The following is a 102,144-nucleotide window of genomic DNA, read 5'->3' as shown; positions in this document are numbered from 1 at the left end:
ACTGTTTCTGTTTCCTCTTGCCCTCTTGGAGACCTTTTGTAATCTCCATTTAAGGTGTGTGTGTTTTAGCAATGACAGAGTGTCTCTGGTTTAGGAGCATAGGTTTTAAAAGTGTAGTACATTTAATTTCCCTGCAGCTTTTGGGTTAAATCTGTTCCACATTGAAAGGGCACTCCAGAAAAGAAAGTTGATGTATGTGATTTGAGAACTGTATGTGTCAAGGAGAGATCTGGAACACAAAAGAAACTGATCTTTTCAGGCCAGAATTGTAGCTACTGAGAGGTCCATAGCTCAGAGGTACAGCACATGCCTTGCCTCATATGCAGAAAGTTCCAGGATTCAGTCTCTGGTTTCTCTGCTTAGGCCTAGGTAAAACTCATGCCTGAGACCCTGGACAGGCTCTATCAGTCAATGCAGGCAATACTGAGCTGGATGGGTTAATGTTCAGACTCAGGATAAGGCAGCATTCCATGTTCCTGGATCTGCCAGGCTGTGGCTTTAAATGTACCAGCAGAAGACATGAAAGGATGGTGGAGCTTTATTCCATAGAGCTATTTTATTGGGCTACGAAACCTCTTGATCTAACTTGCAAATGGATCCCCTGAGCTCTTGGGATTTTGAGAATACAGGCCTCACGTCTTGTTTATTTAAACCAGTGGTGTCAAACCTATGTCACCCTGAGAGCCACATTCCTTCTGGGAGCCACAAGGTAAGCAGTGGGCATGGCCAGAGGCAGAACATGGGTGGAGCAATGAGAGTGTCACTTATTGGTGTACTATAGGCTACATTCCAGCCACACAGAAGCTAGAGGTTTCTACAGCTTCATGCACACCTATCTCTCTTTATCATCTAGGCAGGCAAGAGGCATGATCATAGTTCAAAGCCACATTTCAGCTTGGTAGATGTCCTGTACAAGGTAAAAGAAGGTAAAGGGACCCCTGACCATTAGGTCCAGTCATGGCCGACTCTGGGGTTGGGGCGCTCATCTTGCTTTATTGGCCAAGGGAACCGGCGTACAGCTTCCAGGTCACGTGGCCAGCATGACTAAGCCGCTTCTGGCGAACCAGAGCAGCGCACGGAAACGCCGTTCACCTTCCCGCCGGAGCAGTACCTATTTATCTACTTGCACTTTGACGTGCTTTCGAACTGCTAGGAGGCAGGAGCAGGGACCAAGCAAGGGGAGCTCACCCCGTCATGGGGATTTGAACCACCGACCTTCTGATCGGCAAGTCCTAGGCTCTGTGGTTTAACCCACAGCGCCACCTGCATACAAAGTGTGTGCCAATTCCAGAGAAAACCCTAATGCGGAAGAACTGTGAGGTATAGTGTGGTTATATGATTACCTAAACATTTGGATGTTCCGCTCCCAAACTATGAAGAAGAAGAAGAGGAGGAGGAAGAATTTGTAAGGATAAGTCATGTTGTACTGGATTTTGAGCAATTCTTGAATCACACAGTCACCATTTACAACTCCCTGCGGCTTAAAAAAACTACTGCATACCAAAACCCATTGTTTTCACAGCATTTGTAGTTGGCATTATTTCTTTTGCCACAGTAAGGTGCAGAAGATCCCATTAATGGTGCTTTTCACAACTTAGTAGAACGTGAGTAAAATGCAGTTTGTCAGTAGTGATTACAGCTGCTGTAGCAATGGGTGAATTTTGGAGTAAGGGTTCATCTCCAATACCTTGTCACAAGTAACAGCAGAACACACTGTTGATTACCCTGGATCCTTCTACCACTATTGCACAAGCACTGCTTAATTTCAGACTATTCATTGGCAGAAAAGGATATTCTTCTGTATTATGTGCAAAGAAAGAGAATCCAGATGGCTAATTAATTTCTACATTTTAAAGAGATAATTGACTGTTTTAAAGGTAGAAGCATTTAATAGTTGAGTTGTGTCACAGTACTGAGGCAGGCTGCCACAACCATTTCCCCAGAGAACAATATAAGCAAAGATTATTAAAAGTCCACCCAGCCAAGACATACAAAATCTCATTTGTCTGGTTGTTCCCTATGCAGCTGAAAGTGCTTTCCCCACAATCTCCTTTCTGTCTTCCCACAGTGCTTCCAGGTCTCATGCTTACACTGAGAATCTGCAATCTCACAGCAGATAAGTTTTACTAAAATTCCCTAAAAATGACTTTAGCTTCTTGTGTGCTGGTTTGTGTGAAGAACTGCAATGCTCTTTCCAAAGTCTAGGAATCCGTTTTCTTTAAATTGATTGAAAGGGCTTGCAGGAAAATGGACTTACATTTGAATTTCAATATTCTTGTGCGGATGTGCGCTGCTTGCAGTGCATTTCTGGTCCTTCATTATTGGGGAGGGGAGATGAGTGAGGAAAAGGGTTGATGAAAGAACTAGGTGGGAGGCACAGCAGCTACATCTTTTGTTGCTTGGAAGCTTTTAAAGGCTGGCAGGATCTCCGGGTTGCAGCCCTACCCACAAGTATATTGTTAGAATTATTTATAATTTACTTTTCAAAGCTGAAAGTACTTCAGGAGTTCCTTTTATAAATGCCTTCTTCTGTAAGATACAGAACTGGCTATGATGTTGGATGTGGTGCATGTGCAATGCGCTCTACGTGGGGCTACCTTTGAAGGTGACCCGGAAACTACAATTAATCCAGAATGCAGGAGCTAGACTGGTGACTAGGAGTGGCTGCCGAGACCACATAACACTGGTCCTGAAAGACCTACATTGTCTCTCAGTATGTTTCCGAGCACAATTCAAAGTGTTGGTGCTGACCTTTAAAGCCCTAAATGGCCTCGGTCCAGTATATCTGAAGGAGCATCTCCACTCCCATTGTTCTACCCGGACACTGAGGTCAAGCGCCAAGGGCCTTCTGGCAGTTCCCTCCCTGTGAGAAGTGAGGTTACAAGGAACCAGGCAAAGGGCCTTCTCGGTAGTGGCACCCGCCCTGTGGAACACCCTCCCATCAGATGTTAAGGAAATAAACAACTATCTGACTTTCAGAAGACATCTGAAAGCAGACCTGTTTAGGAAAGTTTTTATCGTGTTTTTACTATTCTGTTGGGAGCCTCCCAGAATGACTGGGGAAATAAATTATTATTATTATATTTCCAAGGCCCACCTGAGAACTGTTATTATGCTAGCCATCTGGAGGATCCTACAAAGGGGGGGGGGTTATGAAGCTACTAAAACTTGAGGTGTTGAGATGGTGGTTCTGCTCTTACTTTGCATGGCCATTTCCAGAGAGTGGCAATGAGGACTTCTTTGCCCCGTTGCAGTTGTGCTGTGGGGTCTCACAAGGCTCCATTATACTCCGTTGTTGCTTAAGATCTATATGAAACCACTGGGAGAGTTGATTGGAGAGTGTGGGGCATGACATCATCAGTAGGATAATCAACAAGTAGTTTGTAGATGGAGAGAGAAAAGGACATAGGGCTGAGTTTGTCTCAGTAAGTTTTCTGATAGTACTAATGCCCCCCCACCTTGAAATCTGATGGGGAGGGGTAAACATCTGAAGCATTTGAGCTGGACCCTCCATCTATGCTCAACCTGTACATCTGTAAATATAAACATTACAAAATACCATTAGATCTGCTGTGATCTGTCTCCCAACCAAACGTGTACATGCTGCACCTATAGAATTCTCACCACTTGGAGAACTGGGTAAAGCATAACACGTGTCCTGTTTGGTTCTGATCAGATGTGCTGTACGGTACTCAAGGTGCTTCCCTTTCCTGGCTGAAAAGATCGGTGGTACTGTGTCATCTATGAAATACTGGCCATGCTGGGGGGGGGGGGGCGGGGTAGCAGACAGGGATAGGAAGCTCTGGATCCAGTGTGGAGGAAGAGTTCATGTAGACCCAAAAAGGAATGCTGTTGAGCCCACAGACCCTGAACTGGCAGCAGAATTGCACATACAGCTTTTTAAATTATTGTTTTTATTAAAATATTTTCTTGGGTGACCAAAGTACATACAGCATCTCTGCTTTCAGTACATAGAGTCCTTTCTACAGATAAGTAACATTTGATGTGAGACACTATTGTTTATAGACAGTATGAGCTTGGGGAAGGAGGTGGGGAGCATAGCTGTCAACTTTTCCCTTTTCTTGCAAGGAATCCTATTCGGAATAATGGAATTTCCCTTAAAAAAAGGAAAACATTGACAGCTATGGTGGGGAGAGAGAATGGAGGAGAAAGAAGGGGGGGATAGTAAGCTTTCATTCTTTTACATAGGGTATGTGTGAAGTTTTTGGCTAGGTTATTTATTCATTTATTAGTTTTCGTTGGTGGTGAGAAAGATTGGGGAGCCCAGGGATGTACAGCTTTGACAGTTGTATGCCTGGGGAACTGATTTCCACCCCCCGCATGTGTTGTGGGGTCAGTTGTTTGCATGTGAAAACTTGTTTCTGCACACAGACGTGGATTTAGGTGTTTTATCTGGTTCTTTGAGTTCCCTTTGTTAGCCCTTTTGCTTTTTTAAAAGCCGTGCATTGTTTTATTGTGCCGTGAGCCTATGCTGCTATTACTAGATAAATGAAAGTGCTATTGGAAGGCATTGAAACCTATTTTCAAATTCTGCATGATATGCCATTTGCTCACCAGTGGCCAGATCTGTGCCTGTGGTTAATGCATTATCACAATTTGAGCATTCTGGGTGAGCTCCTAATCTGCTGCCAGAAATAACTCATGTAAAAGGAGGTAATCAGATCCTGGATTTCAGGTGAATACACAAGGCCACCTAGAGGCCCATTTGATGGCATGCAATTTCAGAGGGAAACTGTTGTCCAGGAGAAGCTGATACGTTTCCCCACTGCACTTTAAATGAGTAGCACTTCCAATCAAATATTGATTTTAAAGAATATCCCGTTTTCTCAAGAGTTGGACGACTTGTACACATTAATCTGCAAAGCCAAAAGCTGCAAAATGAAGGGAATTCACACTAACCACACCTTTGTCAGTGTTGTCAGTTGTAGTGCAGGAGCTAACATTGTGGCTGATGCACTTTTTATTAGTTGAACAGCTGACAACTTCCCCATGTATATTAACAGCTCAGTGCTATATATGTCTATTCTACATATGCCTATTCAAGGAGGAAAAGCCCCATTGATTTCAGCTAGACTTACTCCCCAGGATGGGGGTATAATATTGCAGCCCACAGCTTCCAGAAGCAGCTCTCCTGAGTGTTAGGCAAAGATATTTCCTTGCCATCATCTGTTAACTGTTCTTTAAAAAGGAAAACTGTAGGTGCCAGAGGCTAAATCTAGGGCCTTCTCTGTGCAAGGAACTGGCTCTACCTCTAAGCTATAGTCTCTAGTTCAAAACCTACATCTGCACTGAAGTCTCCTAACCTCCAATCTCCCATCTGCAATATGGGGATAATAATAATGACCAGTCTTTTAGGATTGCTGTAAATGGCATCACATATATGAGATGCCTTGCATACTCAAAGAGGATCAGATTGTTGTTGCTGCTGCTGCTGCTGTTGCATGTTCCAAAATCTGAGTGGCAAGAGACTCTAGGGGTGTTAGCACTCACCTAGGGTTCAGTTTCCTTTGAATCTTGAGTGTCTTAAGTTATTTTTATTTATTTATCCTCCTTTCGTCTGAGAATCACAGGGTGGTTTACAGTATAAAAACACAAAAATACATAGCATAATAACAAAGAAAACAGTAACACCCACACACAGTTTAAAAGGTCACAGACAAACAATTAGCCAAAGGCGAACTTTTTCACTTGGCCCTTAAAGTTATGTAATGAAAACACCAGGGGAGATTCCCTAGGGAGAGCATTCCACAAATGGGGAGCCACCACACAAAAAGACCCATTCTCATGTTGCCACCTTCCGGACCTCTCCTGGAGGTGGCACATGAAGGAGGATGTCAGGTGATGACTGCAGGTCTGGGTCAGTTCATATGGGGAATGGTAGTCCTTGAGGCACTGGGGTCCTGAGCCATTTGAGGCTTTATAGGTCAAAACCAGTACTTTGGATCGGGCCTGGAAACTAATTGGCAGCCAGTGTACTCAGGCCTGGGTTGATGCTATTTGCTCAAGCCGTCTTGCCCCAGTAAGCAACCTGGCCTCTGAATTCTGCACTAGCTGAAGTTTCTGGACTGTTTTCAGAGGCAGCCCTATGTGTAATGCAGTGCTGTAATCTAACCTAGAGGTTACCAGAACATAGACAACAGAACTTAGGCTATCCCTGTCTAGTTAGGGGCCCACCAGCCAAAGATGGTGGAAGGTACAGTAGTACCTCGGGTTACAGATGCTTCAGGCTACAGACGTTTCAGGTTACAGACTCCGCTAACCCAGAAATAGTACCTTGGGTTAAGAACTTTGCTTCAGGATGACAACAGAAATCGCACGGCGGCAGTGGGAGGCCCCATTAGCTAAAGTGGTACCTCAGGTTAAGAACAGTTTCAGGTTAAGAACGGACCTCCAGAACAAATTAAGTTCTTAACCCGAGGTACCACTGTACTTCATGCCACCAAGGCCAAGTGAAGTACCCCCAAGCTGTATAGCCACTCATGCAGAAGGAGTGTAAACCCCCCAAGAACAGTCAGCCTCCCATTTCAATACTAATACATTGAGTTGTGCTGAGGACAGGAACCACTCCCATCTTTCAAGGAAACAGAACTCTGGATAGGTGCTTGTTGTTGTTTAGTCGTTTAGTCGTGTCCGACTCTTCGTGATCCCATGGATCAGAGCACACCAGGCACTCCTGTCTTCCACTGCCTCCTGCAGTTTGGTCAGACTCATGTTTGTAGCTTAGAGAACACTATCCAACCATCTCGCCCTCTGTCGTCCCCTTCTCCTTGTGCCCCCCATCTTTCCCAACATCAGGGTCTTTTCCTGGGAGTCTTCTCTTCTCATGAGGTGGCCAAAGTATTGGAGCCTCGGCTTCACAACTCAGGGCTGATTTCCTTAAGAATGGAGAGGTTTGATCTTCTTGCAGTCCATGGGACTCTCAAGAGTCTCCTCCAGCACCATAATTCAAAAGCATCAATTCTTTGGCGATCAGCCTTCTTTATGGTTCAGCTCTCACTTACTGCTTTCTTACTGCTTAAAGATTGGTGTGCATTCAACAGCATGTATCCCCATCTGCACTGCAATACTCCTCTAGACATCACAGAATTGCTTTTTCATTGGGCAGATCCTCTGCACCTTGTTCTGGGAGCACACACTGGGCTCACACCTAGCAGAGTTTTGTTAACACAGTAGCATATCATCCCAAGCATCAAATAGCTAGGCAGGAAGTTGCAAGCTCTCGCCTCCCTTTCTGCCTGTTCTTACAAAATGAAATGTGACATCCACAAGGTGGAGCACACAGACCGGTGAATCAAGCAACAATGTGAAGAACTACCTACCAAACCCACCCCAAAACCATCAGCAACAGGGAAATTTTACCACTCATCCTTGGCTCCATATAGTAGCGTTTCAAAACATGAAAAGTATAGAGGGGAAGGTTACAATTCAAATAAAGTTGGTGGGGTCTATTGAGGCAGAGATTCCAGATAAACAGCCACAGACCACAGTTACAAAAACAAAAGGAAACCAATGGATCAATAGCAGCTCATTTCTTTATAAGTTTTCATAGGTAATACACTGCTTTTGGCATAAAACAATATCTACTATATATGCTAATGGCAAACTTAAGTCTCCAAGTGTCACTTCTTGTGTAACCCAAATTGCATCATCCATGCAGAAACAGGGTGGGCACAAGCAGACTCAGGGGAACCCAAAAGATTGCAGAAGTACAGAAGGTATATAGGGAAGGGAAAAAATACCCAAACAACTAAATAAGGGTTAAATATATGCTTAGTGGGCATGGAGGGCTGACTGCTGATGGGGGGCGGAATCAAATAGTTTGGGGTGGGGGTGGAATGGGATGACTTGGAAGAGAGTATGGCTGGCTGAAACCCTGAAAGGACACACAGAGAGAGAGCATATTATTTGTTGTCAATTCCCCTTGATTCATAGACTTCTATACCTGATAACAAACAGTGGCGTAGCGTGGGTTGTCAGCACCCGGGGCAAGGCAAGTAATTTGTGCCCCCTAACCTGTGGATTTTAGCACTCGAGTCTCTTCCACTTGTGCAAGTGCAGATGTTGCACCCGGTGCGGCCGGGCCCCCCTGCACCCCCCACGCTACGCCACTGATAACAAAGAAGCTAATGCCACAGTAAATGAGTTACTTTATCCAATATCAAGGTTCTGGGTATATCTAGGGTTGTCACTTCTGTTCTGGCAGAATACAGGGCGATTTGGGAGCAATTTTTTCCCCATTTGGTGCTAAAGTGATTTCAAAACAATCCATCACAATCTATTCCAGCCTAACAGGATGGCCCCTCTGGAATTTGTCACACATGCACACAATACACATTAATTTATAAATCTGCCTTTGTTTGGCTACCCAGAGCTTAAATATATGACCTTTCACACATTGTTTCAAACACATGCATTTGGAGAAGATCCCTAACTTGGGGGAGAGGGGGTGAGAAGACCTGAAATACAGTACAAAACTTTATCAATACAGGACATAACCTTTTGCATTGAAATACAGGACAATCCTGTGTAATACATGACAGGTGGCAATATCTGGCTCTGAGATGGATGGGATATTCAATCAGCACTGTGGAAACATTTTTGTAAATTTCCAACCTTGATTCCAGGCACGTATTACAAGTGTTAGGTAATTCACATAATTTCCATCTTTGTTGTCCAAAGCTTGCTAGCTCTCATAATTATGTTGGTAACATGCTGTACTAGCAATGCTCAGATCATGTTCTCTCTGGTCCCATTCAAATTAAGGAATTAGGCGGGGGGGGGGGAGAGAACATTCTGTAAACTGATCTAAACTAGTGTGTTAGTGAAAGAGAGCCAAAATCTGGTGAGACGGGAGATGAAGGAAGGCTGATTGAGGACACACAGAAATTGGTGTGTCCTCAGTCAATCATGATGGACTAGTGGAGGCTGGGTCATTAGGGCCAATGGGGCACTGCCAAAAGGTTGTTCTTCAGAACAGCTTACTGTAGGGAAGAGCCCTGTGGCCATTGGGACTGGTAGGTGGAAGGGAAAGAGACCAATGGTAGGTAGGGCCAGAACCAGCTTGCAGACTCCAGTTCCCAGCCCTTCAGCATGGCCAATGGTCAGAGATTCTGAGCACTGCAAGAATGTAAGGAGAGCCTGCCTGGATTGGGCCAAAGGCCCATCCAGCCCTGTTCTCACAGTGGCCAGTCAGATGCCTGTGGGAAACTTGCAAACTAGACGTGAACATAGCATCCTTCTCTCCAGCTGTGATTCCCAGTGACTGGTATAGAGAGACATACTACCAGCGCCTTTGACAGTGGAAGTAGAACCTAGCTATCATAGAATCACAGAACTGTAGAGTTGAAGGCATAGGCCCTGACTCCCAGACAGTGGCGTACCGTGGGTTGTCAGCACCCGGGGCAAGGCAAGTACCGGTAATTTGCGCCGCCTAACCCATGGATTTGCGCCCCCTAACCCTAACCCCCAGATGTTGCGCCCGGTGCGGCCGGGCCCCCCTGCACCCCCCACGCTACGCCACTGCTCCCAGAGGCCAAGGTCCCTTTGACCCTCCCAATAAAATATTTGAGGGGGCCCCCATAGTTGATGGCCTTTGCCATGTGTGCACTATGTCATATGATCAATTATGCGTGATCAATTATTCAAGTTGGCACCCCTGGTTGGAAGGGATCCTGATGACCATCTAGTCCAACCCCCTGCAGTGCAGGAATATGCAGGTTAGGATTGAACCCGTGATCTTGGCGTTATCAGCACCACACTCCAACCAACTGAGCTAATGTTTAGCAGTCGTTGATAGCTTTATCTTCCACAAATAATAATAAAATAACCAGCACCAGAGCTCTGCTGTGTGGATTATGTGTAGTTATCCCCTCACACTGGAAGAATTGTCACAACCTGATGCCTGGAACGGCAAATGACTGAAAAGTAAATTCACAAAAGGATTCCCTAGACTGCTCACAAGCAGGACAATTGGTAACATTCAACAAGTGATCCATTATGAATTATTCTCTTAGCTTTTATGGATAGACTAATTTGCTTTTCATGGCCTGTTAACCTTCGCCCCCTACAAGACTACTCATGAAAGTGAACCCATGACTTTAAAAAAAAAAGACTGGATGCAGACAAACATCCATTTAATCACCTGACAGGCCATTTTTCTCAGGGTGTTTAATTGCAGCTGTTTTCTGACAGCCAAAGATGGAGGAGGGTCAGGCACTTGCTGGCATCCTCGAGCAGTTTGTGTTCCCAGAGGTAGGCAGTCAAAAGATGAATGCCATTCCTCACCTACGCTGGAAGAATTTGCTCATAAGGAAAAATACATAGAGAAGTAATTGCTGAAGTCAGACCATCAGATTGCCCAGCTGCTTGGGCCCAGCTGCTGCCTCGTGTGCTTAGAGCATCTGCTTGGATGGCTTTCTTTGCCTGCATTCTATTTTTGGTGTCTGTAATTGACCGATCAGCAAGGAAACAACCCCCAAGGTATAGGGCGCAACATTTGTGTCCTGATTGGCATTGGTCTAAATGCCAAGGTTCCATTACAGAACCAAAACTTGGTGGCAATGCAGGTTCACACACACTCACACATATGCCATTCTAAAAGAACATCTGGTGGACAGTTGTGGGTTTGTGCAAGCTGCTCCTGCCCCTGCTGCTGATGTTTCAATGGCCACACACAGCGCTCTACATGCTTGCAGGTGTACTACATAGAACTCCTCTATATCTAGGGCAGTGTTTCCCAACCGGTGTTCCGCGGCACACTAGTGTGCCGCCGGACGTTGCCTAGTGTGCCGTGGGAGGGAGGCGGGCGAGTCGGGCTAATCCTCCGACGAGCTCCACCTCCAGACCCATTGCTCAAATCCTTTAACCCAGGAGGGCGGGGGGGGGGAGAAAGAGAAAAAAGAAAGGGTGGGAAAAAAGAAGGGGAAGAGAAAATATTTTTTTAAAAAAAGGAAAGAGAGGGAAAAAAGCGAGGGATGGAGGAAGGGGAATAAACAGAAGGGGAGGACAATGAAGAGGGGCGGGGCTTGGCAGGCAGCAGATAACTGGGGAGGGGGGCGCGGCTGGCGGCGGCTCAAGGCAGGAAGGGAGGAGCTGCCTCGCGGAGAGTCTTGGGCTGCAGAGATTTCCCGTTCAGGAGCGCGGGAGGCCACGCCGTGGATGGGAATCTCCTCCTCCTCTTCCTCCTCCTCCTCCAGGAGAGAGGGTGGTCCGCCCCACCGAGTCGGGCGTGCTCAAGCGTGGGAGCCTATAGTTAGAGCTCAGCTCCTTTTCTTGCCTTCCCCGCCCCCCCACGGAGCACATTTTCCTCGCCCCCCCAACCCCCGCATGTAGAATAGAAGCCCTCCAGCCTCCACGGTGCACAAACTCTCCCCTCTGCAACGAAGCGCTTTGTTGCATATCTTTGATGAGGTTTTTAGGCAGTCTTGGTGCACCTTAAATCAGCGCTAATTGCGCCTGGACGCAGTATTTACTTCCGAGTAGGCCCCCTTCCCCCCCCCGGTAGCACCTGACGTTGCTATTCGTATCATCAGGTTTGTTTGTTGATAATTTAATTGTTTTAAAAGCATCATGCTAAAGAGCTCTCTCCCACCCCCAGACCCTTGGGCAAAACAGAAACACACACATACACAAACACAGAGATTGAGCCCTGCAGGTTTTATGAAATGAATGGATTCTGAATGCCTGTTTCAGTGGCTTGTCCGCCTTAGGCTGCTGGGCCAGACACCTGTTACACGGTGCAGTCCGTAAGCTGTGAGCGCTGCTACCTGCCGCCGAGACCACGTAACGACAGTCTTGAAAGACCTACATTGGCTCCCAGTACCTTTCCGAGCACAATTCAAAGTGTTGGTGCTGACCTTTAAAGCCCTAAGCGGTTTCGGTCCAGTATACCTGAAGTAGCGTCTCCGCCACCATCGTTCAGCCCAGACACTGAGATCCAGTGCCAAGGGCCTTCTGGCAATTCCCTCACTGTGAAAAGTGAGGTTACAGGGAACCAGGCAGAGGGCCTTCTCAGTAGTGGCGCCCGCCCTGTGGAATGCCCTCCCATCAGACATCAAAGAGATAATCATTACCTTCTATGCTGTTACTATTTTTTTATTTTTTTTTTACATAAGTAAAAAGTGACCTTTCCCCATCTGGCATGGTGGTGTGCCTCGAGATTTTTTTCATGAAACAAGTGTGCCTTTGCCCAAAAAAGGTTGGGAAACACTGATCTAGGGGATCCCTGTCAGGATCTATGTGCATACATCAGTACATGTGTAGAGCATACAATTCCGATATGCGAAGGGGATCCTCATGTAGAAGAGATCTATATGCATACACTGATACATGTGTAGAACATGACCATCAGCGGTAAAAGGTGGCGCTGTGGCCTAAACCACTGAGCCTATTGGGGTTGCCAATTGGAAGGTCGGCAGTTTGAATCCCCACGACAGAGTGAGCTCCCGTTGCTCTGTCCCAGCTCCTGCCAACCTAGCACTTCAAAAGCACACCACTGCAAGTAGATAAATAGGTACCACTGCAGCAGGAAGGTAAACAGCATTTCCATGCACTCTGGCACTTATCACGGTCTTCTGTGTGCCAGTAGCGGTTTAGTCCTGCTGGCCACATGACCCAGAAAGCTGTCTGTGGACAAACGCCGGGTACCTCGGCCTGAAAGCAAGATGAGCGCCACACCCCATAGTCGCCTTTGACTGGACTTAACCATCCAGGGGTCCTTTACCTTTTTTACCTTTACCTTACATCAGCAGTGGGGAGTGAGGCTAGGCTTTGTGCCCTGACGAAAACAACAAAATGTACACATTCTTTCAGTACGTGTGTGTGTAACCTGAACAAGTTACCTGACAGCAAGTTTGAGAAGCTTCCAGACGTTATATAAACTTTGTGAAAAGACTTGTCAACAATTGTAAATAAGAATGCTATTAAAACTATAGCTTCTTTGCTCCCAAATTCCTCACCCTCCTCCACTGAATAGTACACTACATTCCACTGAGAGCTCTGCTGGGTTTAAAGGAATGAAAATACCCTGTTTGTTTGCTTACACCCCAGCTCTAAAACCAAACATGGAAGGGAGCCCTCTGGACTTCAGTGAAACTTGGCTCAACACAGGAGCTACAATCCAGAAAATTGCAAGACAAAGTTCTACTCAGCCGCCAATGTAAAGAACTAGTTTCCTATATGTTACCTGCAGCTGGAATACCTTTTGCAAAGCCATGGAGATTGGCAAATACATCATCTAGCATAGAATGGATGGATAAATTATGGGAACTCCCCACTATTAGTAAACTAACACATTACCTTAGATTTAGGGAACAAAAACAAAAATAGCTTTTTGGTAAGATGGAATAATCTTGCTGAGTACAGCAAAAGCAAATGGTTCTTACCAAACAAATCAATAATTTACAGAATGTATTAGGAATTGGTGCAAACAGTTCTGATTTTATTATATATCAGCAATTTACCATGTTTGCCACAGGGCAGAGCATTCTGCTGATATTTATGTGGTGTGGTTTGTTTAAACTTGTAAAACTTGCAGAAGTTGTAACCCTCGATAAAATTGTGTTGAGACAAGGATGCTTAGAAGTTAAAGAATAAAAGTTCTGTGAATTCAACAACAGTACTTAATATAGACTTGAACTTTTCAAACTACAGCTCTGCACAGAGCATAGCGCACTGCTTCTAAGAATCAGGGAGATTTTTAAAGTTTCTGAAGCAGCATAGAAGATCACTGTTGTGAGGGAACAGGATAACATAGGGAGAGCCCTGCTAGATCAGACCAAAGATCCATGTAATCCTGCAACCCCTTTTCCAGAGTGACCAGTCAGGTGCCAATGGGAAGCCTGCAAGGAAGACATGTGGTCACTCTTCTTTTGCTATTCAGTCACAACAGGCCTTCAATGGCAGACTGCCTAGGGAGGTTCCATATAGCTATCATGGCTAGCAGAGGCAGTCATCTTGTTTGAGTGAGACCTGGGGAAATTCTTTGAGTGGAGTATTTCTTTTTTTGAGGATGTATATATATATATGTCTTTTCAACAGAACCATATTCAGTGCTTACTGTGCATTACAGTGCTTGCAACAATACTGCTTGGAGAGCTCTTTGATCAGTTTGGAAATCTTCAAAATAAATCTAAATTAAAAACAACCACAACTATGCATGCACAGCTGTGCAAACAGCCGTTAGTCCTCTGGCCTATTACTGGGGCTGGATTATGTTTCCCTGCAGTTCTGCAATCTCAGGGCCACTGGTGGTTGCAGCAGAGCGTTCTATCGGGTGGAGAGCTAGCTCCCTGCAGTGACTTCTTCTCTGACTGATACTTGGGGTCGGAAACTTGGAGCAAAGCAAGGGCTTGCTTCAAAAAGGGAAATGTACCCCTTGCCGTGGTGTTCTTACTGGGAGACAGAGTGGTGGTTGTGCAACTACCCAGTGACTTGTAGTCCTCTAGCTCAGAGTGTACTTGTCTTCCAGCAGAAGGCTCCCTGAACTGTGGAGGCTTAAGAGGACTTAAGAGCACATCCACGTTTCACAATGAACCCAGATCAGACGAACGTCTCACCATTCTGCCCATAAAGACACAAGCACTTTATTGAAGATGAATTCTGGCAACCCGCTTAGCAGAACACTGGCTCTTTTATTTTCCCTCTTACTTAAAGCAGGGTGAGAAAGTGCTTGGGCTTGATGCAGAGTACTGTTAGTGCAGGCCTAGCTTTGAGGACATTCCCTCCACATGAGTCAAACTGAGAAGCCAGAAGGGAAGATTTGAGCTTGTTCATCTGTTTGCTGTGTTAGTTAGGTCTGACCTCAGAACGCCTTTGAGCTTCAGTTTCAGCAAGCACTGAAAAGGTTTTCTTAAAAAAAAGAGGTAAAGAACCCCTGGACAGTTAAGTCCAGTCAAAGGAGACGATGGGGTTGCAATGCTCATCTCGCTTTTAGGTTGAAGGAGCCAGCGTTTGTTCACAGGCAGCTTTCTGGGATGTGGCCAGCATGACTAAACCGCTTCACGTCCCACGGAACTCCGTGACAGAAACCAAAGTGCACAGAAATGCCATTTACCTTCCTGGTGCAGCAGTACCTATTTATCTACCTGCACTGGCATGCTTTCAAACTGCTAGGTTGGAAGAAGATGGGACAGAGCAATGGGAGCTCACCCCATTACGGAGTGAATGGCAAGCCCCAAAGGCTCAGTGGTTTAGACCACAGCACCACCTGTGTCACTAGCAGAGCAGTCAGGGGGTGATGGGAAGCAAAGGATGCCTGTGACAGCCACACTCTCTTTCATGGAGTCTTCTTTGATAAAATTGCTTGCTACATGGGGAGAGAGAGACTCTCTGGGTAAACAAAAGCATGGAGGAACTAGCAGATAAACGCTGGTCTTGAGTGGATCTAGTTTGGAAAGTTGAGTTTATATTTTATGACATTATGGAATGAGTTGGGGTATTTGAGGTGTTAAAGAATGGGTTGTACCTCTGGTGGGGGACACATTGTGCTCTTTCTGGGGTAGTTTGTCCACCCTTGTTCCCCACCCTGCACTCATCTCTCACTTGTGGCTCCTAGAAGCTGTCAGTGTGCAACAGTGGCCACACCCTTGAAACAGCTTTGACTGGCTAAATCAAGTGAGGGTAGATGAGGGGTCTCAAACGCTCAGTGAGTTAGGGATCTCCTCTGCATGTGAAGGCAGGCTCTGGGGGATGAGACCAATGGTGGGTCCAACGGTCCAGAAGGCAGTTTCCCTCTGCATGTGCTGTAGAAGGAAGTGCGGGGCAGATGGGGCTCATCAACCTGGGAAGGTAGCCCATCTAGGAGATAGAAAACTTTGATCCTAAGCTTCCACTGTTTTGTGGGACATCTTTGGGAGAATAAAAGGCTAAGGAGTGAACCCTGCACAACTTTGGAGTGTAGTCCCTAAGGCGGTTGGATGGTGCCTTGTAAATCTCTTTCTGGCAACTCCTGCAACCAAGCTGGTGTGAAACACATTGCTCAGCTTTCCTTTGGGCACCACCAGCGAGGCCAAGAGGAGGGTCTTGTCGTCTGGGTAGCCCAGGACCTCCATACACACTGTCCAGACTTGTGCCCCAGGGAGGTCACTTCAGTGCTGCTAATGCAGCAGTTTGACTTCACCCCCAGAGGCGCACTCCATTGTCTCTCAAAACAGATGCCAACAACAATATATAGTAACATTTCCATTAGCACTTGTTGCTAAGATGCATCCTGATCCTCAAAAGATTTGTTGGAAGATGAGAATAAGGAGGTATGCCACTGGGAACTGAGAGTTGAAAATCTGATGGTTGCCCAGTCCATCCATTTTAACCAAGAAAGGTAAGTATGGGCATATACACTGCATATTAAAAAAAAATATTGTTGCTGCCCACAGAATCTAACATTCTAGCTATGAAACAAACGTTCCATCAAATTAATGCAAGTAATAAACAATTCAGTCAAGTTGCAGAAACTCAGGAACCTTGGTTGTAGTGTTGCATCCTTGCAGGCTACGGTTGGGTACAGTCTCTGTCTTTGGCTTCTGTCATATGCACTAGTACAATAATAAGTATCATCCAGTTGTTTCAGTCTAGAGGTTCTTTTGCCATAAGGTAATCTATTTGCTGGTGTGACACAAGTGAAGTATTTGCAGCAACTGGCAGCTAAGCGTTTGGTTTATTAAGGAAATATACTACTTTATTTTGCAGTTTAACTGAATACATTTAAAATGATAAAAGCACAATTACATATAGTTTTGCTAACCACCTAACAGAAGGCACTAAATAATAATTGCATAGACTTAATTTACAAGAATTAGCTTTCACAATAAAACATGAGAGCTTATTTACAGTATATTGACATATGACATAACATCAATTAATAGCCACAACGGTGTTGGCTTTCTTGTTGCTAGCAGTTTGTAAGCAATGAAATTAAAGCCCTCCACCACCTTGGCCTATGGTGGAATTTGTCTCCAGTCCTCTGAGGATGCAAAATTCTGTTAATATGAATGGAATTATAAGACCCAAGACAACAATATGGCTTGGCTTTGCTAACCTGAAAAAGCAGCACTATTCTGACACATTAAAAAAGTGTTGTTGGGAGAAGTGTCCCCCAGGTGATTGTCTTAAGATACAGTAAACTAAGGATGAGGAGTCTGTGGCCCTCCAGAAGTTGCTGGACTTTAACTCTTGATCACTGGCAATAATGGCTGGGGCTTATGAGAGTCCAACAATATCAGGACTACAAACTCTCATCTCTGTAAGTACACAGAAAAAGCATATATACATATACAAAAGCTTATACTAACAAATAAATATTGCTCATCGGCGGACAATACTGAAATAAAATAAATTAGAAAAAAGGTTATCAAATGTGCACTTTCTACTTTGAGCCTGGTTTCAAGTATATTAAAATTAAAGGTCTTCAAACAGCCTTTGGACAACAGCCCTTTAAATAGGCTGAAAATCATTTGCAATCCTCTCTTTAAAGGTAAGCTATACACAGACACACCCCAATTTCCTAAACAGGTATCACTTCATATAGGAAAACCACATACAGATAGCCTGCATGATTGTGTGTGGCAAATGAATGCACAGCAGTTTCACCATTTGTACACATATTGGTAAGATGATTGCTTCTCGCTATTTTGATTGCATTGGCTTCTCACTGAGTATGTGCAATGTGTAAATGTGGGAAAACAAGTATTTGTACAGGAACTTTTGCAGTGAATCAGCTTTAAGACTGCAATTAAGCCTGGGCACACTTGCCTCGCAGTAGGTCCCACTACGGTCTTACTTCTGAGCAAACATGTAAGATTACACTGCACAAGAACAAAGCACACTATACAAAGAGGCACTTTAAAAAACAAGAACTGGTCTGTAAAACTTCAAAAACTGCATTTGTTATGCAGGAAAGAGCTCTTTTTGATTGTCATTTCAAAAGTAACAAAGAAATAAACATATAGTTGTGCATAAATCTGCAAATTAGGGAAATAATATGGTCAAGGCATGTCCATTATAGTAGTGCACTTTTTATTCTAGCTATCTATTGTCCTTTAATGCTGATTCCATCTAGGTATTTCAAACAAGAAATCTCATCAGTTGGGGCCAGTTCACATCACTCCACATGTGGCAAACCATTCTTTTCCTGTCCATATTAAAATATCATCTGCAGTGTCCAACAGGTGATACTAAACAAACCTCAAGTTGTTTAGTATGAAAGTACAATTTACCCTCAAGCTGAACTAGTCACCTAACCCATTCATTATGGGCCTGGCACAAACTGGGCTGGAAAATGTGTCTAATGATAAAGCACAATAAAAGAGCAGCAAATGAGAAGTCATCACTTAGTGGAAGTTCACACAAAGTTGCTGTCACCAAGCAATGAATATACAAGTGATGGCTTGCACGTGTGAAACAGCCAGCACAGATCAAGCACTCGAGTCTAGAAAACATGCACGTTACTTCTCAATATAAGTTGTTCACTCATTCTTCTGCGACTACTGATTGAATGAGATACATACATGATACATGGCATAATTTATCCCTCAGTAGAGTAAAAAAAGGAGAAAGAAAGAAAGAAAGAAAGAAAGAAAGAAAGAAAGAAAGAAAGAAAGAAAGAAAGAAAGAAAGAAAGAAAGATGATAGATAGATATAGATAGATAGATAGATGATAGATAGATAGATAGATAGATAGATAGATATAGATATAGATAGATGATAGATAGATAGATAGATAGATAGATAGATGATTGATAGATAGATAGATAGATAGATAGATAGATAGATAGATAGATGATAGATATAAACAGCCCAGAGGAAGTAAAAAAATATATATAATCCATGACCAGCTCATTCCCATTTTGGTGCATTTTGCTTCTGGTGAAATTTGAAAACTGAAAAGGCCTATTTTGAAAAGGGAGAGCCCTTGTATCTCAGGGTTGGCAACATTTCTTGCCCTCATGACTGCAGAGAGGAAAAAAGGGGTGGCCAACACTCCCAACATGGCCTGTGCTGCCAAACAAGTTTCATACCCGCTTTCTTAAGGTGTCTGTGCCACTATCATCACACTCTAATACTGAGATGAGCATAAAGCAATTACTGCTAGCAATTACTGCTAGCATGTGCCTTTTCCTTCTGCCCTCCTGAAACGTTACTTCTGTGTTCCTGGTTTAGAGCAGCTAGAAAGTCCTTTGTCCAAAGGAAAGGCCTACATAGAAGGGGTTGTTACGGGAGTCCATGTAGAAGAAAGTCTAGCATGCACTGATGCATCGTATTGACTGTCGGCAACGTCTGTAGGGGTCCCACTGTCGTACAATGGAGATCCTGAGGAAGGGGTGGTGACAGAATGAGGGAGGGTGGGATAGTGGGCCGTGGAGCTTCGTAAAAACTGGGATCCTATCCCACTGGGCATCCCACCTGACTGTGACACAGGTGAGACGGTGCTGTTGCTGACAGACCACAGGTTGGGATACTGGCTGCAAGAGAAAGAAAGAAAGAAAGAAAGAGATTTCAGAATGCAAGCTTGACTTGGAGGCCCAGTACTGCCTCATGAACAGAATGTTGAACTTGGACTCTCTCCAGTCATGTGGGCATTGCATAGCCTTGGACAGTTTATTCTTCCAGCCTCCAAGCCCCAGCTGCAAAAGTGGGGATAGAAGATGTCACACTGGGTTCCAACATCAGATAATTATGAATCCCTTCCTCCAATTTGATGGTGTATAATTCCTTTATTATGCTACCAACACATTTGGGCATTCTGCAAAATGGAGAAATGTTTTTGAATTTGTTTGCTTGCACACAGTCCCTCTGGAATCCTGCTGGCAGCCAGAGAACATAAAATACCTGACAGCTCTTAGAATGATATTTTCCCCGTTTTTGGCAATTAGTATGCAGATTAGGTTCACAGCAGAATTTTAGGTTCTTCAACCGAATTGGGAAATCCTTCAAAGGGAAATAAAGTCCCACCTCACCAGAGGTCCTTAAGACAAGTCCATAGGAAGGAGAAGTAGTTGCATCCCCCACTTCTTAAAAAACAACTAATTGTAACCCCTTTAGCTCCTTGCAAGTCAGGGGCGGGGAACATGTTCGGGCCAGTGGGCTGGATTCCAAATACCCCGACACACACAGGCCATTTTGACAGGTGGGTGAGACACCCACCTGTTAATCACCTGACATCACAAGGATGTCAAGTGACTCAAAACAAAAAAACAAATCTTTTGTGGGCGCAACTTACATCAAGTATGGGACAGGTTGGCATGGTTTGGAAAAAATGGCCCTAACTGGGATGTGTGCTGGGCTTTATTAGACTTGCAGGCCCGAGATTTCCCACACCCAATATCCGTGTTACTTTCTCAGCAGTTTTCCTAACGAAAAAGTCACATTCCACATTATAGAAATTTGATGGCTTCCTTGCTCAGGGAATACAGCCTACCTGGAGCTGGTTGGTGGACCGGTACTGTGACTCATAGGCAGCATGCTTGTCGGGGGTGGGACACCTAAACTGGACCAGTTGTCATGGGATTGGAGCATAGAAAGGCAGGCTGAAGAACTATCACCATATGCTGCTGTAAAGGAAAGCATCTGTATGAGAAGCGAAGCCCCTATTTTCAGTGCAAATATAAGCTCTAGAAATATTTATATTTATATCTGGCAGTGGGTGGGAGAGTCAAAGTGATTTGTTTTCCTCCTTTGGTTTTGTTTGTGGACTATAGATGGAATTTTGCACAGACAAGTGTTTTGATTCAAATACCTGGTTCAGCAGGTAGATGCCAAGGAAAGGACTTGACACTGGGCACAGACAGTCTCTAACTGAGTGCTGCTTCTTGCCAGCATTGGTTTAAGTCTGTGAAATAGGCATATACTAGACTCCCACAGAGAATGAACAATAAATGATATTAATAATAGGCTGTCAATGAGAAGTAAAACAAAAATCACTTGGCTCACACACACACAACGCATTAATAAGCAATAAGGCAGAGTGAAAAATAAATCAAATCACTGCCTGCTACTTCTTGACAACAGTCATCAAGTGCACTATGAACAGATTTTTGTCCATTCTGTATGTTCATGTTGATATTTGATCAGCCAGCTGATTTCCCACAACAGCAAACCACCAGAGGCCAATAATAATAAATAAATAAACTTACTTGGAGAATTGGTTCTATGAGTGTATGGATTCGGATAAGGGGCAGGGCGGTGATTCCTCAGGGATGAGTACCTTTCGCAACTGTGAGCAGGGGAGAGTGACAGAGGTGCTCCAAACTGTGGGTGAGGATTGGCAGGAGGGCACAGAGTCCCTGTTCCAGGAATCAGCCAGCCACCTACTGCAAGAGGAGGAGACATTTCACTAGACCAACACATAGCAGCAAGACCTGTCCAAAATGCAGTGAGGCCTTTGTGCGCAACTGAGGTCCCAGAGCACCAAGTAACTAAATCCTTATATTTACAGAGGAGCTACAAAAACAGCATCCTTGTTATAACTTCTCCTCCCTCTCCCAACAACATTACGACTCTGTATTTTATAATGTTGTAAGCTGCCCTGAATCCCAACTTAGGAGAAAGACAATTAAATAAATAAATAAATAAATTCCCTCACTTGCGATGTCATCAAACTGTGCATTCCACTTCCAGCAAGGGTAACATCACACTCAAATACCCAAAAACTTTACACTACTGCCAGCGTTCATAGATTTCAATGGGATTTCAGAGAGCCTCTTTCAGAATTTGTGAGATGCTTGGCCTAGTGTTTGCATTTTATTCATTTAGGGCAGCGAAACTGCATAGCTGTTCTTCTGTATTTCCAGCTCCATGGATTTCAGTTCCATGGATATAAATGCTTCCATGAGACACACAGAATGCTTTGTTCCCTACATCAAAGATTATAGATGCAGGCCTCTGCCATTAAAAGCAATGGAGAGTTTCAGTGACAACTTCAGTGGGATATGGACTGTTGCTAAGCATAGATTTACTTTTGGTCAAGGCGTTATGAAATGTGCAAATTCTATCCTGGCTCAAGAAAGAAGTTGCCAGTGTAGGTTGGAATTTAATTAAGTTTTACTCAGAGCAGACTCACTGAAATTAATGAATGTGACTAAGTTAAGTCCATTAATTTCAGTGAGTCTACTCAGAGTAAAACTTAGTTGTGAATAAATACATCCCATATTATATTACTTAATTGTTCACAATCCCATTGTTCCCCAGTGTGTGCTTTGGGAAACTGGGTGCAGATTCTTCTTCTCCCTCAATGTTCAAGAAGGAGCAGGGGAAAAGAAAAAAAAAGGAAAAAAAGGTTGAGCACTATTACACTAATGGATCTCACTATAAGAACTGTTAAAAATATACTATTGGTCTTTGTGATTAAATATACTGCACACAATTAGAAAAATGCAAAACCAGAAGATATAGGCAAAAGAAACAAAAGTAGCTACAACGTTTTGGAAAAGGGCACATTTACAAGTCAGCACTTTGACTTGTACTATATTTATTTAAAATATCCTTAGATACATAGCAAAAAAAGGTACCTGAGCAAAGGAGAACTGATTTTGGAGGCATACTATAAAATAATTTTCAGAAGAGAGCTTAGACATACATTGCGAATACCCTGACTGCTGACCATCTCCCACTTCATCCATCATGTCCTTGTGGTCACTTCTGCCAAAGAAATCATATTTTATAGCCAAAAAAGATTAAATTCTTTGCAGAAATATGATTCATAAATGCAACTGAAAGCAGACAACAGATCTCACCTTTCTTTTGCATCAAGAAAAGCTTTTGCAAAGGGATTGTACTTAATTTTTAAAGCTGTTATCTAAAAAAAAACACAAACAAAAAGTCTCAAATTGACATTTTTACACATTTTTTTCATAGTCACACAACATTTCTACCAACTCCCCAGGGTAGTTCATAATGGTTTCTAGTGGGAAAATGGCTCAGAATGGAATTAACAAAACAGCAACTAAACAGCTCACACACTGCAATAGCATGCTTTGAAATCATTCTCTCCACCACAACACCCCCCCACCCACTTTGCCTGATTTAAATGCCTGGTTTTATTATCCTGTTAAGGAAGTACATAAGGGGGGGGGGGTTACACTAAAAACAGTTATAAAAAGTTTCAGGTTTCTGGGTAACACAACAGTGAAAAATACCTTGATGATGAATATCACGGTCACATTAAAAACAAAATAGTTAACATCTTTTGAGTTATTAATCGAGCACACATAATATAACAGCAAAGGACTTGTATCACACCTTTACCAGTTGTTATTCAAGGAAACACAAAAAGTTAAAATTTCATATGTGGGAAACTGAAAGTGTTGCTTGCAGAATTAACAGAAGACAATTTGGTTTCAGGCTCCTTAACTGCTCATTATGTTTTTCACATAATGTAGTATTTGAAAACTTATCACTCACTGATATTTAACCATTGTGAAATCTATGTCCACCCCCCACCCCCACCCCACACTGTTTTGGAAATTATTTATGCTGAAAGGGGTGTTTAGAGGCAAATACACATTTCTATCTTTGGATATATAAATTTTTATATTCACCACTTGAGGGCTTTTTATTAACTTGTTTATAAATTTTCCTAAATAAGCAAATACATTTGGTGGGCTTGCCCTCCAGCTTTTTTGGGAAACAATACTCAAGAGTTACTGCTGATCATGCAGTTTGATTAGCTATACTACTTTGGTATCAGTTATGAAAATAACACTTTTCATAAAAAGTTGACCCAGAAACTGTAATGACAACAAATCCTGAATCTTCTCCTGAGTTTAATTGGATACTGAAAGCTAGAAATATAATAGTTACATTAAACTTTAGCAACTGATTCAGACGCAACAGGCTAGACTGGTGGTTACTTATTACATTCTTAGAAAGAGGACACATATAAAGAAAGATTAACATTTATATAAACATACCCAAGCAACATTCTTTACCCTATTTTGGCAACTAAGCAATCACATTCTTTACATTCCTTTACACTACTCTAAATGAGAAACTGTGGGATTTTACATTAGGGTATAGGTTAAAGGTATACAGCAACATAAAATAATATCACATATTAGTCCATGGTGAAGCTACTCTTGATATTTCAACAGTTATTTTCACACATTATGTAATCAGGTTTGGGATTTTCCAATACTCTTTTCAGCTGACAGGGGGTGGGGATGCAATCAAACATTTTAAAATATGGATTTTTACATCATCTCTCAATTTACAGCCTGTGAAAAGTTGTTTGGTGTTAACGGTACGCAATCTAGGTTCTTGAGTCAAACAATCTCTTTACAGTGAGTTTTTCAAAATGAGAATGTTTGATCATGCTGTCACCTTGAAACTATTTTCTACATTAAATATCCTCAAAATCTTGCATGTATTGAAAATCTGTGAATGTTTTATTATATTTTAGCCTGATACATTGTGTCAGCACAACACCTTAAATTTGATGAAGGTCTTAAACACATCTTATTTAAAAACAAATTCCACATAGTTCAGGGGTGGGGGATTGGAAAAAAGTCCAACATTTAATTAGAATTTTCTACAAAGAACGCTGTGATGTGAAGGCATAAGGTCAGAAACTACAGCAGTGTTGCTCTTCTTTGTCTGAATAAAAGGATAATTTTAACTAAACAAGTTCATTTGACATTCAACTGAAAATGCAGCAAAGGGGTTACCTTTTACTAGAAGTATGAAATAAGATATATAGAATTATTTGTCCAAACCTCCATGTTATAAAGTCAACCCTTCCTTAGAGTTGCAAGGGACTCTAAGGATCATTTAGTCGAATTCCCTGCAAGGCAGGAATATGCAGCTGTCCCTACTATGATTAAATATCTCTGGCTAATAGCTGCTCAAATCTTGTCTTCAAAACCTCTTTCCTTCAAACAAGGAAATACACAATACACAAAACTTACTCGGCTTAGTCTTCTTATACTTACAACATTTCTCCCAATTTACCTACCTTCCAGACACTCCGCTGCTTTTTAATTGTCCAATTCTCGGTGGAGAATAACAATTCTTGCATCTCTTTCACTTTTAAATTCTTGTACACAATCAACATTTCCCACTACCACCTTAGCATCCCCTTCCTTAATGCCACAAATTTGTCCTTTGGTGCATCAAAGAAGGAAAATCCATGCAGGGCTCGTCTTCATTTTGTTCCTACCTCTTCGTTTTGGTAAGCTGTCACAGCTATAAACTGGGTCTCCGGGAAAGAATGACTGGTGATCATTCGCTGAGGGCCACCAACTCTCACTATATGAATCCTAGGCTCATACTTGTGCAAGGAGTTCAACATGATCTGTCAATATTAGGAGAACAGTGGTCAGCATAGGTACAGCAGCAGAAAATGTTTGATATTACACTACTATATGGTGTGGGTTTTTCTTAAAGGATGACAAAGAGCAACTGACTAGTTTAAATATAAAAAATGGGGGGGGGGCAGCCAAGGTTTGTATACAGCTAAGTGATACCCAGCATAAACTTACTGAAATAAATAGATGTGACTAATTTAAGTACATTGGTTTAAACAACCCTATGCAACCAAACTGTCTCAATCGCTTATTTAAAATAATGGCCCAGTTCAAATGATCATATCTCAGCTTAATATTAACCAATATTTTGCCTGTGCATACAGCCCATTCATGGGTTAAGCAATCAAATCAAGAAGCCTCTAATTAATCAGTTTCCTATTTCATCAAAATTAGGGAACTATAGTAACCAGCTTTGGAGAAAGTAAACATCTGAACTAAGCATTAAGTTGGTTTAATAGCCAGGATACAAAGTGAGAAATGACAGTAAAGACACACATGAAACTATCCTTAATGGAAATCTTAAGTTTTCCTGATGATTGGAGTCTATTCTAAAGTTTCCAAAATTTGTCAATTGCTGAGCTAGCTCTCTATCCCACAATGTGCTACCACCTACTTTCTTAGTTAAACAGCACAAGCCTACTCAGGTGGACTCTGAAGCCCCCCTACATTCAATGAGTCTTACTGCCAGGTAAGCGTGCATGGGGTTACAGTCTCAAGAGAGCTTTTTGAGGTTATATTTGTTAATCCTTCTTGTACTTGAAAGTCACATGAAGACTGGTTACTGTTATTCCAAAGTGGCAGACCAAAGACTAGAATGATCAGATGCTAACTTTGCACTGGCTTATCAACTAATTTCTGGGCTCAATTCAAAGTGCTAATTTTGACATTTAAAACTTTCAAATCCCATAACTCCAATACTTCAAGGATCCCCTGTGTCCACATGAACAGACCTGCACCCTGCAATTGTCATCTGAACCCTTCTCTGTGTGCTTCTTCCACGGGAGGTCTGGAGGGTAGCAACATGAGAATGCCCGGTTGCCCACATTGCCATCTTCCACAAATTTCTCCAAAGGTCTGAACTGGGCTTACATAGGTGCCTATGCATGGGGTCCCTTCAGACAAAGTTGTGGAAGCTGGAAGAGGGGACAGGCAGAAGGCCTGATCCCAATGTCCCCACACTGTGGTCACTGAACACCTGAAACTAGCTAGCAATAAATGAACGAAAGGGGTAACAATGAGTAACACTGCAGCCTGGGAACAGGGGTCAAACCATGACCCCTGATGTAAGGAGTGTTACACTTACACAGTAGCCCCACCGTTCTATTCTATAAAATATAGACACAGAGAGACACACACAGATCCTCTTTCTGGAAACTGCCAATGTCTTCAGGAGGCTCAGAAAAACTGGTAGCCACTATTCCTTGAGGTAACTAGCATCTCCTACCGCCAAATTCTGGAAACCTGTTCATATAGTGCAAAAGAAAGGGAAACGCTCCTCCAACCTCTCAGTACTGGACCTCTGCACATCACTGTGTCGTGAACTGGAAATGAGACTTAGGCTGTAGCCTTAAGCACGCTTAGTTGAGGTTAACGCCAAGCAAATCAGCAGCGTTCTGTCCGCAGGATGGGGAAAACGTGCTTAGAAAGGGCGCGCGAAGGTTATTTCCCATTTCGGGAATGGGGCCTGTTCTATAGTGGCACCGCTCTCGCTTTTGAGGCGGGCAACCGCTTGAGGGAAAGGTTAGGAAGGGAAGGCCGCGGGGCCCCCCAGGGGTCTTCCTCACCTGTCCGCCTCCGTTGAGCTTATTGGTGAGTTTGACCTTGCTGAAGGAAACGGGCGCCTTCATCCAGTGCGCGCCGAAGTTGGGCGAGTCCGGGTGGATGTAGACGCAGCTGGGGGCCTGCGGCTCGGGCTTGCCGCCGGGCACCCACTCGCCGTTCACGTACTTCCAGCGGTGGTTGTCGGCGGCCACGAAGTCCAGCAGGAAGGAGTACATGGCGTTGGGGTCGAGCCCGGACACGCTCGCCTTCAGCACGGGGAACATCCGCCTGCAGCAGGGAAGGAGACGCGAGGAGAGGCCCGGTAAGAGGCGGGCGCGCCCTCCGGCTAGGCCTCGGAGCCCCAGGAGAGAGCGAGGAGCGGGGAAAGCCCGAGCCAAGGGAGCGCCCGGCTTCGCGGAGAGCAAGGCCTCCCTCGGGCTTCCTTTCACACAGGTTCTTCAGGCCTCAATCCTCACTCAAGCCAAATAGGTCTGATTTCACCCCAACAGGACTAGGCTGTTGGGCTGCCGTTCCTACGAAAGAAGCCCCATGGAAGGAAGCCCCATTGGGGTTTACTTCCAAGTAAACGTGCAAGGGGTAAGGCTGGTCGACTTCCACTGGCTTCCACTAAAGCCTAGTGAAATCCACGGGACGGGATTTGCCATACAGGCTCGCCGTCCATTAGGGACCCCAAGCCGCCTTATTTTGAAAGGAAGCGCTGGCGTCCGTCCGATTCCTGGCGAATAAACAGTTTTAGGGACGAGGTGCAAATGTCTTTAGGAAATTACCACGGAGGTGTAAGCAGCCCATTGCCCTCAAACTATACGGAAGCCAATTCTATTGAAACGACTTGCGATTTGCATTTTGTTCCTCATTGCCTAGGTCCTTTGATTTCACTGAAATTCAATTGGGAGTAATGTGCACGCTTGTAAACAAGAAACGGGAGAAGTTTTTGTTTATGTTATTTCTCCGATTCGGTTTTTAACGGGCTTACGGTGATATATATATAATGCTAGTCTTTAGGGTGCCGCAAGACCCTTTGTTGCTGTTGCTGCAAAGGACTAACAAAGGCTACGCCTCTGGAAATGACTGCAAAGCGTTGGATCCAGACCTTAGTTCCCTGCTTCACATAATGATGACTAACTTTTCACAGTGGTTTCAGTGGGACCTAGTTCAGGTAGCTTAGTTAGAATCCAACCAAATACTAAACAATAGCTGTTTGTAGGTTGATGGGAAATTCGCGGAATCAATAAACTGAAGGAGACATCACAGAGCAAATAGTCGGGGGTGGAAGGCAGTCGTTTTTAAAGACTGTCATAAAGCACTAGTGCCCAAGTTCTGAAATCAGTATAACATCTTACAGACAATAAGATGTAATGTAGTGTTGCCTTTATGTCAAAATGTTTGGAGCAAGAGTATTAAAGACTCTTTTTAAAGGATTGTCTGGAACCAGTTGCTTAGGGTGGTATTTAACTAGGCTTTGCTCAGGGTAGACCCACTGAAATTAATAGACATAATTGAGACATGTTCATTAATTTCAGTGAGTCTACTCAGAATAAAACTTAGCTGAAAACCATCCTTAGTTTTGCCTAGAATTCTCTGCGGATAGGGTAAGTTTCCATTCCAAACTTACCATGCAAAACCTCCTGGTTTTGCACCTGAGTTGTGGGGACCCTTTACTGCCTTGCAGCAAACGCTCTGATGCAAATGGACGGAAGTTTGGCTCATCGCAAGGTGCAAAACGAGAGAGACGGCCGGCCAAAAGTGCCTGCAAAATTCACCGTGAAAGCGCGCCACTGCAATGATAAGTACCTACACCTAAGGAGGCTTTCCAAGAGCAGCCGCTACCTTAGAAACGAAGCTGAGCTGTCTAGGGCAAGTAATTGAAGAGTGAGGTGAATGCGAACCAAAGGCCCTGCCTGAAAAGCTCACCAGAAGGGATTGCAAACTGAATTTGTATAGATCAACGGAGTAGTAGCGAGAAGAAACTATTAATGAAGCTTTAGAGGACACGGGAAAGGGCGATGGGAAAGGGAGAGGACATGTAGCAGAAGGGGAGGTGGCCAAGAGGAAGAGAAAGGCAGCCAGCAATGAGGTGTGCCCCACGGAAAACAACAACAGGAAGACACCGAGACGCGACAGGCATGTCCTCCATCCGTGATCTGAGCTACAGGAGGATTGGGAATAAATGCTATGAGTGTGTCCACCTGAGACGGTCCACCTCCACCTGCCTGCCTTTCTCCTACCTTCCGTTCTTGGTGACGATCATCTCGTTGGTGAGCTCCTTGAAGCGCAGCCACAGCTCGCTCTCCTCCAGGGTGACGCGCAGCTCCCTCTCGGTGGGGTCGCCCTTCTCGCTGCCCGCCTGCAGCTCATTCTCCACGGCGCTTAGCAGGTGATCCACCCGGTACTGCAGGCTCTTGCCGGAGCTGTCCGTGCTCGGAGAGGTCATCCTTCCTTCCCGCCCTGCCCGAGAGCCTCCTTACTGAGCTAGCTCCTCCAGGGTATCGGGATGCCACGCTCTCCACCTTGGAGAAGCTGTCCAGGGTGACCCCGCTCGAAGTTGCAAACGGGGAGGGGAGTATAGACGAAGTTGCAGGGGGAGGAGGGATCCGCAGGTTGGGTGCGGAGGGGTTAATTCCACTTGACCTCTGACAGGCGCTCCTCGAAACTGCTCAAGCGGGGAGCAATTACGTGGCCCCCTATAAGTAGCTTCCTGGTGACATCACAATGCCGACAGGGGGCTCACCTGATTGGAGGACAGTCTCTTTGATGTGTCCGGCCCGCCCACCTGATTGGCTCCCTGCGGTCATATCAGAACGTTGCCCGCGCGGGGGGGAAGCCTGTGATGTTAATTGCAGCCAGTGGGATTAAACGCGGTATTTTATGTAAATTTGCCCCCAAATGTTTGCACCTCTATCAAAGCCGCCGGTGGCTGGGGATGCTGCAGCCCCAGAGGAAATGGGCCATGTCAGCAAGAGCGCCATAACCAGGGAGCAGCATCCCCTTCGCCTGCCTTGGCAGCACCACCCACCCATCGGCAGATGCGCCGGGACCCTCCAGCAAAGAACAAGACGGCTTGGGGTCGAATAGCTGCGGCCAGACGTTGCCCCCACATTCAGACTTCCGTGCTTTCAGAACCCTTTTCAAACTCTCATCTCCAGTGGCTCGGTGTTAAAACCACATTTCTACCCATATCAATACGATTCGATTCAAAGAGCAAGTAAATGGAGCTGGGCGGGAGTGGAAATAACAAATGCCGTCCTCTATGGTCGGCAGAGTTTTCCTATTTCCATGACAATCCTATGCATGTTCACTCGAAATATGTCCCATTTTTCTAACGGAGCTCACTCTCAGATATATGACAAGCAACCTTAGCTAGTCTACAACTCAGGCCTTTCCTCAGTAGTAGGTGGGTGTTCTTCTGTCTCTTTATGCCACCCTCGACCAGCGACCTGCCTCACAGGTTTTGCTCTTGGGTTTCCTTTCCTCGCTCGTATATACGAAGAGGATTGGGCTGCAAGCTGAACGTGTTTGCTGCCACTATCTCTTAGGAGTCGCATGACTGGCTGGTGTGAGCATTGGGTTCCAGTCTGCTGATGCCCCATGGAGTGTGTGTGTGTGTGTGTGTGTGAAGTAGATGCCCAGTCAGTTGCCTGACGTGCATAGGAGTCAACTCCTAGGGACCGAGGTCCCTTTGCCCCATGGGCGTAGCCAAGGGGGGCGGGGGCAGCTGCCCCCCTAAATCAAGTAAATCAATAAAAAGGTTCTGCCCCCCTAACATGAAGCCTGCCCCACTTAACATAAATCCTGGCTACGCCCATGCTTCGTCCTCCCCCCACCAAAAATTGAGCCCCCCCCCCAGTTGGTGGGGATTGCCATTCAAATTGTTTGTGTGCGGCCGCATCTTGTGATTGATTATATGGGGGGGCTTACCTCCCCCCCCCATATTTTAATCAAGTTGTTACCCCTGCTGCCATGTAAACTCAAGGAAGAGAAGAAGTGGACAATTTCCCACCCTTTCCTACCAATGATAGGTCGAATTATATGTTCTATTTTAACTCAGAAACAAAGTATCTGCGGCTAATTATGGTGACTTCCGCGGGCGATGGTTCTTTGAAAGCTCAGACACCGCTGGAGAGAAGAGAGACAGGGACCTGGCCGTATCCTCAAATTAATGGTGGTGGTAAAACGCAGGAGGTGGGACTGGGTCTGCTGCATCCCCGGGGGCAGAATTGTGTCTTGGGACTAACATTGGAGTAAACAGACCTGGCTGCAACCCGAAAAAGAGAGAGAGAATTAATTTTATGTTTTATGGATAAAAGGCGGTATACAAATTTAATTGTTGAGATGAAAGGGCCAGCATGGCATCGTGGTTAGAATGTCGCATTGGGACCTGGGAGACCGGGGTTCGAGTCCCCTCCATGTCATGATGCTCCCTGGGTGACTTTGGACCAGTCACTGCCTCTCAGCCGAACCTACCCCACAGGGTTGTTGTGGGGATTAAAGGATTCATTGACCAGGAGCAGCACCAGGTACAGCCCCTTGGAGAAAAATATGAATTAACTCCCCCCCCCCCAACTACGCCTGCGCCTGAGGAAGTGCCATAGAAAGATCTGGCCCGTGGTCCCCAGCGCAGCGCTTTGGCGGAGCAGGGTTCCCTACTTTAGGTCGGTGCGCGACTCCCGTTTTGCGAGAGGCTCCTTGTTTTCCATGAGGCTCCCCGACCCATTTCCTGCCCATTGTGCCCTCCCGCTCCCGCCCCACCTTCCCCGCAGAGATTCCCACAGCAGAGCCATAAAACGTCTCCCTTCCTGGGAAGCCCCGACCGCCAAGGAGCCGTCGAGGTGCTCGCCCGCGCCGCAGTTCCTCTTTGTGCGCGCAGACGGCCGAAAAAACCCCGACGGCAAAGGGCAGCAAGAGCCCGTCGGAAAGGGGTCGTCTTGGTCGGAAGACGTAGCACATAAGGGCGCGGGGTTCCTTTTAGGCAGGGTGGACAGCAGATCGCAACTCTGCCAGGGGCAGCGCCACCGCATTTCTTAGACACCACCGTCCATCATTCACCGGTTAGGGTTATTCTAATGCGATCTACATATGCCCAAAGCTTCAATTGGAAGCTTTGGGCATATGTAGATTGCATTAGATGATCGGTGTTCGCGTTACCCCAGGAACGCTCCTGGTCCTGAGCAGATAGGCAGACAGATCCCTGCCTTGCCCCGAAGAGCTTCCAATCTTCCCATTAAGTCTCTGGCCCTTCCATTCAGTTTAACTCATTTGGGCGAAGGAAGAAAAGAATACTACCCAACAGGGTAGGGTGGGAGAGGTGTTTTCCGATAATAATAATAATAATAATAATAATAATGATAATAATAATAATAATAATATAATAATAATAATAATAATAATAATAATAATAATAATAATAATAATAATAGCCATATGGAGCAAGGGGATTGGATCGCATATGGAAATGTGATAAGATAAACCAGTTCCCCGTGGGCAGATTTTCCCTGACCAGCCCTTTTCCCGGTGTGGTGGTGAGAGCACCGGCTAGGAGACTGAGCTTCAAATCCCCATTTAGCAATACAGTATATTGCTGCATTGCAGGGGGTTAGACTAGATGATCCTCGGGGTCCCTTCCAACTTGTATGATTCTGTGACTTTTATCTCCCCTCGAAACCAAGAGCTGCGCAAGGAGCGTTCAGTTCGGCTGAGTCTCGAAGGTGGCTCAGCCTTCCGAGCCGGCTGCCGCCGTGTTCCGGGTGGACCAGCAGCCGCAGCCCCTTCGGCTTCTGCTGCTCCTGCGGGCAGAGGAGGGTCGAGAGTCCTGGCGGAGAGGCGAGAGGACCGGCTTGTGGCGCGCCAGCGTCCCATAAAGCCCCCTTGTCCTTTTCTCCTCGAAAAACTCAGGGGAAAAGTCACGCAACTTCTAGGAACGTGGAGATCCTGAAACAACTCGGGTGAATCAATCCCATTCCGGCCATTTTCTCAGGTTCAGTAAAGCAATTTCAGTGGAAGCGGAGCTGCATAGTCCAGCTTAGTTAGCCAAACGATCTACAGAGCAGTTTAGGCTCGGTTCTTGCCGTTAAGACCGTGATTCGATGGATGCTTAATTCTCAGTACATCGGACTTGGATCACAAGCGCAACCCCAGGCGCTCCTGACACCATTACTTGGACTAGAGAGCCCCACTTGATGTCGGTGGAAAGCACAGACCCATCATGCCCAGGCTTACTGGGAAACAGTCCGAACTCAGTGGGACTCATAGTTCTGCGGAGACAGGCGGAGGGTTGCTGGTTCTAGGGGCTGAAGGAAATCCTCCTTTTTAAAAAACTCATTCCTTGAGTAGGATAGAACGTGTGTGTGTGTGTGTGTGTGTGTGTGTGTGGTATATTAGTATAATAAATTAATACACTCACTTTATAGAGAGGAGGGGAAGGCATTAATCTGTATATATAGGTATATTAAAATTATCATTATCATCACCCCACCTTTTTTCCAGACAGGAACTCAAAGTGGCTTAAAGATAAAATAGAATAATATAAGAAATAAACATTTCACGTATACATATATAGATGTACACACATACTATACACTCAGAGAGAGAGCGCATTAACAGGCTATTGCTTATTGAGGTTTATTCAAAATACAGGTTAACTCAGAATTAAGTCCCACTGAGCTGAGTAGGACTTACTCGCTTGCAAGTGGGCTAAGGGCTGTCTTATGCTTTTTCAAATGGTTGCCTCTTCCTACAAACACGCGTCCATCTTGACCCAACACGCAACAGCGTACAGTAAACGTCCACTTACTGCAATTACGTTTGTTTCCAAACAAGTTTGCTTAGCATCTCAACCTAGCGACGAGAAAACGGACTGGCCGGTAAGCACGTGTAAATGCTATCCTCTTGCTGGGGAAAAAAATCAATTTGGGGACACTGAGCTGAATTTATTCACAATCTATATAAAAATGTGGTATTAATAACTCTTAACCTATGAGAGATATTTGTATCGAACCAGCAATACAGATGAAACAGAAGGAAGGAAAAAACAACCGAGTCGCTTATAACACACACGCATCCCATACATAACTGTGATACGGAACACACAAGCACACTTCTAGACACGGGATGTAGTTCCACAAGTTACAGCAAAATAAGTGAGAAAGAAATACAGTACGCTGAGAAAGTTATTAACTTGAATACAACGTCATTTCGAACTTCTAGACTTTCTGATGAGGAAGGCGCAAGTCAAGCATTCAGTCTAACGTGTGAGCAATCTAATTTGTATTGAGTTTATGCTGTAAACCGCACTTAGGTCTAGGGCGGTATACTAATTTAAATAAATAAATAGCTTTGAAATGTTAAAAAATATATTGCATGGCTCGTTCAAAGTGGAGATCTGTTTGGGCACGATCCGGACAACACTACTCATTTGTAAATCTGTTGGCGTTCAGAGGGAAATGCTTAAACACCGGTTCAGTTTTCTTCCGTGGAGCAGCTTACGTCGCACTTTTTGAGCAGAGAGAAATGCGCTCCGGGGCTTTTGAATTCTGAAGGATCGCGTGGCGGTGGCCGGACTCAGACCTCATTGGGCTTTCAAATCCTCCTCCATCTTCTCCCCTCCCCCGCCCTCCCCGCTCCTGTTTAATGCCCATCGCAAAGCGAGGCGGTGACGTTTTACTTTGCCACTAGTAAAGATCCCTTGCGGAATATTTGTTTTGTTAAGCGGAGCCGTCAATAGCTTTTCCCCAAAGAGCCCTTAGCCCCGTTCTGTAGACGGTGCGCACGGTGTTTGCGCGCGAGCGAAACTTGTTGAGGTTCAGCTGCTACTGCGCAATCCTGCGCCTGCCTATACTGTACAGGAGGAAGCCCGTTGGGTTCAATGGAGCCTACTTCTAGGACGCGGGCTCCCACACGTCTATTCAGGAGTAAGCCCCGCTAAGTTCAAGGGGGCTTCCTCCTCTCAGGCCAGTAACATATAGGATTGCCACGTTCGTGGCTTTACGTGGGGCCATAGGAGCCAACTCTTAGGGGCCGAGGTCACTTCGCACCCCTAAAATATTTGAGAGGTCTAGGCCCCCCAAAGTTGATGGGCATTGCCAAAGGGTGTGCTTGCACCGTGTCCTGTGGTCGATCAAGGGGAGCTTACCTGCTCGCCCCCATATTTTATTCTAGTTGGCACCCCTGCTGCACCTTTGCAGCTACTTGGTCACAGGAGCGAGACATTAAAGAATGACAGAATCAGGGCAGGGATCCGAGGGTCATCTAGTCTAACCCCCTGCAATGCAGGAATATTCAGCTGCCTCGGACGGGGATCGAACCCACGACCTTGGCATTGTCAGCAGCGCGCTCTAATCAGCTTAGCTGACCAGTCTGTTCCTGAAGAAGCCCCCGCCTCTCAGCCCCGCCCCAGCTTTTGTGATGAGGCGCCCCTGGCCCTTCTCCTCCCCATCTTTTCCCCTGAGTGATCTTAATGGCACTTTGGTTCTCAGGGAAGAAAGGCAGCTCCCCACCTTCGCAGCCTTTTCAGCAGGAGCTGCCGTGCATGACCGTTTATAGCCAAAAACTTCCTCTAGCCCCACGGCTGTAAAGTCTCCCGATTTAGATCGCGGCTCTCCTTTCGTTACGCTAGGCGAGGGACGCGGTCTGCTCTCTCGCGCTCTCCAGCCCGGCTTGGTGCCGCTCTTCCTCCGGTACCTCCTCCTTCCCCGCTGACCAGGCTCTTTCCCTCCGAAGAATCAGATGCAGCCAGTCCGAAAGGTGCTTGGCGAGGGTGTCGGCTCTTTAGGATGCGCAAAAACCCTTGATCAGGTGAAAGCAAGTTCTCCCTGATGTCAACGGGTGTTTGTCCAGTGCAAGGATTTACAGTACCTGACTTGTCTATATGCCTGCGAATTTAATTAAATTTATTCTATCACATTTCTACGCCAACTTTCCCTCTAAAGGAGCTCAAGGTGCGATGTACAGGGTTCGCTTCCTCCCCATTTCATCCCCACAACAACCCTGTGAGGTAGGTCAGGCTGTGAAATGGTGACTGGCCCAAGGGAACCCATTGTGCTTTGTCTGCCGAGTGGTCCCAACACTCTGACCATTACATTGCACTGGCTCTCGTGGAAGGAGAGGGGTGTTTACGGCTCCATTCTGGTAATAGGCAAAAAGTGTCTGTTGCCTTTCCAAAGTCATGCTGAAACCAGTGGGACTTCTGAAAGTAGCTATATAATCATTTTCAAAAAAAATAAATCTAATTTTTCATGAAGGAGTTTAGTGCAGGGTTGAGCAGACTTCATGGGTGGCCACAGAGGTGTGTGCATGTTGCCCCCTTCAGAATCCTAACTATATTTATTTATTTTAATGCACACACACACACCGGCTGGTCAGGAAGAGATTTAGTGTGAGACCTGAGTGGCTGCCAAATTCAAACTCTCTGCACTTTTTTTTTGGCGGAGAGCCTTCCTGGGCCAGCAAGCAGTTTGGGTGAATGCTGCTTGTTCCAATCTAATGATGCTTCTGCAAATCTTACAAGCTTTGGAAATCCTAAAAATGCCATGATAATATCAGCAAAGGCATTGTGGTGCCTTTTTGTGACCAGGTGAGCTGGACCCAGCTCTCCTTTTTGAGGGACAGGTAGCCAGGGATGTGGCCCCGAATAGAAGCCAAGAGTAACCCAACAGAAGAGAAACCAAGAGTGCTGACAAGGTATGCCGGAAATGGGTAACAAACATCCTTTTACTGGGAGACAGAAAGTTAATGCTACTGCTTTGATGGGTTGAAGGTTAAAAGAAAGGCACAAGGATTTTCTATATAAGGTTGCTAGAGAAAGTAGAGAAGCAGAGCTGCTTGTATTTGTATAGCTGAGGGTATCTGCAACTATTTCAAAAAGCTTCTGCTAGGGAGCCCCAGACACATACTGAAGATGCATTTGTGAAAGCTAACGCTTCCATGCGATTCTCTGTTTTAGCAGATGAAACAGCAGCTATTTCTGGCCTAGAACAGCTGTCTCCAGGTGTAAGATTTGTGGAAGAAATTGAAAGGAATGCACCTGTACATGCAGAATTCCTTGCTGTTAGGCCCAGCCAATGAAATCTTATCTGCTTGTTCCAATTTTGGACTAAAGGTCAATAAGCTAGTTGAACAAGGATATGGTGATTGTACAGCCATGGCAGCAAAAATGATGAGGTTCAAGCATACATCAGGGCAATATATCCTCAGGCATCCTTTGTCCTCTGCCTATTCCCTGGGACTGTAAATGATCTAAACAGTGAAAGTAATGTCGTGAACTGCTCTGAGAACTATTAGTATAGGGCAGTATACAAATTTAATTAATAATAATAATAGGATGTGCATAAAATACAGGACACTATGAAAGCCATCATAACTTTTCCCCCATGAGAGCATCCAAAGACATCTAGTACCCAACATACCAAAGCTATGTGAAACATGGTGAACTAAAAAGTCAGAAAGGTACACAAGTACTCAAACTACAGTATTAGCAGGATCAAGCAACACCAAGACAAAAGAACTTTTGTATCAGTTGTGTGCTTCAAGGACATCAACTTTTATTGTCTATTTTGTGCTCATAAGCAAATATTCTTCAGTACTGGAGATGGTCGTTCAAGCTCTGAAATCTGTGAAAGTTAGATGTAATGGAAATAAAAGCATATGTATGAGACTTGCTGGGAGTTATAGAACAGCATAGGAACGTAGAGAGGAGACCTACAGCACAATAACAGAGAAGTGGAAGAAAGTGGCTGTAGAACTTAAGACAAACCACACAACAGAAAAACTGCCAATCATCTCAGTCAGTCCACAGAGTTCTACCAATGGTCCATCTACATCATGGGTAGTCAAACTAAGGCCCTTGGGCCAGACCCTAACCCTTCTAAATCTGGCCAGCAGACAGTCCGGGAATCAGGGTGTTTTTACATGAGTAGAATGTGTCCTTTTATTTAAAATGCATCTCTGGGTTATTTGTGAGGCATAGGAATTCGTTCTCCCCCCCAAAAAAAAATACAGTCCGGCCCCCCACAAGGTCTGAGGGACAGTGGACCAGCCCCCTGCTGAAAATGTTTGCTGACCCCTGATCTACATTTTCTGCCTGGATATGCTTATTACCTCGCTGAAATGAGGTTGCAGGGATGAAAACCAACCTGCTTACAGTTTGCTAAAAAAACAACAACCAAAAACCTTGCACAAAGACCACACCCATTTCCATGCATCCTTGTCTCTGCTATTCTGAAGCCGCTTTGCACGCACACCCTATGATGATGTATGTTACTGTATCTTTTAAGAGGAATAGACTCCTAAGAGTAAGCCTTTCAGTTAGTTTGTTGAGTTAGAGGTTAAATTCAGCTGATGGATGTTTGGTGTTTGCTTGTTATATACAAAATCTCTTCTAAATTGCGACGTTGAATCTGTAACTTTGTGTTGAGGGCAACACATGGTACCAGAAGTGAAATAAATTGTGTGAAAGTAGTATGTGATATTTGAGGGCAACACATGGTACCAGAAGTGAAATAAATTGTGTGAAAGTGGTATGTGATATTTGAGGGCTCCACATCCTTTATCTCTCCCACATGAGGCAGCTGAGGAATGGAACAAGGAGAGGTTCCTCAAGATGGGAGAGGGGGAGTGGTGGGAAAACTTTGATTGAAGCAGGGACGGAGCTAATGAAGAGAGCACAATGACAGACCTGTGCTATATAGTATAGAGACATGCCATCTGAGGACAATGCTTAATGCATCTACTAGAGTGGACTGCAGTCTACAAATCCAAATGCCATAATATGTCTAGTGTGTCACAAGACTCTTTGTTGTGTTAGCCAGACTTCCCCAACCATGGCCCTCCAGATGTTTTGAGACTACAGTTCCCATCATCACTGACCACTGGTCCAGCTCGCTAGGGATCATGGAAGTTGTAGGCCAAAAACATCTGGAGGGCCGAGGTTGAGGAAGCCTGTGTTAGGCTGTAGTAAGCCCCATCTATGCTAGTTCTATACACACATACCTTGAACTCAGTGGGGCTTACTTCAGAGCAGAAAACCTATATTCCTGCATAGTCATGTAAACTGGTCTAAGTAAGTTGCCAGAAGTCACTGGGACTAAACAAGCTTGAATCCACAGATGAATTGTACTGAGCATGAGGATGTCACTGACATTAACTTTGAAAAGTTGCACATAACAAAGGCTATTATGTAGACACCTCAGACTCTAAACACTTGTCAAGGGGGAACAGCCCTATTAATTTCAGTGGAATTAGCTGTACTTTCACATCATAGCCTTGACCTGGACGCTCCCTCACCCCCAGGCTCTTGTGATCAGCCATAAGTTCTGTAAGCTTTTAGGAATCTTTGCTTTTACAATTGGATGGTCCACTTGTGTGCAATAGGAACTGCCTCCATCAGCTCACAGCTAATCTACTTGTGACCAGAGTTTACGTATATAACAGCTGATTCCCACAGCCATATTGCCATGGTGATAATTTGGGTTGAACATTTGAGAGTGATACGATCATAATGTTTGCTTTCTTTTACACTTGACTCAGCCCAAGCCACATTTACTATGTAGTAAACACAGCCTGAATTTTATTCCTCATGAAACATTCACATAACCACTTCACCATACAACCCAGATAAACTATGACCACATCCTCACATTTCCACTTTGGTCCTATGAATTGGTTCCCTCACCTTACTTAGTGCCTGCTGTAGTATGATTCTTGTGGTACCTTGAAGACTAACATACATTATTAAAGTGTCTTGCAAGGCAAGTTCAGAACCAATGATCTGAAATCAAATAGTGGCTTGTTTCTCTTCCCTGTAACTTTATGGTTCTGAGTTTCTTTGTCTAGACAAGGTAACCTTCCCTCTTCCATAAACCATGACAAGGAACATGGTTGTCCTCTATTGTCCTTTTGGTGCATGTTGAAGACATTTCTCTTTCAACAAGTCTTCAGAGTGGAGACTTTTAGCCCAGCTGCTTTCTGTATTGGATTGGAAATCGATTTTATATAGGTGGTGTGTGTGTAGTTGAAAAACTTTTTTACATCCAAATGTTTTACCTGTTTTGATATATGCAGTTGTTATTGTAAGTCTTTATTGCATTGTAAATTGCTTTGGGGTGCCTGATGGGAAGTGATACATAAATGAAATTGATGACGACGACAAAACAACAACAACAAGAAGAACAACAACAAGGCAGTAAACAAGCTCAGTCAGAGATCTAAGGCTGAACATAGTGGGGCTGACTGCTGAATGAAGATGCCTAGGACTGAGCTCCATGGGTGCACTCCACAAACCAGCATGAATTAAACCCAACAAACTGCTGAATCTACCCAGTGTTAGATACTGATATTTAATTTCACTGAAGTGAATCGAATTAAACTGTTTTAAATCTAGGTACCTTGGTTTATACTCCTGATTTGTGGCTTCAGCTGCTGGGCTCAGTAACATTTCTCTTCCATCCCCTGCCTCCCCTTTGATCAGGCAATTTTTTTATTTTTGCAAACTCTCTTCTTGAAAAAATGAATTTTAGCAAACCTCTCTGGCTTTTTGTTTTTGTGCTTCTTTCTCAAGACTTTGTGCCCCTAGTTTTGCAAAGCCTGTGAGAGGGAGGAGGGGCTCTGGGGGCGGAGGTTGCTGGCTCAGGAGGACCTCGGAATCCTCACCTTTTGGCTGTCTCAAGTACTTGTCTGCCTCAAAGCTTAATATGATGCAATTAATGAACAGCCATCCTCCGCCCTTCCTGCCTGTCTCAAGACAGATGTGTTGACAGGATGGCACCTTCTTTAAAGGAATTCAGTTTTATGGAAGGTGATGGGCACAAAGGCAGAAGGGGCGGCTAAATGTTTTGGTGGGACTCCGGATCCTTAAATGTTGTTATTTTCTACTGCAGAAGACTAGAAGTGTTTATGGAAATCAGAAATGGAAAATGGTCAGTCTATACCTGTAGGGGCCAATAATCAAGTTGTTCTTTAATAACATAACATTATTTCATTATATCATTTATGAACTCCTTCCTATAAAACATCCCGAGGCTTTTAAGATTGTTATCTGAATAAAATGCCAGCTGAAACCTGTAAGGCTAGCTATTGGGTATTTGATTAATATCCATTATTCTATCCCTTGGTGTCCTTCCATTATCCTTCCCGTGGAGATTCTGCTGCATTTTTTCACATCATATGCTGATGATAAATGTGCACAGTATATGGTAATTAAGTGCATGCAACCTGTTGCTTTTGCACCAAGTTATATATTTCATTTTATACCATAAATGCACCAGCACCAAGTGACACCAGTGTGCTTTCACACAGTCAAAGGACTGGGCATTATTGCATTCGTTTAGTCATTTCTAAAGGCCAAACTGGACATGATAGCAACATGGAACTGCTCCAGCCACATGAGGAGGAAATTTTAAGGGCAAAAGGGACACATGGTGAAGAAATAGACTGTCCCTCCTGCTTCTCTCCTTGCAATCTTTCTCTGGAAGCTATAGGTGTGTGGTGGTGTGGGAATGTTAAGGAAGGTAGGAGAGGATTAATACATTCTACAAGTGGGGCGGCAATTTATGCACTCTGTACACCTAATGCCCATTTTGCTGTTAAAAACTTAAGCTATTCATTCCCACTTTTACATCATAGCAGCAGGTTCATGTTCACAGATATTGATCTGGTGCTTCAAAGACTTGAGCAGGCACCCATTTCACTGTATACTCTGCAGCTTCAAGGAGGCTACTGATGGGCCTGCTTTGTTACTGCAGCAAATGTTTCAAGTCTTTTTATTAAGTGGTAGCAGACCATTTAAGAATCCCTGCCCTTGAACTCCCTCCTTGCTCTTCTCTTTGGTATTAGTTCTTCCAGTTACAGATTATTTGCGAAAATGCAAGGCGCATATTCCCTTCTGCAAGTCCTTGTTGCTGGGTGTGAACTACCTTAATCCTAACTCTGATCTATGTCACACATCACTTCTCACTTCCTTAATATCTGAACTGCAACCATTTACACTCCCCTCTGTTTTTTATTTTAGGACACAAGAAAAATCTGCTAAAGCTGCTGCAAGCCTCTAATCACTTTCCCCAAAGCATTCCTATTGAATTTGACAGGTTTTGTATTCCTTATATATACTTTATTATCCCAGTCCTAAATAGGATCTGACAACTTCAGTTAAACTTATTAGGATTGCAGCCCTCATATATTATACCCAGGGTCTTCTGTAGCCAGTTGCTGTACTACTAACATCCCATTCATATCAAAGGTTGTGGATTAGCATGAGATGCCAAAGAGGAAATTGCCAATTGCCGAATTCTCTTACAATATGCTCGGAGTCTCTTGCCCAACTAAACAATTGTGCCATAACTATGTGGTACAGTCTGGAGAGTTTACTTTGGATAACTAAGAAAACTAGTTTACCTAGTATTTATTTTTTGCTTATACCAGCCTCAATCCAGAACCACTGGAGTCTGCTGTCCTGATGGGATGGAGGAGAGTGGGAATAGTCTTTCTGCTGTGAATAATCCTATTCATGTATGCTGGTTCTTTGTTTTTAATCAGGATAGAGGCACACTCCAGTGCTGGAGAAGGGGAGTGCACAGCTTTCAATAAAAACAATTATATAACAACAACAATAACAATTTATTTATACTACACCCATCTGGCTGGGTTTCCCCAGCCACTTTTGGAGTGCCCATCAAAAGTTCATGTTTGGTGTCTCTTTCTTGCTCTGACTGTCATATAAGAGTCAGTATTAGGTCACTTATTTTTTGCTGTTGTAGGTTCTAATAATGCAGTTAATGGAGGTTAAAAAATAATAATCCATTGAGGTTTGTCTCCATGATTGGAAGTACCACATTGTTTCAAAGATGTGCTTCCTACATTGTTCTGCATTAGAAATCCAGATGTTGCCGGCCTACAGCTCCAACCATCCCTGAACATTGACCCTGCTAGTTGGGACTGATGGGAGTTGTGGTCCACAAGGCCTAGAAGACACCATGTTCGCTATCCCTGGAGTAGACAACACTAGTGTAGATGGATCAGAGGTTTGACTCAGTGCAGGGCACCTTCACATGTCTGCCATTTACACCACCTCTTTACTGCAACAAGCACCACAAGTATCACAGCATAACAGACTGCCATGTAAAAAGTGTGGCAGTCTGGGAAGGAAATCCTCTAACATTACTTGCTTGCCAGGAAATTTCCATGGTCCCCTGCCTCATTTAGAGGCAGCAAAAGTGAACTTGGCTTTTTGCTGTGGTGGGGGTGAGATGGGGGGTAGGTTTGCTGGTGAAGGAGCAGTTGGCAACCCAGAGAAGTAGGTGACATGGAAAGAGGAGAGCCAGGGAGCAAAACAGAGAAAGTGAGACTGTAATTACAGGAAACAGCCAGGATGCTTTAAAGTACTTAACATACCCAGGGGGCAATATACTACCAAACCTTCACACATTTCTAGGACCTGGGGGTAGCTTCTTTCTGATGTGCCCCAGGGAAGGGTTTCTCCTTCAAAGACTATTTAGGGGTTAAGTAATATTCATAAAGGCCAGTTTGGGGGAGATTACCCCCACCCCCACAGGTTTCTGTGTGTCACCTTACTAATGCACAATAAAAATGTCGGCAACCAACTATTCAGTATAGCAGATTTAGGCGAACTTGCAGAGCATGTTGTAATGTGATATTGAAAGGATATAGGGAGAGAGAAAAGCAGTTGGAAAATAAAGAGTGTGTAAGAAATGAATAGGAGAAAAATGGGTGGGAAATTATATATGAAAGACTCTTGACAAACTTTAAACTTTCTATGGGACACAGGGAATCTGTTTTTATTCACAGGTTGCTTGTGTTGGATCAGTGTATTTTGCTTTCCAAGAATCTACAGCATCTGGATTGCACTATCATGTGGGCATATATATGGCAGCTTCGAGATGATGGGATGTCTTTTATGGAACATGGAAGCAAAGGGACCATACAGAAGCAGGCAACCAGCACTGTAACTTGGGCTAGACAGTGCAAGCATGTATTTTTTTAAAGAGCGCAGTGGCGTAGAATGCTCAAATAAGATGGAACTGGTGCACTGCCTGTTATTAAAACAGCAATACCACATATAAACACCCACCCACATCAAACCCAAGCGAGAAATAACCAACCACAAAACAATTTCACAAGCTCTAAAACTGGAGACTGATCAACTGTGCAGGCAATAGTTTAAACTGAATGCATCATTTTTGGTTTGCTTTCTAAAATTTGCAGCTTGCTTTAGTCTTTCAAGCATAGCTGAAGTATCAGAAGATTGGTGCATATTCACCAGGGATAATTCCTTTTTCCTTGCAGCAGCTATTTTGAATGGGAGCCAGGAACCAGCCCAAGGTGTCTTGTCGTCTGAGGAGAAAGAAAAGAGCTCCTACCCCACTTTCCATGTACTGTACAAAAGCCAATGCGACTGGCAGATGAATCTTCTTTGAACCCTAGTGGTGTTCCTCACTGAGGGCAGCAGGTGAGCTTAGAGGGAGCATGGTAGGCCACCTTCTGCCCCTAGAGCTGTGTCCTCCAGTGCTTCACCAGCATCTCCCACTTCCATCCTCTGCCACTCCTCTCACTTGGCCTATAATGTAAGGGCAAATCTTGGAAGGAGCTGTGGCAATCGGTGGCCCCAGAGGAAAGGTAGCAGGCATTGTGGCATTGGCATCCTCATGGCTATACATTTGAGCAGGAGAATCAGTTTAATCTACCTACAAACCAATGGCAGGCATTTGAGCAAAACTGCAATACCTCACAGCATATGATGGTTAAGAATTGTTGGGAAGCTAGGCACTCTGAACACCACGTGTTTCCTTAAGACTATATATTTGATCACTTGTAGCTGTACAAAACCCAAAGGCAGAAATCTTTTGAAGTGGGTATTAAAGGGCATAATGAATTAAATTTGCAAAGTGCCAAGATCAGGTAAGTTTTGGGGAAGCTACCACACACTGTCAGAAAGTTTCTCTTCTCTGCTGTTAGCCATACAGTGAAAAATTTACAGGCATAGCTCATAAATCTTTCCCTTCACAGCTAAAAAAAAGCTTTGGGGTGGGGGAGGAGGTCATGTGCACTGAAAGATGCACAACTGTTGTCATTGCTCAAGTCAGATGTATTTACCAGTCCAGTCAGTCTTTGCACATAGAACTGGCTGTGTGTGCCCACTCATCATCTTTTGCCCCTGGCAGCCGAATGTCTTGGAATGGATTTGCCCTTGCCCCCTGCATCATGGCCCCAATTCAAATTGCTCTCTAGTGGCTTCCAGTCGTGGAACTCCCACATGACCCCTAAGGTTGAAGAGCAAGACCTAGAGCAGAGAGCAGGTAACCTGGTGTGTTAGCCCAGCACTAACTGAAGCCTATTAGGGGATGAAATACTCTTGTAAACATATCATAGGCAAGGCCCTTTGGAAATGATGATCTCGCAATTAAAGTTGCCACATTTGGTTTCTGAAGTGTGTGTTCCAGCAAGGTTGGTCTGTCTCTTGTGCCCTCTGGCACTGGTGTGGTGGTGGAAGAAAGAACCTCAGAGTTTCTGGGAAAAGTCCTTAGTATATGTGGATGTTGGCAAAGAAACGTATTTAAGAGTAGGGAATGGAAGGAACAGTCATTTGTGCTCTTCATCCTCTTAATTAATGAAAGAATGATAGTATTATCTTGCACAACTTGGAATTTAAAAGTGTTGTTGTTTATTTATTAAAAAAAGTATTTATCACAACTGATGCCCCTACAGATTTAAGCAACACAGTGGAAAGGATGCAAAGGGTTGTGGGGGTTTTTAGGAATTAAAACAAGACTTGCATATGGAGTTATGAGAGAGAGAGAGAGAGAGAGAGAATAAATGCATAACAATAAATGACATTTTGGGGGGAAATACATTGCAATGCCCAATATTTCAACAAAGAAAAAAAGAACCCTATGCATTAATAAAAGTTATATAGTTATCTTTTCAAAAATGTTCTCAACTTTTAAGTAAAGAAAGGGATGGTAGGGGAACACTTACACACACACCAATCTCAACACTAATCACAATAATCTACAGAGTAGATTATTTTCAAAAGATCCCACTTGTAGTTACTGTTTTTCACTGTTGATGATGGAGTCATTGTCAACATAATTTGTCCAATATGTGTTTAATGGTGTGGTTTCCTAAAAAGCAACAATGTACAGTTCAGCTGTATATTAATAAATTACGCCATATGGTATGATCAATTTAACAACCAAGAAAATAGCATATGCGCATGAACAGTAATATAAGCTTGAACAACAGCTGTTTTACAATGCCATCAATTGTAGTACTGATCCTCTATATAAATGGCTGGAAAAAGCATGTTGTACTTCACAAAAAATTATTGTTTACCTCTGAGATAAGAGGCCTAATTGACTTGTATTGCAAAAAAAAAATTACACACACATACACGATTAGATTAATTTGAAATGTCTGGCAGGTACTGCAAATTTGGTCTGTACAGAATTATAGTAGCATTGAGAAGAGATGTATGAAAACTGCATTTTTTTATTTTACAGAATGCCCATTCACATTAAAGACCCATTGTTTACTTTCCAATAAGGTTTTCTTTTAGATGAACCTGATAAACCAGGTTCAGTGAATTACTGACATCATAGTAAGTAATGGACTCGATAGAGGAAAGGAAGAAAGAAGTATGAACCTACCACAACTTGAGCATAGAGAGCAACATCTCCCAGAGTTAAAGGCACAGGAACCATTTCAGGCTGGGCAAAGGTAGAGATGTTCTGAGTTTCAACTCTATCAGGGAAACTGAAAATAACATTATTAGAAATTACAACTTTATTTAAGTTGTGATATCCATCTACCAGGTAAAAGATTGAATGGACACAAGCCTCAGTCTACAGGTTACATGTACTCACATTTCAAGAACACTTCTATCTTTATGTTGCTTTAACATCTTTTTGTTTTCTTTCAAAATTCTTAATGTTTTGGTGGAGTCCTTGCAATGCATTTCCTGCAGGTTTCTACTTACTAAAGATGGAACCAGGTTTTCCTCTATTAAGCTGTTGCCCTGATTCATTCCAGATCGTTGATGGAAATTTGGATACAAATAATTCATCTTGAGACAATGAAAACAAAATTAGTATAATGCAAGGCTTTTTAAAAATGTCATTTTGAAGCAATTAAAATGATTAAAAATGAGTCTAACATGAAATTTAACAATCCTATTTACTAAATTCAAAACTCAAACCTACTGCTATTTGAACCTTAAAAGAGAACTGTGGATACTTATAACTTAATACAGTTGACCACACACAACCTCCAGTGTCAGGTTGGGGTGTGTGTGTGTGTGTGTGTGTGTGTGTGTGTGTGTGTGTTATGAAGGATCGGGATGGCTCCCATTATCATTTTGTAGTAGTTATTAATACACTCAGGCATTTTTTTCTGGTTCTCTTCCAAGATTCACCTACTGGTAGTGAAAACTCTTACTCTTGTCAGCTGTGCCCTGCTGCTTCAATTGCGGACCAATCTCAAACAGGGCCAGCCCATCCATAAGGCAGACTGAGGCATCTGCCTCAGGTGGTAGAATCCAAGGGATGCCTCTGGGACGTGCTGCACTGATGCCGGAGAGGCAAGGAGAATCAGCTGCAACAGGATCCAGGTTCCGGCAAGATTGCTGTGACATTTTTCAGGGCTCTCGCAAAACAGACCCAGAAGCTACAGCTGTGCCCATGTAAGCAAGGCTTTGGCGGGGGAGGCAAGTGGGGGAAGACAGCGTGTGGTGCACGTTCAGAGCAAAGCCTTCCCATTTCGCCTCAGGCGGCAAAACACTGTGTCTTTCTTGCTAAAATACACGAGCAAGCATGGCTCCTGGCATTCTCCACCTTACTTGGTTAGAACTAGGATTTTTCCTATTGAGCACATATTTCCTGCAGTAAATGTAGGTTCCTTATTTTCCTAAATACAGAGTTTCCATGTGGTTATATCCCGGGTAAAGTGTGCTCTTTGAACAGCGATTCAGTGCTGAGTTCAATATCCACTGGTGCATTTAAGTGCTAAATGCCATTAACACACTTTGGGGAGTTATTTCTTAAAACTCCACAGGTAAGAAATAACTTTAGTGTTATAATCTTTAGGTTAAACAACATAAAGTATCAAGTGGCATAAACAAAGACAGGGGCCTAATTCAAATCAAAGGCATATCGAATAATGTTTGCCTGTATACAATGCAACATTTTTCATAGCTGATGGTGGTGATTACTAACCAGATCATGCACACTCTGCTTTGTTCTGACATCTGTAAACTGTCCGTTTTGTTCTAGGAGCCTAGATAGCACCAAACAAAAAGCAAATCAAGAAAAGAAACATGGATAATAGATTCTTAAAAACAGAGCAGGTATTGTCCTAGCTGCTTTTAGTTCCCACCCACAATCTACTTGATTTAGTGGCAATGCATTATAGTTGTTTTAAGTGTGCATGAAAGCAAGGAAGCCAATGGTTGCTCTGGGGCACAGTAGAGTTACACATTTTGCCCGCAAAGTATCTCATTAGAGTTTGATCCTTCCACAACTGATCCTAAGAATGTTTCTTGGCACCATCTCTCTCTTTTTCTCTCTTTCATGTGGCTAATGCAATGCAAGAAGAGTCATTTTTAATTTGAACGGTACCTTCTTGTTCCTGTGAACTGATGTGGGCTTCAATATACGTATCACTGGCCACCAACCACCATTTTTGCAATAAGGAGGCTATCCTCAAGTGTGGCCAGCTCACCAAGACAGCCAGTCAGCCAAATATATTTGCTAAAAACTTTGAGCATCACAAAAATAAAACAGGCTGAAGTTCATTTTAGTGAAGGTGATCCCCAGCTCATTGGACCCCACATGCTGTGCAATGAATTTTTGTCTAATCCGTTGAGCTGCTAAAAGGAAACATATAAACATTCATTCTATGTATTATACACAATCCCACCTGCTACTATTCAAAAAGGAAACTGTCCAAAGAATCTCTTTGAGAGATCTACTATTATGAGAATGTATCAGGCCTGTCCAGGGCAAGGGAGGAGGGGCTTTATTTATTTAGCAAAGAAGCAAGCAAATGGGCAAACTCTTTGCTGCCCAGGCAGGACCTTCCTCAGCAGCTGTGAGGCCAAAAAACCTCAGAAACAGAAGGAGCAAGGACAGAGAACTATGGTTTTTGCTTTGGCTACCAAGTTCAGCCAAAGCCAAACTACTGTAAATTTGTTATTTCATTGCTTACTTCCACTGAATGAACATTACTTTACATATTTATTAAGGCTGCAAGCTGAGACCGTAACAGTCTTCACCATCATTTCAGGAAAACAGATTATGAATTCTTAGGATGATTGCTGGTAGAATCGGTTGCTACTGCTTCACCCTAACTCTTCTGGAAAAAAGACTTATAGCCTCTAAAAATTCTGTTATTCATTGCCTATACATTTTTAAAGCCTCTTTTGAAAGTTTTTAATGCAACAACTGTTTGAACAGACAGCATTGTTTTCCATAATAAACTCAAATCTGGCTAGGTTTATTCCAAAGTAAGTTTTGATAACTTATGGGATTTAGTTGCATGAAATCACAACTGCTTTTTACCGTGATCCTTAAATGGCTTCTTTTAGCTTTGGCAAAACTACAATAGGCTTTGCCAGCATGGTAGTTTAAGCACAGAGTCATAAAAGCCATTTATAAAGTGGTATACTAGACAAATTGCCTCTATGTTGTGCAAAGTTATTACCAAACTCACCTCCTGGATAATGCCATGTTAAGAAGAGAAAAATAATATATATGGTGCAATGAGTGAAGTTGCTGTTCATATTTCCGATTTTGTTTGCATGTTTTCTTCTGTCAGTAATAATAAAAAAGCATGTTAGAGCTTATACACTAGCCTATCTAAGCTTTCCCTTTAAGCTGCAAAGGGGTGGCACTCTGCTGAACTCACAAACATGAGGAAGGAAGGAAAATATCTAATAAATATATCATCTCCTAGCATGTAATCACATCCCAACAATCTGCACATTCATTTTTTGGAGCCTCAGCCTTACTTAATGGATGACATAAGGAATGCATGAGAATTGTCTCTGTGAAGCAGTTTCCAGAGTTTGCCAGTTCCAATGGAATTATGGACTATGGTGTGACATAAACCAGGAAAGGAAGGAGAGAAATATAGTGTGCAAAGGGAGAAGAAGAGAGCATGTGAGCCCAATGATCCTTCAGGGCTTGTTCACTTGGTGCTACATGTAGAATGGTGTTAGGTGAATGAGCTTTGAAGGCTCTGTTCCATCTCAATCAGCTCAGGGATAAGCAAAGGAGAGGAATGCTAAAAGTATTTACAAATGCTGGAAAGCACCACAAGAATGGGAATATCATCACTGGCCACCGACAGAAAGTGACACCGTGGTTGCAGCCTGCTTCAGTACTACTGAGATGTTATGTCCTGGAGGGATGACCTGTATGGAGACCTTGAAGTATTGAGGAGGGGGGGGGTGCAGCTTTCAGAAAGAAAGCGGGGGAGAGTCACAGGGTTGTATGCAGAGCTGCCTCAGCAGAGTTCTACTTACACATCAAGACTTCCCCTTCCTCTCCTCCCCCTGTGTGCTCCCAAAATCTGGAGGGTTCTCCAACCTTGTGGAGAAGATTTTGAGGACATGTGTGGAGCTGGTGGTGGAGAGAGAGGGGAAGTCCCATCGCACAAGTGGGAGTTTCTTGCATGAGCGGAACAGCAGCATTTGACACAACCCAAAGTGAGCATAGCAGCAGGCATACAACTTACAGCTGCATTCATGGGCAAAGTCCAATTCTATCTATAAATATATGTGCTCTACAACCATATGTACAGTAAAGCCACCAATGTCAGCAGTACTCCAGAATAAATTGTTCGTAGATCATTCACGGCTTGGCTCCTTCATCTCATCCTTAATTGTATTGCAAGCTTTTCTCAGGAACAAAACTTTCCTTAGTCAGGAACTCTGTGCAGATAAACATCACCTCCTTGAGGCAATGGAAATGGATAAAATGAAGAGTACTTTCTTTTATCCCCAGTGTAAATTGTGGGGCTGGGAAGTTTTGAGACGCTTAATTGCATTTCTCTTTCTTGCCCCCCCTCCCCAGCCAATTTCTCTGTTTAACATGTAGGCTGATGAAGCACTTGGGATAACATCAACGTTTGGTCTACAAAGATACTGACCAAGTCTAGATTCTAGAATATGCTTAAAGCATATCACAACTTTGGCCCAATTCCAACTGACTAGAAAGCCAAAGGTCAACCACCATTTATCAGCCTTGGTTCTCATCTCAACCAAACTCTCAGGGCAGTTTTGTAAGGAATGCAAGATAATGAACGTGATGTGTTTTGAACATTCTCAAGTGCTATTTCATTATTATACTAAATAATGTTCTTGTTAAAGCAATACCACTACAAAGGGCCTAAGATAACTTCCTATTCAAAACTTATTTAAGGCTGCAGTTGTAACCCCAGTAACCTGGGAGCGAGAAACATTGGATTCAATGCGACTGAGTGGACGTGGTTAAGATGGCACTGTAAGATGTCAGTGGCGTACTAACAGAACAGGGTTTGGCTGAAGTAGCTTCCTTTTCAAAACTTCAGACCTCCATTGAAGACTTTCATTCATTCAGTGGCACCCACCAAGTGTGACCGTGTGCAAGATAGTCAATGTATTTTACCATACTACTTAACATTTTTATTGACCTGAATAGCAAAATAATAAAGACAGGTATGTCATATGTATATTACTTTAAAATGCAATAGTTTTCTACCCTCTACCAAAAATTTCAGAAATCTTATTCTGTCCTTGTATGATTGAAAGGCCCACTTTGTCCGTCCAGTTGAATTTCAACAGGAAAAATTGGCCAAAACAAAACATCTGCTATACTTTTCAACGACTTAAAGAGGAAGAACTGTTGTCTCTCACTCTCACTGCATAAAATCCAATGAATCCATTAATGCAGAAATCACTGCAAGACTTTGAGCTGATATGCAGGGACAATATTAATCTATTATTGTGACCCACATGCTTATATAACAATACATATGATGCTCGATTCTTATTCCTTGGGAAACATTGCGGTCTGAAATCATCTAAACGATGAAACAGTAATAATATAAAAGGGTTTCAAAAGAAAGACCTACAGGAAAAGGTAATCAATGTAAGCCGATATTTATAGTCCTAAATGGGAGGCAGCCCCAAACCTGCTCTCTATCTACATAACTGATTAGGAAGCCTGATTACACCTTTAGGAGGAGGCTGAGTATCCTGGAGGAAAATGCAAGAGGGGAACCTTTTGAAAGAAAGGCAATGTTGACCCACCCCTGGCATGGTTAAGGAGCAAACTTCCCCAAAATTAACTAATTCCCCTCACCCCTCTTTACAATGAAGGGTGCATGGACAATTAGGCAAACTAAACAGTATCAATGCCTGCGTCCTAGTTTTGCTGCTGTTAAATAAAGTCCCACCAAAATCAATTGTAGTGCAAAGGGCTTTGTTTGCTTTTTGGTATCTGACCCATGATTTTAGGGGGAGGGGGTTGGGAGAGTAAATGACACTATATTGAGTGCCAAACATTTATCATTTAATATAACCTCACAGGCTGGGCTGATAAAAGCAGCAGTCTTGGAGAATCAGAACTGTTAAGCTGGATGGGCTCCAGATAAGAGAGTGAAACCCACCACCCCCCTTGACTTTGTAGTTCTCTAATCATCCTATGTAAAGGAGACTTGTGAATCTTCCTAGCAGGAAGCAGCTGAAGGCACAGTAGCCTAGCCCCATTGTGAGAGCTCTTTTTACCCAGCTCATCGCTATTATCATAATAAAGGCTTCCCTTTCTTCTCCTTTGGGCCTCAGCTTGAGCTTGACTCTTCGGAAATTCTCCTCCATACTGTAACACTCTGGCTTCTCCAGACAGAGAATAAATAGGACTTCCCCCACTAACCCGTGTCTCCCCCCCCCACCTCAAAACAACAACAACAACTATTACTACTATCTTCCTCTGAAGACAGAGGTGGGATGGGGCAAGCCTGATAAAGATTACAGGAAAGAACTCACCACCTGCTGAGTCCTAGATGGCTCTCCAAGTCTTTTCTGCACTTCAGAAAGCCAAGAAAGCAGCAACTGTGGGAGGAAAATTGGGGGAGAAACCCACCTGTAAGCAAGGGGGAAACACCCCCACCACAAAAAAGAGATTACAAAGGCAACCATATGATCCATTTTTCTTTTCTGTTTTTGCTCTGTGACAAATAAACACAGCTGTTTCTTCGGTTCTGCCGACGGTTGTTTTTTTAAATTATTATTATTAAAAAGCCATTAAAGTCTATGAAGATGTAAGAAAGATAAACTGTTAGGCAAGGCAGTACACGAAAGTAATTACTCTTGTGGAATAAAACAGTAAATCACTTGACTTCCGGCAGCATTCAAGAATATTTGAAGCTGTCTATTCAATAATTAAAACAAAAAAAATTCCTTCCAGTAAGGAATTTTTGTTGTTTTGACTATGGCAGACCAACACGGCTACCTATCTGTAACTATTCAATAATTATTGGTGAATGCTTTTCTGCAGTAAACCAATAGAGGGCACCCATGGAAATAAGACATCTTAATATTGGCCAACCTTGAGTTCATTGATAAGGCAGTCTTTCTTATTGAGGTGTGTGACTCATAATTTCAGGTTAATGCACTGCAACTATTATCTACTTCTGTGACATTATTCAAAGTGATGGGGTGGGAGGGAAAGAAGGTAAATTAATTATCACCCAGGATAGGAGTTGAAAATATTCAGACGTCTACAGACCAAGCTACACATTGCTTTAATCCTGTGTTTTTTTAAAAATGTATTCAATACGTTCACTTTTATTCCGAAGGATATACAGCTGCAGAGCCCTGCTCCTGATCCACTTTCCTGTCAAAAATCCCCCAGCTGCTATTTTCACCCCATGATGCAACCTGTTTTTAGCTCAAAAGGCTCATTTCCCTCACTAGTCTATGATAATTTTTAAATGCACATTTTAATTTTAATTTTGAAGGGTCTTATGAATCCACGCATAACTGTAACATGCGTATTTCAAAACAAAACAAACCCTGCCCTAGTGGCTCATATCTTAATGTACCTGAGACAGATAATTAAAAAAAGAAATGGTCAAAGTCCTTCTGTTTTCCCTTTTTCTTTTGGTAGACTTCAAAGGTGATCTCTCCCCTTCCTCTCCTTTACATTTTAGTGTCTGCTGTTCTGCAGCTGTCAGCTTGCTCCCGAGTTTCATGGCGGCAAATCTGCCTCCTCATGGCCCATAAAGCTACAGCATTGGGGATGGTGGTATGCAGGTGTGGAAAAGGGAAAAGTGCAGGATGAGCCTGTTAATGATTTTTCCGTCACCCCATGCTGTGCTGCTAGAGAAAAGGGCTGACTGCAGAAAGCCACCTTTCTTTGTTTGCAAAGGTATCCTCCCCACCGCAAAGGTGTTGGTTTTTCACGTCAAGGGCTGTTTACTGAGATGATTCACCTTATATGGCTTTTTAAAATGCTTTGAGACTCTAATTAGACATAGAAGTGGAGTCACACAACAGCGAAGACTTTTACTTTCCCGTTAACTTCACCTTGCAAATGTCTAAATCAAATGATAACTCCAAGTTGTTTAGGCTGGCGTCACTGTCTGCTGGAAGCAGCCATGGAGGCAGGCAAAAATCTATTCTTCTGAAGACCTAACACAACTCTCCTACAATCCAAATAAAGTTAGTTGTGACTAAGGCTGAATGAAGTTGTAACGTGTTTACTATGCAGTAAGACCCACTGAAAATAGTTACTTCCAAGTTAATGTGTGGAATTATACTGAAGGCCTTACTAAAGCCAGAGGAACTAACTTAGAAGGCTTTCAATGATTCACAATAACCATTAGCTTTAGCTGAATCGGTCTGCTCACATTTAATTCCCAGTGGAAAAGTAGTTCTGATTTTACCGCAACTGCTACGTGCTATGAGTCAGTGGCAAATTAAAAAAAGAAAAAGACCCTCTGTCATCTTGAGTGTGCACTCCTCTGAACTGCACTGAAGTGAATGAAAAACCAGTGACTTAAAAATGTTTTGGTAATAGTGTTATCACCAGAACATATTATTTCAGAATACAGTCTTTAAAAAAAAAAACCAAGAGAAAAATAGGGTTTGTGTGTGTGTGTGTGTGTGTGTGTGTGTTTATGTCTCTCTCTCTCTCTCTCTCTCTCTCTCTCTCTCCATATGTATGCAGGAAATAAAACTAGGCACCCAGTGCTTCAGACAGAGGGAATAAGTAAAAACTGGTGTGCATATAAATTTTCTGTGCCAGCTAGCCTTGCTTGGAATGGAATTTTGTATTTTATATTCTATTTGATAATCCATTGAATGTTTGAAAAAAGGTATACAACTAAATTATGAAAACGGCTCCACCAGGAATGGCATTAATGTCAAGGCTCTGACCACACAGCAAAGAGAAGGGAAGCAAGAGAGGCTACAGGGCAGATTATATGTTGGCTCCACATCTCCTTTCTGTGAGATATTGAAAATGGGATTCTCAGAAAAAAGAGGAAAATATTATCATGAGTCATTGCTCTGGCAGTTCTCCTTGACTGCCAGACTTACCCGTATTTACCCATCCACTAGAAATAAGTAATGATCTTATTCTCTGTTTGAGCAGCTAAATGGTAATGTTGACTTGTGAGAAACAAAATCTCATACCTCTCTGCCAAATGGTGCAAAAAGTTAAGCCTCGCATGCAGTCTAAGCTACTAAAATAACTCCTTTCTTTTGGTCAGTTATGTAATAAAATGAAATAATTACGTCTTCTTTATTAAGAAATTATTTTGGCATGGAATGTTATTCAACAAGCCACTTCTGGCGGTTATTTCAAAACAGGTATCAATAATCATTACAACGGATTAGCAAGAGCTATTAAAATCTATGGATCATAAAAGAAATATTTGCATGGCTAATGCAGGCTTGTATACAAAGTCCTTTTCCTGCTCACCTTGGGTGAGTAGGAATTGACTCTAGGCGATCAGACAACGACACTGGGAAAGATGGAGTTCCACACCCTCTCAGGTCATCAATTTACCAAAAAAGGATTAAGAAAGAAATGTGTAGGCCAACTGGCTACTAAACAATATTTGCAAACAAAGCCTGATGAGAACAAGGGAAAATTCAAACTAGCACAAGCCATACCATATTTAAGATTTACCTTAATTACAGAGCAGGCTAGAGGATTTCAACCTGTCCTAGGATGTGTTGGGAGGAGAGCTTTGAATCCAATGGACTCCAAGGCCCCACCTTCCCAATAGCCTTATTTCCTCCTCCTGCCAGCAGTGGAGGAGGGACAGCTGCTAAGGTTTTAGTAGTTGCAACAAGGTGTCCCCCTCTGGAGCTCCTTCTGCTGGCAGAAAGGGAGTTCTGCAAAATCCTATGGCCCTTGGGGTGCCCTCCTAGAAACAATAGGATTGCACCCAAAAACATTTATAGTTGTTGGTTCATCCTATTTCATTTCACATGGATGCATTCATACTCCAATAGCAGCACGCAAATGGCAATGTGGGAGCAAGGTATGTAACCTTTTCTCAGATGCCCCCTTCCCTTGTGCTGCTATGGGAGCACGTTGCATATGTCATCAGCTACAATGTCAACTGATGGGAAATGAGGGCAATGTTGATCTGATAAAATTGTGGAATTTCTTAGAGACAGGAAGCCCTAAATAAAGAACATAAGAAACAGGCTCTAGATGGAATTCTGACAAAAGCAGTAGTCCTCAGTGAATTACAGTTTTTGACAGAATATTTTTTTAAAAAATGTCTGGCGGACAGAGGGAATTGCTGCTCAGACTATAATCTGGTACTTTCTATGTACCAAATATGTCACAAAACTGTGCATTTGTTGTCAGAGTAATGGAGTATTTTGAACACAGTTCCCACGCAAGCTACTGAACTGTTTTGCAATGCCAGGAGAATAATTGTAAGAGCACCAGAAGTATAACTCACCTGTTCTAATCTAATCTTTTTAAAGGACAGGAAGGCCTGAGGTTTTCTCACCTACCATTGAAAACATCTGTTCAGTTTCTTGCTGGGTCTTTACCTGTTTCCTCTCATGAAAAGCTGGAGACTGGCAGGTGTCAACAGACGGCAACAAAGAATCTGTACTCTGTATGAAAATAAGACGGGAATCAAATGCTGGATTTCTGTTGCTCAGCACACACACAGAATTCACAATTTTATGATGAATTTATTAAATGCATAGTATTTTAAAATTTTACCTGCCTCAAAGCTGAAAACTACAAATAACCAAAACAGAGAACAACACCGATTTATGGTTATTGTTTAACTTATTTAGCTGAAAAGGCAGACGGGGAAGAATGAAGACTCTATTCATCAATAAATAGGGATAAATCTTATTTTTCATTAATATAATCCTAAACCTTGTAACACGTTAGACCAGTCAAGGAACACCTGTTTCTATAGCATAAAAATATATGGACTTATGTACATTGTTTAGATATTTACTACTTAATTATATTATTAAAAATGTGGATAATGATGATTAGCAGCTGAATTTGTATTTTTATGTAATGTTATTTTTTTGCTGTAATGTCAACCACTCTGAGATTTTCTAAAATATGAAGCAGCATACTAAAATAAAGTGAACAATAATAATATTTACTAGATCTTACTTTTCCAGTGAATGAAACCTGAGTTCTTATATGCCAGTGATTTTACTCTATTTTCCCATCTAAGGATGTTGGGGGAGAGATTTATACACAGGACTTACACAGACTCTGTGTTCAAGATACATTTTCAAATGGATTCCTATATTTATAACTGTGACTAGGATTCACCTTTCCATAGCAAACTATAGAAGGCAATAAAAAATATGAAATGACCAGAAAGAACGGTGGGATTAAAAAAAATCAGATAAATTAGCTCTTCTTGTTCATAGTGCAAATATATATATATATCAAACTCTGCCTGGAAAAGTGATGTGTTTTAATAGAAATTTGAATTAGCCCTGGTGCAAATGAAAACAGTCAAACTAAATTGATAGATATGGGGGGGGAGTATTGGTTATTTCAGGACATGTGACTAATAGAACCCAACAATTCACAATCTCTATGGAGGCAGTGGGAATTCCAGTGTTGACTGCTGCTAGCCCAAACAACTAGGAGAAATCGGCCCACGTGAGCAGTAATTGGATCAGAGTGGCGATCGGCTCGAGGTGATAAAATGGCTGTAGCACCTATCCTAGCCCAGTGCTATTACCAACACTTCTGCTACGTGCCAGTTCCCCCACTTCCAGTTTGTTGCTTTAAGCACTCTTCCAGTTGATGGAGGGAAATGTTACCTGGTAATTGCCATGTAGAAACTACACTTTTTCATCACTTTATTAATATTCTGGATATTTGGTGTAAAAATGCACAAAAGTGAAAGGCCCAGGTGTTAAGTATTGGGAATAAAGCATCCGAACTTCCCAGAGCCTTGGGAAAACGTTAGAAGGAAACAGGAACAAAGGAAGTGAAAGAGAGTCGTGCATTTTCTTTCAGCGTTTCCTACAGAACATGAGGAAGGATGAGATATGTGGCGAGATGTATTAGCCCTCTTCACACAACCCACGATTCACATGGCGGCCACTTTCCCATGGTGGCTCCCACATGGCTGCAGCATATATGTGAATATGGCTAACAAGGGGCAAGGCCAATTGGATAGGTCTCTTTGCACTTCCGTGAAATCAGGGCAGCGATCGTAAGTGAGACAGAAAGAATAAACTGAGCAAGACTGCGAGAAAAATTAAGGTTTCAAAACAAAGATTTTATTGCATGTGTGACTATCACAGATTGGTTTTCTTTTCAGTTAATGAATGCCATGCAAACTTATATTATTACTACTGCTATAAACAAATCAGGGCAGTATCAAATTTTGCAAAAAGGCTGACATGTGCAGCTAGTTTGTTCCTGACTTGCTTATACCATCCCAAACCGTGATGCCACAATTGTAACTCAGGGGAACTAGTTGAATTTTTAAACAAATTTCTCCTGAGTTGCAAAAAACAACTTTATTGGAAAATGTTTCACGAATGAAGTCCGCAAGTCTAGGTTTCCTGTTACAACTCCTAAGTCACAAGACTGCTGTATCCTGACTCTGCACGCATGCAAGAACCATGGCAAACATCTTTGTTACAGCAGATTGTTTAGTTTAAGCACAAGACAGCTGAACAAAGAGAGGATGGGATATTAGTCTTCCTGAGTGTGTGCCACATGTTGGCCATCTATTTTACTGTTGTTCTACAAACAATAAACTTCTCTTTGAGAAGCATCCCATATTCCATCCCTTCCTTCTACCTCCCCACCTCACATTCTACAAATAAGAGTTAAAAGAAACCCAGAAGTTACACAAAACCTATGCACAACAACCCAAGCTCATCATGTTGTGATGCATGTAATTTAAATTAATGCTGTATTGTTTTTAACACTCGATTGGGAGCCGCCCAAAGTGGCTGGGGAAACTCAGCCAGATGGGCGGGGTATTAATAATAATAATAATAAATAATAATTGAATTAATTAAAAAAAAAACCCCACCAACCCACCAATATCTGATAAATGTGAAAATGAAGATGGTAACTGTTCAGGTAAGAGATGGCCGAAGAATGAAGAGTTTTTTTAAAAAAAAAGTTTTGTTTTTGCAACAGATGCAAAAGAAAAAGAAGAAAAGTTTTAGAATTTTGAAGAAATGGCAACACTGGACAAGGACAGACAGGAAAAGAAAGAAGGATGCATCAATGGGTTCCCGGAGTTGTGTTTATTTGGAAGACTGGGGAATGGTGATATTTGGAGTAGTGATGGAAAAGTATAAGGAGGGATGTATTATTGTCTAAATTCAAACTGAGATTATGGTAAGCCATTCAAGAGAAAATGTTGAGAAAGCTGGAGACACGGAGACAGAGGCCTAGTTTTAGCTTACGCTAACCTTATCTTACACAGAATGAGATGAAAAAACAGAGTTAGAATAGACCTCCCAGAACAGAGGGGAAGAAGAAGAATAGATGCTGAAATACTTGGACTCCTTCAAGGAGAGGGAGACATGAAGCAAGAGCTAAAGAAAATGTTAGAGAAAAAGCTAGTTGAAAGTTGATACTGGCCCAGTTATACAAAAAGCATAGCTCAGCACGATGTGAATGAACACCAATGAACCCAAGTCAAAAGTTGGGCTCATATACTTTCCTCCACCCTGCCGGGGAGGACTTCTGATGAGTTTAGTTCTTTTAAAGAATCTCAGCTTGGTGTTACATTTGAACCAGGGATCCTGGCTTAAAAAGCCACTTTAATAATACAGCTTAATAACCCGTGGTTAGGGGGAGAATAACACAGGAAGAGATGGACGTGAAGACACAGAAGGGGGCAAGGTGAACTCATTTGTAATGGGAGCCAGGAGAAGAACAAAAGGAGGTCATTTAAGAAAATTCATACCAGATCTTATCAGTCTCCTTGAAGAACACAACAAGAATATTAGCAGAGTTGCAAGAAAGGATTTAAATTGTTGTTTTAAACAGTTTTTAATTATGGTTTTTTTAGTGTTATAACCCATGCTGGGACCTTAGGGTAAAGCCTTCACCATGAAGGGTGGACAATTAACAACAACAACAATCTATAATGTATGAATTTGGAGGTAAGAAATCAGTGGCATAGTAAATGATCAAATCTAGTCTCCCCTACACCATTTCCAGTAGAATCATTGTTCCGAACAACAGGACAATGAAGAACTGGGTACAAAGACAGCACAGCTTTGATCCAGCAAGAAAGGAATATGGCTCTATACATCATATACAGTGAAAGGTTTTTATAAAAGGAGGAGTCCAAAACTAACCAAACCTCATTTCAAAATTACAAAAGAATGCCAACGGTCAAGACAAAAGCAAGCCCACAAAACCAAATCAAATATCTAAAGGCACTGCTTGCTCTTTTGTTTCTAGAGGTGAGTGGATATGATACTTATGAGAAGACGACCACTTGTTTTGTTTTAGTTAGGATTCTTGCACTAAGCAGTCAAAGTGTGCCAGCACTGGAGTGAGCGATATTATCGGGTGTTAGCTGCAGCACTCTGATACATCCTTGAGAACTAGCACATCATTAGTGATGCCTTCACAACTAAATGTTCAGGCCCTAGGTCACAAGGCAGACAAAACCGAGGATGCTCCCAGTTCCCATCTACACTTCACCAGTTTAAATATTTTTTTATTAAAGTTGTTTAGATGGATTTTTGGCACTTGATTTAAACTTCTCAGTGTAACTACTCTTCCACAGTTTGTGTGTGTTTGTGTATCTAGTTAGCTACCTAGATATGTGAGCAACTGACACGGTCTAGGACTTGAAATGTACAGGTTAGCTGGGATCTACTTAACCATCTAATTAACAATTACTTTGCACTTCAGCAAATGACAGTGCAATATGGAACACAACAGATGCTCTGAATATAATAATAGATATAGACACCTATTCTTTTCTGTCTTTTTGAACAAAGTATTATTATTATTATTACATTTACATCCTGCCTTTCCTCCAGTGAGCTGAAAGCAGTGAGCGTGGATGCCCTCCTCCCCATTTTATCTTCACAGCAATCCTGTTAGACTAAGAGACAGTGATTGATCCAAAATTACCCAATGAGGTTCATAGCTAGTGGAGATTTGAACCCGGGTCCATCACTCTAACTACAACCTACAAATTGATCATACAAGTAGCAGAAACCAAATTCAAAAACTGGGCAAGAGTGTGTTGACATTTGAATGAGTGCTATAGCTTTTAAAAGCCAGTCCCACAGGCTCGGATGGTGAACCACATAGGAAAGAATAGAAAATAGGCTCCAAAATGCAAACTAAGCTCAGACTTGCACCAGATTTATTGTGCTATATTGGCCAGATTTCTCAAGAATAATATTTCTGAATGAGAGGAGGAAGAGGGGCTAACTGTACTTGGATTAAGAGGGAAAATGACAAAACAGGTATACACACATACAGTAAATAACCCTAAAACGACTTGGGGAGAGAAGATTTCCTCAGCCTCCTTTGTCTATAATGTGCATAAATGGCTGGGGTCAACAGGGATTTGAGGAGAATCAGTTTGGGTGAGAGAGACATCCATTGGTGTAATAGTTATTGAGACCTGGTTACAAGTCATTGGTTCCAGTAAGTGAACATTTTCACTGCTTGTTGCGAAGCAGTACCAAATACTGCAGTAGGTGGAGAAGATTCTGCAGGTGTAGGAGCTCTCTATGTCCAGCTTTTGCCCAGAATAAGAAAGGCTTTGCTGGGTCAAATCAGGCTGCACTTAATAAAACATTACATTTCCAACAGCAGCCAGCCTGTAGTCAATGGCTAAGACTTGCCAAAATTAGCTACTAGCATTGCCACTGAGCTTCTAAGCCCCTTAGTAGGAGTCTAACAACTCAAACACATGTAGAATGAAAAGAGAAGCAAAAGAGCAACTTTAGAAGTTGAATATTATTTGGCATACATGGGAAAGAATGGTTTGTTTCCTAAATGAAAAAAACTCACTTTATTTGCAATGCTTACTCTGTTTATTTTCTTCCTCTACAGTTATTGGTAAAGAATAAATTCTTTCAAAAATGAGCAATGTCAAGATGCCGAATTCAGCACATATCAGAAAGCCACAATTTCAGAAACAAACCGAATTAAAAGATTTATTATGATGATGATTCCAGTTGTTGAAAATATAAAGGTGGAGCAGTTCATAGAATCGCTTGGCCTCCTTTGGTTTACTCGCCTTGGCTAGATAGGAAGCTGCCTTACAGCGAGTAAGACCATTTGTCTCTCTAGGGTCAGCGTTATTTATAGCAGCTCCCCAGGATTTCAGATGGGGGTTCTCTGTCAGCCCCACCTGGAGATGTCTGGGATTGAATCTGGAAACTTTGAGTGCAAAGCAGAAGCTCTACCAAGCCTTTCTGAAAGCTAGATGCACATAGCTTGCCTTATTTATTTCTTGCTCTTAGCTCTCTTTCTATCACACTGTAATCTCCAATAAGATTTGAATTCAGTTCCAAGAGGCCCTTAGGCATTCCAACAATATAAAGGGTGCGTCTCCATTTCTCCATTTTATTTTCTTCTCACGTATCTGTGAACACTTTCCCCTGCTTCCCTCAGACACACAGTAATAAGGATTCAGCCAAGATATATTTGTCTTAGGCCAGGCAAACAGGGGCCCATGTGGCCTACCTTTGACTGGGGTAGGATGAAAGGCTAACAAGGCCCTCCTAACGGTTTGGTGACATCTCCACTAATCCTCCCTCCGTTGGGAAACAATTACAGAAGTCACCCAGAAGTACCTGCAGGAAAGAATTTCTAAGGCAAGTCCCAAAGAGATTTCAGTTTCAGACCCAAAGTAAAACGTTTTCTTCGCATTCTAAAAAATGTCGTTGGGTTTGTTGGGAGTTTCTCAGGAATGAGGAGCACTACTGATCCCAATCTGGCATGGAATTAATTTATGGATATCAGTACATGAACATGTGGTGATGTAGCTTAGACAGATCTTTAAAGGGCAAGACAAATTTATGAAGGATTAAGTCTTGTCAACAGCTGTTAGTCGTAACATTTTGGACCTGCAGGAAAATGTTGAAGTATGAAGTGTTTCTGTTCCAGACAGACAACCATGCCTTCCTCCAAAATACTCAATTCCTCTTCCCAGCCTCCCCATAACAGTTAGCATTCTCTGGCCACTGGGCTATTTGTCAAGTCCCCCCTCCCTTAGTTCCTCCCTCAATATTTTTGTTCTTCAGCCAGTATCTCCTTGTTGAGTGGTGCTCTTTTGCTACATCAGCAAAACACCCACAACCTGAACAGCAGAAACAGAGGGAATGATGGTTAAAAAGAAACCTCCATATTCAGAGTGTATACGCCTCCCGGCACCTGGGGCTGGGGGCAATCATCTATTTGTCTCCAATATCACCTTCATGCTCTGATTGTGGGCTTTCAAAGGTATCCAATGGCCCACTTTTCAGAAGCAAAATGCTGGGCTACGTGAACCAATTCACTACAAGAATTCTTACGTTACCAGCTTAGCGCCTGTCAAGGGTGGGAAATGGAGAGTGCTTTGCCAATTCACTCCTTTTTCACTCCCCGACTATATATTCATCCCCGAGGCCTCAGGGGGAGAAGCAAAAGAGGTAAGTGCTGCTTTTCCAAACCTACCCTAATGCCCCTCCAAATTCCAAAACTTAACAGCCCGGAGGAGGAGGAGGAGGAGGAGGAGGAGGAGGAGGGTGAATGATGCATTCAGGGTTGGGGTGGATAAAGAGGTAATGCTACCAACTCCAGCAGCTGAAGTGAGATACAGGATCTGCTCCCTCAAACTGCAACCTGTTTATTGTGCCCCTTTGATGGGCTACATGACTGTCTCCAAGCTCCTCTAAGGCCATGTTCTATATACAACTGTGGTGTCAGAAATGGTATCAAGCATTCCAGTTTGTGGTGACCTTGAAAATTTTGCTCTTCTCAGAAAGTATCTTATGATTATGACTTTTTTTCAGGACATGATCATTATATGCTAATGTTCAACCACCTTTATTCTGTTTGGCTTTCTTTAATATGCTGTCAATCTTCAATCTTACACCAGATCGTGGCTCCTTGGTCACCTTTCAGGGGGCATCGAGAGTCTCATGTTCTCTAAGCACCCACCAAGAACAGACTGAGGTGAATCTCCAAGTTCCTACTGAGGCATAGCATGTAATATTGACGTACTCCTTTTTACTTCAGCATGGTAACTGTCATCTAAAATGTCAAAAGTTATCCAGAAAGTTTAGAAACTTGATTAGATACCTCAAAGCTCATAATGATAAATGGCATGTCAGACTGCAAAATCATGTCTCCCCTTTTGTTAGAATTCAGAGAATGCAATAAATACCAGAGTAAACAATTCAAGTTGCAAATTAACCCTTTAGCCAGATCCAGGAACCTGACAACTTGCCCAAAGCACACTGCTTGGTACAGCAGACTGGAAGCATGATGTGATCATTACACAGAAGTGTGAAGAGCTCAGCCATCCCTGCATCCTTTTTTCAGGGCACAGCTGGTAAACAGTACACAGTTAAATGGAGAAGGGCAAGGGGAGATGGTTAAGGGTCTAAGGCAAGTTTGGATCATTCATTCTTCTTTTAACATTTTCTTCAATGCTCACCCTCTCTCCTAAGAACTCCTAAGTACATGTTATTTAAAGAAAGCTGAGTTCTCGACTGTGGTATCTCTGTCTGCTGTCCCATGAGCTCAGAAACTCCAGGATGTGACTTGGGCCACAGTTTTGCACAACATGTTTCACACAAGACATCTTCACATGTACCAATTAAGTTCATAACCAGAGGTCATAGAATCATAGAGTTGGAAGAGACCACAAGGGCCATCGAGTCCAACCCCCTGCCAAGCAGGAAACACCATCAGAGCACTCCTGACATATGGTTGTCAAGCCTCTGCTTAAAGACCTCCAAAGAAGGAGACTCCACCACACTCCTTGGCAGCAAATTCCACTGTCGAACAGCTCTTACTGTCAGGAAGTTCTTCCTAATGTTTAGGTGGAATCTTCTTTCTTGTAGTTTGGATCCATTGCTCCGTGTCCGCTTCTCTGGAGCAGCAGAAAACAACCTTTCTCCCTCTATGTGACATCCTTTTATATATTTGAACATGGCTATCATATCACCCCTTAACCTCCTCTTCTCCAGGCTAAACATGCCCAGCTCCCTTAGCCGTTCCTCATAGGGTCTCATAGGTACCACTGTATATAGTATTAGCTGAACTCAGTTTAAATGAGCCAGAAAGCTTTTCAGATGTTGAGCATATTTTTAAAAAAACCACCTATATTTTATCACCAGACTCTTTAAAATCTCCCATTTATGTTGCAGAGATCAGGCAGAATCCAAATGGTTGTGCTGAGAGAGTCCAAAGATGAAATATAGTTTCAGAGCTCCCAGTCACCGCACCCCACTTTTGACTTTAGCTCTACCTAGCACCTGACAAACCACTCCTAAAAAACAGGGATTCTTGAAGGAGCAGATTCTTGTGCAGTGCAAAGCTCTGTGATCAGAAAAGGAAACTAAGGAACTCTCCTGAGCGCCATGGTGGAAGCAAATGGCATTAGCACACCACCTGTCCCTTTGCATCCTAACCACAGCAAATACTTCCTGTTTCCTCACCTCTGACAGGAAACTCTGTGCCACAGTACCCATTGCAGAACAGTTCTAGTCTCACAGAGGAAAAAGGGAAAGCAAGGGTTTAATCTGAATCAAGGTTCAAGCAGGACTTAGCCACGGAACCTCTTGTTGATACCAGGTAATGAACAAGAGAGGGCACCAGAAGTTGTGTAGACAGGTGTTCCCTAAAACACACAGGCATCTAGTGATCGGAAGATGCTTCCAAGCTGGTTGTACCACCACTACTAGTTTAAGAAGTTAAATACTGAGCAGAGCACCCTGCACAAAAGGTGTTTTGTGTACAATTGTGCTCCCTACCCCATGAAAGCAATTGTTGAGTTATCTACTTATAAAAATGTAGAATATTGAATCAAAGGAGTAAATAACTCTTATGGGCATTTTAGGGAAATCTTCTAGCCTGGAGGGAGTCACTTGTGAATTATAGGTTGAATCCTTCTTAAAGTAGACTTACTGAAAGCAACAGGACACAACCTGATATCAACACAGTTCAGGAAGCCAGAGATTTTACAGGACTATAAAATGTAGCTTCATTCAGATATGTAGAAAAGTTAAGGCCTATTTAAGCATCGCATGAAGCATCTTATCAGAGAAATCTCCCACCCACCCATCAAGCTGAGTTAAGACTGCTGACTATAATTAGAAGCCTCATAAAGTAGAGTGCTTAGAAATCCAAGGTTATAAACAGAAACACGTATTTGCTTACTTTTTTCAGGCTGCTACTGTTTTTAAAGCCATCAACAGGCTGGACTGGACTGGTTCTTGCTGAAGTTACCAGAGGCAAAGACTTTGTAGCTAACACTGTCAATTAAAAACACAAAGTATTTAAGTAAATTGTTTTTTGTCATTTGTTGTTGACACGTTGTGATTAATAACTAAGTTATGTATTACATATTACTAGCAAATTTGTATTTCCAGATGACTATTGCTCTTGCTTCTTCACTGCAAAGTTTTGTTTTTGTTTTGTTTTAAACTTATTTTTATTAAATATTTCGCGGTTTACAAAAGTATGTGCAATGTCTCTTTTTTCAAGTTACATTTTCTACAGATCAGTTTCATTTGTTGAGACATTAGTACTACATTAGGAAGAAAAGGGGAAAGAGGTGGAAGGGGCATGGTAATTGGGAGTGGGGTCGGGTGGCGATGTTTCTATTCTACTTAGTGGATGGGGGGGGAGTTGTGTCAGCGTCGCTTGTGCAGGTTCTCTTTACTATTTGCTTGTATTCCTTTGGTGATGAGAGAGGTTGGGGTTGGCCTAGGGTGTGGTTGTTTGTGATTGGCTGTGGTGAACTTTATTTTCATGTGTGAGTGGGGTGGGTGGGTGTTTTTGGATCAGGTTAGCCATATTGATTTGTATGCTGTTGGTGAGTTCTTGTTGCTGTCTTGTTGGGCTGTCTATGTGATAAAGGGGAGCCATACCAGGGTGAAGGTGTCTTCCTCTATTTGTCCCAGTGTCAGTTTCAGTTTATCAGTTAGTTTTTCTAGTAAGGCTGTTTCTCATACTATTTGATACCATTGGTCCATTTGATACCTGACAGGTCTCTCCAGTGTCTGGCTATGATGTTTCTGGCTTCTGAGAGTAGGTGGGTTAGGAGCTCTTTATTTTTTTATTTTTTTTCATCTTCCCCCAGAATACACTTTTAATGCACATTTAAAAAGCACTCATCTTGAAAATTGTTTTGCAATCCAAATATACAATAGCTTGTAAAACAAGTAGTTTAGAAAATGAATCCCACCATGTAAAAAGACTACTTAAACCTATAACAGCGGAGTTTCTGCTTGGCTCATCTTTACAGTTTTCTTACTGCTTCATCAATATCAGTAATCTGTTCCTTCAACTGGCTCCACTGTTCTGGATTTAGAGAGATACCTTTTCTGCCAGGTTTCATTTCACCTTTTTGATACATCCAGTATTCTCTAATATCAATTAGGACTTTACCTTTAAAATCACGAACACTGACATATCTCATTTTACCAATCTGAAACATATTCTCATCTCTGTTGCTACTTTGCTTGGAGGAGGCAGCACCTTTGGAGCTTTCACCAGTCTTCTGTTTCTTCACAGGCTTTCCAGGCACTGCTTGTTTTTTCATTTTCACCTTTTTGTCAACTTCACTGTCCGAATCACTGGCAGATGAGCTTGAAGACACAAGTTCTTTTGATTTCGACATTGTTCCACTCAGAGCCCGCTGCTCTCACTGCCTTCCTCTCGGCTTGCCTTTTTTATCCGTTATGAGCTCTTTATGATGTGAGTGGGTTTCACTGCAAAGTTGAATCTAGAGGGGGCAGTTTCTAGGGTAGAGCAGGCAGATAGGAGAAGGCCACTTTTCTCCTGCCTGCAATTTCCCCCCTGGAGCTCCCTCTCAGGTGGGGTTTTAGACTCTGCTGTTTTTGGTTGTACAATCTCAAAAATAACACCCCCCCCCCAAAAAAAAAACCCCTAGCTAGGATAACAAAATTGATGGAGGGGGGGACTGCCAAAGGAAAACGTCATCATCAGGGAAAGCAGTTGTTCAATACAAGTGTGTACTTGGGGGTACTACTCTGATCTGAATGAATCTGCTTCCCACCAAGTTCATTAAATCTACACTGTTACCTATTTGGATGAGACATTTTTAGCTGTTCTAAAATGAAAACATTATAAAGATACTCAGCTTTTTGCCTTTATATCTGGAAGCTTTTCTTTGAGCTTTGAACCATGAATGCCTGCCTGGATGAGTTTCCAAAAGTTTTCATTGTCTTGTTGGTTCTTTAAGATTCCAAGTTTAGTTAATTCGTTCTGCAACCCTATAATCTTAGGAGAGAATGAGAAAGAATGAGAGAGGCATATGGATAGCACCAAAATCAAATCTAACATGGTTTATTTTATCAAGTATCACATCTCGAATTAATCAGATACTGAATCATGGGAACTGTGATACTTTTGGATATGCTATTTATGGTGGACAGAAACTGCTGGTTAGACTGGATTTTGCAAGGCTTGTAATGAAACCAGAAGCATATTGCTGAATTGTGTGTTTCCCTCTAGTCTTCTTTGCAGTTTATGGCATATCTATTAGCTAAAAAGCAGGGACACAAGAGCGTCCTACTCCCACTGTGGGATTAAGGGCCATCACATTAGCAGGATATATCTGATCCCTGTCAATTTAACAGGATTTGCATTTTATGTTGTGTGCTAAATACAGAAGTGGCTTCTAAGTGAAAGCAAATACAATTTGATTTAAAATATTGGTTTTGGGCATACAGCTTATAGTTTGTCTTGGTTTAAAGCAAACCCCAGTCAAAGAAGTTACAATATGTAATCCTTTTTTAACTGCATTTGTTCAAAGAAACTTTTATTTACAAATTTAAAAATGAATATAATCAGTCAGAGTAGCTTTACTTGTTTTCCCCTTTAAAACAGACAATAACTAGAATAAAACAAGTGAATGAATTGGATTTGTTATTATAAATTCTTCATCGGCTCTCATGAGTGTAAATTTCTTTTTCTTTCTGCAGAAGGTGAATATATTTGACATCTCTTCAGCTACTTTTACTTCATTCTCTGCAGTGAGTGAGTTGGAAGCAAATGAGTTAAACAATTTTAAAAAATTAATAAATTTTTATTTATACCCCACCCTTCCCGGTTTAAAAACCGGGCTCAGGGCAGCTGACAGCAAATATAAAACATTGATTAAAATGTGACAAAAGCAGCATAAAATACAACATAAAATGCAGCATCAATATCAATAAAATTCAAAAATTCAGGGGTCATTTGGGGGGGCGGACAAAACCCAGTCAGTAGACATCAAATGATCATCAGGGCTAACTGGCCAAGTTGGTCCTATTAGGGCCAGCAAGGAGACCAGGGAAGAATTTAAACGTGGGGTCCCAGAAAGGGTTTCTTCATAAAAGAGGAAAAGGGAAAAGGGAATAGAGGATAAGGCTAATTCAAACTGAATGCCAGGGCCTTCAACAATGAATGAAAGGTCTCTTGCTACAGACTAACAGGACTACTTTCTTGGAATTGGCAAGGAATCTGTTAAAGTTGCCACATACCCACAAGCAAATTAAACAACTCAGTAACAGAACATAGCATAGCATACAGGGAAACAGGCCATTAGAGAAAATTGCACGTACAGTAACGATAAATTGTGATAATATATATAGTATCCATGCATACACTACTTTTGAACTGAAAGTCATTTTTCTCCATGGTTATGACATGTATTCCTATTATGTATCCAAAAGTGAAAATCTGCATTTGAGAAAGTACTTTAAGATATGTAGATTAAGAGCTAGTTCCTGAAGATAAATTGCATTTTCACAAAGAGATGTGAGTAGCTGTTTAAGATCAATTTGTAGTTCAAACAAAACAAAACAAAACAAATCTCCATAAGGGCAGCAGATCATCAAGAAGATCTGCATAAAAGTCAGAGTCTTACCCACTGTTTACTCCTTAGTGATGCTGCAACTTAAAGCAGATATCTGCCAACAGCTATGTAGCCAATTTTTAAATTTCAAGTTTATAATTTTCCTAGTGCTAACAAACAATCGTGGGGTAGTAGGCAGGCTTGAACAGATATTAACAATGGGAAACAGTTGGAAGTTGTGGTCCTTCCAAGTACTTCTGGTGAGAGGCCTGGGAAAGTTGAAATCAATGTTAAGCTATACTGTGCTTGCTGTCTGGATACACAGAAGTCTTTAATGCCCATGAATTTCAGAAAGGATTTAATTGCTTTCAATGCTCAGTGATACTGGTGTTCATCTTGTGTTGAGCAAGCAGATATATTGTGTTTCAGATTACTTTTTCTGCGGATGAACACTTTTTGTACATTATGGCTGTAATGTTTTATATAATATGTTTAGGCACTTCACATTTCACTATTGTAAATTGCTTTTGGAAACCTCTCGATACATGAATTGCTTTGGGATGCTTTTGGATGTGTGATTATAATAAACTAACTAAGTAACCAAGGCGACTTCCAGAAACTCGTTTCTGGCTTCTGGCTGCTTGAAGTCCAGATCTGTAGGGTACTTCACTTTCACATTAGTCGCTTCTACCGTATGTGGCTGGCAGTGACAGATACAGAACCAACATCCCATAAAAGAGAACACTTGGGTATTCTAAAGAAAAAGACAGCAATCTTTCTTGGGGTACTTTCTAGTCCTTATAACATAGTCTAAAACCATCCACTTACAATAATAAGAGCAAGCTGAGACCTGTACCTTACCAGGTAATTTTTTGAGTGTGGCATGGACTCCAGGTATTTTGTATCGTGAGACAAACTGCAGAAGGGCACTCTGGGACTGGAGATACACTTTTTCAAAAGAAGATAAAAAAAAATTGGTCAGTATTTTTTCCCTAGTAGCTGGGAAACAAAGCTCAAAACAAATGACAAGTAAACATCCAGCCACAGGAAGCCATTAACAACAGTGGGCACCAATTAGGGCTCAGCAGGTATCCCTAACACCCCCTGGTGTTTTTGCCCCACCCCAAATGCTTTGACATAAGACTCACAGACTCAGGCTTAGGAAGCAGGCTGTTCCATTTACTCAGCAATTTGTAGCCACATATTCCCATTGATAGGCTTATAAAACCTGTTTGTAGTCTTTTTTTCTACTTCCCTTCAAGTTTGTGTCATTAGAAGGCACAATGACTGTCTGCCCAAAGGAAAATACTTTGGAGGCAAGAAGAAATTAAGTAGAGGCAAGAACTTCCTTTGTCTTCTCCATTTTCTTCCGTGTACAACAGTTATGTAGATTTAAAGCAATATTTGTTAAGAAAATGTTTGCTTTAAAAAACAACAACCAACCCTTCAAGTCTCTTCTTTATTGAAAGGACTTTCGAAAAGGCAACACCTTAGCAGAATGGAAGAAAAATTATTTTTGGATCAAAATTCAGCAGAAGGCATAAATAGCATACAGCTCAGTCCTAAACATGTTCACTTGGAAATGTTTTCGGTGCACAAAAAAGGAAGTGAGACTGAAACTTGCCATGACTCAGTCAAGAAGGAGGAAACGACCATTTTCTGTTACATTTGAACCAGGCCACTGAGTTGGACCATTGGCCCATCGAGCCCAGTGTTATCTGTTCTGAAAGCAAAGCATCTACAACACCTTTCCCATCACTTCTTCCCTGATCCTTTTAATGAGCAATTTCAGCCACTGAGCCTAGAACCATTTGCATGAAAGCTCCCAGTGAGTTACAGCCCCACTCCACAAAGTCATGGATTAACCTGAGAAAATCCCTATATTCTCAGCCCCGTCCCCATCCACAACTGCGAAAATAAGGATAATACCAGACTACCATGCAGAGTTAATTTGTTTATTAAATGTGTATACCGACCGCTCAGAGTGGTTCACAACATAAAAAGGCAAGATAAAAAACAAACAAACATATAATAAAAACAAACCAATAATCTCACCTACTTAGTATTTATGTAGCATTTCACACACACGTATCTTGTTTTAACATTGACGACAATCATGGAAGTTTAAAGAGGGGCTGAGATCATATTGCAGACAAGTGGCGGTGACTGAGAAAGTCTGGCCTTCTTAATGCAATCTAGTGGGTACATGGCAGAGCGAAGAATCAAACTGGAGAGTTCCTGATCCCTTGTTTTGTCTCCTAGCAACTATAGGCTATTTTGGAAGGTACTATTTTAACAAGCTCGTCATCTACTGATCAAAGGTAGGCTGATAACGGTTGATTGTTAAATTGTTTTAACTCTTCTCATTATAACATCATTTTTGTACAGGACTTTTGCTGTTGTGCTAATTATTTATAAATGGGGAAAAACTGAACCGGCACTTAAATGTGAGTGAATCAAAATTTAGGCATTAATTTGGTAACACTGGAGAAAAATAGAAACTTAAGAGCAGTTCCTTTTGAAGCAGGCCCCTGTGAAAAAGCAAAGAAACTGATTCACGCACTGGACCTGTAAATGGATTATGAAAGCTAAAGCAAGCCTTTATGGGGTGGCAAGGGGGGGGGGCGCACAGCCTTTTACTACCACTTGATTGTTCTAACTTTCTCCGCACTTTAAAACTTTATAGTACCAATAAAGTTACTGAAATTCAAATGGTAGGGAGAAGAGCATTTGCCTGTATTTCCTTGTCATTTCATCATAGCCTAGTTCTGTTTTATTGCCGAACTCTTCCAGCAAGGAGGAACAACAAAATAAAGATTTGGAAAAAGTATTGAGAGGTAGAATATGCAGTTTTGCAGAGTGTTTTTTAGCCCCCTTGGTTGGCTCATTGAGCCTCAGAACATACAGCTAACATGCCTAATCAGTAGAGCGGCTGTGTTTATCCCCAAAGAATTACAATTCATCCATTTTGCAACCTCCCGCATCTGTTGCAATGCTGTGCTACCTTTCTTGTTACAATAGAGTGGTATCATTTCAAAGTAAGCATAGTAAATTGATTGTTGCCTTTAGGATGCTGTTAACTTTGCTGCCCGTATGCTAGCCCTTCTGTTTTATTTGAAAAGTTCTGCAAGGTCCACACTTTCCTGTAGGCGACTATATATGTGTCTCTATGATATACAGCATTCAAAAAGAAACAACAGTCCAGCCAGGGAGAGATAAGCAGTTTGAACACTGGGAATCCAAAGGTTAATACACATTATGATAGTTCTATAGCAATAATCAACCTATATCTATTAAGTAAATAAAATAAATTTTGTCAAATCTTAACACACACTGGATTTATTTTAATCAAATTCTTAGTTTTATTATAAAATAAAATGTAAAGGCACAAGCTCTGAGACCCTTAACAAATCTGGAAATTTATTAAGCACAATGGATAAAAGGGGGGGGAATAGTTTCTAAATTGTACTCTACATTGCTTAATGTAACTTATGGATCTATGGAACCCCTTTAAAAGACACGGGAACTAGATACTGGAACACAAATTCTTCCCAAGGACTGGAATAAAATTTGTGAAGCACAGCCCTTTAAATCGGTTGACAGTTTTCTTAGGGAAAACTCATTAAAATTATTACACAGATGGTATCACACTCCTTTGCAAATGTCAAACATGTTTTCTTCTATATCACCTAATTGTCGGAGTGGCTGCAGTAAGCTTGGTACATATTATAATATGTATCATTTATGGTAGGAATGTCAGCTGGTGTAAGATTTTTGGAATTTAATTTTTACAGAAATGATAAATATTGCTAAAGAAAATATTGTTCGTTGTATAACATTAATGTTATTGAATATTTTTGATTATATCAATGTAAATATTTGGTCAAAAGAATTGGCCAGTGTGGTGTAGTGATTAAGAGCGTAATCTGGTGAACTGGGTTCGCATCTCTGCTCCTCCACATGCAGCTGCTGGGTGACCTTGGGCCAGTCACACTTCTCTGAAGTCTCTCAGCCCCACTCACCTCACAGAGTGTTTGTTGTGGGGGAGGAAGGGAAAGGAGAATGTTAGCCGCTTTGAGACTCCTGAAGGGGAGTGAAAGGCGGGATATCAAATCCAAACTTTTCTTCTTCTTCTTCTTCTTCTTCTTCTTCTTCTTCTTCTTCTTCTTCTTCTTCTTCTTCTAAATGATCTCGGCAGCACAAATAGTAATTGTAACTCAGTGGAAAATAGCCCAAAATCTTATATTGGGCACCTGGCTATCACTTACTCTGGAATATACTGTAGCTATAATGGAGAAAATCACACATAATTTGAGACTTTGACAAGGACTGGAACCTCCAGACACTTTATATGATTTGTCATTCCTTCATGACATGCCACGAAAATACCACGCATTTTCAAGACAACCCTTGTCACCAGCTTGGCAAATCTGGAATGATACATGAGCTGATAAGACTGATTGTCTTTACCTAGACTTTGTTATTTTAACTCATATGCAACTACTCATTCTATGTGCCTATACTATAGTTTTGTTTTACGTCTTTTTTGCTTGTTGTTATAATTGTTCTATCAGTTTTATATACATTGTAAAATGAGCTAAAAATGTAAAAGAAAGAAATACTGAATTAGGTTGGGGGTGTGGACAACTGAAAATTTACATTAATATTTTAAAATATAAAACAGCAGAAGTACATTTGGGCCTAAGCAGGCAGGTGGTGGAGCACTTGAACCACAAACCTGTAATTCTGCATGAAATATCAAGTGTCAGGGAAGAGCTGTATCACTGTTTGTCTATTACTAATAATAAAAAATATGTTTATATGGCACTCTTCTGCTTATATAGCAGAGGTGAAGAACCTGTGGACTTCCAAATGTTCTGGGACTCCACCAGTACCAGCCAGCATGACCAATGGTCAGGGATGATGGGAGTTGCAGTCCAGAAAAATCTCGTGGGCCGCAAGTTCCCCATCCCTATTATAGAGCAGTTTACACCAGTGAAAAATACAATACACAACAATCATGTTGTTAAAACAATACAAACTAGCCAACAAAAGTTATTTTCAACCCCCCCAGCAGAATTACACCGTAATACTCTACTGAAATAAATACGTTTCTGTCTGAGTTTCAAGGAAGCCATCCAAATCTCACTCAGGGGGAGATGCCACCACTACAAGGCCCTCTGTCTCACAAGGGCAGTTTTTATGGATGGCTGTAAGAATTCCCTTCCTTTGGAAATGCTGCTCCATCTTATGTGGAAGCAGCAAGTGTAATCAGTCCACAGGGGAGAGGCCTACCTAGCTCACCGGTGCCTTCATAGGTACCTGACATCTCTCTTGCTAAAGCAGCAATTTAGAGCACTGGGTGGAACAATGGTGCAATAAAAGCACTTTTCCCAGTCTCCCAAGTTGATCTTGATGCTGAGCTCTGCTGCTTCCTCGCTACCTGCAATGGAGCTATTAGTACATTTCCCCTACCCTGAAAGTGCACTGTCTCGTTTCATCCGGCACTAACGATGTAACAAACTAAAACTACACAACCCACCAAAGCTGCCCATTCAACCACAATCTGCATTGAAGTCCCAAATGTGTTGTGTGGGACCTGTATTGCATTTCCCAAATATTTTCTCAAGTACAGATTTTTAGAGAGCTCTGTCAGATTGGAAAATGTGAGAGCACTGTAAAAGTCATCTACATACAGTTGAGGTTTCTGGAACCCCTAATGATCTGTTGAGTTACTTTCTCTGCCAGAGCAATGGACTGTACCCCTCATGAACCACCCTGAGATCTACAGGTATAGGGCAGTATACCACTCCTGAATTGTATTTCCGTTCACAGATTCCCAATTTCCTGGCTAACTCTCCCATACTATTTTATCATCCGGTGTTTATTCTCCCTCATGCACATCTCATTGGCTGCCTTTAGTGGGGTTGGGAAAAGCATAGGAAGAAGCTGTCTCAGCATGTGTAAAGGTGCGCAGATGTTTGCAAGGCATGGGTGTAGCTAGGATTTATGGGGGGGCAGCCTTCAAATTAGGGAGGCAGAACCTCAGTTAGTTAAGTACAGTGGTACCTCAGGTTAAGTACTTAATTCGTTCTGGAGGTCCGTTCTTAACCTGAAACTGTTCTTAACCTGAAGCACCACTTTAGCTAATGGGGCATCCTGCTGCCGTTGCGCCGTCGGAGCACGATTTCTGTTCTCATCCTGAAGCAAAGTTCTTAACCTGAAGCGCTATTTCTGGGTTAGCGGAGTCTGTAACCTGAAGCGTATGAAACCCGAGGTACCACTGTACAGCCATACCTTGGTTCTCGAACAGAATCCATTCCGGAAGACCATTCGACTTTTGAAAACATTCAAAAACCAAGGCTGCTGGAGCTTCCTGCACTCAATCGAAGCCGCGTCTGACATTTGGCTTCCAAAGAAGGTTTGCAAACCGGAACATTTCAGGGTTTGCGGCATTCAGGAGTCAAAATATTTGAGTCGCAAGGCATTGGGGATCCAAGGTACGACTGTATTTTTACTGATCTACTTGATTGGGGTGGGGCAGTTGCCCCCCTGCCCCCGCCCATGGGAGAAGGGAAAATTCAACACAGAGATGGATACTGTTTTGAAGCGTTAGCCTCGTCTCAAGTTCCACACACAAAAAACACAATACATGTTTGTAGAAATATGGTGCTTTTTGTTCCCCCACTGCAGGGGTCAGTGTTATTGCAAAGTTTACTTTAACACTCTTAACATGAACTTGTCTATATAAAAAAAATGCACTGAGTGAAATCTGTACAAAATGCAGTTGTATGAAGTAAGTGTTCTGGTTGTCACCGTTTACTATAAATAGTAATACTAGGCAATTTCAAAACAAAAGGAAATTTGCAAAGCTTGACACAACATACTAATGGGTTGTATCCAAAGTTAGTCATACTGAGATTAGGGCTTATGGACATGTCCAACATAGATCTATTCAGTTTGTCTACATTGAGCAGAAATTTGTTTGATACAACCCATTGTGTCATAAACAGATTCAAATTAAATTAGAACGGTTCTTTTCTGTTGGCTAATCCCTGCCTCCAGCAGGACTTTTTCTCTCACTGCCTTAATTTATTGAAGTTTTATTTATTAAAGTCTTGTTCAAAAATGGTATATACTTTATTTCTGATGTTTTCTGAAGAAAGACGAACTTTTTTTAAGGGCAATTACTGAAGTTGTAATTAAAATTATTATTCTCCTTTCAGATGAAAGCAAAGTCCAAACTGTCACTCAAAATGACTATTCCATTCATGTCAACATTAAAAATAACAATTAAAGGAGTTTCTGGTCTCTTGGTGATCACACAACTATAAAGATAGTTCAATTCAGAATTTGCCTGTTAAATATGGATAAGTGTTTCCTTTAGAAGAGGAAATTCTCTTAAGGAAGTTGTTTTAAGATAAATAAAAGTTCAGGATGAAGTCAGCAAAAGGTGTGAAGGATTTCTCTTTGATTTCCCAATCTGTGTATTTGGGCTGAGACACATACTACATTTTATGCACATATTAATAGGATGCTAATAAGCCTACAGTCTCTGTTTTAACATCGGTTTGTAGAGACAGCCTGATATATTAGCCTTCTCAAGACAGAAGGCGTCTTCCTCCCACCTTGCAGTAAAAAGCTCAGCCTCTGCTCTTCAGAGTCATATGAGGAGTCAAATGAAAGAAGCAACTCTTTATTTTTATACAGGTCTGCTTAGTAACTAAACTAGCCTCTTAAAACCGACTTGCCTTTTCAACATAGCGGTTCCAGATTATTTTAGAATATATAATGCATTTCTTCCCTGTGTGATTATGATTAATTGGACAAAAACTGTGCATAGTTGGTGTGAATAATAATTCTCATTTTTTAAGCATACAACTACGTTTGTGATGGCTGTTTAAATACTTGGTGAAAACCTGATGAACAATTCTGCTTGACCTGCTTCAATTCTTAACTCTTTCAGAAATGTGCACAGAAAGGGACAGTTTTTTCTAAAGTTAATTTTATAACCATTGATGTTGTCACAAAAATAGAAATGCATCGACTCGGCAGTAGAAAACAGAAATAGAAGAAAGTGTCTTTTTAGCACTTTTGAAATGCAATATCATTATTTTCTTTTTTTAAAGTAAAATCAAAGTCCCACAATGGATATGGAAGGTCCAAATGTGCATTGCTGAAGAAATTCATTTTGTATTTATACTTAATAGGCACTCTCAACACCAAGGAAGTCCATCTGCAGCCATTAATGGCACTATTTACATCTTATATTATACAAAGTTAAACCAGAAAAAGCAATTTCTCTCTGTGTGCTTAATTCCTTCCAAACTAGTCAATGCCACGCAATGTGTTTTCAGTTTACCAGTTTCATTTGTTTTATTTTTGAATTCTCAGGCTTCACAATGAACAACTTATTTAAAAATAAATAAAATGCTTTAAAAACCTTGAACATACCAGAAAACACCATCATTTAAAAATTGACACTTACTCTTAATGACCTGAATGTCATATTAGATATATGTTTGGGGGTTTTTTTTGAAGCTCAATCCTGTAAATTGCAGAGGAGTCTTTAGAAATGCAGCAATTTGCCTTAGAAGATGATAAAAAAATGTGCAAGCATCTCAAATGAAACAAGCATATGAATTACTATCTTGTGGGCTGCTGCCATGTCTGCAACATGATGCACAAGCTATTTGTACAGTTCTATTTGCACTGCTTGGTGCTAGCAGAAACACACACAGCTCCTCCACAAATGCCTCTCTGAGTTGTGCGTCAGAAAGTACAAGTTCTTTGCTTGTGACTATAGTGTGAAAACAACAAGTACATATTCTATGTTTGGCCGTCTGCAAGTAATCCATACGTATTCAAGTACCAGCTCATTTTGCACCATAAACCTTTTCCCCAGACATTCAAGCTGCACAGGGTGCCTACGGGGAAGGTGGCAGTGGGATCACAGCAACAAACTCCACCTCTACCCTACATGAATTTCTTTAGAGCAGGAATGCGGAACCTGGGAAACTTCAGGTGTTGCTGAACTAAAACTCCAATCCATCCTTGCCAACATAGCCAAGGGTCAGGGATAATGGGAGTTGGAGTTGAGCAACTTCTGGAGGTCCACATGATCTCCACCCGCAATTTAGTGGTCTGAACAGAGCCTATATGTGTATAACCAATCTGCTTTGGATTTGAATTTATATTAGGCATGTATGTGCTTTTGTTATTTTAAACTGATTTTTTTGTTTATAATTGTTTTTATATGTGCAATTGTTTTCACTGTTTTTGTATCTGTAACTGTTTTATCTATGTTACACTCATGGGAAGTGATTCATAGATTAAATTAATAATAAATAATAATTAAATAATTAATAACTATAATTAATGGTGCTAAAAATAATACAACTGTACTGTATGTGAATATGTGGCAAAAGGGTTAAGTTTCAATAGAAGAACTGCATGGCGGGTTCTTGTGCTTGGTCTTTATGTTCCCAGAATCCATGTCCTCCTTTGAACATTAAACACTGGGATTTCAATTTTTTTGGGCTTATCAGCACAGCATCCTCCTTCTGGCAGGTCCTGGAGGTACCATTCCAATCATGCTACCTTTACGCCACCTGGTACTCCAAAGACCACATGATTCCTGTGTACTCTGCACACCAGACCAAGGAAGCCAGTGGGTCAGCACAGATGGCAGAATAAACAAATCAGAACAGTTTACAAAACTCTGAGTTAGCATGATTCCAGCCCCCCCCCTTTTTTTTGCAAGTTCACTAAGGAACCAAACTGGAAGCACTATATAGCAAAGATGGGGAACCTGTTGCTCTCCTAGACTACAACTGCCATAATTCCTGACCACTGGTCATGCCAGTAGAATTAATGGGAGTTGGAGCTGGACTGCCTGCTGGTTTGCTGCATGGTAGCCAAACATTCAGTTTGGTTGCATATTAAAGCATTTCAAAAGCAGTTGCAGTAACTGCTGATAGCCTGCTTCCTTCTTGCCTGAGAGTGAAACAACAATATTCATTCAAATACAGGGCACCATAGAACAGACAAAGTTTGGAAAGAAGTAGTTTGTCTAATAAACAAATTCACGAGGCTAAAATGAGGGCTGCTGGCACCCCAAAGGCTTTCAAGATCAAAAAGAAGTAAAATCTTCAGCAGATTTTAGGGTCCCCGGTCAATTTCTCCCATGTGCATGGAGGGATGGGTATTTCGACTCTGCACTGTGAACAATGGTCTCCAATGAGCTACCTTTAAGGCCTGTGTGCACCAGGAGGTTTTGTGAACTTTGTGGGAAGCGTATGGTTGCCCAATTTCTGCAGTTACCTAAGACACCTTAGTGCATCAAAAAAGGAGTGTGTTGTCATTAATTATGTGCTTCTAATCAAAGTGAAAATCTTCCATTCTGCAGCAAATTTCCTGTTTGTAATAAAGGCATATTTCAGCGAAGTAGTTTGATGATGAAACATACATATTCTGCCGTTTTGTAAAGGCTGAAGCAAGAATCCTTCTGCTGATATGCTAGCTTGCAGTGTTTAGTAGAACTGCGTGCAAAAACGTTTTTGCACAGGTCCAGACAGAACGCTCATGAAAAGCTTAGACAACTCTAAAAAGCAATGTTGACTTTATTGTACAATTCTGCACAAAATCAACAAAACACATGGGGGGGGGGGGACTCTGAAAGCTTTCTCCTCTCTGTGGCCATGATTTATAAGACCTCAAAGTCAATGCAAATTCTCAATTGGGCAAATGTCAACCAGGCAACTTCTCCTTTTCCTTCTACAGAATATCATTGCCTACCTTTTTTGTTTTGTCTTTAAGAAGTTGTTGGCCTCTGAGATCAGACATCTTGATCTGAATTCGTTGCTTTCTAACTTTCTCATTCAACAATGTCCTGTAGCGTTTACTCAATAAATTTTTCAGCTTATACATGTTCTCATAGGTTTCAAGATAACGCTGAAATGAAAGAGATTTGCAGTATTATATTTTTAGATTCTCATGGAAAAAGCCAAAGAGATGTTTAATTTGCTGGAAAATCATAATAGGGAATTTGCAAGAGTAGATCCAATTGGCAGTTTTCTGCATTGCCAAACGAGGTGCTTTGAAATCCTTTATACAGAATTCCCTGGGTGATAGATGCAGCTAACCAAAGCACTTTTTGTGCAATCAATTTAGACAGCAACAAACCAGTTCCGTGCGTAATCCAGGTCATTTCCCTCTAGAAAGTGCTTCAGCTTGGAAGGTATCACATTTTGCAAGCACTCAAGCTATAACCTGCTACTGCTAAGAAAATATTATTCCCCCCTCCAAACAGGGCGCTCCTCTAGTGCAATTCTTCACTGCCACCTACTGTCATGCCTTTCTATTGCACTTTAATCGGGATGAGTAAATACGTTTTACATCAATGTGACACCTTACTCTAGTATATGGCAATAAAGCCTCTTTATGCTGCCCTTAATCCATGCATTCCCAAATACATATTTTTTCTTGTGCCGTGCAACCTTACACCCACCAAAATGTAGTTCCATGTCAAAGAGGATATTCTGTGAAACATCACAGCATTTGTACTAGAAGCCGTGTGGCTTCTTTAAAACCCCTTTCAATAGTCGCACCATTTTTCTTGTGATAAATTGCTATTGTAACTCTTGTTGCTCCATACAAGTCTAGATGACAGCATGCATGTTGCAAAAGAAACACAGGCTAAGATTTATTACTGGCATATGTACTTCTCCTTAAAACTGACATTCCTTCAATACTGCACAATGTCAGAGTCATTGTTTTTAAAGGTGTTTTGTAAACGTTTCTTTCTTCTTTTTTCTTTTGATGCATTGTCTTTTCATTGTGTCAATAAATTATAGCCTCTATATTACATTAGCAACCCTAAATTCCAACCTTAACCATTGAAACAGCACTTCTGTTGTAAGACTTTGTACTTCTTAGTGGAAATAATAAATGCTAAGTACTTATGGTGAGCCTCCAACAGATGGTGCTATTGAGTGCTTAAATGCAAAAGTCCAAATTTCATTCAATGTGTAGCTTTATTCCTTTGCCTATTTGTGAGATAAAATCATACTTTTTCTGAATGATTCTGGAAGACACCACAGTTCCTATAACAGCAGGTTTCTGTAGTTCACTAGGTGATGTTGGGCCACTCATGGTCTCTCAGCTTTACAGTTGTGCTTGAGAATAAAATGGGGAAAAGGAGAACCATTTACTCCACCCCAAGTTCCTTGGTGGAAGGATGAGTTATGAATTGAATGTATGAATGAACAAACAACCATGAAATCATTTAGCAATTCAACACAAAAAGGTATTTCTGCAGAGTATTCCAGATCTCTTCCCTGAATCAACTTCCTTTGGTCTGCATAACCCTTATTGAGGGATTAGCAAAATAGTTCTACCCAACTATTCAGAAAGCATACTTGTCTCACCTTCCAGCAGTTTTTGGACCATTGAGCATTAAGACGCAGAAATCTGGTAAGCAGAAATCTCTCACTTAATTTCTCTTTAATGCAGTGAGCAACTGAGAAGTTACAACTATGGAAGCTACAACAGTTTTACTCCAATTGACAGGCAGGCATTGATTTTAATGATTTGAAAACAATTTGGTGAGTTCTTGGGAAAACTGCATTTTTTACTTTTACATGCCCCTCTTTGATTGTTTTTCCAGGAGTGTGCGAGCTGCCAATTTTTGACCAGCTCAACACTTCTGGGAGAACATGTAAAATGACCCAACATGAACAGGGTCTGATCACATGTCTCTGTCTCATGGAATGAGCACTGAAAGGGCTGCTTCTTCAGGAGGTGTGAGAGGGAGTATGCAATTTACTCTGTCTGCTTGGTTGGGTCATTTAAACACTCACTCAGCAGGGCTTAACAGGAACTGCTTGCAGCTCAGGGGCTTGGAGAATGTCCAGAAGGATACTTTTCATTACAACTATTTAGGATTCTACACTTCTTCAGGGGTTTTGGTTGTTTTTTGTTTTGTTGTTCAAACAATAATGCCAGTTTAGCTAGGGCCACTCACCACATAATTTCTAGCCACTAGCTTGGGAGTGGATCCTGGGAGTTTTAGTCATAGCTGTCAACTTTTCCCTTTTCTTTCGAGGAATCCCATTCGGAATAAGGGAAGTTCTCTTAAAAAAAGGGACAGCTATGGTTTTAGTTCAACAAGGTATGGAAGACACCAGGTTCCCCTCTTCACCCACCCAATTTAAAGACTCAGTCAACGAATAAAAATTATATTCTAGTTTCTTGCAAAAGAAAATTGGAAGGGCAACAATGGCATAAACTGAATCAATACAAGCTCCTCCCATATGACTAGGATCTCTCAGCATGACTGAAGTGTTCTACCCACATCTGAAGAACCTGCATACTGAATGGGCTGGCTGCATATTAGTCAAATGCTCCTGTTTGACATAACAACACAGAACAGTAGAGAAGTCTCTCTCCTTCCCCATCAGCCATGACGTAGGGGTCCATGTCTAGCTAGCAAACAGAGCTTAGAAACTGGATCCATCCCACATTCAAGATACAGAAAATGGGCTACCTTTAGTAACAGCTTCTCTGGACACATTTTAAGCTGCACCTTCGCAAGCAGAGGAATCATCAAAGACATCATTTATCATGGTGGACTGTTACCTTTTCTTGCAGAGATCGCTGGATGAGCTCATCTTTATCTTCATCACTTAAAACATGTTTGTTGTTTCTTGGCTTCTTTTTACTGTCTGTTTCTATCGTTTGCAGGTTCAGACCATTCTAGACAAAAACAAAGTACACAAAAATTGAAATCAAGCAATTGCATTTAAATTTGCCTCTCACCCTAACACCATATTCACTTTCTCTTGCATGGCATCGGATGATATAAGCATGTTATGTACAATTGAAAGGTAACTCAAATTTCCTCCCACCCCATAAGACATTGCAAGCATATTTTCAAGAGCAACACAGATTTTAAAAAATAAAAACATGGCTCAAGGTCTCTCTTAAACACTGGAAATTCAGCATCACAGTCCAGCGAGGGGAAAGCATGCTCTAATAGCTCTCCTTTGTGCCAGGACTGTAACTAGAGGACTAAGTAAGTTTACTTATTGGTTTTTACAAGCCTTTTGTATTTGCTTGTTGCAGTTTAGCCTGAGGCAATATGCTTCTGCATACCAGTTGCTGGAAACCACAGGGAGAGAGAGGGCTGCTGTGCTCAGATCCTGCCTGTGGGGTTCTGGTTGGCCACTTGAGAATAGGATGCTAGACATAACATTTTGAAACCATGCAAGAAGTAGATAGCACTGGATTATGCAGGCCTGAAACTATTGACCTGGGGATGCACTTTCTGTTTGGAAAACACTGTGGTGTTGTTTTTTACAACTCCATAAAGTTGATGTACACCAAAACTCTAAAAATGGACCAGCAGAGCTGCCACAGGTCACTACTTATGTGCTGCCTTATGCTGAGGTGACCTACACGCACAAGAAAGGGTCCAAGATATTTTTTGCAAAGCTGCATTCAGTGACAAGGGTCCTACTGGAGTTTCCCATTACTCCATCTCCACACCAGGAGAAGCCACAACAATTGAATTTCTGCTGGCCATGCAGATGTTGAAGGCAAAGGAAAAGGTGGCAAACCTATTCAGTTCCACTGGTCTGTGTTTTTAAATGGTCTGAAACAGAATACCGTCAAAAGACGCAGGATTGGAAATCCAACTCCAAGAAAACCCAACCACTAATTAAGTAGTTAGATGCCATTTAAAAAGGATATAAAATGCATTTGTTAGCAAAGCACAAATTAACTGTTACAAGCTAAATTCAGTAAATAAGTGTGAGAAATGCCACTGGCTTTGAGGATAAATAAACCTGGTGTTCTCCTGGAATCTGCACATCACATAAAGGTAAAGGTAAAGGACCCCTGACAGTTAAGTCCAGTAGCGAACGACTCTGGGGTTGCAGCGCTCATCTCGCTTTACTGGCTGAGGGAGCCGGCGTTTGTCCACAGACAGTTTTTCCGGGTCATGTGGCCAGCATGACTAAGCCGCTTCTGGCGAAACCAGAGCAGCACATGGAAACACCGTTTACCTTCTCGCCGTAGCGGTACCTATTTATCTACTTGCACTTTTTGGTGTGCTTTCGAACTGCTAGGTTGGCAGGAGCTGGGACAGAGCAATGGGAGCTCACCCCGTCATGGGGATTCAAACCACCGACCTTCTGATCGGCATGCCCTAGGCTCTGTGGTTTAGACCACAGCGCCACCTGCATCCCATTGCACATCACATACATGACCCTAAATCACCCCTATGTGGTGCTGTGCAGGATTAACTGTGGTCACCTGCAATGCAGAATGGGTGAAGCTATATCTTTAATAGCCTATGTCATGTTTCAAGTGCATATCTGAGGTAGACAGAAGTTGACCAAACTTGTCTACAAATTCAGTGTTCTGAGGAATTTTTTTTTAGTTGCGTGTCAAATCTGAATCTGGTGGTGTGTGTTACCCTGGCAAAGCTGAGCTTTCTTTAAAGAGGAGCAGAAATGAACTTTCTCTAAAATATATGATCAACACTACATTTTTTAAAAAAAATGGAATAAGAGCATCATTTACACCTACTGGCTCCCAGATAAAATAAATGAAAGAGGAACATATGACTTAAGAATTTGGGGTAACACATTTAAATAAGAAAATCAATTCCTTTTTCTTTTTTAAGAAAGCACGTGTACGCAAAAATTTATTGTCAGTATCAGAAACTTGAGCATATTCATTCTCCTGAATAATGCATTGCAAATAAGTCAGAAAACAATATGAGTGAACACAATGAGAAATAAGAAATGAAGTTCAAAAGACATAAGTAAAACAAAATTACTTGTAAAGAGTAACTTGTATATAAGACACCTTTCCAAACTTAAAAAGTTCTTAAAATGATTTCCCCTCTCTGTTTATAGAAGGAACCTTTGTCTCTGGATGAGAACCAACATACTGCTTAATAAGCACATTGCTCAGATTGGCAAGAACTCTCCTCACATTGTGTGTCATTCTTTGCTACCAAGGACACGCTGCAAACATGCATAATCCTGGCCATTCCCAGAAAGGTCTACTTGTGTAAAGCCTCAGAATTTACAAAAGGGGCCAGAGGGATGGAGCAGCCCTGCAGAGGCAACAAAATCGAAAGGGTGGTGGAGGAAATTTTTAAGTAGCCAGGAAGTTCAACCTTCCCACAATGATAGGAAACTGAGTTGTAGTTATGAAAGGTCTGCAGTTCAGTACAGTAGTACCTCAGGTTAAGTACTTAATTCGTTCCGGAGGTCCATTCTTAACCTGAAACTGTTCTTAACCTGAAGCACCACTTTAGCTAATGGGGCCTCCTGCTGCCGCCACACCGCCAGAGCACGATTTCTGTTCTCATCCTGAAGCAAAGTTCTTAACCTGAAGCACTATTTCTGGGTTAGCGGAGTCTGTAACCTGAAGCGTATGTAACCCGAGGTACCACTATACATTGGACTGAGAGGAGAAAAATGAAGGGAACACATTGATAAGCCAAACCCAGGCATGTTCTGCAGTCAAGGAGCCTGACAAGCTGTAGCTGCTGCAACTCAAAAAGTATTTTTCATGCTCCCAGATAAAATAGAATCATATGCTTCATCATCTCACCCCATCACACTATACACAGCATCTCTGTATCATATCTTTAGGCCAATACAGAATTCAGTAGTTGTGGTTTATTCAATGGTGTCACGCCAATAGCACTGTAGAACTTGAGACTCTTAATCTCAGGATTGTGGGTTCCATCCCCGTGTTGGGCAAAAGATTCCTACATTGCAGGGGGTTGGACTAGATGACGCTTCTGGTCCCTCCCAACTCTACAATTCTATGACTTCTATGGATGGGCAGCATTAAGTGCTGACAGACTCTGACACAAAAGTCAAGGTACCAGCTGTGGCCTTTCAGCCATGTCACAAATCGACGGCTTAATTCCAAAAGCTGCTTTTTTCGTGTAGAGGAAAAGGTAAACGTTTAAGCGGTACATGTGTTTCTTCCACAGCAGGGCAAATAAAAGTGGGGTTGAGGGATTTGATTTAGGAAAACAGTGCAGTGGAAAGGGCTCTACTCCACAGTGTCCAGCTGCTTTTAACTGCTTTTAATATAGGAGAACTAGTTATGGATCTAGTTATGTGATTGGGCCCCAAGAGACACCATAGACAGATTAGAGGAATGACTGATTCGTTCTAGGGATTGTACGTGCGACTCTTTAACTTCCAGCTCTTTTCAAGGCAAAACCGGGACACTGTGCCTTAAAGGAGAAAAATATCATCCCTTACCAGCACATTTCACAACTATTTGAATATCTCTGTTCCAGTGAATGGGGTGCATTTCTGAGCAGGCACCTAAGATAACATCACCCTACTGGGATCAGAGATGTGTGCCATATGATTATATCCTTATTCCAGCATTCTTCCACTTTTCAGAAAAAGCACCCACTTGAACTTGAAGCTGTAACAAGGGGCTTATTTGTAATTTATATGTCTGATTTCCCCCCCTGCCCCAAGCTCAGACTTGGTGAGCCTCCAGTCTGTTGGCCAAATTAAGCTCCAAAGACCATTTCAAAGGGGTTGCCTCTAACCGACCATTAGCTCTCAGCTAAAGGGAGCCAGGCACACCTGGAGTCAGTCTTCAAAGGAGGTTGCTCTATAGTAATTTCCTTTGAAGTTCTGAAAGGTGTCAATCATCTGATGACATTATGATGCCAGATGATTGACATGCAGGTGGTCCTGCCCACCTGCCAAAGTTGTCCATAGTGAGTGGGGAAGATAAACACCTACCAGTCTACTGGGCTACTCCAGCTATCAATGATCATGTAAGGATGCACTTTTTAAACCCTGGGTGTACTGGATTTACAAGTCACCACTGCTTCTGCAATACTCAGGAGGGGTGCCTCAACTAAATTTAACTTCAGTGTTAATAAATAGGGCCTGTTTGCATCCTTCCTCCACACTTTGCCATGAATGGCTATATTTATCGCCTCGTTACTATGGCAATATTATGTATGATGTATGCCACTTTCATCCTTTTTGCACTTGTAACAGATCCTTTTTGCCTCTTGCTTTGAAGGTGTTTCTGGCTCTAAAAGTGATGTTTTAGAGTAGAAAAGGACTTAAAAAAAAAAGTTTTTACATACAGATCTGTGCCTTTGACAACACCCCAGACACTGAAATAGCATTGTGTACCTTCATGGTAATAAAGGTAATTCATTAATACAGGGTCATTAGGAGAGTTATCAGTGCTGCTATAAATTAATTCTCCCCCCTGCTCCAAAATCCATGTTAGGGCAATACCTTTATCAGACCAACCAAAAATATCACAAAATAGGGTGCATGCTTTCGTGGTCTCCAGAACTCTTAATCAGACTAGATCAAGGTGGCCAAACTTTTTTTGGCCTCATGGCCACGTTCGCTATGACCAAAGCTCCCCAAATTATACATAAATTAGTCCTCTTTGATACAGAGTCATGCAAAGAAGAAGAAGAAGAAGAAGAAGAAGAAGAAGAAGAAGAAGAAGAGGAGGAGTTTGGATTTGATATCCCGCTTTATCACTACTGGAAGGAAAGGGAATATGCCTCAATGGTCAACAAGCCCAAAGGCAACCGTAAGCTATCCTAGACCTAGATCTTGATGGAGGATATGAGAGGATTCCCTTTTTGTGTAACTGGGATTCTCCTCAGCCTGGCCTGTCTTATCTGTTTTAAATTTGAATCTATTTACAGCAAGCCACCAATCAGAGAAATCATTTCAGTAGTGCTTTTGTTTTTCCTTGTTTGCCTTGTAACTTCTGTACATAGTGAATTTGGGCTGAAAAACAATTAAAATTTGTAATGGAGAAGAGGAACATCAGTTGAGCATGTGACAAACACATCCTAGTTATATCATGGGACTTTCTTAAAAAGAGGAGACGAAAGACACAAACCTATTCCAGAGTTCACATAAAATGACTACACTGAAAGCATTCAAGGCCAATGGCACCTTTTAAAAGATTACCTGATTCCTAGAATTAACTGGGAGGTACCTATCCAGAAGTGGAGGAAGTGTACTCTTCTTGTAAAGGTGTAAGCAGGTTGCCATATCGCATTACTGTGAGGGAAGTACTGCAAAAGAAAAGAAGGTAAACAAATTTATACATTGCAGAGAACACAATATTGCCACATCTAATTAGGTTGGACTAGCCGAACACTTAAATCAACATTAGGCATTTGTATAAAGGCTTTTGTTCCAAACCAACATATTGTTCACCTGAGCGACAGGTTAGTTACCTGAGCAACCCAGTCCTCAAAGTGTTTGTGCACCAGATTAAACAAACAGGGTGCTGCCTCCACCATCGCTGCCGGTAAAACCGCCCAAGGACTGTAATTCTGGAATCCGCTGTTTAATAATTACGCAGCAGTTCACTGATTCGTCATCCCCCTTTGTACAGTTATGGTTTTCTTAAAGTAAATATTGAATGCTCCTTAGAGCTATGCTTCACATTGAAGAATTTTGACAAAAGGCAGTTCTAGTTCAAATACATTTAGTCAATGAATTACCCTCCAGCTTATTGAGGTAAGCCCATTCTGTCTGTAGCTGTGTACATTCTATACTTTTAAAGCACCCCAAAAAAATATTCCTGGGAACTGTAGTTTGTTAAGAACACTGGGAATTATAGTTTCATGAAGGGTTAACTTAACTACCATTTTCAGGATCCTTGGGGAAGTGCTTTAAATGTATGGTGTGGACAATCTGTGCCACAATCATTGTGCTGGGTTTTAATGTAGGCTTCAAATTGCTGCTCATCTATGAAGTAGCTCGTGAAATGATGTTCCATATGTTGCTACTGGAGGCATGAACACTAGGAGATGATATGAGCCGCAGCCCCTTCATGTGCCTATCTAGCAAAACATGAATTGTTGGTTTGACTGCAGTAATGTCCCACAGCTGTGTTTCAGAATTGGCTAGAGATATCTTGTTGGCATCCATCTGGCTAGAGAGTCAATGGAATGCGCCTCCAGGGGTGAAATCAAACTGCTGTGTTAGCAGTACCAAAGTGACCTCCCCATGGTGCAAGCCTGGGCAGTATGTATGGAGGTCCTGGGCTGCCCAGACAACAAGACGTGGTCTAAAGGAAAGCAGAGCAATACGGTTGGCACCAGCATGGCTGCAGGAGTTGTGGGGGGGAGGCTTGAAATATGCCATCCAACAGAATATATATGAACATTTGGTTTTCTTCTTTTAAATCAGTGTGTGGAACCTCATGCCCCCTACCCAAACGCCCACTTTCAGCCCAGGAAATCCCCTCATTGGCCTCGCTTCACACTCTCTTTGACTGTATTTGGCTGGCTGGAATGTATGCTTGTGACTCTTGCTTACATAGATGGAAGACAGAAAGAGGCATGGGAAGGAGCTGGCCTGCAGCACAAAGGCAGCATGTACATTCATTTACAGTACAGTGGTACCTCGGGTTAAGTACTTAATTCGTTCCGGAGGTCCGTTCTTAACCTGAAACTGTTCTTAACCTGAAACACCACTTTAGCTAATGAGGCCTCCTGCTGCCGCCGCACCGCCAGAGCACGATTTCTGTTCTCATCCTGAAGCAAAGTTCTTAACCTGAAGCACTATTTCTGGGTTAGCAGAGTCTGTAACCTGAAGCACATGTAACCCAAGGTACCACTGTACACCCACCACTGGCATCTGGCCTCCAGAAGGTTATGTGGCCCTTGGGCTGAAAAATGTACTCCAACTGTTTTAAATGGTACCTGCAAACCTGGGTGCACCTACACATGCAGAAAACTTCCCTTCTTTTAACGTAAGATGAAGTCTTGTACATGTCTACTCAAAAGTAGCTTGGGACGCAGGTGGCGCTGTGGTTTAAACCACTGTGCCACTTGGACTTGCCGTTGTTTGGTCCCATCTCCTGCCAACCTAGCAGTTCGAAAGCACGCCAAAAAGTGCAAGTAGATAAATAGGTACCGCTCCAGTGGGAAGGTAAATAGCGTTTCCGTCCGCTGCTCTGGTTCGCCATGCTGGCCACATGACCCGGAAGCTGTATGCCGGCTCCCTCAGCCAATAAAGCGAGATGAGTGCTGTAACACCAGAGTCATTCGCAACTGGACTTAACTGTCAGGGGTACCTTTACCTTTACTCAAAAGTAAGCCCACTGGGGAATTACTCCCAGGTAAGTATGTACAGGATTACAACCCAGGGCTGCAATCTAGTATCCATTCATTAGGCAGTGAGTCCCACTAAACTGACTGGGACTTGCATGTATCCAATTTTGCTAAACACTTTTTAGTAAACATTCTTAAGTTTTAGGAAAAAATTTTTAGAATGTAACAGATTTTAGAAATGTGTTATATAAATATAACGGATAAAGGCTACCACAGAATAAACAAAGACCCTGTAAATCAGGCATTCACCAATGTGTAACACTGCAGGGTGACAGAATGGCAATCGGATCCTCAGGCATCAATCCTTGGTTTGAGAACAGGGATATTTTAATCACCTAAGGTGTCCCTGATTTTCTTCTATGAAATATTGGAAGGTTTGTAGTTCAGAATTCTTGCAACAGGAAATACTATTTTCCCCCAACATCCCGAGAGGGTAGGTTAGGCATACAAGATTATGCCTTTTCTATTTCGCCTCGGCTCCTCACCATTTCAGACACAAGTCTCTCCAGGGCTACTAGGATAGTGAGAACTGAACCTGGAATCTTTTACAGGCAAAGCACATGCTCTAGCCTGGAGCTACAGCCCTTCCCCTCCCACAGCACGGAGAAGGACAATCATTCCCTCTGTAAGAGAAAAGAAGATTTCACATCGGCTCAGTGAATTTGAGTGCCTTCTCCAGGCTGGCTGTTCAGGCAGCCTTGTATTGAAGGCGGCATGGGGTGGGCAGGAGCTAGATCATCTGGATCTAATGGTAACTCTCTGGGTGATGTGCAGCAGATCAGCAAGAATGTCTGGCTCCCGATTGTTTAACAAGAACAGCAACAAAGCGACTCTCCTCCCACTCTATACCGCTGCAATGAATAATCATTTGGGGGTAACTAAGAGGAGGTTTCTGTGCGGAAGAACTGTGATCAGCTCTGCTTCAAATTCCTGGGCTCAACTTTTTTTAATGTAAAGTGTGTATTTTGGGCACCAGGCTCTCATTGGTGAATCTTTGGAGTTGTAGTAAACCCACCAAGTAGACCCCCCCAAGCCTGAGCTCTGCCTAACCCCTGAAATAAAGGACTGTGGTCTGTAGTTCTCAGACCTTCAATTGGCCAGATCCCTTCAGCCCCCCAATATAATATTTGATTGGGCTGCACCCCTGCCCCAGATTGATGGACAGTGCGATTCAAATAGGGGGCGGGGGTGTACCCTGTCATGTGATCGATTATGCAGGGCGGGGCTTACTTGCCCCCCCCCCCAATATTTTATTCAAGTTAGTACCCCGACCAGATTACAGTACTGGTTCCAAAACTTTTTCGGGCCACGCTATGCAGAACAGCGGCTTGCACGACTAAGGCAGGCAACCACCCAGTGAAATTCAAAGCACAATCGCACATTTATTCAAAATCCAGTTTTTAAACTATTGAGTTTAACTAAGTCAACGAAAGTGATTAACTGGACCCAGTGGGACCAGCTTTCCAAAGGCAGCGCCCTCTGCCTTTTAGCGCCCCCCCCCCCCATAATCCCACTGCTCCTCCCAGGGCTTGTACCGCTCCCCACGGCGGGCAGGAAGGGGGCAAGGGGCTTCATTTCTCGGGAGGGGGAGCCCTCCAACTGCCCGAGTCCCAGACCAGAGAGACTCTCGCTCCGCGCGCAGAGGCCTCTGGCAGGAGACCCTCTCGCCCCGCGCCAACTTACCGCGCGAGGCGACAAGCGCGGGACGCGGCTTCCAGGCTCTCCCCGGAGCCCCGCGACGCAGAGGCGCGCCGGTCTTCGCTTTCGGCACCGCCCTCGCCGGCGAGAAGCGCGCCCTCAGCGCCTCAGAGGAGGACGCCGACCCAGCCTCTTTCCCGCGCTCACTTCTCCCAAAGTAGTGCTTCGCCGTGAAATGGGGCCCATGAAACAAGCCCTGGTAAAGAAAAGGTACCTAGCGAGATATCCCGCCATGAATATTGATGTGGCCACTGGAATGCGTTAAGCTCGGGGCGGCCAATGTGAGGGGGCTCCCCGAGGTTGCTGGACTACAAGTCCCATCATCCCTGACCACGGACCGTGCTGGCTGGGACTGATGGGAGTTATAGTTCAACAAATGGGGAGCTGCAGGTTCTCTTGGCCGGTCCGAGACAGAAAGATGAAGAAGTACGAGGTCAAACTTTTTCATTGGTGAACAAAGGCTCTTCTCCTTTCGCAGCCCGGCACGGTGGAAGTGGCTAAGGTAACTTACCTATGTATCAGTTACAGATAGGTAGCCGTGTTGGTCTGCCATAGTCAAAACAAAAAAAATTTCCTTCCAGTAGCACCTTAAAGACCAACTAAGTTAGTTCTTGGTATGAGCTTTCGTGTTTAGGCCAGCTGCAACCAGGCGCTTTGAAAAGTAGAGTGGTGATGGGTGAGCTTTTTAGGCAGTTCAAACACAGCTAGTTCTGCACTGTGTACAAAGAGCAAATCTGGCAACAAGTACAGGAAAGCATGTCTGCAAAAAAGGCATTTTGCTGCAAGATGGTTGCCCTTGTTATGGACGTGCTTCCATGGCGCTCCAAAGGGAACAAATCACAGCATCCCATTGTGTCTGATGGAATGCAACAAATATTCCAGCTGAAGTAAATAAAAAGCAAAAGCTATATTGTAGGAGCATTTCTCCAAAAACGGCCACTTCCTTCTGATGCTGATATCCATTGGTAGGGATCTACCTACTTAATATTATTTTAGAACTTTTTGATCCTGGTTCTTAAAAGCTAACTGCACAATATTTTCATGAGATTTGAATAACTTTTTGTTGACAAATAAAAGCCTTGTCCCCCTAAACACATTAGGAAGGTATAGTTCAATTCACTTCCGCATGTCAAACAACTTTATTTGGAATTAATCTCACTGATGTTAATTAATGCAACTTGCTTGCAAGTAAGACTACTTAGATTCCCTGGGTGCTGCTAGACTCTGAATCCTAACAGTCCCAGCCAGCATGGTCAATGGTCAGGGATGACGGGAGTTGTAGTCCAGCTGCATCTGAAAAATTATAGGTTCTCCAATCCTAATTTAAACACTAGCCTGAGCGCATAGATGACCCAATAATTTCATGCAGGCAAGCAAGTGGGTTGGCAGAGAAGGGATTTAGCTCTCTAGTCTCCCACTGCGCAACCAAGCAGGTTGCTGAAGCAGAGGAACCCTCTTCTCTGTGCCCAGCACATAAATGACTTCTCCATCCATTTTCTGTCAGCCCCCAGGAGGCTAATAAACAACAACACACACACAAGCTTAACAAAGTTAGCTCCTGTCATATAGAAGGGAGAAATGATTTTGGTGGCCACAAGGACTGATCCCTCTTATTTTGTTTATCTTCATACTTCATTCTGTATTAATTATCCTAAAAGTGACTTCACAATAACATGGAGATATATACTACTCTGTTACCATATTCTAACCCCCTTTTCTATGATTATGTGAAGAGTGAACAAGATTTGTCAAATAATGTTAAATCAGCTGTGGTACACCATCTGATGAATACTCCAGAACAAGGATGTGGAATGTGGGGGCTTCACATATTGTTGGACTACAATTCCCATCATCCCTGGCCATTGGGGCTGGGCTGGGTCGGCCCCTGGTGGTTGGAATCCACAACTTCTGGAGTGCCACAGGTTCCCCATACCTGCTTTAGAACATGAGAATCAAGCCCTATTGATTATTGCCCTCAAAGGTCATTAGATCTATTGATTTCTGGGTTTCCATTATCTGAATATTACAAGACTCCTCAATCCTATCTATAATCCTATCTATCTATAATTGAGAAGATCCATGGGGTGGGGGCAGGCAAATTCTGGCCTCGCTCAGGGCGCTGTATTACCAAACATTACCAAAGTCCACCACTGATCCTATGATTGCTTACTTAGACTTAAACTCCAATAAGTATGTGCAAGATTTCTGCCCGTGGAAAAAAAGTATTTACATAAGATATAATTTTAACACACAAAGCCTGAAAATACAATTTTTAATGGCTCAAATATATAAAAACCACAAACTGATATATAAATATTTTTAACAGTACATACATGGATCAACAATATTTAATACAAACACTCATCACTTGTTGACACTCTGACTATTGAAAGACATGGTGTGAGGTTATATAAAAATGCAAATCACCATTGGATGCTAGTCATCCAGAGAAAAGCCAGCCCAGATGTGCAAATGTACGCAGCAGGGGTGTTGATGGGTACTTGAAAGGACTCAGGACATAGGCCCATGACACAAATACTGTACATGCTAATTTGCACATAAAAGTTGACAGGCAGCTGCTGTCGGAAAGCCCACTTTTTAAAAAGAAGTTTAAAAAGAAGGAAAGGGGCAGGAGATTCAGGGTTCATTTGTGCTTCCATTTAGGCCATGATTTCTAGGCACAGGTCTGGGAAGTCTTTCTTTTGTCCTGCCACTTTCCCTGGAAAACCCTCTGTTTACTACCGAATTGAAGCAAGCGTCAATTGGGGTTTCTGCGGATTGGCATTTCTTCCAATGCAGCAGTAAACTGTGAGAAAGTGGGGCAGGACAAAAAACAACAACCCTGGACCTAGAAGTCACAGAACAAAAGAAATAACGAAAGAAGCCCCAGTCAGTATGGCCAATTGCCAGGGATGATGGGAGTTGGAGTCCAATGACATCTAGAAGGCCACAGGTCACCTACTATACATCATAGCACACTATGCAAGAACGAAATGAGGTAGAAGGAAAAAAGCAGTATTAGGATTTCTCAGAATCACAGCTCTGATGTCTCTTCCCTCTCCTTAAGACTTCAGAGCTCATTACAGGGCAGATGTGGGGGAACTTTGGCCCTCCAGATGTTGGTAAACTACAACTCCCATCACCCTTGGCCATCGATCATGCTTGCTGGAAGTTGTAGTTCAGCAACATATGGAGGGCTGAATGCTCCATATATATGGGGCTGGGAAATGTGAACAGTTCTGTTTACTCTGGCTGGCTGTTGATAATTCCATACTGAAGCAGTTACCTTTGATGAGACTTGGAGCATTACTCTAGGGTTGCCATATTTCAAAAAGTGAAAATTTGATAACTTTGTTTTTTTCTTAAAAAGAAGTTTTGGAGCTAGTTTTAAGGAAATTCACAAAAATCTAGGCTTCTGACATTGGTTGCCATACGTCCAGATTTTCCTGGACATTTCAGCGATTTCCGCCTGGACACTGCTTCTGACTGCAGTATTCCGACTATGTCTGGGAAATTCCAGACGTATGGCAACCCTACTTAACTTTCTAAAGGCTTTAATCATGTTGTGTTCAACAGGCTCACAATTAAGCTAATATTTAATGCTTGGAGTCTAAAAATCTTTTGGAACATGCAATTCACTGTTTTGTTCTATCTTAATGTGCAACATGGTTAAAATATTTCTTTATTGCAGCCACATTATTGTGTTCCACACCATTCCATCCCAAACTGCCAATCAGGGAGACACTGCCAAATAATTCTTTTTCTCTCTCTCTCCAAGCTATAGATGTGATTCATAAGACAGTGGTTCCATGTGCCACCTGAGTCACATGGCAGCTACTGCCTCCTTAGGCCCATACTACCCTGGTAACATCTGTTAGAAAGAACATTATGGGCTGGACAAGGCTGGCAGGGGAAGCAGAGAAAATCCCCATCAGTTGCTGTTTCCGTTCTAAGTGCTGAGAGCAGCGTGGGATTCTGCCACATTCAAGCAGCTCCCATGCTGTTCAGATAATGTATGAAATGACCACTGGTCTAAAGCATTTCACTTGTGGCTGGCATCAATGTTCTGGAGAAATTCATTGCCTGTTGCATTTAAAAACCTTCCAATGAATGTGTTCTTTGTATTTTAAAATAAGCATAAAGCCAGCACATAAAACTAAAGCCACAAAGATGCATTTTGTTAGACGCTGAATCATGTCAGGAGAAAAAAAACATGTTCAGGCCTCCTCCACTCTCAGAATGCTGGTTGCTGCCTTCATTTGGGTAATCTTTATGCACCAACTCCAGCTGAGGGACTCTGGATAGAATTCAACAAAGAGCAGACCTATTGAAATGAACGGACCTAACTCAAGTAGAATCCTAGAATCGGTGTTCATTAATTTCAGTGGGTCTGCTTTGAGTAAAACTTACCCTGAATTTCAACAAAGCCCTACTCACAGTAGATCCACTGACATTAAGGGAAAGATTCAACTAACAAGTCCGATGTAGGGACTTCTGCTTGCACAAGGGGGCTCTCCTCCCCACGAGCCCCTTGCAAGGGGAGATAGGGAGAACCCCCCGAAAAGTACATGGTGGGAGAAGGGAGAAATGTTTGCCCTGATGGAACAACTGCCTTAGCAGATATGAATTCCTCCCTACTAAACCTAATCCTATTAACTTCAATGGGTGTATGTACTCTGCCTGGGACTAGTGTTGACTACTATCTTGTTTATAACTCTGTGCTATTGTTTTGCTCCATATGAAAGTTTGTTAACGATTAGCAAGAAAAGAGGGTTTGTTTATCCTTTAGGGTCAAAATAGGTGTTTGTTTCTATCAGTTCTCTTAAAAGACAGGTACACAACACAAATACGGAAGTGCTAAATATGCAGCTCTCACTTAGAGTTCCTCAGAAAACTCAATTTTGCTGCAGAGCCTTTGTTTTTTATCTTGCCTCCCTGGCTCCTTTATGCACAATGATCTCAAAGACCTAGCTATCATTCCAGTGTGAGATTACCAATCTGCTGGATTTATTTTATAGAACAGCAATTCTTTTAAAAATTTCACTCAAAGCAAAGCAATTTGCAGCCCTATCCATTTCAACTGAGAGAGCTTTATATGCTTAAATCTCACCCATTGAAATAATAGCACTTAAAAATACAGGATTGTTCAACAGTATAGCCTTTATTTCCTGTCCCACCCCATAACTGTGGAGGAGCAGAATAAACAGGCAAAATATGCTTTCTCACCAATTTTAACTGTTTATTCAAATAAATAGAAATATTACAAATTTACAAAATCACTGTGCTATTCATTTACAATGTACTTTAAAGAAGTTTGTTAGTACTGAAGTTTGTGCCAAGTTTTTGTACTGTACACAGCCTCTTTCTTTGGAGTCACCTGCACTTAGTCATGTAAAACAAAAGCTCTTCCCTAAACTTTGCAGTCTCAGGAACAGGGAAGAAAAAATGGAGAAACTAACAAGATTCCTTACCTTCTCCTGGACCTTAGGCTGCGAATTACCGTATTTCTTTGCTCTATAAGACTCACTTTTTCCCTCCTAAAAAGTAAGGGGAAATGTGTGTGCGTCTTATGGGCGAATGCAGGCTGTGCAGCTATCCCAGAAGCCAGAACAGCGAGAGGAATTGCTGCTTTCACTGTGTAGCGATCCCTCTTGCTGTTCTGGCTTCTGAGATTCAGAAAATATTTTTTCTTGTTTTCCTCCTCCAAAAACTAGGTGTGTCTTATAGAGCGAAAAATACGGTATGCTTTTATAAAGTGTGACAAAAAATATTCAGCTGTCTCTGTGCACTCAGTTCTTTTCACAAGCTACAAAAATAAAAACACATTGCTATGTTACCATAATAAGTTAAACACACTCATGAAAAAGTTCAACATTTACATTTGGCCACTGTAAAATCTATACACAGAGAGGCTGAACTTCGTTCCCCATCACTTTAAAGCTATTGTCTCTATTATTCCAGCCAAAAATGACACAAAGGATTGCTTTTCCATAAGATTATCAGAAAAACTGTCTTTTTCGATTAAGATTTTGAGCAACAACAGCCCCAAACAAATGTGGAACAGATTCCCAGCGCAGGGTGCCCAAGAGGGAGGCACCTCTCATGCTCAAAAGGGTGTAGGGGGCGATTAAGCACATTTCCTTCCACGCACTATGTGCACAAAGATGAATTGTTCGTCTGAGCTGCAGTAATCCATTGAAAAAGGGTCGAGATGAAAGCAATTCTTATAACAGACAGAGGCGTGGTTGAGCTTGGAAGATCAGCCTAACGCAACGTGTTATGTTATTTTTCAGAAAACACACACACAGGCCGGTGGAAGAGCTTTCTGCCGACAGAGGAGGAAATCCGTTCACAGTCAACAACAGGTGATGTGGGAAGGCGACCTTTGGCGACGAAGAACCAACTACGACACCACCCTAGGAAGAGAACGGCGGGCTCGGGTCTGCCTGCTTCCTGGCCGAGGGCCCGGGAGAGGGAGCCCCTGGCCGTCCGCTCACAGGGTGCCCAAGTGCGGCAGCGTGTCCAGCTTGTCGGCGCGGTCGCGGGCGGCGGCGCTCTCGACGCCGCGGAGCCACTCGGTGCACTTGCGCACCAGCCCTTCGTCGGCCGCGCACGCTCCGGGGACGCCGGCCGCCCCTTCGCCGTCGGCCTCCTCCTCGTACTCCACGTCGTCGTAGCGGTGGCGCTCGTTGAGCAGCGACACCTGCAGCAGCGCGCGCAAGTCCCCGCCGCCGCCGGCCGAGCACCCAGCCAGCGGGCGCTTCGCGGCGTCCGGGGAGGCGGAGCGGGGCGTCCTCCCGCGTGGCCGCCGCTGCTGCTGCTTCTCCAGGCTCCGGCGCTGGAGCACCCGGATCGCCTCGGGAGGCAGGCTGAGCGAGAAGCGCAGCGCGGCCTCCCCGCGCCCCGCTTGCGCCGCCGCGCAAAGGCTCTCGCAGGAGCGCGCGCCCGGCGGCCCCACCACCGAGCGGCCTCGCGACGCCGGAGACGGAGGCGCCCCCGCGGCCGGGGCGGCTGTGGCGGGCGGGTTCCTGGCGGGCGGCGGCGGGGCGCCTCTGTTGCGCGGCGGCTGCCTCGGGAGAGAAGCGCTGGGCCAAGAGCTCGAGAAGGCGCCGCGCTCCGCGGGGACCCCGCCGCCGCGACCTTTCCGAGGGGGCTTGGCTGGCGCGAGGGGGGGCGCCGGCGCCTTTTTGGGAGCGCCCGGGCTCGGCTGCTGCGCATTCCGGAGCTGGAGTCGGGGGGCGGCAGCAGGTGGTGGCGCGATAGGAGGCAGGGACATGGCGCGGCCGCCGGCGGGAGCCCCTTCCCTCCTCCTCCTCTTGTGTGTTGTAGTTCAGCTCGACATCTTCGCCTCAGAGGAGGAGGCGGCGGCGGCGGCCAGCCTCTCGCCCTCAGCCGGGGCTTCCAGGCAGCTTCCGCGAACGAGCCCGGCCGCGCGGCGAACGTCGCTCTCTGGCACTGCGGATGAATGAGACACGCGGCGGTCGCGGCTGGTTGGAGGCGAGAGGAGGAGCCGAGAGGGCCGGGCGGGGGGAGAAGAGGCGAGGGCTTCGGCGGAGGCCGGCCAGCGAGCCGGGCGCCGTGGCTGCGGGCGGGCGGGCAGCCGCCCCCTATCAGGCGGAAAGAGAAAGTCCCGCGAGCGCCGACGGGGGGGGGGGGCGGCATCAGGCAGCCGAGACCCGTCTTGCGCCTCCAAGAACACGACTTTGCGCGCCTGTAGTTTGGCTCTCCTTAAAACGCACACACACACATATATATCGTCTCTCCCCGATGGTCTATTGCGCGCAGAATAAATATTGCCAGGCTATATCAGAGGTTGAGTTGACACAAGAGCAGCTACTTGTTCGCGGATCTTCTGCGCGGAGCCTTTCACCAATGTACTTGCTCCCAAAAGCGCAGTTGGGGAAGAAAAAATAACAAAGGTATCTAATGAGCAGGAAGGATGCTATAGGCATAAGATCAGCTTGAAGATTCAGATCCAAAAGGGATTGCAGGCACAGTAAGTCTCCATAGTTTTAAGGTTCAGTAGATTTTGGGGAGAAAGCAGCAACAGCTTAACTCCCCATCTTTGTCTACATAAAGCTTGGCTTGTAACCCAGATCTCATCCCATTTGTACATGGAATTAGCAAACCAGTAGCACACCCACAGGGCCCCCAATACACTAACACGATATGCAAAGAAGCTGAACAAAACATTTATACACTATGTACTCACACCCTTCATCATTCCACACATCTATAAGACATCCACTTTTAAAGCCGCCTTACACTGAACTATAAGTATTATCTATCCCCTCCCTCTACTTGGGAGAGGTTTTTTTTATTTAGCAAGTAAAAACATGAATGCTATTTAACTTTTCACCCCACTATACAAGGCTTGTATAAATAGCCAACCTAGCAAAATTGGGTGTAGAACCCTTTCTTCCCCTTGGCAATTAGCACGATGCCAAAATTACATGATGTTTTTCTTGAATTCTAAAGTTTTTATTAGCTCTTAAAGTAGTTTTTAATGTTGCATGTTAATGCTGGAAATTGTCACTTTATTTAGCATTACTAAGATACACCACAATCTTTAATAATTTATTCAAATAAATCCTACATACGACTTACGTTCCCTGACTTTCAGCAGCACACGATACACATTTGCACCAATGTTTATAT

At 42.8% G+C, this 102,144-nt stretch overlaps 3 protein-coding genes, 1 long non-coding RNA gene and 1 pseudogene across 11 annotated transcripts; 1 reads left to right on the top strand and 4 right to left on the bottom strand.

Moving 5' to 3' along the window:
* Nucleotides 1-18,800: 18,800 nt before the first annotated feature.
* Nucleotides 18,801-30,024, bottom strand: TBXT (T-box transcription factor T). Of its 2 annotated transcripts, none has more exons than XM_081906913.1 (8): nucleotides 29,321-30,024; nucleotides 27,098-27,362; nucleotides 25,166-25,300; nucleotides 22,746-22,807; nucleotides 22,589-22,650; nucleotides 21,147-21,323; nucleotides 20,432-20,561; nucleotides 18,801-19,475 (listed from the first exon to the last, which is right to left on the bottom strand). In XM_081906913.1, exons 1-8 carry the CDS (start codon nucleotides 29,524-29,526, stop codon nucleotides 19,208-19,210), a joined length of 1,305 nt encoding a protein of 434 aa, XP_081763039.1. In that variant the 5' UTR covers nucleotides 29,527-30,024; the 3' UTR covers nucleotides 18,801-19,207. The 2 variants fall into 2 exon arrangements, with proteins under 2 accessions (XP_081763039.1, XP_081763038.1); XM_081906912.1 differs by having other exon boundaries at nucleotides 20,432-20,564; nucleotides 29,321-29,958.
* On the top strand, nucleotides 27,302-49,792 carry LOC309367571. 2 transcript variants are annotated; one of them, XR_014167228.1, is made up of 4 exons: nucleotides 27,302-27,396; nucleotides 44,382-44,544; nucleotides 47,500-48,143; nucleotides 48,362-49,792. It is a non-coding gene; the product is annotated as an uncharacterized lncRNA (long non-coding RNA). The 2 variants fall into 2 exon arrangements; XR_014167229.1 differs by lacking the exon at nucleotides 27,302-27,396 and having other exon boundaries at nucleotides 43,831-44,544.
* Nucleotides 45,734-93,868, bottom strand: LOC309367507 (uncharacterized protein). 5 transcript variants are annotated; one of them, XM_081906898.1, is made up of 15 exons: nucleotides 93,472-93,864; nucleotides 89,630-89,736; nucleotides 84,258-84,374; nucleotides 81,417-81,572; nucleotides 71,481-71,567; nucleotides 68,923-69,061; nucleotides 66,974-67,068; nucleotides 57,151-57,216; nucleotides 53,116-53,181; nucleotides 52,285-52,326; nucleotides 49,800-49,900; nucleotides 48,305-48,365; nucleotides 46,958-47,157; nucleotides 46,742-46,847; nucleotides 45,734-46,216 (listed from the first exon to the last, which is right to left on the bottom strand). In XM_081906898.1, the coding sequence occupies exons 2-15, from the start codon at nucleotides 89,711-89,713 to the stop codon at nucleotides 46,142-46,144; spliced, it is 1,395 nt and encodes a 464-aa protein (XP_081763024.1). In that variant the 5' UTR covers nucleotides 89,714-89,736; nucleotides 93,472-93,864; the 3' UTR covers nucleotides 45,734-46,141. The 5 variants fall into 5 exon arrangements, with proteins under 5 accessions (XP_081763024.1, XP_081763025.1, XP_081763028.1 ...); XM_081906899.1 differs by lacking the exon at nucleotides 93,472-93,864 and adding an exon at nucleotides 89,902-89,922; XM_081906902.1 differs by lacking the exon at nucleotides 81,417-81,572 and having other exon boundaries at nucleotides 93,472-93,868.
* LOC309367550 (activated RNA polymerase II transcriptional coactivator p15 pseudogene) lies at nucleotides 67,990-68,592 on the bottom strand (annotated as a pseudogene). Its single transcript has one exon. The product of its transcript is annotated as an activated RNA polymerase II transcriptional coactivator p15 pseudogene (transcript).
* A 5,365-nt stretch (nucleotides 93,869-99,233) lies between the features above and the next one.
* PRR18 (proline rich 18) lies at nucleotides 99,234-101,179 on the bottom strand. Its single transcript, XM_081904986.1, has one exon. The coding sequence runs from the start codon at nucleotides 100,760-100,762 to the stop codon at nucleotides 99,980-99,982; it is 783 nt and encodes a 260-aa protein (XP_081761112.1). The 5' UTR covers nucleotides 100,763-101,179; the 3' UTR covers nucleotides 99,234-99,979.
* Between the last annotated feature and the right edge of the window lie 965 nt (nucleotides 101,180-102,144).

This window comes from Podarcis melisellensis (genome assembly GCF_964234715.1).
Source record: "Podarcis melisellensis genome assembly, chromosome: 3".
NCBI classification, from domain to species: domain Eukaryota; kingdom Metazoa; phylum Chordata; class Lepidosauria; order Squamata; family Lacertidae; genus Podarcis; species Podarcis melisellensis.
Note: the sequence above shows the minus strand (reverse complement) of the source record. Positions and strands in the feature narration are given on the sequence as shown.

Excerpts from the sequence above, each read along its gene's own strand:
- LOC309367507 (XM_081906898.1), bottom strand. The coding sequence starts at position 89,713 with ATGGCAACCTGCTTACACCTTTACAAGAAGAGTACACTTCCTCCACTT. Across the intron at positions 71,568-81,416 it reads TTAAAGACAAAACAAAAAAG|TGTATCTCCAGTCCCAGAGT; the intron begins GTAGGCAATGAT and ends CTTTTGAAAAAG. Across the intron at positions 46,217-46,741 it reads CTCTCTATGCTCAAGTTGTG|GAAACCACACCATTAAACAC; the intron begins GTAGGTTCATAC and ends GTTGCTTTTTAG.
- TBXT (XM_081906912.1), bottom strand. The coding sequence starts at position 29,526 with ATGACCTCTCCGAGCACGGACAGCTCCGGCAAGAGCCTGCAGTACCGG. Across the intron at positions 27,363-29,320 it reads ATCGTCACCAAGAACGGAAG|GCGGATGTTCCCCGTGCTGA; the intron begins GTAGGAGAAAGG and ends TCCCTGCTGCAG. Across the intron at positions 22,808-25,165 it reads CAGCTTACCAAAACGAAGAG|ATAACAGCTTTAAAAATTAA; the intron begins GTAGGAACAAAA and ends GTTTTTTTTTAG.
- PRR18 (XM_081904986.1), bottom strand. The coding sequence starts at position 100,762 with ATGTCCCTGCCTCCTATCGCGCCACCACCTGCTGCCGCCCCCCGACTC.